Source organism: Primulina eburnea, chromosome 6 (assembly GCF_022965805.1).
Source record: "Primulina eburnea isolate SZY01 chromosome 6, ASM2296580v1, whole genome shotgun sequence".
Taxonomy (NCBI): domain Eukaryota; kingdom Viridiplantae; phylum Streptophyta; class Magnoliopsida; order Lamiales; family Gesneriaceae; genus Primulina; species Primulina eburnea.
The window spans coordinates 28,279,607-28,423,785 of NC_133106.1; the positions used below are offsets into that span (position 1 = coordinate 28,279,607).

A 144,179-nucleotide genomic window follows, 5' to 3' on the forward strand; every position below is an offset into this window, starting at 1 on the left:
TTCCAAATATGCATTATCATATCTATATTGGTTAAACATGTATGAGTGAGAGCAGTACTGATAAAAGTGACCTCCTAGTCAGTTTTTGTGCGTCAAGCGCGCCGCTTGATCTGGTTGGTTATGTAGGTCGTAAAAGAGTAATGGAAAATCTTAATCGACAATATTTTCTTTGCGGGGACATGGTCGGCGTTAGAGAAATGATAAGACTGATCTCTAAAGGTATGAGTCAGCACTGCAGAAACACATGCACCCCCGGACTCATGGGCCTAATAGCTCGATCTATTAACAAACAAGTAGGTAGATTTGCGCTACCATAACTCCACAAGTAAAAAGAAAAATAGTTGTATATTGTCTAACAGCTATAGTTTTTATTTTAATAGTAAGCTGTAACGAACCGTACTTTTCATACTTAAAATTTGCGGAAAATTAAAAATTTTAATCAAATAAAAAATCCGTACGGTCGTCACCCAACATACATAAAATATCTTTAAAATAATCCATCACCAAATAAAAGTTTGCTAAAAGAACGCTGTCTCAAAACGTCTCACATTCAAATCAAAACATCAGAGTATTTTAAAATTTTGCATAAACATAAACTTGCGGTCCTCGGGTTTAGCCTGCCGCTCAGCCCAAGCCTGCCCCTTGGTCGCCACCTCCTGTCTCCTGCTCATCGTACTCACCTGCATCGATCAAGTCTAGTGAGTCTAAAGACTCAACACGTATAAACTGGAATAACGAGTACTACATAATAAAAATCACATGCACTTTAAAATAGGACATACATAATTTGAAGCTTGAACATACGTACATACAAAACTAGACGTGCCATCAACATAAACTTTCATAAACATACTGCATACGTAAACATACATAACTTCATAATTTTGCGTAGAGGCATGTTTCAAAGCAAGTGACCCATAACATAATAAACGCCTGATCAGACACACCACAGTACTGGGCTGACAGGGACGTATCCACTGCCACATACATAAGATCCCCGTTCATAATTTAACGGGCTGGTTGGTCCCCGTTCATAATTTAACGCTTTCCAACCATGATCTAACCCGTTCATAATTTAACGGGCGGATTGGTCCCCTTCATAATTTAACGATTTCCAATCCTAACATAATTTGGTCACAAGACATTTAGCATACCTCAAAAACTTGACATATTTTCTTTGCACGTCAACATACTTACTTGGCGTTGAGGGATTCGTTGGACCTCGATCGGGGCCGTTGCTGCACCAACTAACATGAATTTGCATAACTTAAACGTAGGAATCATACTTACTCTCAAGTCCAAATCAATACTTAGGACGTTCTAACATTTCCCATAACACGACCCTGGATAATCCTTGCACTAAACCATAACCCCAAACCTCAAACGTGTTATAATATTTTTCCCAAAATATGAAGGACACGGACCCCGTGCCCAGGTCCGGCTCCGGGTCCGTGTAGGTACTGTAAAATGTACGTGCAGAAAAGGGGAGACACGGACCCCGTGCTGAGGTCCGTGTAGGGGTGTAGACTCTGGACAAAGACATTGAAAGAGATGAGGGGCACGGACCCCGTGTCAGGGTCCGGGTGGACATCCGTGTAGGCACTGGAAAAATACACTAGGTGAAACCCAAAGGCACGGACCTCGTGCCCTCATCCGTGTAAGGGTCCGTGCTGTCTCGCAAAATTGACACTGAAGGAATAACAAAGGCACGGACCCCGTGCCCGGGTCCGTGTGCCTACTGTATGTTGATACCTGCGAGAAAACTTATGCACGTGCCTATCCTCCCAATTGCAACTCAATGGCACAAAGTTTAACACCTTATGACCCTTCTTAGGACACCATAATATTGCATCAAAACTTATCCAAACACCTCAAACACAACGTGCACTATACTACACAATGCAACACCAATTATGCAATTAGCATCAATCACTTTCCTACAACTTTAACTAATTCAAACGCCTAACAACGTACATCAAAACCTTAAAAATACACCAAACCTCAATACTAACATGCTTATACGCAGCAACGATCGCCCGTCGGTTTCCAACGAAGCCTGCAACACTGAAACTTCAAGAATTATCAATATCATAACTTTTCTGAAACGCAGTTTGAGCAGTCCCACGAAAAACGCCATAACTCACTCAATATTTGTCCAAAAATTTCGAATCATATATCAAATCGAAGGTATCGAAAAGTTCTACGTTTTTGCCGTTGAAAGTTTTCCCAAAATATGAACTGAAAAATCGCAGTTTTGACATGAACAGTAAAAACGGGTTTTAGATCTAAAAATTTTCCTTCGAAATTGATCCGATTCATGATCCGCTCAACTACTAGCATCATACATAACTTTTACGCATAAAAACAACGCAATACAATATATGACTTGATCGACACAGCAAGAACAGATTATACGTGCCTTTATGACGATAACATTACCGAAAGACGACACCGAAGCGGAGATAGAGAGAGGCTTGATCCGGGACGATTGTGACACCGTTTTCTTTGGAAGAAATTCACGAAATATGCTGGGATGCTTCAGAGGAGGGGGCGCCTACTACTTTACAAAGAACCCTAGTTTTCTATTGTTCTCCAAACTTTTATTTTTCTTTTAAAATTCTGAGAAGTCTAATGTGTGTGTTTGTGCGTGTATCGGTGTGTGTAAAAGTGTGTGTGTGTGTGTGTGTGATTAATAGATAAAACGTGTGTGAGTAGGTAATTAGGAGTAAGAGTTGCTAAATAGATAATTAGCAACTAATTAAAAATTTTAACTCACCACTAACTAACAATAAATTTCTCGATTAAAATAATATACGCAAAAATACTAATCTTATGAAGTTTTAAACTCTTTAAAATTGCTAAATAGATAATTTAGGCTTATAATGCTAGAACTCAATAAATTATTTAAAAATGCCCCCAAACTCAACTTAAAAAGAAAATACCACATTTTTAGTTGCCAAAAATTGTCCCCGGTCTTTTCCTCGATCTCGCCTCGAATAATCGCCTGAAACATGAAACTCGAAAAACATTTTAACGTGCATCACATAATCATGAATAATTTAAAATAATGCATTTCCATAAATTATGCATGGCTAAAGCTCATTTAAAAAAATTAAATAAATGATCTAATAATTAAATAAATGCATAGGCTATACGTGTACTGAATTTGGGCACTACAGTTCCTCCCCCACTTATAAAAATTTCGTCCTCGAAATTAAGTCTTACCAAACAACTCCGGGTAGCGAAGTCTCATGTCGGCCTCTGACTCCCAAGTGGCTTCCTCCACTGATTGATTCAGCCACTGAACTTTGACCAACTTAGTCGTCTTGTTCCGAAGTCTGCGTTCCTGTCTGTCTAGGATTTGGACTGGTTTCTCCTCATAAGACAGGTCTGGAGTCCACTGTAACGGCTCATGACTCAGAACATGAGAAGGATTAGCCAAATATTTTCTCGACATCGAGACATGGAACATATTGTGCACCCCGGCCAGATTCGACGGAAGGGCAACACGATAGGCTAGTGTCCCAACTCTGTCCAAAATCTCGAACGGCCCAATGAACCTCGGACTCAGTTTGCCTCTCTTTCCAAATCTCATAACACCCTTCATAGGTGCTATCTTGATAAAAACGTGATCTCCTACGGCAAACTCGAGATCTCTTCTCCTTTTATCGGCATAGCTCTTTTGACGGCTTTGGGCAGTCTTCATTCTGTCACGAATCTTGACCACCACATCTGCAGTCTGCTGAACTATCTCCGGACCAAGTTCTGTTCTCTCCCCAACTTCATCCCAATGAACTGGTGATCTGCACTTCCTCCCGTACAACGCCTCGTAGGGAGCCATACCAATAGATGCTTGGAAGCTGTTGTTGTATGTGAACTCCACTAGAGGTAGTCTAGACTCCCAAGTTCCCTGAAGATCAATCATGCACGCTCTCAGCAAATCCTCTAAGACCTGAATCACTCGCTCAGACTGGCCATCTGTCTGCGGGTGAAAAGCTGTACTGAAAAGCAACTTCGTCCCCATGGCTGCATGTAAGCTCTTCCAAAAGGACGACGTAAACTTTGGGTCCCTGTCGGACACAATCGATACTGGAAATCCATGTAAACGAACTATCTCCCTGAGATAAAGCTCTGCATACTGCGTCATGGAGAAAGTCGTCTTCACCGGTAGGAAATACGCTGATTTAGTGAGTCGGTCCACTATGACCCAAATAGAATTCGATCCTCTGACTGACCTTGACAACCCAACAACAAAATCCATAGTAATGTTCTCCCACTTCCACTCGGGGATGGGGAGTGACTTAACCAATCCTGCTGGTCTCTGATTTTCAGCTTTTACTTGCTGGCAAGTGAGACATTCTGATACAAATCTACGGATGTCTCGCTTCATTCCTGGCCACCAATACAGAATCTGGAGGTCCTTATACATCTTGGTACCTCCCGGGTGGATAGAATACGGAGATGCGTGCGCCTCTGTCAAAATATCCTGTCTGATCGAACCAACACTAGGCACCCACATTCTACCTCTGTATCTCACAATCCCATCTGACACTGTATAAAGAACACTGCCCTTGGCCTCATCTTTCAGTCTCCATTTCTGTAACTGCTCATCTGAAAACTGATCCGCTCGGATTTGGTCTAGCAAATCAGATTTGACTGTCAGATTAGACAGTCTAGGAGCTCTGCCCTCACGATAAATCCCTAGACAATACTTCTGAATCTCAGATTGAAGGGGTTTCTGCACTGACAACTGAGCTACAACTACCACCTTCCTGCTCAAGGCATCTGCGACAACATTAGCCTTTCCCGGATGGTAGCTAATTTCGTAGTCGTAATCTTTCACAAGTTCTAACCACCGTCTTTGTCTCATATTCAGCTCTTTCTGCGTGAAGAAGTATTTGAGACTCTTGTGGTCGGTGAAGATCTGACATTTCTCGCCGTATAAGTAATGTCTCCAAATCTTCAATGCAAAGACAACGGCGGCTAATTCAAGGTCGTGCGTCGAGTAGTTCTTCTCGTGCACCTTTAACTGTCTGGAAGCATAAGCTATGACCCGACCTTGCTGCATCAACACTGCGCCTAATCCGAGCTTAGATGCATCGGTATAAAGCACAAACTCACCTTGCCCTGTCGGCATGGCTAGCACTGGCGCTGAAATAAGAGCTTGCTTCAGAGTATCAAAGCTCTTCTGACATTCATCACTCCACACGAATTTAGCATTCTTCTTGGTGAGTGAAGTGAGTGGCACCGCTATGGATGAAAATCCCTTAACAAACTTACGGTAGTAGCCTGCTAAACCCAAAAAGCTGCGGATTTCAGATGCATTCTTCGGCTCAACCCATTCCTTGACAGCCGCTACTTTCGCTGGATCCACCTCGATTCCACTGCTAGATACTATATGCCCCAAAAATGCTACCTTTTCTAACCAAAATTCACACTTACTGAATTTCGCAAATAACTTGCGACTCTGCAATGTCTATAATACTGTCCTCAAGTGCTGGTTGTGCTCCTCATGGCTCTTCGAGTATATAAGAATGTCGTCAATGAATACTATGACGAATTGATCGAGGAACGGCTGAAATACTCGGTTCATGAGATCCATGAAAATCGCTGGAGCATTTGTCAATCCAAATGACATCACCAAGAACTCGTAATGCTCATATCTGGTCCTGAAAGCTGTCTTGTGGACATCTGCATCCTTCACTTTCAGCTGATGGTACCCTGATCGAAGATCTACCTTAGAGAACACGGTGGCTCCCTGCAATTGGTCGAACAAGTCTTCGATTCTAGGCAAAGGGTATTTGTTCTTGATCGTTACCTTGTTCAGCTCACGTTAATCGATGCACAGCCTCATGCTCCCATCCTTCTTCTTTACAAAGAGCACTGGTGCGCCCCACGGTGAGAAACTAGGGCGGATAAATCCTTTGTCGAGGAGCTCCTGAATCTGCTGTTTGAGCTCTAACATCTCAGCTGGAGCTAATCTGTATGGCGCCTTGGAGATTGGCGCTGTGCCCGGCACGAGCTCGATTGCAAACTCCACCTCTCTCTCTGGTGGAAGGCCGGTGACGTCATCAGGAAAGACGTCTGGAAATTCTTTGACTACTGGCACCTCTGATAAGGATGGAGTGGGCACGTCAGGCGCTGAAATAATACTAGCCAAGAAGGCCTGACATCCCTTGGAGATCAACCTCTTCGCCTGCATGCACGAAATCATGCGAGGAAAGCTTCTCCATCTGGCTGGCTCAAAAAGAAATTGCTCCATGCCCGGCGGTCTAACCAAAACTGACCTCTTCTGAAAATCTATCAGAACTCTATTCTTAGTCAGCCAGTCCATGCCCAAGATAATGTCGAATTCTGGCATCGGCAATAGGATTAAATCTGCATATACCAGGTGGCCATGTAGTTCTAGATCAATGTCTCTGATCACACTGGTAGCCAACAGTTCTTCCCCTGACGGGACTGTCACCGAAAAGTTCACGTCTAGGCCAATGGATTTGAGGTCCAAACGATTAGCAAACGTCTCCGATATGAAAGAGTGAGTGGCTCCTGAGTCTACCAGTGCAGTTGTGGATAGTCTCTTAATAAAAATGTTTCCTGAGATGCGTTAGAACAACACAAAGCGAACTTATATCCCAAAGATTCTACCAAAAACCTCAAGCATAATAGCATTCAATACCTCAAGGCACACAAAAATATTTCTAGCACACTAATAATCCCAAGTAGAAGTTCCACATGCAAGGCAAAATAATACTGAGCTTAGGTAGAAGAGTTTACCGGTTAGTAATGTGGTGTCTGGGTCCGCCTCCTGTGCATGCATGGCGAATACCCTGCCCTGGGTTGGCTGCTTCCACTGTGGGCACTCTTTCAGCATATGATCTGTAGCTCCACACTTGAAGCACCTGCCTGATCCATACAAGCACTGCCCCGGGTGCTGACGGTTGCATTTAGGACACACGGGGAAGGCAACGGGCTTCTGAGGCGCCCCTTGCTGCTGAACTGGACCCTTGCCCTTTGGTGGTCCATGATAAGGCTTCTTCGCTGGCGGCCCCTGGTACTGCTTCTTAAATTGGGGCCTCTGATGTTGCTGTTGCTGCGGTGGAGCCTGATAGGGCCTCTTGCCCAGCCTGTCCGCCTCGATATCCCGCTGGTCTTGCTCTGCAGCCAGAGCTCTAGAAACAGCAACTGCATAAGAAGTAGGGCCAGCTACCCTCGCGTCACGGCGCAAGATCGGCCGCAAACCATTTAAGAAGTGCCTCAACTTCGCCTGGGCATCATTTGCAATGAGGGGCATGAAGTGACATCCCCTCTCGAACTTCCTAACAAACTCCGCCACGCTACTGTCCCCCTGCCGGAGCGTCATAAACTCGTTGGTGAGTCTGGTTCGTACTTCCTCAGTGAAGTACTTGGAGTAGAAAACCTCTTTAAAACCATTCCAAGGCAGCACTTGCAAGTTGACTGCCACAGATGCACTTTCCCACCATAACCTAGCGTCTCCAGTTAATAAGAAGGTGGCACAACGGACTCTGTCAGCATCCGCCAGCTCCATAAAGTCGAAAATCACTTCGATGGACTTGATCCACCCCTCAGCTATCATCGGGTCAGTGGTACCCGAAAACTCCTTCGGACTCATCCTCCGGAACCTCTCATAAACGGCCTCTGGTTGGGGCCTCGCCCCTGCACCCATTGCTGCTGCCTGGTTCCCCGCAAACTGTGAGAAGAACTGCGTCATACCAGCAATCATCTGTGCCTGCATATCTGGTGGAGGATTGGCTCTTTCCTCCTCTCGGTGCTCCACGTCCTCAGTCCTAGCTTCCTGGTTAACCATACGTCTAGGAGGCATACTGTTCCAATAATTTACCCAACACGTAAACCCAACATGCATGAACATATAACAATATTTTATGATGCACGTAAATTGAACTTAAAACATAGACATGCTGAAATCATGACTTAATGCGTAGTACATAGCATAGCTCAAAACTTTAAAACTTACAGACTTGAGGTGTGACTTCGTGAGCTTCTTGCGACTGGCAGTAGGCATAACCCTTTACAAGAACACCGCTCTGATACCAACTGTAACGAACCGTACTTTTCATACTTAAAATTTGCGGAAATTAAAAATTTTAATCAAATAAAACATCCGTACGGTCGTCACCCAACATACATAAAATATCTTTAAAATAATCCATTACCAAATAAAAGTTTGCTAAAAGAACGCTGTCTCAAAACATCTCACATTCAAATCAAAACATCAGAGTATTTTAAAAGTTTGCATAAACATAAACTTGCGGTCCTCGGGTTTAGCCTGCCGCTCAGCCCAAGCCTGCCCCTTGGTCGCCACCTCCTGTCTCCTGTTCATCGTACTCACCTGCATCGATCAAGTCTAGTGAGTCTAAAGACTCAACACGTATAAACTGGAATAACGAGTACTACATAATAAAAATCACATGCACTTTAAAATAGGACATACATAATTTGAAGCTTGAACATACGTACATACAAAACTAGACGTGCCATCAACATAAACTTTCATAAACATACTGCATACGTAAACATACATAACTTCATCATTTTGCGTAGAGGCATGTTTCAAAGCAAGTGACCCATAACATAATAAACGCCTGATCAGACACACCACAGTACTGGGCTGACAGGGACGTATCCACTGCCACATACATAAGATCCCCGTTCATAATTTAACGGGGTGGAGAGGTCCTCGGCCACGTTCACCTACTTCCAAACCCATTCACTTTTGGTCACAAGACATTTAACATACCTCAAAAACTTGACATATTTTCTTTGCACGTCAACATACTTACTTGGCGTTGAGGGATTCGTTGGACCTCGATCGGGGCCGTTGCTGCACCAACTAACATGAATTTGCATAACTTAAACGTATGAATCATACTTACTCTCAAGTCCAAATCAATACTTAGGACGTTCTAACATTTCCCATAACACGACCCTGGATAATCCTTGCAGTAAACCATAACCCCAAACCTCAAACGTGTTACAATATTTTTCCCAAAATATGAAGGACACGGACCCCGTGCCCAGGTCCGGCTCCGGGTCCATGTAGGTACTGTAAAATGTGCGTGCAGAAAAGGGGAGACACGGACCCCGTGCTGAGGTCCGTGTAGGGGTGTAGACTCTGGACAAAGACATTGAAAGAGATGAGGGGCACGGACCCCGTGTCAGGGTCCGGGTGGACATCCGTGTAGGCACTGGAAAAATACACTAGGTGAAACCCAAAGGCACGGACCTCGTGCCCTCATCCGTGTAAGGGTCCGTGCTGTCTCGCAAAATTGACACTGAAGGAATAACAAAGGCACGGACCCCGTGCCCGGGTCCGTGTGCCTACTGTATGTTGATACCTGCGAGAAAACTTATGCACGTGCCTATCCTCCCAATTGCAACTCAATGGCACAAAGTTTAACACCTTATGACCCTTCTTAGGACACCATAATATTGCATCAAAACTTATCCAAACACCTCAAACACAACGTGCACTATACTACACAATGCAACACCAATTATGCAATTAGCATCAATCACTTTCCTACAACTTTAACTAATTCAAACGCCTAACAACGTACATCAAAACCTTAAAAATACACCAAACCTCAATACTAACATGCTTATACGCAGCAACGATCGCCCGTCGGTTTCCAACGAAGCCTGCAACACTGAAACTTCAAGAATTATCAATATCATAACTTTTCTGAAACGCAGTTTGAGCAGTCCCACGAAAAACGCCATAACTCACTCAATATTTGTCCAAAAATTTCGAATCATATATCAAATCGAAGGTATCGAAAAGTTCTACGTTTTTGCCGTTGAAATTTTTCCCAAAATAGGAACAGAAAAATCGCAGTTTTGACATGAATAGTAAAAACGGGTTTTAGATCTAAAAATTTTCCTTCGAAATTGATCCGATTCATGATCCGCTCAACTACTAGCATCATACATAACTTTTACGCATAAAAACAACGCAATACAATATATGACTTGATCGACACAGCAAGAACAGATTATATGTGCCTTTATGACGATAACGTTACCGAAAGACGACACCGAAGCGGAGATAGAGAGAGGCTTGATCCGGGACGAATGTGGCACCGTTTTCTTTGGAAGAAATTCACGAAATATGCTGGGATGCTTCAGAGGAGGGGGCGCCTACTACTTTACAAAGAACCCTAGTTTTCTATTGTTCTCCAAACTTTTATTTTTCTTTTAAAATTCTGAGAAGTCTAATGTGTGTGTTTGTGCGTGTATCGGTGTGTGTAAAAGTGTGTGTGTGATTAATAGATAAAACGTGTGTGAGTAGGTAATTAGGAGTAAGAGTTGCTAAATAGATAATTAGCAACTAATTAAAAATTTTAACTCACCACTAACTAACAATAAATTTCTCAATTAAAATAATATACGCAAAAATACTAATCTTATGAAGTTTTAAACTCTTTAAAATTGCTAAATAGATAATTTAGGCTTATAATGCTAGAACTCAATAAATTATTTAAAAATGCCCCCAAACTCAACTTAAAAAGAAAATACCACATTTTTAGTTGCCAAAAATCGTCCCCGATCTTTTCCTCGATCTCGCCTCGAATAATCGCCCGAAACATGAAACTCGAAAAACATTTTAACGTGCATCACATAATCATGAATAATTTAAAATAATGCATTTTCATAAATTATGCATGGCTAAAGCTCATTTAAAAAAATAAATAAATGATCTAATAATTAAATAAATGCATAGGTTATACGTGTACTGAATTTGGGCACTACATAAGCGTTTAATCCTAACAATTGGTATCAGAGCGAGGTCATGAGTTAATGTCTTTGAAGAAGTATATTTATTTACTTCTTTTTTTGTGGATGGAGGGAATTTTGGGATAAGCGTGTGTGAATAAGAGTAGTATGATGGATGACCTCTTAGAAGTTTTTCTGTTTTGACAATGCTCTACTTAATCTGATTGGTTAGGTAGGTCATAAAAAAGTGACTTGTCTCTGCTGGGGATATAACTGACTATAGGAAAGGGTAAGACTGATCTCTAAAAGATATGAGACAACACCAGCAGTTGACACGTATCTTTTAAGATTATGAGCCTAACAGCCTGATCTATTAACACACAAGTAGGTACATTATGTACTGTCACAAATATAAGGAAATAAAGTTATGTCTTGACTAACAGCTATATTGACCTAATGATAACCGTTTGATATTACATAAAATATCTATGATTTAGAAGTGCACGTTAGTATATCGTATCATTTTTTTAATCAAGCATCTTGGTTGAGGTGTCTGCCAGCTTTCTGAAAATATATATTAATGCGTAGTTTGGTAATAGTAAAAGAAACTGATTAAATGATAACTTGTTGGTTATTTACACCCCCTTTAAAAGTTCATATAAAACTTATTCTCTATAATAATTTTGTTGTTAGTTTTCATTCGAATAAAACTGTAATATTTTGAAGGCTATTGTTTCTATAAATGAATGGAAATATTTTATTTTATGTTAATGTGTTGCTTGCTTTGGCAAAATATAAAACAATAATTTTATTCACGATGATTGAATATTATTTATTCAAGGCTAAAAATCATTTGTTACTTTCAAGATTTTCAAAGAATGGTATGCACAAATTTCTCCCTTTTAAAATTTGCTATTTCAAGTACATGTTATGATTTAATATTTGGCAAAAACGTATATGAGATGATCTCACGAGTCGTATTTTGTGATACGAATCTCTTATTTGGGTCATCTATGAAAAAGTATTATTTTTTATGCTAAAAGTATTACTTTTTATTGTGAATATCGATAAAGCTGACATATCTCACAGATAAAGATCTGTGAAACCGTCGCACAAAAGACCCACTCTTAACATTTATCTTTCATCTAGTTATTTTCCTATTCACAAGCAAAGCAATACGCGATGGTATTAAAAGCCGCCTAATCCATTTTGACCGATTCACTTAAGAGAATGCGGTAAATTCAAAAGCAAAATATTGAGCGACGATAAATTTTGTGTTATGGATATAAACACGTGATGCATGATGAAAGTTTAATTCTTCAAATTAGAATAATATTATATCTCACCAGAAGTGAGATATACAGAAGTGAGATATAAAATATAAAATTTTGTAATTATAATACGATAAAAATAAAATATAAAGGTTCATAAATGTAGCATGTTGAGGTGTAATAATTGTTTATATTGAGTAGAACAAACGAAACGTGACGCCTGATCTGTTGTATGATTTAGAAGATTTGAATTGTATCATTATCATCAGCAGTAGATTTTGGTAAAGTGACAAGCACTCGATCCTACAATTAGTATTAGAGTCAAGATCGCGGGTTCGATTCTCATTGATTGCAAAGAATACGATTATTGGGTAATAATTGTCTTTGTTGTGTAGAGCAATCGAAACGTGAAGAATGAGATATTGTACGTTTGAAAATATTTAAGTTGTATCGTTATCATCAGTTAGAACTTTTGATAAAACGGAAAAAGCTCTGTCCTACAATTGATATCAGGGTAAATTTCATGGATTAATCAAATCTCATTTATTGCAAAGAAAGTAATTATTGTGATGGATATTGTAGAGGTGTAATAATTTTCCCTACTAGGTAGAACAATCAAAACTTGTAATTTGTGTTGTTGTATAATTTAAAATATTTAATTTACATCATTATCATCAACTAATTTTTGATAAAACGAAAAGTGATCACATGTGTTTGGATTAAAGATTAAAGACGGATCAATTACTATGAAATGCGTCACCAAATTCAATTTCCATGCAAATCAATCCACGTGCGATAGCTTCGTACTAAATGATTTTTTTAGTTATATTTTAGTGATGTTTTTTTAATATAGAATTGACATTTTCTGGCTACTGCTTTTAGTTTTTTTTTTAACTGCAATATAGAATTCAAAGTTTAACAATTTGAGTCCAATCCCGTTTCTTGATTATCCATAATTAAATCTTAAATTCCAGACACAATATATGAGGATAATTATAGTTATTTTTCCAATGTAACGCTGATATGAGGTTCATTGATTCTTACATGTAAAATGTCATATCAAAATTTTGATGAAAAATATTTAAAATTACCAAATATTGACATATATATAATTAAGAATCACAATTTTTGATCCTGTATAATAAATTTGACTTGTAAATTGTTACTTGTTATAAATTTAATAGAATATACAAGAGAAAGAAGATGAGATAATTCAGATAATGACCCATGAATCATGAATCAATTGTTCACTTCAACCAAAGATTTCTATGCACATGGAACAATTGAGTGATCCATGTTCGGAAGGGTTGTTTCGATGCTACATGTCGGGACATTGCCTTCACATGGTTTAGATGGACAAGATTCACACACATGTGTGATTTTAAAAAAATTAATGGACCTCATGTATGTGTGACTAAATTTGGGTCCTTGATTCTATCATGGTGATAGTGTCCCTACATATAGGATGAAATCAACCGTTCGAGAAGAGTTGCACAGATAGATCTATTTACTTCTATAGCATTAATCATAATCATTTACAAATCTAACCATTTATAGATGATTATTCATGTTTCTTTAAAGAAATATCTTGCGATGGATTCTAGGAGAAGATTCAGAAATTCAAGTATTGCTTCGTTAAAATTTTGATAGTAAAACTTGGTGGGAAGGATATAAACAAAAGAAAAAGAATACATCAATATATACTTCTCTTGAGGCTTGAATATCTTTCAGATGATGAGTAAGTCTCATGTGAGACCGTCTCACGGATCATAATCTGTGAGACGGATCAACCCTACCCATATTCATAATAAAAAGTAATACTCTTAGCATAAAAAGTAATACTATTTCATGGGTGGTCTAAATAAGAGATCCGTCTCACAAATACGAACCGTGAGACCGTCTCACACAAGTTTTTGCCTCAGATGATGGATGTACCTCTTTAAAACTCATTAACAAACATCCAATGGGAAAAAGAATCTGACACTCTCGCTATTTGTTCATGATTGTGCTTTTCTCACTTGAAATCTTTAATTTGTTGTCTGATCTTACATGCTACTTTTTCAAATTTGATATCGATAATGGCCTAATGAAAAGATCGATCATATTATCTTTAATCAATGCTTATATATGGTACTTTAGGATTAAAGACCTTTTGAGTATTTAAATAATCAAACAATCATCAATAGACATAACATATCCACGTTAGTAGAATGTTTCTATTAATTGAATAAGGAGCAGGTGTATATGATGTGAAATTACGGATTTATATATGTGAGACAAATTAATAATAATGTACATTAATTTTTCATTTAATTGATATAATATCACTAACATATTGTTAAAAACATTATAGTTCTCCCTCAAATTTCTCATATAAAATCCAACTGAACAAAATATAGCTAATAAGACTTGAAGATGGTAGATAAAACTCACTCCTTGCTCAATGTACTTACATCAACAAAATCACTTTAAATTTAAATTTTCGAATCAAACGAAACTCTAAATTTTATCGGCATCCTTTAAAATGCATTGAATCGTTCATCTGCTTAAGTCTTGGATATGCTTCATTGCACTAGGACGCAGGGCATGCAAGCCTAATTAGAACTTTAATTCAAAAGAATAAAGGCAATCCCTTTACAAGCAATGCGTTTCTAATATGTTTTGATAGCTATCAAGAAATATAGCCTTTACTCATAACTCCAGCAGAAAATAACTCCGGCAGAAAATTACCTCTAATTTCAGACCAACACATAACCAAAGCTTTAGACTAGTGGGTTGCTCTCTGAGGAGCACTTTGCACAATTACTGCTTCACCTTGAAAAAAAAAAACACGGATCCGGCCAAGTCAATACCCAACCCAAATAGGCCGCCGTGGCCATGATGAAGATGGCTTCAACAGACAACTGAAACTTAGAAAACGGCAGTAAAGAGAACGGAAAGGAACGACACCTTCGAGCGTGTCCGGCGACTCCACCGAAAAATCTCTTGTCTCGCTTCTCTTTCAAGAAGTGACATCTCATCCTTTCAAATAACTCATCGTCTCAATGGTGGCAACATCTGCAGTAGGCACAATCTTAACATCTGCAGTAGGCACAATCTGTCAAGATTGTGATTTGTGTCATGGGTAAGTAAGGGTTTATTAACGGCGAACCTCCTGCCCCAGCCCATACCAATCCCTCCTATGAAGCCTGGCTGGCCGAAAATTCCATTGTTCTTGCATGGCTGGTGAACTCGATGGATTCTGCCATCAGCCACATCTACTTGTGGTTCAAAACAACGAAAGAGGTATGGAATGTTTCCCAAAAAATGTACTCTGAACTTGGGAATGTCTCTCAAGTGTTCGAACTTGGGTCGAAGCTGAAAGAAATGGAACATGGCTCACATTCAGTCACACAATATTTCTCTGACATTCAAGATTTATGGCAAGAACTGGATTTATTTTTCAAGACAAATCTCCATGTGTTGAATGCAGTCTAAAACTTAGACTGCATCTCGAAAAGGAGAGGGTGTTCAACTTCCTGGCATATCTCAACCGAGAGCTTGATGATGTCCAAGGAAGGATTGTTCCCCGGGACCTTTTCCTATCCCCACATGATGCTTTTGTTGAGGTCCGGTGTCATGCCCCGTTCCCGGAGCTGATGACACCGACGTTTAACAATTAAACGTTGAAAAAAAAACCTCTCAGCATAGGATTCATCCAAACTAGTTTATCTCAGAAAATAAAAATGTAATTACAAAATAAAACAGCAACTTGAACATAGCATTATCAAAAGCCTCAAAATTGATTTTGCTCCTCTTCATCTAGTGCATCTTCGTTCTTATATGGAGAAGATAAGGAGTGAGTGTTTGAGGAAACATTCAGAAAATGTGAACCGATTGAACACGACATATAACACGATTTACAAAATAAATATCCACGTAATTTTTAGAAAAATATTAGATCATGGCAGAACGACCCCTTTATGCAGAACATTTCTTAAACAAAACAAACATAAACGTACAACATTTCATAAACAAGATAAAGGTATAGCACTGAACCTTCTCCACGACTACTGATATCGATATCTTATAGGTTATCCTCTAAGGGATGAGGCTATATTATCGGTTATAATCACGCTGCATGGCCATACATAAACATAATTCAGAATTCCTAACCAATTAGATTTTGAATTCATAACAGTGCTCAAAATTGAGTTTTATTTCAAAAACAGGATGTATCAAATCTTATCTTGCTCAATCGATTTAAAACATAAACAAACTTTTAAACAATAAGCTCACTTACAGGTATTTCTTAACAAAAATTTTGGTAGTTTCAAATGGACTTCGTCTACCTGGTTTCCACTTGTGTTCCGCCTGCGTGCTGCTGTTGTTGGTTGTTTGATGCTTGAAAATATGCTGCTGCTACTGGCTGTTGCTTGCTCAAAAATGTACTGCTGCTGGAAATGCCTTATTCAAACAAATATGTTGCCGACTGAATGTGGAGTAGAAGCAGAAACATTTATGGCCTAAGAGCATAGTTATTTGGGGTGCAAGGCTCACTAAAGCGCAAGGGTGTCTTGGGGCCTGAGGCGCGAGGCGAAGCGCACGCTTTATCGAAGCAAAGCACATAACATGTGATGCACGTTTTTGAAGGTTTGGTGCATAACATGAAATCATGAATACATGATTTAATCACGGTTAAATCAGAAACCTTCCATTACTAAAAGACAGGGGAATATGAAAATGAAACAGGGGTGATGTGATTGATTAGAAATGATTTATCAAATAATAATAATAGTTCAAACAAGTCATCTACTTGAAGCAAAAAAATTTGAGATGGAAGCGGAATCAAGAACAACTAATAACGAGCAACAGATAGGGGGAAAGGAAGAGAGAGAGCATACCTAAAGTAGCAAACTAGCACAGAGAGATGAAGAACAGAGACAAACAGAAACAGAGTTTGAGACGTAGAGAGGCCGCAGCGCATACACAGAAAAAATTTCACCGACCGGCACATGCAAATTGTAGGACTTTTTAAAACATTAAACAGGGCTTTTGTTTGTTATTGAGCTTTTAATTTTATTGGGCCTGAGTTATATATTGAATCGGATCATATTATAAAAAAGCGCACAAGCGAGCGCCTTTCTGCAGAGGCGCGCCTGGGCCGAGGCGCGCGCTTGTTTAAGGCCGTGTGCCTGGGTCATAACCCAGGCGCAAACAGGCGCAGCCAGATCCAGGCGCAACAGGTGCGCCTGGCTGCGTCTGTCGCCTAGGCGCAGCCAGGCGCTCGCCTTTCATAACCATGCCTAAGAGGCCGTATGTATAGTCCTCAAGTCAAGTTGTAATAGATGGAATTATTTCTGCATTCACCTACATAAAATTCAAGTTTAATGGCATATTTAAGTGTGGTAATGGGGCTTTGACTTTTCCTTGCTTTGGAAAATTGAAAAGGCTTGGTGAGTTCTTCTGTAATTCAACTATGTAGTATGGAAGATTCGGGTTTTCACATCCGGCGTGAAGAGATGAGACGCAAAGTTTCTACCTTAGTCTCCAGCAAAAACACCAGTCAGGGACACCGGCAAAGCAAATGCCCTTGGTGTGACCATTGCAATCGCCCAAGCGATACAAAAGAAAAATGCTGGGAATTGTTGGTAAACCAGCAAATTGGCAGCCGCCTAAGAAACCCGACGGTTGTGGTTTCAAAGAACAATCAGTTCAAGGACAAACTGCTTCTGATGGTCGTGATTCCAAGCGCAACTTTAGGCCAGCCCGCTTTACACTCGAGACCAACTAAAGAAAATGGAACAACACTGCCACTTTCTACGTCAGACGGATCTTAATCCATCAGCCAATCCTCTTGCGGGTCAAGGAACTGGTATGCGCCACGCCACTTTCAAGTCATGCCTTGTACCATCTTGGATTACTGATTCCCGGAGCCTCCAATCATATGACCGTAGACTCTCATTTTTTCTACACTTGCTCCCAGTACTAATCACATAACAATCAATATAGTTGATGCTTCCCTCACTCGGGTTGCTGGTTTGGTAACATTCAGGTTTTCGAGGGAATCGCCTTAAAATATGTTTTTCATGTTCCGTCCTTTTGACGCAATCTCATATTTGTTAACAGAATCATTTGTGACAGCAATTGTGTTGCTATCTTGTCTGTTTGACCAACTATCAGGAAGGATGACTGGCAGTGCTAAGCTTCACGATGGCCTTTACTATCTTGAGCATTCTTCTTCTTCTAGTCTGCAGTCTCTAGTATCTAGTGTTATGTCTAGTCCTGTTGTTAATTCTCAATAAATAATGTAACAGAACTTTAGATTAGGTAATCACAATTTTGCTTATTTAGCTCGTTTGTTTCTTTATTGTTTGGCAATAAGTAAGATTTCAGTTTACTTCAATGTGAATTTAGAGAACTTGCCAAACATTCTCGTGTCTCCTTCTCACCAAAATCATACACACCATCTGCCCCATTTTCACTAATTTATAGTGGACATGAGGGTTCCATCACAAATTCCAAATCGTAATGGCAAAAGATGATTTTTAACTTTCATTGACGATCACACACCAAGTTACATGGGTTTACCTTCTCCAGGATAAATTTGATACCGCTACTATTTTCCAAAAGTTCCACATGATGATTCAAACTCAGAAAGAAAAACCCATCATCTCTTAGATGATGCCCGTGCTCTAATGTTCACAATGAATGTGTCGAAGTTCCTTGGTGTGGATGCGGTCCTTACAGTTGGCTATCTTATTAGTTGCCTGCCTACCTAGTCGTCTCCAAAATTTCAGCACACTCATTTCCCTCTTGACTTCCCTCTTTCCTCACATATCCGCTTCCACTAAACTTCCGCTTAAGACTTTTCAGATGTAGCGCATTTGTGAACATTCATGGCTAGCATCGAAGTAAACTTGATCCTTGGGCTGTCAAAATAATTTTGTTTTTGGGATATTCTTCTACCTATAAGGGGTGATGGGTATTGTTGTAATTGTCCTCAAAAAATAAAAAACTTTTGTATGTTGTGATGTCTCCTTCTTTGAGAATACTCCTTATTTCCCCTCAACTACGCTTCAGACGGGGAGCTTAGAAAATGAAGCTTGTTGGGATACAACACATCTTATCGATATTAGCCCAGACACTAGACAAGATCTCAAACCGATAGTAGATCCTCAGCCAGGTATCGCTTGTGATATTGATATTCTCATAGCTATTGGTAGGTGCAAGGATCATGCACTCGACCAAATTTCTCTTTCTTTCTCCTTCCTTGCGCGTTTTTACTTCAAAGTGGTCAAGTATAACTATTCCTAGGTCAGTTCAAGAAGCTCTAGATGTTCCCTGAGTGGAAAGGTGCAGTGCAAGAGGAAACGTGTGCCTTAAGCAGAACAATACCCAGAACTTGGTAGAATTACTACATGGAAAAAACACAGTGGGATGTCAATGGGTATTTAGGGTAAAGTATGGGGCAGATGACTCAATCGAGAAGCACAAAGCTTGCGTAGTTGCCAAAGTATTGACTACACCAAAACATTTGCACTATTATAAGAATTCTTCTATCATTGGCAGCTAATATTGATTGGCCTTTATAACAACTTGAGATAAAAAAATGCATTCATTAATGGTAATCTCGAAGAAGAAGTTTACAGGAGCCAACCCCCTGGTTTTGAGGCCAAATTGGGAAAACGGATGGTTTGCAAACTCAACAAGTCTCATTACGGACTGAAACAATTTTCACATGCATGGTTGATAGATTTTTCAGAGTCATCAAGAAGTTTGGATACAATCACGGACAAGCAGATCATACACTATTTGTTACACACTACGAGAAAGAGAAGATCACCATTATCATATATATGTGGATGACAACATTGTAACTGGAGACGATAGTCAAGAGATGGAAAAAAGTGAATGTATGATGGCAATGGAATTCGAGGTTAAAGACCTTGGAACTTTGAGATATGTCTTGGGTATGGAAATTGCTAGGAACAAAAGGCATTTTTGTTTCTCAAAGAAAATATACTTTGAACTTGTTGGAAGAAACAGACATGTTTGAGTGTAAGCCGAGTAGAACAACAATCGAGTTGGGGAATAAACAAAAAATGTTTGAAGGGGAATTAGTGGACGTAGGAAGATATCAGCGTCTTGTAGGGAAACTTACCTATCTTTCACACACTCGATCCGACATTGGATTTGCAGTCAGCCTAGCAAGTCGATATATGCAATCACTGTGTCAACTGTCAAGGTCATCTGGATGCAATCTATAGAATCCTCTGATACTTGAAACAAACTCCGAGGAGAGGCTTACTCTTCACAAAGAATGATAATCGAAGAGTGATTACATTTACAGATGCAGATTGGGTTGGTTCGATTACTAATAGGAAGTCAACATCAAAATATTGCACAGTGGTATGGGGAAATCTAGCGACATGACGGAGCAAGAAACAGTTAGTTGTTGCAAGGAACTATGCAGAAGCTGAATGTAGAGCCATATCACATTGGAATTTGTGAGCTTATCTGGATTAAGAGAGTATTGAAAGAACTGAATAAAACGTAAAGATCATATGCAGCTAAATTGTGACAACAAATCGACTATCAGTATAGCTCACAACCATGTCCATCATGATAGAACCAAACATGAGTAAGTAGATCGACTTTCATCAAAGACAAGCTAGATGAAGAGATTATTAGCATTGAATACATACATCCAATCAACTTGTTGATCTACTCACAAAAGGACTAACAGGACACAGTCACGAATTTCTTGTTGACAAGCTCGGCTTCATCAACATATACTAGATGAAGAGATTATTAGCATTGAATACATACATCCAATCAACTTGTTGATCTACTCACAAAAGGACTAACAGGACACAGTCACGAATTTCTTGTTGACAAGCTCGGCTTCATCAACATATACTGTCAAGCATGAGGAGGTAGGATATTATATTTCTCTCATTTTTTGGGAGTTGTTGCATCACTTGTGGCCTATATAAACATGTACTGTACACATGGAATTAATATAGAAGTTTTTTCTCTCATATCTTTATTTTTCCTGACAATGCTTGACAAGGAAATGATTCTGAAGAAAGTATCAGCCAAGATTCTCGTCACTGGGGACACTTTTCCTTACAAGTGTAGTAGTGTTTGCTCTATCAGACACAAAATAATGAAAAAGAGATTAGTTGGCTCTTCCGTCCTTGATACTATATCGAAAAATTTGAAGTTCATCAAAATATTTTCTGCCAACTCCCTGACATCATCGAGTGCTTTAAAACTCGTCAAATTTCTTAATTTATAGGCCCGGTTTAGTTAATGTTTATTACCAATTTCTGATAACTAATTTAAAAAATTAAAGTACTAATCAAAATCCATAATTCCAGGACCAATATTAAGTACTTCATTAACTATTTCTAACCAAATTGATTTCAAAAAGTACGGTTATTTCTCCTTGTAAATTCAAATATTCAGATTAAGAAGCATTTTCGACTTCATTTTCATAACAAGGTTAACTTCTGCAAAACAGACTCACCGTTGAAATCAATTCAGCAAGTTCATCTCAAACGCACATTAACTAATTGGATCGAATAAAACTTGTACAGAAAAGCCTCAAGTTGACCTAGTTTTAGCCCTGGCATTGTATCATAGATGTAGGTCTTAAAGATGAAGCCACATAAATATTTTGTTGCATTGCATTAACTTATGATTATATTTCTACTATTTAAAGATCAGGAATAACAAAGTTAAATCTTAGAATCGTTAAGAACATCTAACCTGACTTTTGTTCCCTTCATCCTCCATCGGCTTGATGGACATGGATATTTCTGCCATCCAGCAACTAAAAAAACAAACATGGAAAGAAATTTAATGACGTCAAAGAAGATATAGCGAGGCGAGTAAGCAGAAACTGTAAAAACTGGAGTATACCTGACATTCATTTAATTTAAGGCTTTATTTGCTGCCTTCTCCACAGTGATTTACAAATCCATATCCTTTTGATTTCCCACTTACTCGGTCGCATATTACCTTAGCTGCTAAAAAAGGACGTCGTTTTTCTCCAGTGATGATTTCACATGAAGGGTATTAATGTTAGGTCCAGCAGCCTACATTCAATTACTTCACCACACTGCTCAAACGCATCATTCAAAATGGTTTCATTGGCATCATAAGAAAGTCCTATCACGTAAAATAGTTTTTTCCTCAGCAGACATAATCATGAGAGCAACAAAAAAAACATGTATAATTTCATGAAGTGGTGGAAGAGATATCCAAATCTCTATGAATCATGTGATTGGAAGAAGATCAAGGCAAAGACATCAGCAATCAATGGAGCCCCACCGACCAGCATTCTGAAAGACATCGAGACAGGGTGACTTATCAAAAGTACCTCAAAATTTGAAGCAAGATTTTCCCCGGTCAATAGCCAATCAGACCTGATGAGATATCTTAGTTAATGTTAAAAAAAATTTTGACACCAACACGGAGCGGAGAAAGATAAGGAAGGATTGACCTCTTTCCACTTTGAGTCTGTTGACGAACCTTGGTTCCTCAAATGGATACAAGATCGTCCAAAGTTATAGTAGGAAGAATTAGCGTCATTTGCTTTTAATCCTTGAGATACTCTCCTACAACAATTGTTCTTGAAGTGGTGGAGAATTTTTCAGAATAGCAAGTTGGAAGATCGTGGAATCTCTTTTTCGTGCCTGAATTTCCAAGAGGAGGTAGGCTGAAATCAAGGATGAAGTGCTGGAAGATTCAGAAATAAGAAATTAATCAGAAGGATTTTTAGTTTTTTTTTAAATATTGCATGCATTCTAGCCAGGGATAGAGGAATCACGGCAAACTTCTTGCTAGGGAAATTAATTGTTTTCCTTGTATTTAAATGTTATTATTGCAAGGAATAAGAATATTCATAATTCTAAAATCAAATATTGAATGTGAGATCGCTAGGTTCCCTCAAAACGAGCCTCAAAACCCTATCCAAAATAATTGATCATGGAGAAAACATAAACAAGCTCATTATCTGTATTCCACATATCTATCTCTAATAGACTGAAAAATATGCAATAGACCCAACTTGTGTGTTTTAAGGTTTCTCAAAATTTATCCATCTGCTTCGTTCAAAAAAATATAATGATAAAACATAATCCATCAGTAGATTCTTTAAATTATTTCATAAAGCTGTTTAGAGCAATTTAAATCTTTAATGACTACGAGGGTAAGAGAGAACCAAAAAGCTTGAACATTAGAGAAAACACTCGAAAGAAACTTAATGGTGCTCAGAGATTTTCTACCCCTTCACCTTCAAGCTTCAACAGAGAAACTACTACCCAGTCTGGGTAGTAAATACCATTAAGAGGCAATCCTACAATGAACAAATCCATCAACACAGGGAGGAGAATACTATAAAGTACAAGACATTGGCTGCATTCGATCCATTAGTTTTTTTTTCAATCCATCAGTCTTAGAACCCATTTTCTCAAAAATTATGAATAGCGAAACTACAAAACAAGCTTAGGATCGGTCGAATAAAAATTCCAGGTCAGTGATGAAACAAAATAAATTGAAGTATTGAATTTGTTAAGAGAGCTTGATTTTCTTAAAATGTTTCAGACTGACATTTGAAGGATGACAGTGACAGGTTTTAATGAGGATTGTGAGCAACTCAGACTTCATGGAGAAGAACAGGCAAGTAGAAGAATGATGAGTAAAGTCCTTGAGAGTGTTCCAGCTAAACTAGATGCAAAAATCTCTCCGGTGGAAGACTGGAAGGAGCTTTCAACTCTCTTAAGCGGATGTGAAGAATGATATCCATCAATGGAAAATATCTGTTGTTCGCACTGTAGAAAGTATACTCATGCTGAGAAGTTTTGTTGGTTAAGGCTAGATATTCCATGAAAGCTTCCGAAAGCTCTGTAAAAACAGGTCTACAAACTGTTCACAGGCTCTACCATTTATTGTCACAAATCATGCTGCAGAAAGAACTACGAGTGCATGGCTTGTTAGATCAGACCATAAACAATGCATGTCTCCAGCAAATTCATGACACTTTGTGGCAAAGGAGGACTGTAGCCTCAACTCACCGTTCCATACACTCCGCAACAAAATGGAATTGAGTAAGAAAAAAATACAACTGTAATGAAGATGGCAAGATGCTTGAGCATGACTGAAAATACGAAAGTTAAAGGTGAGCAGAAATGTCAAATTTAATGAAGATGATATATGGACAGAAAAGAAAGGAACGTGAAGCAGCACACAATCAAATTAAGGCTATGGAGGAAAAAGATCAAGGCAGTGACGTGGAGTAGGCTGTAAAAGAACCCAGAACTTCACAAGATATCTACTACAGATAAAATCTAGCAACACTTGAACCATTAACAGAGCAAAGCATTAAGTCAAGGAAGTTGGAGAAAGCCCATTGAAAAGGAAATCAGTATGATAAAAAAGAATCACTAGGGAGTCGTTTAAACCGCCTAAGAATCATAGGTCTTAAGCGGATTTAAAGAACTAAACTCAACACCGATCACGGATGGATAAAAAGGTGACACAAATAACAATAAAAACTTAAATGGAATGACAATCACCAATCGCAGAAGGAAAGAACCGTTTGTCGTGACAATCACCAATCACAAGACCCTTATCTTACTAAAAATTGATCAAAACAAAAATCTTGGTCAGAATGAGATCTCTCACTTCTAGTCTTTCAAAAATTTGGTTAAATGTCATACATAAATGGAATTACAAATAATTTTAAGGGAAAAATTCTCTCTGTGCCAAGTGAGTTGCTTAAGAAAATAATGAAGTACTTCGAATAAATGGGACAAATAAACAATTAGAACTAAAATGACAATAATTTATTAACTGATTACTCTCCACTTAGAATTTGGGTGAGAAGTCGTATCTAAACACAAATTACCCATCAAAAAGCCTTCATACAATGTGTCCACTAGCATCAAAGGAGCTTAGATTCTACATGGTCCATGTCCCTTTTTCCATAATAGGTTCCACTCAATGGTCATTCAATATGTAATTAATACATCTTCAACATCCTATATATAATAAATTACATGTAAATAAGTGCGGGAATTTTGTTTGTATTTAAGCTGTAAGATATACATACTGTGATCAGATGAGAGGAAAAGAAAAGAAGAAACTGAAGGCATCACTAAGTTCCATATGAACAAAACATTGATTCCAGTCAACTAGAGGTGTCCATTCAGACGTAGACCCAAGATTTAATATAAGAGGTGAAATTTTTGGTTTCTAAAACACATCGGTCATACGATTTTCTTGTGACGTAGGATGGAATTTATAAATGCCCCAGAAAGGGATGGATGGTTTTCTTAAGCATTTTGAAAATATTTGATTCATGGGTTGAATGTTAACTTCTGAAAATGAGTTTCTTTTCTCAATCCAACATTTAATCAAACAGAATACAGCTCATAGCAGGCATAACACGTTAACCAGATACTGTTATCTCTGTGCAATTCCCTAATGTCGCATGTGTACAAAAAGCAAGCATAGAATGAGAAAGCTGGGAACAGACCTCCAACGAATAGTTGTATGCAAGAGTGCCGCCGCAATCCATGAAGAGAAGTAAAAGAGTGGTAATGATTTCTGCTCAACCAATGCATCTGCCAGTACACTTGGTCCTATTAGGACCAACCAATGCATCTGAAATGTGTCAATCACAGAACCTATTGGTCCTCCCATTAGGCTCAAATATTTCAAAAATGTTGAATCATACCCATACAGGATGTTGATGCAGGTTCAAGTACCCAAATTCACTCCTCTTATTTGCTCTTTTTGTAAATAAATAAATTAACGTTGAAACAGTGTCATCCAAATCCACAATGAACATTCAAAACGATGCAAAAGGAGTCTAATCCGCCACACCATAACACAGCAACTACACAACACGAAACATTACCTGCAGATGAGTAATGGCATGGCTAACAAGGCATGTGGTCCCATCGCCAACAGTCGGGAACAATCTTCCTCCTAAAGATATGGAACGCCAAATCCACTCAGCCCCAAGGACCAGGAGGCCAATGGAAAAAACTGCCCGCTCATCAAAGCCACATACTGCACCACTCGAATATATAAATTTTATTGGCAAGTAAATTTGAACAGTTCCACTGGACACAAATAATCACTTCATTTATATTCAGAAGCAAATCAGAAACAACTGCCAGGAAAGAGTCCAGGAAAATCCACACCATTAAAAGCTCAAAAACAAAACTAAAAAATGGACACAATTTGCAGGCTTCAATTCTGAAACAAGTTGTTCCATTCATTCACAGATTTCCACGAGAGCACATCTAAAACAACAAAATATAAATATTACAGCCTTGATTCATCTCATTCTAAGCCCAGAAAGGAACCATACATTTCTAACAAAGAAAATCTAAGCAGCAGCCTTCTTGGGAGACTTGGTAGCCTTGGAAGGAGATTTAGGCGCCTTGGCAGCAGTCTCTCCACCACTCTTCTTAGGCAATAGCACTGGGTTGATGTTTGGAAGCACCCCACCATGGGCAATGGTGACTCCCTGAAGCAACTTTCCAAGCTCTTCGTCGTTCCTCACGGCCAAAAGGACGTGCCTAGGGATGATCCTGTTCTTCTTATTGTCTCGAGCCGCATTCCCAGCTAATTCCAACACCTATAAACAAGAACCCAAGTGGAAAAGGATTCAGATTCCAGAACCCAATAGCCAGAGACAACGCTTAAAGCAGACGCCAAAAAGAATATCGGCACAAACACGTCAAGAAATGTAAAAAAATTAGACTGATAATAAATATATTATAATTCACGAAACATAGGGAAAATCAAGCCCCTCAATGTACGAAATTCTGATGTTGAAATAAATGGCCCATTTGCAAAAATGGAACATCGGACAGTTAAATAAAATGCACCACAAGCAAGACATGGCATTGATAAAGAATCAAAACCACGAACTCCATTGCAATTCCGATTCCACAAAATCGAGACCCAGTAACAAAAAAGAGTTGAAAACAGATCCAAAATGGAAGCGAAGAATCCACAACCCAAAAATAAATACCTCAGCTGCTAAGTACTCAAGAACGGCTGCCAAGTAGACTGGAGCCCCAGTTCCAACCCTCTGCGCATACCGCCCTTTCTTCAAGTAACGCCCTATTCTCCCCACGGGAAACTGCAGGCCAGCCCTCACAGACCTGGTCACCGATTTCTTCTTCGGGCCTCCGCCCTTCCTCCCACCAGCACCCTTCTTCACTTTTGCCGTGGCCTCCATGAACAATAATCTCAACCCGGAAAACGAGAATTGTACGTCTGCGAAAAGAGTGGAATGATCTAAATCGATTCAGTGATGATTCAACAAAGTGGTGTGAGAGCGCTTTTATAGCACTGGTGGGGGGTGTGGTTTTCTGTTTATGTAGCGTGAACCGTTGGATTCAGAGATAAATCGATGGCTTTGGGTTATTGAAGTGTGGATCCGCGTTATTTTAAATGGACCAATGGAAAGAGAGTTCGATATTTTGTATTTTTTAAAATTTTCCGTGGGAAGGGCCATGTATGTGAAATTTTGAATTTTGAGTGTGTGTGCCCATAGGCGGCATCCACAATGGTTTCTCTCTTTTTTTAGGGCTACTTTTATTATTTGGCATGGTAAATAGTTATCAAAATTTCGATTAAACCGAAATAACGGATTAATTCATAAAGTTAGTTAAATTAATTTCACGGTTAGATTTTTTTGTTTATCTGGTTTGGTTCAAAATTTAGAACATTGGAGTTAAGTTTGAGTTTATTTGAATGTTGTATTATTGATATTGGATTAAAAAGGGTATATTTGACTTTCATTTATGGAGTTTTTTGTGAGAATATCTTGGTTGCAAGTAAAAAATTTAATGAGTGAGTTTCATGTGAGACCGTCTCACGGATCATAATATGTGAGACGGGTCAATTCTACTCATATTCACAATAAAAATTAATACTCTTAGAATAAAAAAAGTAATATTTTTTCATTGGTGACCCAAATAAGATATATGTCTCACAAATACGACCCGTGAGACCGTCTCACATAAGTTTTTGCCAATTTTAAAATTTCCGACTTATACAGTTATTAATTTTATAACTAATTTTTAGTTTGATAACTCATGTTCATACTCACACTAGTGTGTGTTATAAGTATGTTAAACATAACTTTTTGGCTTCATAATCTTTCCACCCACGGATCAATGCACGCACACATGGGTTCTTTCTTGGTCTTTGACTCGACTTTAATCAGTAACTCTCCAGTTTTTCTGGCATTTTTCGAGGGATTTGCTTAATTATGTGTCATCTAGTTGTTGACTTTTCATCTATTTCATTTTTTTTTAATCTTTTTGAGTTTTCGTCAACACTAAATAACAAATATAAATCAATTAATAATCATGATAAGAGGAAGCAATGACAATATAAATCAATTAATAACCATATAAATCGAGAACGACATAAAATTTGATGAAAAACGACAATACTTTTTGTGTTTAACAATCATATTGTTGGAATATAAATAACCTCAAGTTTTGGCAATGACAAATAATATCATCGAGTTGTTTCAGCATCCAAATGTCTCTATTTACAGGTTTCTAATCGCTGGATAAGTCATACTACTCGGCATAATATTACAAGCTCAAGCTATAGACAAAAAATCATGAACTGTATTTGTTTCATATCAAACTGGTTTATCGAAGTTATGCAGAGTCTGGCCATTCAATTCCAATCGGTTGGTCAGATATTAACAGATCAATATGGATACTCCAAGTCAAGCAGTTCAATGACTATTAGATCAAATGACTAACACAGTATCTTACCAACTCCCATTTGACATAAATATTTCCTAAAATGCCAAAAATTCAATCAAATTTTTAGAAGCTCAGAGCCGAAACATAAAAATCAAATAAACGTTAAATGAACATTTAACGCAGTGTACAGTGAAAAGAAGTTGACAATGTCATTATGGCGGGAGTTAGTACAGATGATTGTTGAAAAATTTTACGACCGTTGGAGCTTTTCAAATATCAATATGCAGATTCACAAGCCAAGAAAATAATAATTCTATTCACGAGATTGAAGCTTTCGATATGCAAGGCTTAGAGCATACTTATTCTTTCAACATCAAGTTGATCACTTAACACACACATATCATTTTATATCATATCTTCTAAGGATCAGATTGTGTCACCCTACCAACTCCAGCCTTCAAAGCTAGTTGTTGGTTGTTGTATTGGTTTCTTGTGAACCTAGGGTTCTTAAATAGCCAGAGTTTGTGTTGAGATATCACAGAAAATTTCGGTTTTGACCGTGATAAATTCTAGTAGAAGTGAATTGTTATAAAACGTTGTAAAACTAAAGTCTTTCAGTATATTTTTATTCTTAAGTTGAAGAATTAGTGACGTAGGAGTATTTATCTCCGAAAGCGATCTCTCTCATTTATTTATGCACTTCATATTGTTTGTTTCCTTATTTCTAACGGTCTTGTTAATCGAATATATATAATTTATTACTAAGTGTAATTGGACCGTTTTCTGCCCTCAAAACCATTTGAATAGTGAATATAGATTTGATCTACAATTATATATTTTCGGGTAAATAAGAATATTTAATTATTGAGTTAGTCTCATGTGAGACCGTCTCACGGGTCATAATCCGTGAGACGGATCGACCCTACCCATATTCACAATAAAAAGTAATACTCTTAGCATAAAAAGTAATACTTTTTCATGGGTGACCCAAATAAGAGATCCGTCTCACAAATATGACCCGTGAGACCGTCTCACACAAGTTTTTGCCTTAATTATTTAGTTATACACATTATCAAGTAAATTAATTTTCTTCCGGTGGGTATTTAAATAGATAGAGTGGGCAAAAAATCCGTGTAGGTTTTAATTATAAATTCTAATTAAAGAATTCAACATAGAGATTTGTCTCTAGGTATTTATTTACGATTTGAACAATGGGTAAATCATTTTTTTTATTATTAATATAGCGTGGCATTAATATAAATTAAAATTTAAAAATTATACCCTATATTATAAAAATAGTATAAATAAGTCAATCCCTCAAATTTTCATATAATTATTTTTCAAAACAAATGGATTCTAGTGTTATATATATCTACGGCAGCCCACGAGGAATTTTCATATAATTATTTTTCAAATTTTCACAAACGGATGCTCGTGGAGGAGAAGCATCAATCAATGGCAGGCCCACGAGGAAGAGTTCTATTTTATGCTTGTGCCCCAGATCTTTTAGTTTCTATTATGGATTCTAGTATGATATATATATATATATATATATATATATATATATATATATATATATATATATATATATATATATATAAGATATTATAATTTTGATAGAAATTATGTTTTGACGTAAACAAATCATTAATAAATCAATGATTTGTAATGGACAAGTCACCGGTTCCAAGAAACACACTTTGATCAGCCAGAACCGATGAACTTCATGAAGTCAAAAGGACTAATGTGGCAACAACCAAGGACAAAGGTCAACACATACAACCGTAAGGATGCTCGAGAAGATCAATTATGACCATTAGAAGAGGCTACTACAAAATGGAGAAATCTCGAAAAATATAAAGGAAGGTGATCTAGAACACAAAAAAAAAAAGATTTATTAACATCATTAGAATGCACATATGTTCTTGATCACCATGTATATTCATTGTTTGGGCGAAGATACATCAATCCACATGCTCATATTCACATTTCAGCTCAATTAAGGAGCACTTTAAAGCATTAGAGCACGACTTAAATGTCAGCGTCAAATCAACAATGATCAATGTGGTAGTCTTGCAACCCAGACTCAACCTTCAAGATCTGTTATGCTCATAAGATGAATAAGAATGATTGAAGAAGTTAAACTTGATCACTAATGTTGTCATTGTATTGATCGTAAAGAGTCACCGTATGTTCAGATAAACCTTAAATAACTAGAAATAATAACATATGGAAACAAAGATCAAAACACAAAAAACAATACTTTTACCTTGTGCTGTTAAGAAAGCAAAAACATCTGTATATTGAACAACACATCGACCCAATGCATACAAATGAGATATGAACTGATGGTATCCAATGTTTGGACGCCACAAGTAATAAAATCCTTGATAAAACGCAAGCTTCCAAAATACAAGAAAAATTAGGTTTTGAGAGGAACATGTTAGAATAGATATTTTGGAAGCCAACAATTGGTTAAAGAATTTATTGATTCAAGTGTTGTAACGCCTCAGATTCGACGATTGTCCTCACTGTATCAAGACGGGTCTTTCCAGCGTGCTTATGTCCTCACTCATACGCACCCTGAGAAATTTCCCAGGAGGTCACCCATCCCAAAATTGCCCCAAGTCAAGCACGCTTAACTTTGAAGTTCTTATGTGATGAGCTACCGAAAAGAAGATGCACATTCGTGATATGAGTAGTACCAATCAAATCTTTTAAGCCTTCTTCAACTGCACAGTCCATTACATGAACAGTCTTGGAATCCCTCTCCTTCCGGTGTAGGAACGGTTCATTCATGTTCCCTCCACCTAGAAGCCTGTCAGGAGCCGCTCATTGTCCGTGCCACCTCATGGCACCGGCGATCACCCCCCGCCCTCTTCGGCCCCGGGCCTCACATGCCCACCAGCTTCCGCTTGGTTCGTCCCCGAACCACACCGTACTCGGAGAGGTCGGCTCTGATACCACTTGTAACGTCCCAGATTCGACGACTGTCCTCACTGTATCAAGACGGGTCTTTCCAGCGTGCTTATGTCCTCACTCACACGCACCCTGGGAAACTTCCCAGGAGGTCACCCATCCCAAAATTGCCCCAAGTCAAGCACGCTTAACTTTGAAGTTCTTATGTGATGAGCTACCGAAAAGAATATGCACCTTCGTGGTATGAGTAGTACATATCAAATCTTTTAAGCTCTCTTCAACTGTACAATCCATTACATTGAACAGTCTCGGAATCCCTCTCCTTCCGGTGTAAGAACGGTTCATTCATGTTCCCTCCACCTAGAAGCCTGCCAGGAGCCGCTCATTTTCCGTGCCACCTCATGGCACCAGCGATCACCCCCCGCCCTCTTCGGCCCCGGGCCTCACGAGTGTAATAAACAATCTTTGTTTTAATATAATTTAACTTTTTGTGGTTTCATTTCACTTTATCTCTATATCCACACAATCAACATATATAAAATCATTGATTATACTTTAATACAAAGGATCGTAATTCGATTTTGAAACTAATTTGTAAACATTGTATATTCCGAATTCGTTCCTAGTCGATTCAACCGCCTAAAAACAAGGATAAAGGCCGCTTGAGCTTGAGACTGACATATGTGATGTTGTGTACCGTGTTTCATGGTAAGGGCATAAAGATGTCCAAATGTGGCGCCTCAAACCTCGCCACGTAATCATACAACATGTGACGTCATAAAAAAATTCTTTTCGACGACGTCATAATATAATGCATACACGACAAAATAGTGCAATCACCACACTATCTACGTCAATGCAGCATAAACAGTATAATAAATACACACATACAACTCAAATAAGACAATAAGCTATACTGTCTCTATCTACTATCAACTACAGGACTGTTTGACTAGACACGCCTAGTCCTTCACCACTATCATGTTTCATGCATAGTCCTGTAATCTGCCCAACAGAAACAGCCCTCAAAGGGTGAGCATATACAACAATCATCATCGTAATACATAACAGTTATATTAACAATATAAAATATAACTGAAATCATAATAGAAATACTCCCTTTGCCGTTTCTGGACAATCAGCCAACAACAACCTCAACAACATCACAATGCAAGAACATCGACGATACGTCGCACCCCAACACCGGCGACAGCAATATCGTCGAACGAATAACAACATCCACGATACGTCGCACCCCAACACCGACGACGGCAATATCGTTGAACGAACAACATCAACATGACAACATCAACGATACGTCTCCCAACAACGATAGTCAACAATAATAAACAACAACAAATATAAAATCAAATCACCCAATTTCGGTGATTCATCATCGTTCAACGCAATAATATTCATCAATACTAAACAATAACAACATATGCTCGTACGTCAACACGTACATGATAATCGAGTATATATATATAATCTGGCTATTTCTTTGATCCTGAGGTTTGTGATGTATCTAAATAATTCAACAATAATTATCAGATCATTGTCACCGTATCAACACAATCGTAATAACCTCAATGCACAACATCAAATAGCCCAACAACATTGAATTCAACAAAATATAAAACTCGATTATAAATTCTTATCGTTCAACAATTTAATATTCTAGTGTATTTAATTCACAATACTACCATCAAATACACCCTAATTAATTTAACATCAAATAATAGACTATTTTACAACATCCATCAAATTGCGAAAACTTTATATCAACGTGTAGCCTATACTTTGTAGACTCCGAATATACAATCAGATTTAATAACAACTGACAAACAACTCTCCAATCTCAATCCAAAAATTAAAAATCCCTAATTATAATAAATTAGGAATAATTCAAAACAATATCACTATAATCATCTCTACTTCGTTAAAATCATGCATTATTCAACAATCTTCAATTTCAGTATGATTTAAAAATTTATCAAATTTATTCCAGAAATCGACGAATTTCAAACATCACCAAAACTATAAAATTTATACCTCAAATCGAAGACCCCGTGTCAACGATTCCAGAACTAAAGTCGGTTCGTCGATTGGATAAACCGATAAATCACACAATAGAAAAGAAAAATCAAAATTCTTCTTCTCTCTCGAACCTTCTGTCAAAACTTGTGAATGAATTTCACGTAACTTTTGAAATTTATCTCTTTTCTTTTTTTTTTTTAATATTATATTATATTATATTAATAAAAGAATATATTATATTAATAAAAGTATATAATATAATATAATATATAATATTTAACATTTTAACACCGGTATATATCTTTGGACCTGTCAAACGATCAAATTTTCCAAAACTCAAAACATGAAACTTCTATATCTTTGAGTTTTCTACGTCATATCCAAATTTCAAATCATTTGGACTTCATATGACCAAAATATGTCATATTTCATTTTTTAAAAATCATTAATTATTTAGTAATATCACATTACTAATCAACAAATTGTGATATTTACTTCAGGCATTACACTAATCATGCAGATGTGTAATCATATATGATTGTACCAAGCATCCCTCCCTCGGACTTTCCAAGTTGTTATCATTCATCGAGAGAAAAAATGTGGTTGTGATTTTACATGATTAGTCATTACCACCTGAGACAACACTGATGCTCTGTATGCTAGGATTGTGCTTTGACTCGTTTATAATTCCGCGAGGGTCACAAGATGGCGAGGTTGAGTGCAATTGAAACATATGTAGGAGCTAGTGCATTGTAGTCAGGAATTCACCCCTCACCTACATGTGTAGATATCCTATGTGATCTAATGAAATAATAGTGCATAAATTCTCTTGCCAGAGTGTAGGATGTACATTAAGGAAAGAGTTCTTAGTTGTGCATGTACTTACACTATGAATATTCATGATTGTATCACATAGCTATCGAATTTAATATGCAACCCTCGATGAACCAATGATTGTAGATTCGATCGTAATATATGAGATGAAGGGACCGTTCAGTACATTAATCATAACCGACTGGTTCTTGCAGGCACTATCAGTGATACCTAGGGAATGACGAGGCGATGCTACTAGACACTCTTACCATGATTCGATGGGTTTAATCAGAAAATGATTTATGAAATTATCATGACAAAATGTTGGTGCATGAAATGAGGCAAATTAGGCTAAGCCCAAATAAAGAAAAATGTCCTGCATCACAAAGAGTTGTGAACCAACGGCTATCTGTATGCCTGAACCATTGTGGGTCACACAAACACTATATTATTTTGTTCATATTAAGAGAATAAATTCAAGGAGTTGAATTTATATAAAATTATGATATAATAAATTCAATGAGTTGAATTTATGATAATTAAATTTTGAGAAAATAAATTCAATGAGTTCAATTTATGTACAATTATGATATAGTAAAATTGAAGGAGTTAAATTTACAAGAATAAATTTAAGTTGTTGAATTTATGAGATAAATAAATTCAAGTAGTTGAATTTATAAAATTTGAGAATCTAAATTATTAAACTCAAAAGTTGAGTTTATTAAATATTAAATTAAATATAGTGGCAAGTATGTTTAATGGACTTGTAGGAGTACGAGTATAAGATACTAAATAATTAAAGTTCTTAATGGACTTTGTTATAATTAATTAAACTAGTTGGACTAGTCCAATTAATTAATCAAACACATTGATGTTAATTATGGAACCTAAATCTTGAAATATGGAAATTAGGTTATGGTTTTTGTTTTAAGGTAACGGAGCAATAACCCTAGCCTTCAAGCAAGCAAGATTTTCGAAAATCATCCTCCACTCCTTTCCAATAATTCGGCCATCCTAAAAAAAAAAGGGATTGAGCCGTTTCTAGAATTTTTCTTCTTCAACGAAAAACTTATTCTAATTTTCTAGTGCAAATTAGAGGAGGAACAAGTAATTTGTTCGTAGACCTAATTCGAATATTAAAGATGGAGATACGAAGAACACACGTAGGGAATTACTACAAGAGCTACATCCTAATACCAGACTAGTTGGTGTCGAGCGAAAAATTTCACTAAAAATATGCAATATATGTTTATTTAATTCAATCCATATGAGTGTCTAAAGAATGTGTTTTCGACTTGTTAATACAGCCTAATCGCATGATAATCATTAATTGTATGATATCAACTTCATCTGATCTTCAACACATTTGTATAGATGACCGTTGAACTGTTAGCATAGATTGTTCATGATTTGCAAAACTATAGAAGATATGAATGGAAAATAAGACACAATTGACTTTAACTTAATATAATCCTCTGATATAAGGATTTCCAGAAATTCCCATTTGTCTAAACATTTCCCCCTAGTGAGAAGAACAAGAAAAGAACAACAAATTTCTAACAATTTTATCATGAATTTTTTCGTGGGTTTTACCGAAAGTCTAAGAACACTACTTTTTGCTTCGACGGATTTCAAATGAGGTGAGACCTTAAAATGGAGTTTGAGAGAGGTGAAGAATTTGAAGATATAAAGAATAAATAGATCGTAGAAGAGAGAAAGTTGTGTAAAAGTGGGACAAGAAAAGGTCCCATGAATAAAAATGGAAGTAGGGAAATGATATTTATGTTCGGCAAAAATTTGTGTGAGACGGTCTCATGGATCGTATTTTGTGAGACGGATATCTTATTTGAGTCATCCATTAAAAAAATATTACTTTTTATTGTGAATATCGCTAGGGTTGACCCGTCTCGCAGATAAAGATTCGTGAGACTGTTTCACAAGAGACCTATTCTTTACGTTCAATGTTTTGAAAACAAAAAATTAACTACTTTCAAGTAGGGCAAAACCATTCATTTAAACCAAGATCATATCAATCGTCCCATTATCTGTGTCTTACTTTAGATTTCGGGGGCATGAGTCGAACTTAAAAAATGGATCCCCAAATGAGGCGAGAGCCAAATTGACCATGTAGTGACCCGTTCCAGAATCATCTACTAATCAAGATTTAAGCATGCAATTAACTTAATTAATTACAATCAGAGTTAATGGCGGAAAAGGTCAACAAACGATAGATATACAACCCAATCGAAGTCCAGAATAATACAAACAACAAATAAATGGTACAACTGTCTCGAAACAAAGCAGTACTGATAACTAAAACAAATGGCTACTCAACGTCCTCCTCCTCCTCCTGAGCCCTCCAACCTGAGACCTGTCCCGTGGGAATGGGGTGTCCAAGATAAAGAAAAACGAGGACGTGAGCGATAAAAACGCCCAGTACAAAAGCATGAGTATACAAGCCTATATGAAATGCACATGCTATGATATGATACCAGGGTAGTCAAGAAACAGGAGTCACCAAAAGATCTCAATATGCTCAGTCTAGAGGTGCCAAGTGGATAGTGCCGCGCGGTACTCCTCTGGGTCACTGCATCCACTACAAGATCAGACGTGGACCTAAAATCAGTGTTTTTATAACCGGACCGTTAATCGAACCGGTCAAGCCTTAAAAAATGGTTCAACCGGTTCAACCGGTTCGACCGGACGGTCGAACCGGATCAATAAAATTAATATTTTATTTATTTTATATAATAAATAAAATAGTAAAATATTGATTATTTATGTTTTTATAGTTTTTATTTAATTTTTAAGATGAAAATTACAACAAATATCAAAATAAAAATCATTTTTCAAATTCAAAAATCCAAATTAACACATACATGTAACCAAATAGGGATGACCAAATTTAAGTGCCAAGTAAACATCAAGATTAATTATAAAAAAAGTAGCAAACATCAAAACCGTCGCTATTTATCACGGTTTTAAACAAAAACCGTCGCTAAAATGAGAGACGGTTATTCTTTAACCGCGATATATTAGCGACGTTTTGAAAATAACCGTCGCCGATCTCTGGGCATTTTTGAATAATTTCACCAGACCCGGCCGTTTTCCTGACCCTCCGGTTTCCGGTTTTGCCGGTTGAACCGGGTTAAAACCGTTTTTTTCGGTTAAACCTGTTTTTCCGGTTTTTTATTTATGTCCGGAACCGGTCTGGAGGCCGGTTCACGGTTGAACCGTCAACCGGCCCCGGTTTTTCCGGTCCGGTTTTGAAAACATTGCCTAAAATGTCCCGGATCACCGAAGCCCTCCGGACCCGTCGGCCACTGTGTACTCTCGGTGTCCATGCGTCCACAAGACAGGGCTGAGCGGCCCCACAAGATATAGCTTATCTCGAAAGAGATACAGCTCAACAATAAAACCTATCTCGAAAGAGATACGGCTCAAGATGAAATGCAACATGCAGCAATAAGCGTGACATAATAGCATGCATCATATGACATATATCAATGCAGCAAATAATCATGCAACACATATAAGAATGTATACTCAACCAGGATATCTCGGATAGTACTTTCGTACCTCTAGTAAAGCAATCCTAGTCCACAGGAAATCCTATCAATCGGGTCTAGTCCGTCGTCAGCCCTGACGATACTGAGCTCCCTGACTGCCCTTCTCGGACCGTCGGCTATGCCCGGCTGCTCTGTCCGGGCTGTTCTGTCCTTCTCGGGTTGCTCTTCCCTTCCCGGGCTGCTCTTCTTTCCCGGGCTGATCTTCCCTTCCCGGGCTGCTCTTCCCTTCCCGGGCTGCTCTTTCCTTCCCGGGCTGCTTTTCCCTTCCTGGCTGATCTTCCCTTCCCGGGCTGCTCTTCCCTTCCTGGCTGATCTTCCCTTCCCGGGCTGATCTTCCCTTCCCGGGCTGCTCTAGAGAGCTAAAACTTGCATTTAAACACACAGTACCCCCTCCACAATGAGAAATCCCATGGCCTATTTATAGACCTCAGCTCGGAACTTACCTGCATGAACGTGTCAACCAAATCCCATGCATCCGGACATCTGTCGCTAGGCAGCATGCACAAAGACACCTCACCTTACATGCATGAACGTGTCCAACAATTACCATGCACTTGACACCTGCCCGGCAGGCGTGTCAACCAAATACTAAAACTCAATCGACACCTCGGCTACACCTCGGCTTACTCACACGAACTCTAAAGCCAAATTACACATGATTTACTTAATTAAAGATACTTAATCATGTTTATTTAAATAAATAGGATTCGGGCTACTACATTCTCCCCCACTTAAAAAGATTTTGTCCTCGAAATCAGACTAGAAGAAGAACGAAACGAAATCACAGCATCGATAAACAGCTCAAATACTGTTGAATACAACCGATGTTTGGTTTACAACGGAAAAACACACGTACATCCATAGTACAACTACAGTACAACTCAAAAGAGCTCTGGATGCTCTGAACGCATACGGCTCTCTAACTCCCAAGTGGCTTCTTCAGTGCCTCTGCGCTGCCACTGAATTAAGACAAGATGAATGATCTTATTCCGCAACACCTTGTCTTTGCGATCGAGAATCCGAACTGGTCGTTCCACGTAAGACAAATCTGAATCAAGTTGAACTTCAGAGGGATGTAAGATGTGAGACTCATCTGCTACATATCGTCTCAACAAAGATACGTGGAACACATCATGAATACTTGATAGGTACGGCGGCAATGCAAGTCTGTAAGCCAAATCTCCCACGCTTTCCAATATCTCAAAGGGACCAATAAATCTTGGAGATAGCTTACTCTTGAGACCAAATCTCAAAATCCTGCGAAAAGGCGAAACTCGGAGAAACACTTTCTCACCTGGCTGAAATTGAAGAGGTCGACGCTTGGTGTTCGCATAACTAGCCTGTCGATCCTGAGCAGTCTTAATCCGCTTCTTGATTACTGCAACCTTATCAATAGCTTGCTGGACTAACTCTGGTCCCTCAACATGTCGTTCCCCAACTTCGTCCCAGAATAATGGAGTACGACAACGTCGCCCATACAACGCCTCAAATGGTGCCATACCAATACTACGATGATAGCTGTTGTTGTACGCGAACTCAATCAAAGGCAAATGATCCTGCCAAGCGGTTCCGAAATCCATAACACAAGCTCGCAACATATCCTCAAGTGTACGGATAGTCCTCTCTGTCTGACCGTCGGTCTCTGGATGATAAGCCGTACTCAAACTTAGTGAAGTACCCAATACTGACTGGAAACTACCCCAAAATCGTGAAGTAAAACGAGGATCTCTGTCACTAACAATACTGACTGGCACTCCATGCAAACGTAAAATCTCTTGAATATACAATCGAGCCATACGATCGAAAGTGAAATCACGGTTATATGGCAGAAAATGAGCAGACTTGGTGAGTCGATCCACCACTACCCAAATAGCATCACTGTTCCTCGAAGACAATGGCAAGTGAGTAATGAAGTCCATCGCGATATGCTCCCACTTCCATTCAGGAATAGGTAAGTTCAACAATAATCCTCCCGGTCGACGGTGCTCTGCCTTAACCTGCTGACAAACTAGACACTTGGAGACAAACTGATAAATGCTGCGCTTCATCCCTTTCCACCAAAATCGTGTCCTCAAATCTTTATACATCTTATTGCTTCCCGGATGAACACTTAACTTGCTTCGATGAGCCTGAGACAAGATCTCTTCCCTCAAAGTATCATCCTCTGGTACTACAACCCGATTAGACAAACACAGAAGACCATTAGACTGATAATGGAAATTGCTATCTCCACCAACTAACCGAGCTAATCTCTGAGTCTTGAGATCAGACATCTGAGCATCTCGAATCCGATTGAACAAAGTTGGCTCAGATAAAATAGTAGCAACACGAATGCTCTCCATACCTTTCCGATGTTTTAATTTAAACCCCAACGAACAAAAATCCTGTACAGCACTAGACATAGCACTGGTTTGAAGTGCAGAGGCTCTCACCTTGCGACTAAGAGCATCGGCTGTGAGATTCGCAGAACCTGGATGGTACTTGATCACACAGTCATAATCCTTAAGTAGATCCATCCAACGACGTTGTCTCATGTTCAACTCAGCCTGAGTGAACAGATACTTCAGACTCTTATGGTCAGTAAAGATTTCAAACTGAACACCGTACAAATAATGACGCCAGATCTTCAGTGCAAACACAATAGCTGTCAATTCTAGATCATGAATAGGATACTTTTCCTCGTGAGATTTTAACTGTCTAGAAGCATAAGCGATCACATGACCATTCTGCGTCAACACACACCCTAAGCCTTGAAAGGAGGCATCGGTGTAAACACGGAAACCATTAGATCCTGACGGTAACGCCAAAACAGGTGCAGAAGTCAGAATCGACGAAGCTCTCTGAAACTATCTTCGCACTCAGATGACCACTCAAATGGAACATCCTTCCGAGTAAGCTGCGTCAATGGTCTAGCTACCTGAGAGAAATTCACGATGAAGCGACGATAATACCCTGCCAGACCTAGAAAACTACGAATCTCGGCCACTGTCGTCGGACGTGACCAATTCAGCACTGCCTCAATCTTGCTAGGATCCACAGAAACTCCTTTCTTGGAAATCACATGACCAAGGAATACTACACGATTAATCCAGAACTCGCACTTACTCAGCTTAGCATACAATTGCTTCTCGCGAAGAATCTGCAACACAATCCTCAAGTGATGGGTATGCTCTTCCACACTGTGAGAATAAATCAAGATATCGTCGATGAAAACCACAACAAACTGATCTAGAAAATCCCGAAAGACTCGGTTCATCAGATCCATGAACACCGCTGGCGCATTTGTCAATCCGAATGGCATAACTAGAAACTCGTAATGCCCATATCGAGTACGAAATGCAGTCTTGGAAATATCATCGTCTCTGACTCTCATCTGATGATAACCCGATCGCAAGTCAATCTTGGAGTAAACAGAGGTACCCTGAAGCTGATCGAACAAGTCATCAATACGAGGTAATGGATACTTGTTTTTGATCGTCACACGATTCAGCTGGCGATAATCAATACACAATCGCATCGATCCATCATTTTTCTTGACAAACAAGACTGGAGCTCCCCAAGGTGAAACACTCGGGCGAATATAACCTTTATCAAGAAGATCCTGCAATTGCTGCTTCAATTCCCTCATCTCTGACGGAGCAAGACGATAGGGGGCACGAGAAATCGGTGTAGTCCCTGGTATTAACTCGATGCCAAATTCCACCTCTCTAATCGGAGGAAAACCAGGAATCTCATCTGGGAAAACATCAGGAAACTCACAAACCACTGGAATATCATCTGTATCAACACTACTTGTGGATGAATCAATCGCATAGATGAGGTAGCCTTCCCCGCCCGACTCTAAAGCACGACAGGCTTTCAGAGCAGATACCACTGGCATCGGAGGTCGCGCTCCCTCATCATAGAAAAACCAACTAGAGCTCTCAGTCGTACGAAACTGAACAAGCTTCTGGTAACAATCCACAGTAGCTCGGTAGGTAGTCAACAGGTCTATACCCAGAATACAATCAAAATCTTCCATCTCTAGGATCATAAGATTCGCAGTCAACTCGTTACCCTCAAAATCTAAAGGACAACCCATCACTAGACGCTTTGCTAACACCGAATGACCCATCGGAGTAAAAACGGAAAGAATGACGTCTAGAGAAACATACGGTAACTTATGACGCTTAACAAATCGTGCAGAAATGAATGAATGTGATGCTCCGGTATCAATAAGAACAAAAGCAGGAATACCGCATAAACAAAAAGTACCTGCTATGACTCTCCCTGTCTCATCTGCAGCCTGATCCTGGTTCAACGCAAATACCTGACCTTGGGCACGAGGTCGAAGATTTGAACCGCCCACTGCCTGACCTTGTGTCCTCTGCTGAACAGTCGTCTGAGATCCGGAACCAGATCCTGCTCCACCTCGCAACTGAGGACAATTCTTCTTAAGATGACCCATCTCTCCGCACTGAAAACAAGCTCCTGCGGCTGATCGGCACTGCTCCGATGGATGGTTCTTCCCACAATGCACACAAGAAACCTTCTTCTTACCAAAGCGAAAAACACCGCTAGACCGAGATCCAGATCCAGAAGAAGAAAAACCTGACTTCTTGAAAGACTGAGATCGAGGGCTCAAAGTATTCGGAGGTCTAGAAGAAAGAATAGATCTACCACGCTGGAGACTGATCTCTGCCTGGCGACACCGGTTCACTAACACATCATAAGAAGTAGGATTATCGCAGACAGTGACTCGATCAAAGATCTCCTGGTTAAGACCCTGAAGGAAATGGTCATACTTGGCCTCAGAACTGCCACTAATATGAGGAGCAAAGGGTAACAACTCGAAGAACTTTTGCTGATATGCATCAACAGACATACTCCCTTGCTTAAGATTCAGAAGTTCAATCGTCTTTGCCTGGCGAAGGGCTGGAGGAAAATATAGCTGCATGAAAGCTGCACGGAATTCGGCCCAAGTCACCCTACCCTGAGACTGGACTATCGGCGCAGAAGTCGATCGCCACCACTTGCGCGCACGGCCCTCGAGAAGAAAACCAAGGGTCTCCATCTGCTGCTCTTCGGTGCATTGGAATGCACGGAAACAACTCTCCATGCGCTCTAACCAATCCTCAGCAACATCGGGAGTCTCACCACCGACTAAAGGCTTAGGCCCCATCTGAATGAAACGGTGCATCTCAAAACGCCTAGGCCCATCACGACGATGACGATGTTCACGATGACGCCTACGATCGCCCTGGTCACCCCAACGACCTACACTCCCCTGACTACTCTCATCACCAAGGTGGTCAGCCATCGCTACAAGATAGAATGGGGAAAAATGGTAAAATGGTCAACGGAAATCCCAAAACAGAATCTATATCCCAAAATTATAAGCATGCTCTGATACCATAAATGTAGTGACCCGTTCCAGAATCATTACTAATCAAGATTTAAGCATGCAATTAACTTAATTAATTACAATCAGAGATAATGGCGGAAAAGGTCAACAAACGATAGATATACAACCCAATCGAAGTCCAGAATAATACAAACAACAAATAAATGGTACAACTGTCTCGAAACAAAGCAATACTGATAACTAAAACAAATGGCTACTCAATGTCCTCCTCCTCCTCCTGAGCCCTCCAACCTGAGACCTGTCCCGTGGGAATGGGGTGTCCAAGATAAAGAAAAACGAGGACGTGAGCGATAAGAACGCCCAGTACAAAAGCATGAGTATACAAGCCTATATGAAATGCACATGCTATGATATGATACCAGGGTAGTCAAGAAACAAGAGTCACCAAAAGATCTCAATATGCTCAGTCTAGAGGCGCCAAGTGGATAGTGCCGCGCAGGTACTCCTCTGGGTCACTGCATCCACTACAAGATCAGACGTGGACCTAAAATGTCCCGGATCACCGAAGCCCTCCGGACCCGTCGGCCACTGTGTACTCTCGGTGTCCATGCGTCCACAAGACAGGGCTGAGCGGCCCCACAAGATATAGCTTATCTCGAAAGAGATACAGCTCAACAATAAAGGCTATCTCGAAAGAGATACGGCTCAAGATGAAATGCAACATGCAGCAATAAGCGTGACATAATAGCATGCATCATATGACATATATCAATGCAGCAAATAATCATGCAACACATATAAGAATGTATACTCAACCAGGATATCTCGGATAGTACTTTCGTACCTCTAGTAAAGCAATCCTAGTCCCACAGGAAATCCTATCAATCGGGTCTAGTCCGTCGTCAGCCCTGACGATACTGAGCTCCCTGACTGCCCTTCTCGGACCGTCGGCTATGCCCGGCTGCTCTGTCCGGGCTGTTCTGTCCTTCTCGGGTTGCTCTTCCCTTCCCGGGCTGATCTTCCCTTCCTGGCTGCTCTTCCCTTGCCGGGCTGCTCTTCCCTTGCCGGGCTGATCTTCCCTTCTCGGGCTGCTCTTCCTTTTCTGGGCTGCTCTTCCCTTCCTGGCTGATCTTCCCTTCCCGGGCTGATCTTCCCTTCCCGGGCTGCTCTAGAGAGCTAAAACTTGCATTTAAACACACAGTACCCCCTTCACAATGAGAAATCCCATGGCCTATTTATAGACCTCAGCTCGGAACTTACCTGCATGAACATGTCAACCAAATCCCATGCATCCGGACATCTGTCGCTAGGCAGCATGCACAAAGACACCTCACCTTACATGCATGAACGTGTCCAACAATTACCATGCACTTGACACCTGCCCGGCAGGCGTGTCAACCAAATACTAAAACTCAATCGACACCTCGGCTACACCTCGGCTTACTCACACGAACTCTAAAGACAAATTACACATGATTTACTTAATTAAAGATACTTAATCATGTTTATTTAAATAAATAGGATTCGGGCTACTACAGACCAGATAAGTGACCAATTCATAAATTCAGTCTTTAAAATTACACGAGACTTTTAATTTCTTTAAATAACTATTTATTGTCTTATCAAGTATAAAAAAAAGCAAATAAATTTTTTAAAAATTGTCATTTGTTGGGCATAATCCAAACAAACATAAACATAAACATAAACATAATGAAAGTTTTCAAACAAAAAATTACTTAACGAATTCTCGATGTCAATTTTTAATATTAATAAAAAGAAGGTAAAAACTTGTGTGAGACGGTCTCACGGGTCATATTTTTGAGACAGATATCTTATTTGGCTCACCCATGAAAAAATATTACTTTTTATGCTAAGAGTATTACTTTTTATTGTGAATATGAGTAAGGTTGACCCGTCTTACAGATTATGATTCGTGAGACGGTCTCATATGAGACACACTCTATAAAGTATAATGATGATATTTGACTACTTAAATCACTTGTTATTGTGAGATCATACTGAATAAAATGATGAATAATTATATTTGTATATATAAATGTCAACATATAGTTAAGAAAAATCAAGTCCTTTTTATCTTTAAAATTAATGGGCTCATATAAAAGAATAAATATTGTTTTGATCGTGTATTTGAAATTAAAGATAAGATAATAATGTGAAGTTAAATATTCTAATATAATAAAAAAGAGATAAAAATAATAGTTAATATAATATTTGATTTGATTGATAAATAATAATTTGTTTGATTTGAATGATTAAATTTGATATAAAATAATTGAATATAATTTTTTTAATAATTAATAAAATATTAATAATATTATTTATTTAATATTGTAATTTATATCGAATGATTTGATTGATTTAATATGACATAATAAAAATGATATTAGATAAATAAATTATGAATAGATTAATATTGTACAACTTTTAACGGTGACATAGAATTGATGTCTTGATCAATATATATTTTCATATCTATCGTCGCGACTTTTGTAATCTCAACCAATGTTTTGCAAATTGGATTGGATCGGTTGGTTCGACCGATTCACGGTCAAATCGGTCACATATTTAGTCTGAAAAGTATTGAAAAACTATTTGATCGGTCAAAATTGGTCCCAGTGGTTCACATATTTTAATTTTTTAAAAACAAGTTTGATTTTTTTATTTAAAATTTATTTCTTGGGTTTTATATATATAATATATATATATATATATATATATATAATATGATTACTTTGAGTTTGAACTTTATTATTATTTTAATAATATTTTATTTTATTTGATTTATTTATTTTTAAATATATAAATGATTTTTTTGATGAGACTTTCGATTTTACTTCATATCGATTAAACCACTTTTTTATATATTCCCTAACTAAATCTTCTCCAAAACAGACGCGGCTTTATTCAGCCCTAAATCCTTTCGTTTCAGGTTCTGTTGTCCGAATTCCCTCCATCTTCTCCGATCGAAGCTCGCAACGATGGTACATGTTCTTTATCCTTGCTTTTACTTTTTTTTTCCATTTATGTTTTTAAATTTTAATTAATATTTAACGGTGTTTACTCAGTCGGTTACTTTTAGTTTCCTTCTGATTTGCGATGTTCATGATCTGCTTAATTAGATGCTTGCAACTATGAATTTTTTTGTGATTGGTTTTATTTTTTTTATTTATCGAGATTTTCAGACCTGATTTGCTATTGTTTCATTAGTTTATGCTTGGATTCTGCGATGACTGAAGTTTGTGTTGATCGATCTTGGAATGGATTATTCTTATTAAGTTTAATGTTTATGGATTCTATTTTCAGCTGGAAAGTTGTTATTACTGCAATAAAATGGTAATACTTTGTTAGCGAAATGATTTCGGTCTGGGCGTGAAATTGATTATATCATAGATTTTGTAATTTATCTGGTCAAACTTTGTGGCAGTTTCAGAGAAAAGATGATGGTGTGAATGGAAGAGGTACACCTTACAATACCGAAAGCCATTAGAAACCTTAATTTAGGGACTTGCTTTTCACGTAATTGTCTTGTATAACAGAGCACCTTCATTTGTCCGAGTTCATTCAGGAAATGGGGCCTTACACTATATTAAATCATACGGAAAATACTTTTAATATATTGACAAATGATCGAGATTTCTAGCACTTTAATTTATAACAATTATATATTTCCAACCTACTCGATATTACAACAAATGTACGGGTCAATTTTTAATAGAGTGTACCAAGTATGAGTATCGACTCACAGAGATTGATATGTGACAAATTTATCTCAAGTTCAATTCTTTTGTTAACTAAAACTAAAAGTGGATGAATTAATAAACTAAATTGAAATTCAAATAAAGAGATGGATCAAATACAATGTTAATAATTTAAATTAAAATAATAAACAAACAATTGTCAGGATCTCATTTCCCTTATCTCTTAATCTTCTCTGATGATTGAATTTCAATTCATAAGTCATAATTTTGACGAGATTCTATAATCTATCAATATACTTTGTCGAGCTATATTAATCTAATTAACAAAATGCAGTAAATTAGTGTCTTTGTGTTATTTCACAACTGCAATCGCATTAACGAACCGTTCCTTTAGCTTTCATCTATTGGACTATAACTATCAACATTTATCCAACCTCATATGTTTATACAAGTTGTTGATTCGTGGATTATGTTACCACATCATATTATAAAATCTTTTGTCGGTCTCAATTGTAACACATAAAAACACTTCGAAGTTGATTATAATCCCAAGATGCAATAAAATACAATAACATAATCAAGTATGTTCAAGAATAAAATCCAATCACGACATAGATGTCTATGGGTAGAATCCCCTCAATCCTAACAAAAAGAAAGAGAAAATAAGTAGAAAAGAGACAAACGAGTGTTTGCGGTTCTTGTTCCTTCATGACTCCTCCCTTCTTTTACGTTTCTAGATTTCTCTCCTTGGCGGTTGATGATTGCGGCGGCTCCCCCTCAATTCCTAGGTTATATTTCTTTTTATGTTAATAGAGTCCGCAATTTCTTTCCTTCCTGGCCCTAACAATCCGCGCAGATTTGTTTCTATCTCCGGGTCGTGCTGGTGGGGGTAATTTTGACCGGTCTAGCGCGACTTGTTCTGCCAGCCCCATGTTTCTTAGTTTCGTGTTGGGGTGGTAATTTTTGACTGCCTAGCGTGAATTGTGCTGTCCAAGTATTAGGATTCCGTCCATTCGTGCTGGGTGATATTTTTTGACTGCCCTAGCGCGATTTGTTTTGCCAAGTTCTGCATTCCGCCACCTCCGATCCTCAACTTTTGCCACTTTTACAATTAATAAATTCACATGAGTAGTGACAAATATGCACAAACAATAAATAAACGTTAAAACATACTCGAAACAACATAAACAATGCAATAATGGACTCAACATGACATAGTTAAACCCGTTAAATCGACACCTATCAACAAAAAAAATCTCCTGATTAAAAAATAGTAAAAATCAATGAACGATGTCTTTGTAAAACATCTTATACCTCTTAAAACAGTTAGGTCAGAAGATCTGAGTCAGGTAGTTGCCACACCTACCAAATGATCTGAGTCAGCTACCCAACCTACCAAATAGTATATAAGCCCCTTTATGTTTATTGTTTATAAAGAGTTCTCTGTGGCAACCTTCCGTAGTGTTGATGCAGAGGAAATTCAAATTTAGTTGAAAAACCATTGTTCAACACAATTGCATCTAGTTTGGTGAGCCAAAATTTCACAATTGTCCAGATTTAGTTCCTTCCAAGTTTTTCTATGCAATAGTGAGTTTTGGTTTTCCCTTCCAAAATGTGTCTATTCTTCGTTTTTCTGTTTTGGTTTGTGAGACTCCATCCTCTCTGTTTCATCTTACCGTTTTTCTCCATTCCCCTTTGCCTTTACATCCACTTCTCCATATATTTGAATGGGAAATGTAAAGTTATTGTGCTATCTAGATGTGAGGATAATGTTAAGATGAATCCTATTTTGTATACATAGGCTAATTCAGCATCCGGAATGGCAGTGCATGATGATTGCAAACTAAAATTTATGGAATTGAAAACTAAAAGGACACACCGCTTCATTGTCTATAAGATCGAGGAAAAACAAAAACAGGTTATGGTGGAAAAGCTCGGTGAACCTGGTCAAACTTATGATGACTTCATTACATTCCTTCCTGCTGATGAGTGCAGATACGCCGTCTTTGACTTTGAATTTCTTACCAAAGAGAATGTCCCAAAGAGCAGGATTTTCTTTATTGCGTGGTAATTTTTCGTCCCTTTTCACATGACAATCCCCAAGAATTTTATTCATTTTGTTATCTTACTGGTACCCATTCCTTTTCCTATATTCATGCCTAGGTCCCCTGATACTGCGAGGGTCCGTAACAAAATGATCTATGCTAGCTCCAAGGACAGGTTCAAGAGGGAATTAGATGGCATTCAGATAGAGCTTCAAGCAACCGATCCGTCTGAGATGGACCTTGAAGTCTTCAAAAGTCGTGCAAACTAAAGGCATCTCTAGGGTTGCAGTGAAGTATGATTTTACTTTACTCGGGAGCTGTTAATAGTTTGTGGAACTATGGAAACTGTCTAAGCTATGATATTGGTGTGTTGCTGAAGTTTTATTTTGTATTCTTGGCGTTACTCCAGAACCAATTCCGTGATTTTGATTTTATTTTGTGGGATTTATATTAGAAATGGTGGTTATATCAATTATTGGATTGGCGTCTATTTTTCAGAAATGTAATCTGACTTATTGGCTTTCATCATTGCAGTTTGTCAAAAATGCAGTCTTTCACGAATTTGCTTTTGGTTTTCTTGTTGTAAGTTGCTGATTGTATCCTCCAAACTGAATTAAGCCTCCTCATGTGATTGCTAATGTACAATGAAAAACTTTTATGTGTTTATTTATGTCCTTGTATTCCACATGAGTTCGAATCTTGGTCGAAATCGGTAGTTCGACCTATGTGGTAATTAGGTTGACTTGAAACCTTGGTTCCCCATTTCTCAATTTACAAAAATTTGCAGACAAACAGGATTATGAGACTGAAGAATGTGAATCCTGTTTCTGACTCGTTTCTTGGTCCTAAATAATTGGCATAATTCCTTGACCTAAAAAACATCGGAAGCATGTTTCGAGTGTGTCGTAATTTTATTCCAATTGAATCGTCAATGAATAATTCATACAAAGTCTACAGACACAAAACCAAAATGAGAAGTTGACATTTGAAGGTTCCATTACCATCTTGCATAGCCCTGGAAAAGATTTCGTCCCGAAATTGCTCTCCTCGTCGCAAGTCCTACATTAGGCAGCTCCTTTTCTACTCTATTCTATGTTACAAACAGTTAGATTAATCTAAAATAATTAGTTTCGAAACTTTATCTTCTTGGAAAATGGTGGCTTCAAATAAGATAAGCACTGGTTGTCTGAGTTAGCTTTAGACCTCTTTTCACCATACTACCATGCAGTTTAGAAGCTTTGTCCATTTCTCGAGCTATACAACATCTATAAATCAAGAAGTTGTAAGCAATCGAATCAGGTTTCAGACCCCGGTTTAGCATGATATCCCATAATCGGAACGCTCCTCTCAAATCACCCATCCTACAATGTTCATAGATAAGAGTCGAGTAACTTATGTGATCAGGAGATATACCGTTATTGGTCATCTCAACTAGGATTCGAGCAGCTTCCTCGATACAGCCTAATTTGCAAAAACCTCGAATTAGAATATTGTAAGTGATGGTGTTGGCAAGACACCCTTTAACCATTGCAGTATGCAACTGCCCAGCTTCTTCCATGTTCCCTCCTTTAGTAAGATGATCAAGAAAGCATCCGTATGTGATCTCATTAGGTAGGATGCCATTTATCAGCATTTCTTTGCAAAGAATCTCCGCCTTCTCCGCAGATCCTGCCTTACATAGAGTATTTACCATCACGGTATATGTAACGACATTTGGGGAAAGCCCTTCGGTGAGCATTACATCCCAATGGCCCAGAGCCATCTCAAGATTACCAGCCTTTCCATACATATCAATGATGTTGGTATAAACAACATTATCTGGCTTCAATCCCTTGTCATAAATCTCCTTTAAAGTATTTATTAATCCTTTTGCATCATGCTGACTCAGAAACCCATCAATCAGCGTAGAATAACATACAAGATCCATGAAGATACCTCTTTCCCCCATCTCTCCACAAGCACTCAACGCATCTTTCAATCTTCCTTCCTCACAATAACCATGTAAAAGTGCAGAATAGCACAACTCGTTTAGCTTGTGATGTTTCATCTGAAGGTCATCCATGAATTCTTTCGCTTCAGATACCCTACCAGTAGAACAAAGCCCAGAGATCAGTGGCCGATAAGTATATGTATCCGGTCTGAGGCCCTTATTTATCATGTCATCAAGCAACTCGAAGGCCCTAGTAACGTTACCCACTTTACAGTTACCTTCTATCAAAACATTGTATGTTACCTCATTTGGAGTAACATTCATTTTTACCATCACATCAAACATCATGCTTGCTTCAGCTATCATATTTGAATGACAGAGACCATAAATAAGTGCTGTGTATGTACGAACATTCGGTGAAATCCCTTTGCCTGTCATCTCATGATATAACCGGAGTGCCTTATTCATTCCTTTTTGCTTGCAAAAGCCGTCGATTAGTGATGTATATGTCACAATGTCGGGTACCAATCCTTTCTCATTCATCTCAACAAAAAGAGACTCGGCTTGATTCAGTTTCGCCAACTTACACAACCCATCAATTAACATATTATAGGAGTAAATGGTTGGCATTATTCCGGCATCAAACATTTTGTCACGAAACAGAACGGCTTCTTCCAATTTTCCTCTTTTGCATAACGAATTAATGATAATGTTATAAGTAATATCATTTATTACCAACCTCATTTCCTTCATCTTTATGAAAATCATTTCCGCTGCATCGAACCTCTCATCTTTACATAAAGAATGAATCATGGAATTACAAACATATAAATTAGGCACCACCCCAAGTTTCGACACCTTATGAAGCACGTCATAAGCAACGTCAATGCCCACTTTTCTCCTCAACCCATCGACAACACTCGATAAAGCCTCCACACTTGGGACAATACCATATGCAGCCATCTCATCCACCAAATCTCGTGCAACCACAAATTCTTCCACTCTGCAGAACCCAAGAGCCAGCGTGCAATAAGTAATAACATCAGCTCTCAAATCCATGAGCCCCAGCCTTTTTTTAATCTCAATTGCCTCCCACACTCTCCCACTTTTACAAAGCCCATTAATCAACACATTATAAGTGACCACATTCAATCTGAATCCCTTCTTCTCCACCCAACTCACCATTTCCTTTGCTTTATCACAATCCTTCAACTCACACAGGCTTCTTACGACAGCAGTATACACGTAAACATCCGGCTCAAGCCGAGAACCCGCAAAAAATTCATCAAATAAACCGAGCACCATATCACACTGTCTTATCCTAATCAACCCATTCAACACTGCACTCAATGTCCTCACCTCCGGAAACAAACCGCACTCCTTCATCAATCTTACGATCAGCACAGAATCCAAAACTCTTCTACCCTGAAGATAACTCTGAACCAGTAAATCGAACCCATAAACCGAATAAAAATCGAATCCTCTGTAAGAATCAAACAATTCCCGAAAAACGGACCTGGGCTCCCCATTTATCTGCAAAAGGGTCTGCAGAAGCGACGACGCCGGCCAGTAAAGTTTCGAATGTGCCAACGAGTGAATCAGCAAGCAAAACGACTTCGTGGAATGGTGGAAGCTCCTGTGAAGTCCAAGAAAGTTGAAGAAACGGAGAACTAACCTGGAATCATCAACATTTTGGAGGATAAGTCTCTCGATGTGAGTCGGATTCAGGCGAGTGGAGACGAAGGGGTTGTTCAAAGAAATTGTCCAGCTCTGTTTGCTCCGTATGATGTCGTTTAGCATCGACAGAAGATTATCGTCATCATCTTGTTGGAGGTGGTGGGTGGTTTCAGGGACGATGGTTCTGAGTTTAGGTAAGGGAATTGAGGGACGAATCGAGGGTTTCATGTGATTTGGGGTTCGAAATTAGGGATTTCTTCAGCTCTTTTGGGAATTTTTACTGCAGGGAACCTATGAGTTCCACCGGGGAAAAGAGTGTAATCTTTCATACGGCGGAGGGTACAGAAAATACAGTACTCAAGACACAGTTATACTTAAAATTCTCAAAGGATCGTTCACAGCACCATTAGTTTGATAGACCCAGTATTTTCAAAGTTAGCATTTAATAATAATTGTGTAACTCAAATATTTATAAACTATTGAGAAAACTCAAGTATCATGATTCGATGAATCTGTTAGCATGATGTTGATGAATAATGCCACTGAGTCATATCATTTTGTATATATTGAGTGATGTGATTTTTCAAATGTGATCTAAAACGAAGTCACGTTCTCCATTCAAAAAGAAAAAGAATCCGTGTGTTGTCCCGATCTTTTTGAAACAAATAAATTGTTTATGATATTCACCCCTAAACTCTGAAAATATTAGTAACAAACAATGCGATATAGAACAATTGAAATTCAAACTAACATTCAAATAACTCGTCTTTGACAATTCGTGTGAAAACAACCTATAAACGCTACAAAGATTGGATCTTGATAATTTTGATTTTGCTATTTGAACAAAGCAAAAAGCTTTTGAAATTTGAAAGAAAAACTCAAAATATGGATAACAATATTCAAAATTATGTCAGTGACCCAACTTACAAAGTATACTAATAAAAAACGTGGTAAAATATCTCCTAAAACCTGAAAAATAAGGTAAAAATGCCCGCTGGGGCGCGTCTTGCTCGGCCTAGATTCTATCTTTTTGTGTCCTTCAACAATTGAATGACATTATAATGGTCCTAAACTTAATTGGTACTAGTTACTCTGCACACGCGTTGCGTGTGTGTACAATCTTTTTTATTATTATCGATGGACTAAAGTGAAAATTGACAAATTATGGAGGGACTAAATTGATATTTGAATGATTGAAATAAAAATTAAAGTGTGTGTTGAAATAAAAAAACAAAAAAACAAAAGTGTAATATTACTATAACTGTAAGGGTAAAACTGGAAAAAAAAAGATGGTGTCCTCCTTGACAGTTTTTATAAGGTACTCAGCCTTAATAAATAGTATAGATGTTTTTGGTAGCTTGCCATGGATCCTTGATGAGCTTCTTTGAATTTCTTTTCAATTGTTAGCTTGCGACTCCTGGTCAGATTCATATCATATTCCCATTCTTCAAAAAGATTTGTCCTCAAATCTTTGCTACATACACAAAAACGAAGCAAGTTAGTCACAAAAAAAATTATATCACAACTATACTTGCTTTTCAAATCCAGCTTGTAGATCATCTGCTCGCTTCTTCCACCCCAGAAACCCCAACTCAACGGTTGCCCTTACTATGTATTCAGCTATTACTCTATACGATAAATAACAGATGACACCAAATGATAATAACAGAATATCATTAAGCATCATGAACACCAAATTCCTCCCCTTCTTAGACCTAGTTAACACCAAAATAAAATTCATACAAATGTACGACCATAGCTTACTAGAAATTTGAATTAATTCATGTACGATATAAGAATCTAGTTTATATTTCATTTTCCTATATACGATGCATGTATCACAATATCACTAAACATATCGTTTCATATGCAATCAATACAGAAAATCATACATTACATCAATGATCACATAACAACTACGTGTCTTACTAACACCTAACTCATGCAATGAATACAAAAGGAATTTAATCTCTTTAATGCAATATTCATCATGAACATAACAACTCTCATATTCAACAATGCATTCTTCATAACCATCACCAATCAAATGACAATCATATAAATAGGACATACTAAATGTACTACCCATGCAATCTTTGGCACAACACAATAATTTAATCATGATGCATATAAATCATTGTAGTCAATACATTCCACCAATTTGGCACCATGTGAGGAATCAAAAATCATTATATGTACATGCAATTTTTCAATACTCTCAAACCCATAAAATTAGGAGAATAAAGCTAAATTTACATTTGGTACCTCAATTACTACATTTGCAACATGTTCTCCAAATTTTTCAAAACAAAACAATATAGAATTAAGGTAATGAATAAAGATATACCTTTCAGGTCAATGTATGAGCAACTGCCCTTACCTCACCTTGAATTTCCTTGAATTCAGGTGGCTCAACCCATTGGTTTCTTCTATCTATAAGACTTGTTCGTCTCCTCCTCATGGCACTCCCAAAGTACTGCAAAGAAGAAATAATAATTCTCGTGATTGAACTAGCTATATCATCACAATGTGAATAGACATCTTTGTACAAATGTACTTTAAAAGGTTTATACAAAATCAAGTCTATTTCATTCTCAATTTTTTGGACCATTAATTCATTTTTCTATTATTTTTCTTTGGCCTCTTTTTTCATATTTTTTTCTTGCTATGACCATCTCACTCTTTCTTTCGGCCATTTCACATTCCTTTCACTCACTTCAAGAGAATTCAATTGTCATCAAGAACTTCTTTTGGAATCACTTGAGCAAATGAAATTTTTAGTTCATCGATACATATATGCAATAAAATCTCACTTTGTCTTATCTCCTCCTCCTCCATAGTAGACATAATAAGAACTTATCCAACATCTACTTATTCACTTTCCTCAGTATATTGTTCAACAACTTCTATTTCAGATGTACCTTGATATTCATACTTGAACGATTCATTATTTAAATCCATCATTGGGCTAGCCATGATCTTCTCCTCCACACTCGACCTCCATGTGGATGCCCAAGAGGCCTGATGCAAGTCATGTTCATCTCTCCTACCAACTCTCCTATCGCAGTAATTGGGAACAAACCATTTCCTCATCACCTTTTTCATCTCATCTCACGTGACTATAGGGTCCTCTACACATTGCCTCCTACCCAACGCTATTTTACCCCACCAAGTAGTGGCGTAATCGGTAAAATCCCTACAAGCACGTTTTACCTTCTCAGCCTTCGAATTAATTTTGTTTAAAAACACTGCGCCACCTTCTCCTTCCACTCAAGATACTGCCTTTGGATCAGATTCTCCATGGAAATATGTAACTCTAATCTTAATATCACCCACTCCATTCCTTTTCCGTCTTCTATATTCACTATTTTCATCACGTTGCTTATCATCACCACGAGTCAAGTACGACGCTCTATTCCTTTCAACTCTACTACGACGTCTATCATACGTCTCATATTCTTCGCACCACTTATACTTCTCAGTTAGAAGCTTGAACTCCTTCCCCCACATCATATCCAACTGTCCAAACATTGTTTGAATTTGCTTATCGTTATACATGTGTACCTGCAAGAAATATTAGTAGAAAATAATAAAGAATAATGTCTTCTCACCTCAAATCCTCACTAATTACTCCAACAAAATTCACTCAAAATCTTTGTATTTTTTTTCTCATTACAAATACTCACTAGCCACTCCAATGAATATACGCTTGCACTCAAGTTTTTTCACTCGAATTTTGAGATTTCTCTCAAAGGTGCGCTCGAGCTTTGTATTTGCATCAAACTTTAAGATTCTACTCATGGACACTTGCAATTGTCTTACTTAGACTGCACAAAGCCAAGAATTTTGATTTTTGTGTGTGTGGATAGATACTTGAATATGACTTACAAAGAGACAAGAACAAAATTTCAATGCTAAATAATAGCTCAATTTCTCGAATTTTTGTATTTTTTTGGGACATGCACAACTAGGATTTGTGCAACTCGAAAAAAAAACCCGAAGAACGACTCAGTGAATTTCGAGAATCGCAAGATTCACGAAATGAAAAAAGAACGAAAAATCCAACACATCTTAAAACAGAACGAAAAAATAAGCATATCTGATGATAACAATGAGATACTTATTTGAATCAAAAGGAATCAAATGATCTTATACAAATGATGTGATTCTTCAAACGCGAAATGAAAACGTGATCTAACACGAAGTCACACCCTCGATTCAAAGAAAAAAGAATAGTTGTATTGTCCTGATCTTTTTGAAACAAGTAAGTTGTTTGTGTTATTCACCACCAAACTATAAAAAGCTTAGTAAAAAAGAACACAATATAGAACAATTGAAATTCAAATGAACCTCCAAAGAATTCGTCTTTGACAATCTGTGTAAAAACAATGAACAAATGCCACAAAGATTGGATCTTTGATAAGTTTGATTTTTGTTGTTTGAACAAGACAAAAACCTTTTGAAATTTGAGAGAAAACTCACAAAATTGATAACAATCTTCAAAAATATGTAAATGACCCAACTTATAAGGTATATTAATAAAAAAACTTGGTAAAATATTTTCTAAAACTCAAAAATAGGGTTTCTATAATTAATTCTACGTTACAATTCCGAGTTTCTGAAGTACTGTCCAAGGGGTGCGTGCTAAGGCAGGTGAAAATGTCCGTTGGGGTGTGCATTGGGGCGAGTGAAAATCCTCACTGGGGTGCGTCTTGCTCGGTCTGTTTGTCTTCTTTTTGGTCCTTCAACACTTGATGAGATTATAATGGCCCCAAACTTGATTAGTATGCTCTTGGAAGCTTGCCATGAATCCTTGAAGAGCTTTCTTGAATATTTTTTCAATTATTAGCTCGCGACGCTCGGTTAGATTCATATCATTGAGGATATTGTCCTTATGCTCAAATGTTCTTTCTTCAAGATTTTATTTAAATTGAGTTACATAGACGGTTTGAATATTATGAGTATACAGTAGTTCATCATGCATTTTTTTAGGATATTGTACCTGTAAATAATGTCAAAAATTGGTCGAAGTCAGAAAATTTGAATAGTTCTTTTTGGTCAACAGATTGATTTGCTAAGTATTGAGTCTTCCATTTCAATAACGATCAAAGGAATAGCATTTGCAGCAATTTAAAATATTATTTTGCAATAAAATGGGCAATGATTTCCTCACACGTTATATAGTTGTTTACATTGAACAATTTTTTTTTGTTGTTGTTGATATAATGGATGTTAATATTAAGGTAGATATCCTGTGAGTCAACTTGTGGTTTGAAGATTTTATTGACTCATGTGTAATGTTCTTTATTTTAATATATAATTTATGCTTTATATTTATTATGACATTTTTTTTATCTGTATACACATGCAAAATATATAGATAAAAACCTTGAATATAACATATATAATGTTGTATTATTGATGTTAATCATGAAACACATATTAAAGTTATAGTATATTCAAAAAAAATTTCAAGTCCTTTCAACCATATAAAAAAAAGATAAATGTCGCTAAAGCATTAGACTAGCATCTATGACGTCGTATACCACATTTAATTGGTAATGACATAGAGATATTCAAACATACAGATGTGTGATCACTTAATGAGTTCACTGAGCAACCATTCGTTCGACTTTTCAGGTGGTTATCATCCATCAAGTGGAGAAGTCCGATGTTATCAGAGACGGATTTACTCTAGGGCTGTACTGGGCTGTAGCCCAGCCCACTTTTTAATTTAGCGACGGTTTTTCAACAACCGTCGCTATTATTTGCGACGGTTTAGTAGAACCGTCGCCGATGTGGATCGACTCCGGTTTTAATTACACTGTCGCTACTATCGATGTCTTAGTCCAATCAAGTCCCGTCCATTTACAAGGATGAGACCAAATTCATCCCATATCCTCTGATCCGCCCCACCTCAATTCTACAAAATTTCTCTCCCAAGTCCCAAGCCCTTTAGCGACAGAATAGAATTGTGGACTCCCGAAGAAATCGAATTGCCCATCGACAAAGCAACAATCCAGGTAAGAATCGGCTATACATTTTTTTATTTTGTTTTTTATAGCTTCTCTGTGCGTGATTTGTGGTTTCTTGATTGTTTGTGGTTGAGTTGTTGATTGACTATTACTTGTTTATTTGTTTAATAATTATTTTATTCTTGCTTAGGAGTATAACTTGAACTATTTCAAAATGGAACATCAATCTGCTGCAAAGAAAGGAAAAACATTGATATCATTTTTCTTTAAGAAGAGAGATCGTCAAGCTAGTTAAGATACTTCAATTCCTACGGTCCTTACAATGCAACATCAATCCAGTGAAAGTCTTCTATTTCCCAATATTCAAATTCCTTCATGTTCCTCTCCTAGAGACGATCATCAGTTTTCGTCTACTTTTATTGAACGAGATCCGAGAAAAAGAAAACAGATATGTGAATATCATGTTAATGTACGAGATGAGATAAGACGTTCATATCTAAATATGGGGCATTATCAACGAGATATGTTGGAGTATCCAGGTACAAAATTTGGAAGCCAGAATCGTCGTTTTCAGAAAATCGTTGTAGGGCACAACTTCGTTGAACGATATAATGTAATTTTTTTTAATAATATATAACTTATCATATTGAGTTCAAGCCCCCCCCCAACTTTTATTCCTGGATCCGTCCCTGGATGTTATTGTTGTATATCATTAATCTTTAGGACCCGGGACAACACTAATACTCTACATGTTAGGACTGCACTTTGACTAGTTTACTGACTCCATGAGGATCATTAGATGGCAAGATTGAGTGTAATTTCGTCACATGTAGGAGCTAGTACATTAAAGTCGTGGATTCGACGCTCACCTATGGACATTGATATTCTATGTGATCTGAGAAAATAATAGTACATAAAATCTCTAGCTAGAGTATGTTATGTGAATTAGGGTAAAAAGGTTATCTAGTTGCACATGTAACGCCACTATGTATACTCAAAAATATATCACATCATTATAAAATTCATATGAAACATCGACGAGTCAATGATTGCAAATTTGATCTGGATATATGAGATGAAAAGATCGTACGATACACTAACCATAATTTATTAGTTCTTGCTGACACTATCAGTAATACAAAGAGAATCATGGGGCGATGCTAATAAGCGGTCTTACCATGATTTGATGCGTACAATAAAAAATGAGTTATGATATTCAAACCGGTAGGAATCTTAGTTAGATTAGTAAGCTCATGTAGTTTAATATTCAAGTCTATACTTTTGACCTGGACAACTGAAATTGCTTAGCATCAAACCAATAATTTTTTTTTTCTCTCTCTCTCAAAGGAGCCGCCTCTTTATTCTTAGAAAATGTTCGGCTGCCACCTTCCCTCATGGACACGGCCATTCCGTCGTTGCACCACCGTCATGTCGTTGTTGTCGTCGTCGCCTTCTTTTTATGTCTCAACAAACAATATTCTATAGTTATTTTTAGTGCAAAATAAATAAGGAATATAGATTTCAGTCATGGACCTAATGTTGGAGATTGAAGAAAGAAGTTTCAATTTGATTATTAATAGAAAATAATAAGAAGAACTATATCTGATAACTCTAGAATAGTTGGAGTCCAAAAGTGTCATCATTTGAAGGTTATTCAATAAATATCCTATGAATTTTATAATCCACGTGACATCCAAAAGAGTTTGTAAGAACAAATATTTATAAAAAAATTAAATTCTGCTACGTTCTTGGATGCGAGAAAACAATATACCAACAGTTGTACCAGAGAGCCAAATTCTCAATATCGTATAATTTTTCATGTTGAGTTATTTGTTTATAAGCATATAAAATATTTCAAGAATCGCAGGTTTTCATTGATTTACAAAAATGTCAAAAAAACTTCAAAATTTAATTTTTTTTACATCTCTGCTCGAAACAGTATTGGGCAGCGGGTTGGGCAACGCTGCCCATCACAGACAACGCTGCCTGCAAAATTTTAAAACAAAAAAAACAATTCTTTTCTTGAGCGATTGTTCTAAGGGCAATTTTGAGAAAAATACATCTGCATATGATTTACTTAAGATTCAGTACCTATTAGTTTTTTTTTCTATTTTAGTACCTGACAAAAGATCATTTTAGTTTTTACTACATGTTTCATACCTTTTTACCTTTTTACCCTTGTAATTAATAAAAAAAATTATATAAATACCTATTTTTGTTGGTTATCTTCTCTTTTCACTCATCACCAATGTATTTGGATGACATTTATTTTTAATTTAAATATTTTTTATTTAAAATAAATAAATTCGCAACTAATGATTGAACTTTTTGAAATACTTAATTTTACTTACGAAATACTTAATTTTAATTTTAAAATACTTGATTTAGTAAATGAAATATGCATAATGTGTATTAAAATACTGGATGTTCGAATATGCAACGCAAATTAACTAAATGTTCTCATTTCCATCCAAGATGCATTTGGATGACACATTCATTTCATTTAATTATTTTTTTTATTGTTAAAAAACAAATTGCAACTAAGCATTGAAGTTTTTCAAGTACTTATTTTTACTTGCGAAATACCTAATTTCAATTTTAAAATACTTGATTTGGTAATGAAAAACTCATAATGAATATTAAAATATTGAATATTCGAATATGCAACGTAAGTCACCAAATGCTCGCATTTCTATTCAAGATGCATTTGGATGACATGTTCATTTCATTTAATTATTTTTTTATTGTAAAAAAAAAACAAATTTGTAACTAAGCATTGAATTTTTTCAAATACTTACTTTTACTTGCGAAATACCTAATTTCAATTTTAAAATACTTGATTTGATAAATGAGATATCTATAAAAGTTAATAAAATACTGGATATTTTAGTAGGCAATGTAAGTTCACAAAGTGCGCGCATTTTCATTCAAGATGCATTTGGATGAAATGTACATTTCATTTAAATAATTTTTTATTTAAAAAAATAAATTCGCAACTAAGCATTGAACTTTTTTCAAGTACTTAGTTTTACTTGCGAAATACTTAATTTCAATTTTAAAATACTTGATTTGGTAAATGAAATACTCAGAATGAGTATTAAAATACTGGATATTAAAATATGCAATGTAAGTTCACCAAATGCTCACATTTTCATCCAAGATGCATTTGGATGATATGTTCACTTCATTTAATTATTTTTTTATTGTTAAAAAAACAAATTTGTAACTAAGCATTGAACTTTTTCAAGTACTTAGTTTTACTTGCGAAATACCTAATTTCAATTTTAAAATACTTGATTTGGCAAATGAGATACTCAGAATAGGTATTAAAATAATGGATATTCGAATATGCAACGTAAGTTCACCAAGTGCTCGTATTTCCATCCAAGATGCATTTGGATGACATGTTCATTTCATTTAATTATTTTCTTTATTTAAAAAAAAATTGCAACTAAGTATATAACATTTTGAAGTACTTACTTTTATTTGCGAAATACCTAATTTCAATTTTAAAATACTTGATTTGGTAAATGAGATACTCAGAATGCGTATACTGGATATTCGAATATGCAATGTAAGTTCACCAAGTACTCGCATTTCTATCCAAGCTGCATTTGGATGACATGTTCATTTAATTTAATTGTTTTTTATTCTAAAAAAACAAATTTGCAACTAAGCATTGAACTTTTTTAAGTACTTAATTTTATTTGCGAAATACCTAATTTCAGTTTTAAAATACTTGATTTGGTAAATGAGATACTCATAATGAGTATTAAAATACTGGATATTTGAATATGCAACGTAAGTTCACAAAGTGCTCGGATTTCCTTCTAAGATGCTTTTGGATGACATGTTCAAGAACTTTTCAGCAGCTACAAAGCTTTGAAAGAGAAAAATAAGCTTGAAGCGAATATTTGAAGATTTCTAGACAATGTTCTTCGAGAGAATAGCCTTTGATAGGAACGAGTAGCATAATCCGTGGATTTACAATTTACATAGGAATATAAAGTCGGATACCCGTCGATAGTCATAGTCCAGTAGGTCGAAATAAAATGACATGCAATTCACCCTTGATAAATAATTAAAGAGATTTAATTACTTCATTGAGTTGAATTAGTTTGACATAGCTTGAGAGGGCATGTTCAATTGGATAGGAAATCTCTTTGAAAGAATAGATCATTGTCGAACGAATTAAGTAGATTAGCGAGAGGTAGGTGAACCGAGATTCTCAACAAATTCATTTCTCATTGAACTTTAATCAATCTTTCTAGCTTATTTATTTCATCATTTAATCCTTGAACCATTTCATTGAGTTTTTATTTAATAATTGTAGTAGTAAATAATCATCTGAAGTATCGCTGCTAAAATTGAATAACTGATAATAATAATAATTGAGAAATACAGTCCTTAAAGGAACTATATTCATACTCTTGTACACTATATTATTACTTGATATCGTGCACTTGCGATTATTTCTACCTTGAATATTATTAATTTTTACTAAGAATTTTACAATAAAAGTTTTGTCCGATCACTAAGCATTGAATATTTTGAAGTACTTACATTTACTTGCGAAATACCTAATTTTAATTTTAAAATACTTGATTTGGTAAATGAGATACTCATAATATGTGATATAATACTGGATATTTGAATATGCAACTTAAATTCAGTCATGGTTGGTTTTTTCAACTAAGATTTATTAGAATACTTATTCATGTCATTTAAAGAAATGAACATAGTTCATTACTGATCCGTGGAGTAAGAGTAAGTTGTTTGTAGATCAAAATAAGCACTTACCTTTAACAAAAATATAGTAGCATACTTGTCCCGTAATAAAAGTAAGTTATTTCTTTGTATACCGAAATAAATTATTATTTTTATTTCATGAGGAGTGATGAACAATGTATTTGTTAAAATTTCAAATGCATTGAAATTGCATCATGATGCATATTAGAAATATCAAGTATTTTATTACCTATTCTGAGTATCTCATTTATGAAATCAAGTATTTTGAAACTGAAATTAGGTACTTATCAAGTAAGCTAATTACTTTAAAAGTTTCATGCTTAGTTGAGAATTTGATATATTTTTTTACAAAATAGATACACATGAGAAGGATATGTCGTCCAAATACATCTTTCAAGGAAAGACCAACACCTGGTGAACTTACGTTGCATATTCGAATATCCAGTATTTTAATACACATTATGAGTATCTCATTTATCAAATCAAGTATTTTAAAATTGAAATTAGGTATTTCGAAAGTAAAAGTAAGTATTTGAAAAAATTCAATGCTTAGTTACGAATTTGTTTTTTTTTTTTTTACAATAAAAAAATAATTAAATGAATTGAACATGTCATCCAAATGCATCTTGAATGGAAATGCGAGCATTTGGTGAACTTACGTTGCATATTCGAATATTCAGTATTTTAATATTCATTATGAGTATTTCATTTACTAAATCAAGTATTTTAAAATTGAAATTAGGTATTTCGCAAGTAAAAATAAGTACTTCAAAAAGTTCAATGCTTAGTTGTGAATTTGTTTTTCTTTTAAAAATAAAAAATATTTAAATGAAATGTACATGTCATCCAAATGCATCTTGGATGGAAATGCGAGCATTTGGTGAAATTACATCGCCTACTAGAATATCTAGTATTTTATTAACTTTTATGAGTATCTCAATTACCAAATCAAGTATTTTAATACTGAAATTAGATATTTTGCAAATAAAACTAAGTACTTGAAAAAGTTCAATGCTTAATTGCAAAATTGTTTTTCTTAGATAAAAAATAATTAAATGAAATGAACAAGTCATCCAAATGGATCTTGGATGAAAATACGAGCACTTGGTGAACTTGAATTGCATATTCGAATATTCAGTATTTTAATACCTATTCGGAGTATCTCATTTACCAAATCAATTATTTTAAAACTGAAATTAGGTATTTCACAAGTAAAACTAAGTACTTGAAAAAGTTCAATGGTTAATTGCGAATTTGTGTTTTTAAAAATAAAAAAAATAATTAAATGAAATGAACATGTCATCCAAATAGATCTTGGATGGAAATACGATCACTAGGTGAACTTGCGTTACATTTTCAAATATCCAGTATTTTAATACCAATTTTGAGTATGCCATTTACTAAATCAAGTATTTTAAAATTGAAATTTAGTATTTCTAAGTAAAATAAAATATTTCAAAAAGTTCAATACTTAGTTGTGAATTTTTTTAAAATAAAAAAATATTTTAATTCAATGTAGATGTCATCCAAATGTATTCGAGAATGATAAGTGGAAAGATAAGGACCAACAAAAATAGGAATTTAAATAATTTTTTATTAGTTAAAAAGGGTAAAAAAGTAAAAATGCTTAAAACATGTAGTAAAAACTAAGTTGATCTTGTGTCAGGTATTAAAATACAAAATAAAACATATGGGTACTGAATCTTAAAAAAATCATTGACATATGCATTTTTCACTAAATTACCGTTGTTCTAACAGCTCTCCTCGAAATTTTTGGCAAGCGGGCATCAATGAATTGGTTTTTTAAGCCCTAGACAATTAATAAATTTTAAATATTTTGGGTTAAATTGAAATTTTATGAAAATCTGACTTATTCACCGTTAAATAATTTTTAGTAAAACTACGAATATTTTCTTATAAAACAAATAATTATAATATGATTTTAGTTATATATTAGAATAAGCTTTACAAGAAATTATTTATTAATAAATTAATTGAAAAATTTTGTTTAATTTATTAATTCATATAATAATTGCGATGGTTAGTGATAAATATACAATATAAACGAGTCATTTAATTAAATTTATTTAATTAGTTGATGACAATATGTTATATTATATATATGAAGGATGATCGAAAATTATGCACAATGTGATAGATGCATGTATGATATTTTACCTCTCTTTTGAATTTTTTTTTATTATAAATATTTGATATATAAAAATGGTCTGGTTAATGACCATCTATTAGATTATCCCTTATGTATCATGATTATTCAAATGTAAATTATTAGAATTAGTTGGTGATCAAGATCACTGTAAAATAGTGAACCCAATGACAAATATTTGAAGATTGAGAAAACATGTAAAATATTGGAAGCTTGAGTAATAAAATTGCATTTTCATCCTTGCATTTACTTAAGATTTGGGATTAGATTCATGTTTAGCTCACATGAATCAAATAATATCGGCGATCAATCATCTCTATTATTATTGTTTATGGTATGTACGTTATATAGTAAATTATATGTAACATAGTTTAATGAATCCGACAAACATACAAACAAATATAACACATTTTAAAATTAATGATGAGACACATTTTCAAAATAAAATCCGTCAATTTTATCTTAACAACATGTTTAAGACATCATAGTAGGAAGGATTTAACTAAAGAAATCATTTGAAACATTCTTAACGTATGATCTTCGAGTCAATATACTTTAATACATGATCACATTTATCTTGTCTTCGCACCTAAAAATTTATTGCATGAGTCAAAAGGAAGATTTAAGTTAGGTAACATTAAAGTGTATATTTTAATTTCAACTAAAATGGATAATCAAATAATGTGCCAATTCCTACTTGCAAATATATATTTCTATATATTATTATTATATATTTTAATATCATATTATAAAATTAGACATATTAAAAAATAATTTCAAAATTATTAAATCACATATTAGATTTACGTTAAATATATATATTCTAATCAAGTAAAAACTTGTGTGAGACGGTCTCACGCATGGGCGGAGCCAGCATAAGCAGCTGCTACCTACACTGGGCCAAATTTTTTTTTATATGTTATATATATATATATGTCTAAATTTTTAATTTGTGTATGCTATTATTACATGTTTAACTGTCTATACTGATCCAATTTTCTTTAATAATTTGTAGACCCAAATTTTAGACTCAATTATTTACTTGTTATTAGGATCTAATTATACACTCTATATAGCCTTCTGTATGTGTTTTTTTTGCTCGAGTCACAAACGTCATATATTTTGAGTAACAATCATTCCAATTCATTTTAATTACTACTTAATCTTTCATAATCTCTAAAAAAATCCAAAATATTACCAAATTTTAAGTTCGTTGTTTCGTTCAATGTTTGTCGATCATTCAATTGTTTTATAATTTTATGCTTTTTCCAATCGATAATGAATTAATACTTATTTTTCGAACGTATATTTTATATCATATTTTGTTTTGATTTTGAATTTTGTACACGTCGTTGTTCCTCAATTTTCTGACGTTTTCCCATCAATTATCAATGCTACTGGCTGTGCGTAACTTATGTTCAAACTTTATGACACATTATTTTTAGCTGTCGATTAATTATTGCTCTCTTTTTTGCTTTATTAATTATAATATATGGTTGCCTACGCTGAACCAAGATCCTGGTTCCGTCCGTGGTCTCATGGGTCATATTTATGAGACAGATTTTTTATTTGGGTCATCCATGAAAAAGTATTAGTTGTTATGCTAAGAGTATTACTTTTTATTGTGAATATGGATAGGGTTGACTCGTCTCACTGATTAAGATCCGTAAGACGGTCTCACATGAGACCCACTCTTCTAACCACATAATGTTTTGACAAAAACTTGTGTGAGGCGATTTCATGGGTCATATTTATGAGATAGATATCTTATTTGGGTCACCTATGAAAAAGTATTAATTTTTACTAAGAGTATTACTTTTTATTGTGAATATATGTAGGGTTGACTCGTTTCACAGATTATGATCCATAAAACGATCTTACATGAGACCCACTCTAATATTTTTCTTTGAATTGTCCATATTTGAAAATTAAAATATGATTTAGTTACCCACTAGAAGAGAAAAGGGTTGTTCACTTTCCTAAACTTGTGTGAATACATTGAACAAACCGAGTCACTCGCCTTAAAAGCGTTGACTTTCCCATTTGCAACATTTGGTGTTTGACTAAAATCACTAATTTATTTATTTGTTTATTTAAAATAAAATATAATTGATATCGACTTGCAAAAGCAAATACATCATGTAGCATTTTTATAGAACAAATCAAGATAACGACCACAGTTTCAAACGCACAGTCCAAAAATGAGAAAAGTCGTTCGAAAAGATTCGGTTGGCTGAAATAAATTTCTAGACTCTTCGACTTATCGATATCAAGTTCATAAGTGCATAGCCTAAAAACGAATTTTCGTTTTCGGTTCCAAAAAACTGAAACCAAATCCAGTAAATTATTTGATTTATTAGTACAACAAACTTTAAAAATCTCGTTAATGTACTTAGAAATTATAATATACTCATTTCGACCATTATGCTTTAAAATTGTTCAAATTATTTGTTTGATCATAGCGATACCCAGCGTAAAAAGGGATCGAAAATGAATTTAAAATTTATTTTTTTTAAAAGGAAATATAATATCTTATTTATTATTATTATTATTAAATTATTGTTTTTTTTTATGTTAATTTCCATTTTCCACCATATTTTCACACGACCAATTTAAAATTTGAGGCACAGGAAAACCAGCAGTCGGTAAGATATTACCTGGAAATAAGAATTTTTTGCTCTGGCATTATCAACTTTTATTAAATATCAATTTTTAGTACTTTATTTCGGGAATCTAACTGCTGCCCGTTGCAATGAGCAACCTTCTCATACGGTCAGCTGCCCGTTACACATTTCTTCCCATCCCCACTTCCCGGGCAGCCCGAACTCCAACTCTCCAAATATATACAAACTAGTACTGAACACTTGCATCCTTCCCTCCATTCCTCCTGCGACAACCACCTCTCCACGGTGGTGCCCATTTCAGAGTGGCGGTGCTCTGTTCTTATATAGTTCCGGGGTTTCTTGAAACATAGAGTAATGGGCCAGGGGTTGAGTTGCAGAACTAACGAAGAGCGGGAGCTGTTTAGTGCAGTGCAGTTGGGGGATTTGGAGACTTTGGAGGAAGTTTCGAAATGGGATTCGAGTCTTATTCATCGAACCACAGTGTATGATCGCTACTCAACTTTGCATATTGCTGCAGCCAATGGACAGATCGAGGTAGGATTCTTGGAAATATATGTTTAGTTTCTTTATGTTTGTGGATTTTTTTTCTGGGTCTTCTCTGGATCTTTTGTTTGAGTACGGGCTCTTGTTTTGTGAGTTGATTTCAGATTCTTTCTTGGATTCTGGATCAAGCGGTAAAGCCGGATTTATTGAATCGGCATAAGCAGGTGCCTCTTATTCGTTTTTGTGTATGCGTATAGTACATGGATGTTTGGAAAAGTTCGGATTTTTAGTTTGTTTCTTTGCTAATTTTGTCTTAGATTACTTTGTCTATGTGTTCTTTTAATGGGATTAATTCTATATTGACGACTTAGTATTGGATCTTTGGTGATTTTGATTTGTGTAGACTCCGTTGATGTTGGCTGCAATGCATGGCAAGATCTCCTGTGTTAAAAAGCTAATGGAAGCTGGTGCCAATGTATGTATGTCTAACAAACATCTTCTATGCATTTACAAGTTTCCGGCCTCATTAACTTGGGATTTTGGTGACAGATTTTAATGTTTGATTCAGTCAATGGGAGAACTTGCTTGCACTATGCTGCTTACTATGGTCACTCTGATTGCCTTCAATCCATTCTTTCGGCCTCCCGCGAGGGGCAAGTTGCTGCTTCTTGGTAAGCTTTTTACAATATCGACTTTGGGATATCTAAAAGAGGCCGTTTATTTATTATCCTGCATCATACAATTCTTTCAATGCATATATAATCACACATTTTGAACCCAAATTATAGGGGATTTACGCGTTTTGTAAACATTAGAGACCGCAAAGGAGCAACACCATTGCACTTGGCAGCCCGAAGAGGACTACCTGAATGTGTCCATTTATTGTTGCAAAATGGAGCCCTTGTTTGTGCTTCAACTGGTGGATATGGGTATATTGTTGTCACAAATTTTATTACTCTGTTTTTGGTTGTTTGAGAATTAGATAGTTGGTTTCTACTATTTAACAGCTTTCCAGGCAATACTCCTCTTCATTTGGCTGCAAGTAGCGGTTCACTTGATTGCATCTCAGAATTGCTGGCTTGGGGCGCTGATCGACTTCAACAAGATGAATCAGGGTATTTTTTTACTTCCCTAAGTTTTGTTGGACTTGAAGCGAGTGTGCATGAATTAGGTTGGATAATCTTTGCTGCAATTTTCAATAATTTTCATATTATAGTTAAATCTTGCTCAGATGTTTTATGTGATTTGCATGGCATCACTTTTTTGTGTTCTGGATGTTAAAATTTCATTATATGAGAATATCACCCGATTTAGTATCCTTTCATTTCATAGATTTATTTTCCGAATCAGCAAGTATTTTTTTCATCTCTGTTTACAATTGTGAAGCAAAAAAGAAATCAATTTTTTGTCAATCTTGCAGAAATTTAGATTTATAATCGTGAATCCTCGATTTTCAAGACTCTTTTTAGTAGAATATTCTAGCTTTAGTGGTTCTTACATGGTTTAGGAGAATACCATATATGGTAGCTTTAAGGCATCACCACAGTGCGTGTGCTGCTTTGCTGAATCCATCATCTGCCGAGCCTATTGTCTGGCCATCACCATTGAAGTTCATAAGTGAGCTTAATCAAGATGCAAAAGCTCTGCTCGAACGTGCTTTAATGGAGGCAAACAAGGAGAGGGAAAAGGCCATCTTAAAGGGAAGTTCACACTCACTTTCATCTCCATCAGGATCGGACTCTGTGGTTGATGACCTTTTATCTGAGGTACTTTTTATTGTCTCTTCAAGAGTGATTTTTTAAGCCTTTTCACATCGCACGAATATGCTCACTGGAAACTTATTTTCCTTTTTGATTACTTTATGCGTCATTCAACCAAGACCATTTCTTTCTAATTTGTTCCTTTTATTTCATTTGTTGATACATTAGTCCAGAAGCTTGTAATGTGTAAAGTTTGTTGATTACTTGCGTGCTCCGACTAATATCTTAGAAATTTAATGGATAAATACATGATTTTTTCCCTCTTTGTTCGCCGCATTGGATGCAGTTCGAAAACTTTTTTATAGTTTTAAATTATTGTATGCTTCAATTTCCGAGCAATGTCATAGAATTGGTGCTTCTTGGTTCAATATTAGTCTTGAGGAGCAGTATTTGTCTTATCAGTTGACTTCTATGTGGGATTATGATCAAATTGTGTTGTGATTGTTGTCCTGTTTAAAAGATTTAAATTATATAGTACACATCATTATACCTTGTAATAGTTTTTATCGTGGATACTGGCCGTTATATATTAGTTCCGAGGAATGATAGGATTCAAATTGACTATTTCATGCAGGCAAATGATACCGATCTTTGCTTCATATGTTTTGATCAAGCATGCACCATAGAGGTTCGAGAATGTGGTCATCGCATGTGCGCTCAATGTACTCTAGCTTTGTGCTGCCACAACAAGCCAAATCCAACAGCCTCATCCCCTTCTGTACCTGTTTGTCCATTTTGCCGGAGCAACATAGTCAAATTGGTCGTTGCTAAGGTTAAACCTGATAATGATGTGGACCGTGATGTGAACACCTCTAAGCCGAGAAAGTCTTGGAGATCCCGGAATTTAAGCGAGGGAAGTAGTAGTTTCAAGGGTCTATCAGCAGTAGGCTCATTCGGGAGAATGGGCCGTGGCTCAGGCAGGATCGCTGCTGAAAACGAATGGCTGGACAAAACCATCGAACCTTGATACACAGACATGAAATTCGAAAATCATACCCAGAACCATGCTGCCATTTTTGTATAATATATGCATATCCCATGATTCGTGTCAGTGAGTGAATATATCATCTAGCTATCGGTCGAAGTTGGTTCTTGCAGGGGTTGATATTGTCTTAAACTAGGAAGGATTATTTTCAATATTGGATTCAATTCATCACAACTTATGAAACATAAAAATCCTCCAGAAACACTGAAGCAAGTGATCATAGTGGAAAGTGTTTGTGGTGTTGCCCAATTTGTTGTTTTTCCTTGTAAGAAAATTGTAAAAAAAAATAGATGTTGCTAGAAGAAAGGACTGATTCCTACACTTCTGTTTGTCATGTGGGGATTTGTCCTTGATTGGTTGAATTATTTGAGTACCATGACAGCATAATGCATGTTCTTATCATAAATATTCGGACAGTGAGATAAGGTCACTTATCCTTGGACCTGGTCTGAAGCTATAATTGATTTCCTTCATATGTGTTGGGGCTATAATATTATCATAAAATGCTTATTTGTTAGTTCAGTATTTATTAGTTAGTTGGTTTGCATTGATTTCTTGTCTGATAGAATTAGGTAACTAAAGATCACAATCTTGCACCAAGATATGTTGGTTGGTGGATGGATGACAGAGAATTTTTTTGCTATGTTTTCATAATTGAGTTTTGAACTTCAGACATAGTTCCAAACTCATTAGATTTTGGTATTAAATATGTAGTTGTCATCAGTTGTATAAAATTCCTGATAGTTGTATATATAAACTTAGACAACCTTTCTTTCTTGATATAGCTTTAGGGGTCGAGTTAGATCTAAGTCTCAATTTTAGTATTGTATTAGAACACAATCTTCCTCGTTGAGCTAGCTTTTGAGGTTGAGTTAAGTTCAACTCACAATCTCAACAAAATATGCTAAACTCGTAGGCTATTTCACAAGAATTTGATGTATAATTTTTTTAATTAATATTTAATTGATCTTTGTTTTTATTGATCGGTTGTGAATAAAAAATATTTGAACAAAGTTATAGATTAAATTAACTTGTGGGAATATGACTAATCATCTACCGTTAAATAATTTTTTCTTGAAGAATTTATGTATATAAAGTTCACTAACCATATATGATTCGTAAATCGATTTCCTCATACTTGGATGAAATTATTATTCGTGATTTATTTGAAAATTCGAAGAATCTCTATGGCATACACCTAATCACAAATATTTATAATGTTTTATAGAGTTAACTAATTTTCCCCTTATGTTTAAGGCCAAAATAGTGTTTGATCTTTTTTTTTTTTTTTTTTTTTTTTTTTTTTTTGCGAACGTGCCCTAAAAATCTCCCGATTTATAAATTTTAGTGGTTGTATTTTGTAAGGATTTAAAATTAATTTTTCACTAATTTGACGGCAATGCTAGTTTGTAAGTCAACTTGTACACCATCTCCACAATTTCAAATGGTTCTACGTACCGATGATTCAATTTTCTATTTTACTGAATTGGACAACTCCTTTCATCGTTGAGATGCTTATATAAGCTTTTTTCAACCACTGTGAATTCCATTAGCCTTTTTTTTTAAATCATACTAACTCTTTTGCCGGTCTTGTGCAGTCTTGAGTATGTTTTTGATGATGATCACTATTTCGTCTCAATACAATGTTGATCACGACTTCCATCCGTAAAAGAGTTTCATATTAAGCCATTCTAATACTGCTGTGATAACTGTTATTGTAAGCAAACTTTACCAATTGTAGATGTTCACTCTAATTACTAGTGAAATCTAAGACATATGCTCTCAGCATATGCTTTCTTTGTTTGGCAATCAATTTGAGAGTGATAAACCTGTACTTAGAGTAACTTTCGTTCTCATGACTTTTTGAAAGCTCTTCCAAAAATGTAACACAAATATTAGATCTTTATTCGACAAGAAGCTTGCAGGCACTCCATATAGCCCCAAAATGTTATCCACGTATAAAGTAGCCAATTTGTCAAGATTTTAATTCATGCGGACGAGAAGTAAGTGCACAGATTTTGTGATTCTATCTACGATTACCCATTTTCCAGTCATGACTCTGTCTTGACTTTAGCAAATCTACTACGAAATCCATGAGAATATGTTCTCATTTCCATTCTAGGATTTCTAATGGTTGCAGTAATCCTCCCGGTCGTTGGTACTCAACTTTCACCTGTTGGCATACTTAACACTTACAGATAAACTCGCAGACATCTCTTTTCATTCTGCTTCACCAGAAACTTTTTTTAAGTCCCTATACATCTTCGTATTGTCGGGATATACTGAGAATTTTGACTTACAAGATTTCAAGAATTGAATCAAAGGAATTATTTATAATTCCACTAACCAAATTAAGTATATATTATTTATGTAGGAATTTCAAGAATTGAATCAAAGCAATATTTTATTTTACTAACCAAAGTAAGTAAAGATAATTTATGTAGGACTTTCAAGAATTGAATTGATATCATTCGCACAATAAAACCAACCGATTCTCCTCGCACCACAACCATCAAAGAAAATACATCCTTAACCATGAAAAAACCAATCGACAGTAAGGTTTCAATAGCCATATTTCAAACCCTACATTGGCCTCCTTTTTAAATCAGACTAACTATTTTGTCGGTCTTGTGCAGTCTTGAGTATGTTTTTGATGATGATCACTATTTCGTCCCAGTACAATGGTGATCACCATTTCCATACATAAAGGACTTCATATTAAGCCATTTCAATACTGCTGTGATAACTGTTATTATAAGCAAACTTTACCAATAATAGATGTTCACTTCAATTACTAGTGAAATCTAAGGCACATGCTCTCAGTATATGCTTTCTTTGTTTGGCCATCAATTGAAGGTGATAAACCGTACTTAGAGTAACTTTCGTTCTCACGAATTTTTGAAAGCTTTTCCAAAAATGTAACACAAATATTAGATCTCTACCCGACAAGAAGCTTGCAGGCACTCCATATAGCCACAAAATGTTATCCACGTATAAAGTAGCCAACTTGTCAAGATTGTAATTCATGAGGACGAGAAGTAAGTGCACAGATTTTGTGAGTCTAACGATTACCCATTTTCCGTAATGACTTTGTCTTGACTTTAGCAAATCTACGACGAAATCCATGAAAATATGTTCTCATTCCCATTCTAGGATTTCTAACGGTTGCAGTAATCCTCCCGGTCGTTGGTACTCAACTTTCACATGTTGGCACACTTAACACTTATAGATAAACTCGGAGACATCTCTTTTCATTCTACTTCACCAGAAACTTTTTTCAAGTCCCTATACATCTTCGTATTGTCGGGATAGTCTGAGAATTTTGACTTATGCGCCTCTGGAATTATTTCTTGTTAAAGATTGTCGATATCTGACTTACATAATCATCCTCTCATCCCTAGGATTACGTATGGGTCAACTTGAAAATCTGACAACTTTCTTTCCTCGATTTATTCTTTGAAATTATCCAGACTTTGATTTAACTTAATTGCTTCCCGAAGATATAACTCTTTCTCGACCTGAAACATTAAAAAAAATATTTTTTTAATGTAAAATATAACTTTTCACTATTGGTATGAACCAGATCGATCAGTCTAAAAAATATAGATTCGTGAGTCCATCTCTTAAGAGAACTGCTTTAATAATTATCTTACTAATAATCTTACTTCCACATTGCTCGTATATTTGATTTTCCATGACATAAACAAATCAATATTGTTAAAATATTATTATTTTTCAAATTACTTATATTACTAGCCTCATTATAGTTGCTAGTACCATGGTAAATTACATATACGACGGATTAAAACTAAAATTCAACAATATCAAAATAAAAATAACAATGGTAAATTTACGTGTGAGAGATTGCAACTTTTCCTTTACTTTCTAATACTATAATATGTATGCTCATAATTCAATTATTTCATTTCACTAACCAAATTGTAAGTATATATAATTTATATAGGATTTCAAGAATTGAATCAAAGAAATTATTTTATTCCACTGACCAAAGTAAGTATATAATATTTATGTTGGATTTCAAGAATGGAATCAAAGCAATATTTTATTTTTACTAACCAAAGTAAGTAAAGATAATTTATGTAGGATTTCAAGAATTGAATTGATAGCATTCACACTATAAAACCAACCGATTTTCCTCACACCACAACCATCAAAGAAAATACATCCTTAACCATGAAAAAACCAATCGAAAGTAAGGTTTCCATAGCCATATTTCAAACCCTAATTTCTGCAATTTTCATCATAATTTTATCAAGGTTTTTTATCCAACAAATTGTAGCAAGCAGTGTTCCTGTACTGGTTCGGATCTTCGTATACTATGCTATCCCAGCCGAGAATTTTACGCTAATATACCATTGTAATTCGAGAGATTTTGACTGGGGAAATGTAAGTCTTCTCTACACCGCAGTCGACGAGATCAGTTTCTATCGCTCTGATATTATCACCCCGTATCCTGCTATCGCATGTCAGTTCTGGTGGCTAAACAAGTACGCCGCCTTTGAAGTGTATAACTCGAGCTGGGTTCCCCTCGATACCGTCTATACGTATAAAGTGAAGATCGATGGCTTCTATCTTGATCATATGCCTGGCCATTTCGAAAATTTTAGTGAATCGATAAAAATATATTCATGGTAATCAAAATCGTGTATTTTCGAATGGATAAATAAAATTCAATAAAGAACGAGAGTTGAATTTTAGATTATATATTTATTTACCTTTTACTCTAATTGTGTTTCTTGTTAGTTTTAAGTACAACGAATATGGGTGGTCATGGCAAAGTTACAATATATGAGGAAGTAAATTTATGACAAATGTCTTAAACACGGTCTGCTAAATTGTCTCATTTTGAGTCTGATGTACTAATTATTAAAGTTTGGTTTTAGGTTATATTATGTGGGAATGATGATATGACACCGTAAATAGTGGCACAAGAAAATGTTGACGGAAATTATTGATTTGTCCGACTCAAAGTCAGCAATTGAATCAAAATAGACATAAATTAAAAGTTATTACACCAAGACCGAAATTTGACGAGTTAGTGGACTAAATCCCAAAAAGAGACAAGTTAGAGAACAAAATATGTTATTTTCAATTATTTATTATGCTATTTTTATTCATCTGCTGGACGCGCAGGTGCTCGGCCCTTCGTGTGGCCGCGCGCTAGATTTTGTTTTTTTCCTTGATGCTGCACGCCCACTTCTATCTTGTCCCTCTTCCTGCGCGCGAGCGCGTGCTTCTTCCTATCTCCGTTCGTCGCAAATGTTAGAGCTTGGGGTTTCTAGGTGTGCGGCTCATCACGTCTCATTTTCATTTGATTTCAAGTCTTCTTGGCCATGACTTGCATATGTCGGATGTTTCCCTGCAACCGACAAAAACACAAGAAACGCATAATGCCGTTCGATAACGAGCATAATGTAAGCTCATTCTTAGAGTAATTTAAGTGCAAAACTTGCACTTATTAACCGGACTAAGAGAACAAAACACCTATAAAGTGAGTTGGAATGATAAACAACTTGATTCTTCTTCATATTTTGTTGCTTTGTTTAGTAATAACAACTGGTTGTGGCATAAACAGCTTAAACACTTAAATTTCAAGTCTACTTCCGTTCTGAGTAAGCAATAATTGGTCTCTAGTTTGCCTAAAATTGATTTTACCAAAGATAATATAATCTTAGCTCACTTCCAGATTTGATCAAGCTCATTGTTACGATCAAACGCTTTCCACTAGGCCAAAAGTTATAGTTTTTAGCCAAGACACAACTTTATTTTTTATACTCGTGGCAGCATAGTGCAGCTACTTGGACGCTAATGGGCCAACCTGTTAGGACTATGAGTCCGGGAAAATGCGTGTCTATCTGTCAGTGCTATCTCATATCCCTTATAGATCAATCTTACCATTTCTCTGCATTCGGCCATGTCCCCGGCAGATAAAGTATTACTCGTTTAGATCTAACATCACTTTTTACTACCTACCTAGTCAACCAGATCAAGCGGCACAAATTCAACAACTTGACATATGAGAATTTTCCAAGAAGTCACTAATCTCAGTACCACTCTCACTCGTGCACGTTTAATCCAATATCTCTCTCAAGAACTATATAAATATGCTTCTTGGGAGACTTAAACTCATGACCTCACTCTGATACTAATTATTAGGGTCAAGCGCTTACCATCAAGTAAAAAGTTATAGCTGTTAATCAATGCACAACTTTATTTCTTTATACTCGTGCAGAGCAGAATACACCTACTTAGGTGCTAATGGGTCGCACTATAAGGCACATGAGTTCGATGAGGGGCATGTCTATCTGCTGGTATCGTCTCATATATCTTAGATATCCATCTTACCCTTTCTCTACTGTCTGTCATGTCCCAAGCAGAGACACTATTACTCGTTTAGATCTGACGTCACTCTTTCACGGCCCACCTATCCAACCAGATCAAGCAATGCAATGCAGTGTCTTGACGCATGAGAACTTCTAAAGAGGTCACTCATCTCAGTACTACTCTATCTCATGAACGTTTAATGTTGGAGTACCGTTTTCTCGCACCCAAAGTGCAACAAAAGTTTAAAATTTTTGTTTTGACGACATTCCTTGGACGTTGTATGAAATGAAAACATTTATAGGCATTTATAATATTTGCATGTATTCTAAACTCTGGACATCAAACTATTCCGGATTTTAAGTAGAGATAATACTTCTTGTAATTTCCTATGAACGAATCTTCCTCTTTCTTCAATAGTCAAATCAAGTTCACGATCAGAAACTTTTTCCTCGTATAGATCACATTAGAGATCTAAACAAAGTTTGTGCCGAGATTAAATTGCCGGAATTTTAAAAATCCAAGGGAGTTGCGGCAGCGTCGGGGCGTCGCACAACGGAAGGGGTGGTGGTCGGGGTTTGCCGAAAATTTTCTTGTGAGTGAGGAGAGAATATTTGTGCATTTTTCTTGTATAGTTACGTTATTTGTTATCAACATTTGAGAACATATTAACAAAAATATACTAACACATCTTATATAGTATATATATTGTAAAGTCAACTCTTGATAGTGCATGATATATATATCCATATATGTATAGACATATATGTAAATTTATTATTTAATTTCTTAATTAATTAATTATTATTAATTAATTAATCAATTCTAGACCCCTCTAGAATATTATATGAGACCTATGTACATATCTTAATCACCAATACTAAAATTATTATTCAATTAGTAAATTCTAAATTTATTAAATTAATAATTGTGACCTAATTATAACTCCGATGAACGATCAGACTGCGCCAATGTATCGACGCTACAAATATTGTTCATATAGTGAAAATTAAAAAATTTCGAATAACAAAATTTTCACTGGTCCATTTTTGGCAGCTACTAGTTACAAACTCCTTCACTAAAATAGACATTTCCACTATGCTTACTTAGCAATTAAGCGAACTTCCACAAATTTCATTACATGAAATCCACCTATAAACTCATTTGTAAGCAATATGTTTGATTTGTATCAAACTATAGTCGCTGGGGGAACACCTTGTGTGACCCCCAATGGTTTACGAATAAAGTTAGCCATGGGTTCACCACTATATTGTGACTTAGAATAACATTCTTATCCGGGCTTATCTTAATTAGTATCATTCTTTTCATCAACCTCTTAGTCAAGAATGTCAGAATTCAAGTCTGATCGCACAAATCGAATCATGGTAAGAGCATCTAGAAGCAACGCCTCATGATCCCTAGGTATCACTGATACTACCTGCATGAACCTAAAGTTATAGTTAGCATATAGTACAGTCCCTTAAACTCATACATCCCGATCGAATCTACAACCATTGGTATATCGAGAGTTACAAATGAATTCGATAATGATGTACCTTTGAATAATAACAATGACATGATATTTGCAAGTAAGAAAACATATTTTTCTAAGGTACATGTCTTGCTCTAGCCAGAGACTCCTCGTACTACTAACTCATTATATGACATATGATATCTTTATCTACATGCAAATAGTGAATTCCCAACTACAATGCATTGGCTTCTACATATTTCAAAGCTACACCCAACCTCGTCACCTAATGATACTTAATGTAGTCGGTAAATGAGTCAAAGTGCAGTGCTAGTACGCAAAGGCTCCATGTTGTCCCGAGTTAATTGACTAATGTTGTACAACCATAATCGCTAATGTTTCAACTCGATAAACTGATAACCACTTGGAAAGTCCGAGGAATGGTTATTCAATGCATCATCAAATGATTACTCAGTTGTATGACCATATCCATGCCCTTACTAATGAAACGTGGACTAGGAACATGTTTAGAAGATACCGTATACTTTTTAATGAGTTTCATGATCTTACTTTGTGAGACAGTCCTCATGGTACCTATTGAATATTCAAAAACTTTATCTATGCAGCTTGCATGAGTATACATATAAAATAAATGTAACAATTAGATAAAACCGTAAAATATTATTAAAATAAATATTGTTTTCACATAAGAGTCAATAAAGATCAAGTCATAAGTTGGCTCACTGAGCACTTACTCTAACAATATCCAACTTACCCTATAGCCAGCTACCCATAGATTTCAGACTCATTGCTTCACGATTCTTCTCAAACAATGGTCCTGGTAGGGGCTTCGTCAGTTGATCAACAATGTTATCTGCATAAGAGACTCTCTCCTCTGATATATCGCCTCTTCCCACAATTCCCCAGATGATGTGAAACTATCTCTATATATGTTTGGATCACTGACAAGACCTCGATTCCTTTGCTAGCGCAACAACACTGGTGTTGTCGCAGTAGACATGAACTAAATAAGTTGTTTGAGGAATGACACCCAACTCTTGAACGAATTCCTAATCCAAACAGTCTCCTTTTCTGCCGCTGATGCAGCTATTTATTCGACCTCAGTGGTTGAATCAGTTGTATCTTGTTTGGAACTCTTCCAAAAGACAACACCACCATTGAGATTGAATACAAATACAGATGTTGATTTCGTCATCCACATCTGATTGGAAGTTAGATCACTATAACCTTACAATTTTAATTCTCCACTCCCATAAACCATGAACAAATTCTTAAATCTTCTGAAGTATTTAACAATATCATTCACGGCTTTCTAATGAAATGAACTGAGATTAGGCTGATATCTGCTTGCAACGCTCAATTAAAATGCAATATAAGGTTGAGTAGATATCATATCATACATTATACTGCATATAACAAAAGCATGTAGGATGCGACTCATGGTTTCTATCTCATTATCAGTCTTATGACATATAGACTTATATAGAGTCGCATCATGAGACCTTGGGACATATCCTCTCTTGGTCTCTTCCATGGAGAATCTCCTCATTATGGTATCAATATAAGTAGATTGGGTGAGACCTAGTATCTTCTTTAATATATCCCTATATATCTGTATTCCTAATATAGGACGCTTCATCCATATTCTTCATGGAGAATTTAGTAGCTAATCATAATTTAGTTGACTGAAAAATCCCTACATCATTCTTAATGAGTAGTATGTCATCATAATAAAGTATTAGGAATGTCTCTGCACTCTCACCAACCTTCTTGTATATACATGGTTCCTCAGATTTTTTTAACAAAATCAAATTCTTTGATAGTGTTATCAAATATGAGGTTCCAGCTCTTTGATGCATGTTTGATTCCACAGATGGATCTATGAAGTTTGCATACTTTATGCTCACTTCATACTGATGTAAATCTTTCAGGTTGAGACATATAAATATCTTCCTTAATGTCCCATTTAGGAACATTGTTTTCACATCCATCTACCATATTTCATAGTCATACCATGTTATTATGGCAAAAAATATCCTAAAGGACTTGAACATTGCGACTGAAGAAAATATTTTCATAGTCAATACCTTGCTCTCGAGTATATCCTTTTGCTATCAATCTTACTTTGAAGGACATTACCTTCCGATCCATCCCAAGTTTTCTTTTGTAAATCCATTTGCTTTCTATGAGAACAATTCTCACAGGTTGTTCTACTAAGGTCCATACTTGGTTCGAATAATTCATGGAGGCGCTTTTGTGAGCACATATGCTATTTTCTCATAATTTAAACAATTTTTAAAAATTTCATCCAGTCTAGGTATTTTGGTCCAGTTAGCTTGTTTTGATCGATTATAACAGATAGGCAATTTCGAGATGACATCGTAAATATACTGAAATTAAAATAAACATTACTAACTATTTTAACTTATTTTGTAAGATATAAAATATGGGCTTATGTTTTTATGAATTTCTTCTCACTATTTTGACATTTTCATCACCCTATGATGAAAACGAGAAATACAATTTTCTTAGTGAGTACACAAGACTGAATTGCTAAATTATAATCCCGGATAATATTATTCAATCACAAATTTTCAAAAGGTAGAGCGGCCTACCTTTTGAAAATGGCAAAAACTTGTGTGAGACGGTCTCACGGGTCGTATTTGTGAGACGGATCTCTTATTTGGGTCACCCATGAAAAAGTATTACTTTTTATGCTAAGAGTATTACTTTTTATTATGAACATGGGTAGGGTTGACCGGTCTCACAGATTATGATCCGTGAGACGGTCTCACATGAGACTCACTCTTTGAAAATTGTGATTGAATAATATTATCCGGGATTGAATAATATTATCGGCAAGGTATACACAAGGCAAGGTATACAGTTCAGGCAGGGTTGCGCACAACCTTGCCCTCCAAAATTATTATTTTTATATAAAACTGTTCTGGGAAGACTCTGGGCAGCCCTTGCATGCACGTTACCAGGAACAGTTCCATGCAAATGCAATTTTTTTTCGAAATTTTTTTTCGGGGGATTCAATTTTTTGGAATTTCAAACGCGGTTAGAAATAAATTATTTAACACAACTTAAACAATAAAAATCATACAATTGAGAAAAAACTAGCTCTCATATCAATGTAGGAGTACTGTTTTCTCGCACCCAAGACGTAACGGAAGATTAATTTTTTTGACTTTCAAAATGTTGCGTGGGCGTCGTATGAAATAAAAACATTTCATATGACGTTTAGAGTATTTACTTTATCTTCTAAACATTGGACACCAAATTATTCCATATTTTAAGGGGATATAGTCATTCTCTTAATTTTATACGAACTGATCTTTCTCCTTCTTCAATCATCAAATCTAGCCCACGATCAGAAACTTTGTTCATCACATAGATCGAACTAGAGATCTAAAAAAAATATGCGTCGAGATTCGATCACCGGAATTTTACAAATCCGATAGTGTTGCATTAGCATCGGGTCGGCACACAGTGGAAAGGGTGGTGGCCGAAATCTCCTTGTGAAATAAAGGGGGTTGGCCGAAAAATTTTCTATTACATGGAATCCACTTATAAACTCTTTTATAAGCAATTTGTTCGATATCCATCAAACTACAACCACCAAATTCAACTCTTTGAATTTGACTATCTCAACGAGAACACAAAATTTAATACTTGTGTGCCCTCAATGGTTCAATGATACAGCTAGCCGTATGTTCACAACTACATTATGATTCAGAATAATATTTATTTTTATCTGGACTTATCCTAATTAGCCTCATTCTTTTCATCAACCCATAATCAAGAATGTTAGAACTCAAGTTTGATCGCACTAATCAGAAAATGGTAAGAATATCTAGTAGCATCGGCCCATGATCCCCTAGATATCATTGATAGTGTTCGCAAGAAACTTAAGTTATGATTATAGTACAGTATGCTCCCATCAACTTATATATCACAACCGAATCTGCAACAATTGGTATATCGAGAGTTGCAAACGAATTCGATAACGATGTGATATATTTTTGAGTAATAATAGTAACATGGTGTGTGCAAATAGGAAAACACATTTCCATAAAGCACATGTCTTGCTTTGGCCAGATATTCCTTGTACTATTAATTCATAAGATCCTATATGATATTTTAACCCGTAGGAAAACGGTGAATCCATGACAACAATGTATTGGCTCCTACGTATTTCAAAACTACACCCAACCTCACCACCTAATGACCCTCGGTGGAGTCGATAAATGAGTCAAAGTGTAGTGCTAGTACGCAGAGTGTTGGAACATTTTATGTTCACAATCTTGATTTTGATGTTAGTAAAACTTGTTAATTTGTTTCTAATAAGTCTATCTAGTGTGCAAAAATGTGAAACTAATCAGGTCCTAAACTGATCAGTTCCCGTGCCAAAACTGAAGCTATCGAGACACCAACTGATTGCCAAAACTGAACCAATCCAACTAATATATCAAAGACAAGTTCAACTCATTGTCCAGCTCATAGGTGGTTCAGCAGAAGACCTTCAGAAGCCCGACCAAGTGATGAAGAACCCAGCTAAACAAAACAACTGATACAGTGAAATCATTCCAAACTGACTTCACCAGACGAGTTCAGAACATCAGTTGTAACTGATCAATTCACATCACGACAAGACTATCAAATCGAATCCAGCTAAGCACGAATATACAAGGTACAAGCTACTTCACAGACGAAGATACAATAATGGATGTTACAGTAGAGCTAAAAGAGGAAAGCTTCCGGAACAGTTGTCAGAATGAAGAGACATATCATAACGAAGCACATGAAAATACAACGGACATTATTATTGAGTCTTCATGTACCGTCAGCTTAGCGACTATAAATACCATATCAAGACCATTGAAGAACAAGTGGAACAACAACAAAATACTAGTGTGTGAAGAAAACAAAGGGTACACTCATTTCATATCAGTTTCTAGAAGCAGTTAACCCAGTTGTGTGAGAACACTTTCGTGTTGTTTTGATTAGATCAGTTCTCACACATTCACACACAATCACTCATATATACAGAGTATATATATATATATATTATATAAAATAATAATCATCATCACCACCGATTTCTCTCTCCTCAACTGTATCTTTCCGTCCAAAGCTTCCACCTCATTTTCGCCACCTTTGACCGTCGATTGTGGCCACACCGGTTGCCTAAAAATTCAAATAAATATACGAATGGAAAGCTCTCGACGTAAGCTTTCCATTGATACCACTCTTGCTAGGTAAAATCGTGCCTTCTGAAAACCCATCGGAAAACGCCGCTGGTTTCGTCGCTGAAATCGCCGTGTTCCGCCATTCAAAACTCAAAATTGATTGAGGGGTTTTGTTCCTTATGTCATAAGCTTTCTTTTGGTACTACTTTTGTAAATTTTCGAGAACGACCCGTCGGCTTCGTTTTTCTACGTGATTCCGGTCATCTTCTCCGGCGAGTTTGCCGCCTGTTGCCGGTTAGCTTTGGGTTAGGCTCGATTTCCAGTCACTGTTGTTGGGATTACTAGCTGTCTCGGTGCGAATTGTTGCCTATGTGAATTTAATTCAATTTCGACTCCAATAATGTATCATTATTGATTAATTATTGGGTTATTGTTGTAGGTTCCGGAATTGTGCGAGTTGGAGGTATAATCTGGTGAACCTATAATTTATCACAGTTGCTTAAATATTAGTTTGACGTCATTTAAAGCTAAAAAGAATATTTTGCGACGATAAATTAGAAATGATTGATTTTAGGCATTTTAATCGAATATTGGAATTTTAGGAATTTAAAAATATCTAAATTGTTGAAATTGGATTTTTAGTGAATTTAAATGGTTATGGAATTGTTATATGATAATAAGAACATTTAAATTAATATTCAGGTGATTTGTCTGAGTTGGCAATTCCAGGACTTTCTTGAGGATTTAAGTTACTGGTAAATTAGTTGAAGTACGTAGAGATCAGTTATTTTCACGATGTCTGACAGAGGCATCTGATGATCCTGTGTATGATTTATTTGCTATTTTTGATTTATGTGATATTATATGCTGACTCGCATATTATCAGTTGGTAATTGATGTGCAAAATAAAATAAAATATTTCTTTTGTTCACACACATTTTATTTTAGTTAGACACATCAATACCACTGAAACATATCATATTGAGCCTATCTGTTATTAAGATCCAGTTATATTTCGTTTGAGATCCGTTATATATGTATGATGTGTTATGGTGTTCTGGAGATGTTTGGCTACCTTGATTCGGTCCGGCTTAGGTAGTTGCTGGCTTCGAGGCTGGGCCATATCCCAGGCACGGTCCGCTGCCTTCGTGGACCAGCTCGAGCATATATGTATGATTGTTGATATCGATCATTTGACTCCTGATATCCTGATATCTTGCACCTATTCATGCATTGCATTCATGCATGGCATCATTGCATTTCTATGTCATATATCGTGGTTTCTTGATGTCTCGTACTGGGGTTACTGACCCCCGAGAGGGGGCTGTCGTATCTTTTGTGTGTGGACATGACAGGTGGTACATGGCTGAGCTTATTGTTTAGCTGATTAAGTCTTTACACAAAGACATTAAACATTGTGTTTGTAGTCTTGACATAAGATATGTTAAACATTATGCAGATTGTCAGGTTCTGCCTGCAATCTTGAGTGCTAGGAGTTCTAGTTGGATGCTGCCCTTCTGGAGTGAGTTTGTACAAGATGTTATATAAATCAAAGTCTTCTAGTAGATCCTATCCGAGGTGGTAGAAAGGGTGACGTAGGAACGGTGGAAGTCTCCGAACATCCATAAACATGTCTTGTGTCTTTAACTGTAACTATTGTTTTAAAACTGATTTAATCAGTTCAGCTAATATCAGTTCAATTCTTCCCATCATTGAACTGATACAAGCCCGAATTGATCACTCTTGTTTCAGTTATTCAGTTTACATAAACTAAAAGCTTTAAACTATTCAGTTTTCTTAACAAATGATTATTTCGAGTGTCTTCCACTTGGTTTGAAAACCAAACTCAATTTAATTCATCGATGTATTCATTCTTAGAACATAAGCTATTACAGCTTATGAAGAATATTGTGCTTAAAGCACTTTTAAGGGTGTCAAAACCAATCCTTCACAGAGCTTATATGTAGTCCTGATTCATATGATTAATAGTGTACAACCATAACCGCGGACATTTCCACTCGATAAGTGATAACCACTTGAAAAGTATGAGGGAGAGTTGTTCAGTGCATCATCAAATGATCACTCGTCTATATGAACGAACATCTTCATGCTTTTACCAATGAAACATGACGTTATATCACAGATACTAGTTTCAAGCTCAAGCGATATTTACCCTTATTTTAGGGGCTGATTCAACTAAAAATATGTTTAGAATATACAATACACTTCCTAATTTGTTTAATGATCTTACGCTGCGAGACAGACCTCATGGTACCTATTGTACATTCAAATGCTTTATCTATAAAACTTGCATGATTATATATATATATAACGTAAATGTCACAATTGGATAAAACCATAAAATATTATTACAATAAAGATCTTTTTAACACGAGAATCAATAAAGTCCAAACCACAAGTTGGCTCACTAACCACCTACTCTAACAAACTCAACATATTTCACCGAATTATATTAACACATACCAACAATAATAACACAATAATCTCTCCAATTATTCATCATTATGTGATTCATAGATATTTACGTATAAAGTTCATTTCTAAAACCCATGTGTCAAATCTAGAACCGTCAATTTGGGTTAAGTCTGATGTATCGACCACCCACCACACAATTTAAGTGAGTTGGGTTGAAATGTCACGGGGCTAGGCTGGCAAGCCTGAGATTGGCTTTGGTTGTCCCGAGGCCTGGAAGAAAATAAAATAAATAATTTTTTTTTGCATTATGATTTATGATAATATATATTTTTTAAATGAAAGTTGTGAATATAAACATGCATAATCAATAATTAAAAAGTTTATTGATAATTTCTATTAATATTTATTTATAAAATGAATTTTTAATTAATTATAATAGTATTTATTTATTTTTATTTTTTGTGAACCGACCTCGCAACCCACTTTAGGTTGAGTAAGAGATTTCCAGCCCGCTCACCCCGCCAAAGGTCAGGTATTCGACGGGCTGGCCCGTCCTGTCATAAATTGTCCGTTTGACGGCTGTAGTCAAGTCCTAATAGAACATACAATAATGTTGAAAAATATTATAAATAAGGTAATATTGCAACAAAAGTATAACGTATCCAACGGGATGATTATAATCCCATTTTCTTTCATATTTTATTGGAGAAATTTGAAAATACGTACGAAAGTCTACATGCGTGTGCATGCAAAATAATTTCTTGATTATATCTTTCCATGTAATAATCAGATGGATATTTCGAACACGAGCCGGCATCAGCATCAACAAATAACAATGGCTTCGTTATCTATATCTTCATTGTGCATGCTTTGTAGTTATATATTTCTAAATACAAAACTATTTCTTTAATTAATTTTTTTGACCAAAAAAGAAAAAAAGGATTGATAATTATTAAGACATTTGGATTCCTAGATTTTAAGTGACAAACATACTTCCACACTCGATCTCATGGTTACATATAGAATTCTGCGGAAAGCCATATTCGACGAGCTCGTAATTCTTGGTATGTGAAGATGCGTTGTTAGGTGCTCCATTTTCTTTTTCCATTGCCGAACCTGTGTGCTCGAGAGATAGCTATTCGTACACTGAAAATGGATGTATGGATCCTCGAGAAGAGAGAAGCCGTGGTTGTCCCCTTATGAGAGCATGAAGCATTGGGAGATTATTCAACCATTATACAGAACATGAGACAAATGCCCGATTCCAAAGAATGTGAAACCAAGTGCAGCAAAAAATAAAAATAAAATCGAAAAACTGATGAAGCAAGCAGTGCTCACGACATTTTCTAAACAAACATATGTCGATTGTCAAAGCAGTATACCAAAAAAACTAAAATCGAAAATCGGATCAAGCGATGTTCGCGAATTTCCTAAACCAGACTCCAATAGGGCTGTAGCTAATAACTGAAACTTTGGCACAACTGGGCTTTCACATTCAGTGGAAGAGGAGGGTATCATAAAGACTAAGCCTTACAACCTTTTGCTGGAACCGAATGACTTAAATTACATGAGACTGAAATGAAGATCACATATAGCTTCAACAGTATCAATGCTAAATACAGATATCAAGAAGTTATAGTTTTAATAAATGACCAATCAATACAAAGTGAAAACGCAAAAGCAAGAAAGTTACTGGAAAAAAGGTATTCCAGAGTGCTGAAAAATATTTGTGAAAATATATCAAACTGAAAATTTAAGAATACATGGAGAAAACTAACACAAATCTGAAATTACTTAAAACCTTACCTCTTGTTCTAATGCTTAGAAGATCGAAGAACATTCCAGTCCAGCTTTTCACGTTTTTGTTGTTTCTGAGAACTGTGACTGCCTCTAGAAGACGAATCACGGGAGTCTAGGGAATTTTTCCGTGACTTGTTGGTATAGGACGGATCTGAGGAAAGATCAGGATGCTTCCTCTTCAAATCCCCGTCACTGACTAAAATATCTGATTCCAAGTTGTCTCGGGGGGAGGTGTTTTCTCTATATTAACAAAGAACCAGGTTTACTTGAAATTGTAAATTGGAATACTCAATCTCAATAACAGAATATTATCCTCGAATCATTTCAGAATTGATAACTATGAACGATCTTTATCAACAATGTCAATTCATGCATCTCAATCCAGTATACAACATCAGAAAGGGATACCAAGACTGTTTATGCAGGAAAAAAAAAGTACGAAAAAAGTTATTTACAAAATATGCAGCCAGAAAAATAAAAGGATGCGATATACGTAATAGGTTAATAAAAAAGTGACCTTGTGGATGTTGTTTCAGTTTGCCTGCCAGAACTAGTGGCCGTGGATCCATTTTCACTAAGGTCACATGCCTCTTCATTAAGTTTCTGCCAAGATAAGTCTCTGAAGTGAGATGCCCAACAATTGAAATATAGTAAAATCTTTAAGTCTCTTAGGAATTGCAGGTCACTTGAACCCTTATACTCACATCAATAGAAGGATTAAAACTTAAAAATGACATTCGACCTCTTGTTGCCCCTGGATGGGGTTCACCTTCAATTATAACCACACTGCATACGAAGAGATGCGGAAATAAAAATGAAGAAAATGCTCCACATGGTGTTTATGAAAAGCTATTTTAAAAGGTCAGTAGTTTTAGTGACTAACTTGCATATACGTTCAAAAAATAAATGGAAAAATGAAAGGATGAAAAAGCTTCAGTATGTATTTCCGAGCATACATTTAAATTAATTTTGATTCCATCAATTAAAAATCTAAAGGGGTATGAATGAGACAACTGAATGACGAGTTGATCGTACTTCATTTAAAAACTTTCTCATTTCATATGCATCCTTATTCGCTGGAAATCCTAAGTTCCTATGATACATATAACTTGGTTCCTGAATACTGGCACGATTATCTGCTTATTGAGTGCTGTTAAGCTGCTGTCATTTGCTAAGATGGAGCAATAGCAACCGGAAAAAATACAACTTTTTTCCTCGGTAGCTTATTTTATATTACAACGAGGATATCTGCTTATTGAGTGCTGTTAAGCTGTTGTCATTTGCTGAGGTGGAGCGATAGCAATCGGTAGTGGCTCCTTAACTGAAAAAAATACAAGTTTTCCTGGTAGCTTAAGTTATGAGAAAACCCACAATATGTTTAACCTAATGGCAAGTTTAGTGGACATTTAGTTGTGTGTAAATTTGGAACCGCAGACATGAACTGTTGCTCTCTTATCCTTTCTTTTCCATGCATTTTGAACTTTGAGGAAAGATAATACTCTTTCATGCATATCTTGATCTATGGTTGGTTCAAGTTTGCAAGCACGAAATGGGAAAAAATACTCAGACCCTTAATTGATGAAATACGAAGTGGATTTTAGTGGTGCATTGATTGGGTCAACCGAGGATGTTTTATGGGAAGGGGATTTAGTACCGTACACATAATCTACATAGCCTTCTAGGATTTTATGATTATGTGATGAAGCTGCCTACGCGAATGCGATGAGATGATTTGAGTCAATTACATTACTGCATTCTCTGCTACTACCCAGTGATGCACTATGGATGCCTCCATACTTCCATACCATTGTATCATTTGGGTCCATGCAATCTCCCCCTCTAGAAAGTCCCTTAACTTACAGCTCTTTATTTGTAGTTTAGTAGTTACATGAAGACTTCAATTTTCCTGATTATGTGCAATATTGTACTTTAAAGTTGGCCTCCATCTTTATTTTTGATACCATCTTTCATTCAACAAATTCCTACTAAAATGTTTTTAAGAACACCAATGAAACATCTTCCGGGTTTGCAGAAGAGTGAAAGACAGAGAACAAACTCCATGGTCAAACAGAAAATAACAATGACTATGTTTGTTAACCATTTGACGGTACACTCTCTACACGTAAACCCAAAAATAATTTGTTTCAATATAATTTCTAAATGAATTGTGACTCCATCCCAAGATCAACTTCCCATCAACATTACAACATCATAACCCAAAAAGTAAATTCTCAGGTTTTAAGATATCTCAACATAATTCAAAACTAAATAATTACACTTCCGAATAGCTATAAAAAAATTAGCTACCATGAATATGAGTCGAATCACACTTTACAATAGTCTCGCGCCATGTCCCCCCACTATTTTTTTTTTAATTAAGGTGTATGTATTAATTATACTATGAATTCTTAATCCCTCCTAAATTAAGGTTTCAGCTCCATTCTTCCTAAAGCAGCGAAGTTTAACTAAGTACATTCACGAAACAGAAAAACTAAAATGAAGAATTTAAAACATAAAATCACAAAAAATACCATCTCTTAGGGGCGCTAGATGAAGGGAAATCTCCAGCAGTTATAACCCGTTCTTCCTCTTCAAGTTTTTCCACTTTCTGAGACGCCCTTTGCATGAACTTAACACATAAAAGAAACACGAAAACAATTAAAAATCAAGAAGAATAATTTCGATGATTCCTACAAACTAAAAAAATTGCCGTAACCAGTAGAATCGAACAAATAAATTGAACCCATTTTTTTTAAAAAAACACCCAGATGAATTCACCACAAATTAAACACTTTTTTAGAGATATAAATTAAACAGTTTCTGGTATGATACAAAAGGGAAACACAATCTAACTACAATAGCTTGCATTGTGTTGTATACCTTCAAGTTCTTCAAAGTACTGGAGAGCTCACGCTTCGCCATTCTTCAAGATAGTGAAATTGTAATCAAGAAAAAAATTTCTTCCCGCCCTTTTCTTCTCTCCTCGATCCCCGGCTCTTGCGAATCGTAGTGCAACGGAGAGATGGCGGGAGGGGCGAAAGATGTCCTCAAGCCCTAGTGAACCCACGCGGAGTCCAAATTCCCAATTGACAAAAAATTCTTGTTTCTTTTTATTAAAAAATTGTTTTTTTTTTTTTTTAAAAATCTAATTTAAGACTATATCATGTGATTTTATATTCTGAGATGATTCATTCGATTTATATTAAAATATAAAATAATAATTTTAATATAAAAGAGATATATTATAAAATTGACATATGTGATTGTCAATTAGAGATTTTTGTGCTAATTTAATCAAATTATAATGTCCTAAAAATTCAATGTCAAATAGATTGCATAATAATTGTTTTAATATTTAAAATAATTTATTTAGTAAATAAATTTTAAGATAGGGATTTTAAAATTTTAGTTGCGATAAAGTTCTGATGACTTGCATTTCGAGGTGATTTCTGGAATCTGGATAAGTATGTCCAAGGACGATAAAATATAATTTGTGAATTTTATGAAATTTTTTAAAGGAAAAATCAGACATTTTATCATAAATAAATGAAAAAATAATAGTATTGTTTATTGGTGATTTAAAATTTTTAAGCACACTATTTATTATTTAAAACTCAATTTTAATAAACTTTTAACAGGGGTATTTTATTTTTTAACCTGAGTCGAATATTTTTTTTTTAAAAATGACCTCCTCAAATATATTTCGAATACATTTGTTAAATACACTTTTAATAAGTTGTAGCACAATTGATTGTAGGTTAGCACTTTTAATTTCTGAAATATTAATTTAGGGACTTTAAAATCTAACCCTGAGAAAATTTTAATGTTAAATATTAACCTTTAAGAATTCAAAATTTGATAAATAACATCCACTTAAAAAATAATTAATTAAATAAAAACAAAAGAAGCGTACAATACAAATCATAAATGGGAGAAAGAAAATGAGTTATTGTTCCCTCCATTCTTTTCATCCTTCTCACAACGATTCTTCTTTTTTTCATCCTTCACTCATTGGTCTTCTCTTCAATTTTTTTATTCCTCTACATTAAGCAACGGAATATTGTAGTCATTTGTTTTCCTAAAAAAAGTTTCAATTTTCTCAACATTGTCAAAGATTTTAAATCAGGTGTAAGTTCTAATATCATCTCAGATTTTTTTTTATCGATTTACTGGTTTTTATTACAATGTATATATTGTAAATATAATTTTTCATATATTTCATTCTTAATTGTTCGGTCGCCCAAACATTATGGGTTTAGTCGCCTAATTCTGTTTTCAGTCGCTCATTTCTGTTCTCAGTTACCCACTTTGATATGTTATGTCATCCGATTATATGTTAAATTATTTAATTTTTATGACATCTTTATTGCTTATTTTGTACTTTTACTAGAAAATATTGTTTTTTGAAAGTGGATGGTTGGATTTATATTTTTTAAATGTACTTGAACAGTAATGATTTAGTATGAATGAATCGAAGATATTTTGTACTATTCAATGTATAAAAGGTGATCAAATTAATGTTTTGTGGATTATTTATTATATTATAGTATACTATAATCGTGTGAGTATAAAATATAAAAGTGGCGTAAAATAATTCAAAGATCGACTGAGAGCGACCGAGTGATGTATGATTCTTATAATAGGAAATACGAGCAACTTCACGTTTGAGGTCTATTTACTCTATTTTATTATAGTATAATGGAGTGATAGTATAAAATATAAAAATAATCTCATAATACAAAGAGCGACTGAGAGCGACTAAGTGATATATGAATGATCTCATAGAACCACTTGATATACTAGAAAATATCGTTTTTTGGAAGTGGGAGCTTGGACATTTTTTTTTTCAAAAAAAGTAGTTGAACATTAATGATTTAGTATGAATGAATTGAAGATATTTTGTATTATTCAATGTATAAAAGGTGATCAAATCAATGTTTTGTGAACTATTTACTATATTATAATCGTGTGAGTATAAAATATAAAAGTGGCGTAGAATAATTCAAAGAGCTACTGAGTGATACATGATTTTTATAATATAGAAAATACGAGCAACTTCACGTTTGAGATTTATTTACTCTATTTTAGTATAATATAATGGAGTGATAGTGCACAATATAAAAATAATGTTATAATACAAAAAATGACTGAGTGATATAATATAACCACTTGGGCTGCGTTTGGTTGCAGGATAAAATAAACTAATGATTAGTATGTAAATGATAAAGAAAATGATTGTCGTAGATATGTAATATACGGTAGTATGTTTGGTTAGATTTTTAAGTGTAGGATAATTTTGAAATTTTTGATGAAAGGACAAAATTGCCCATCTTCTTTTTTTTTCTTCTTACATTCCGGCGCGGAGGTCCGGCGGCCGACGTGGCGGCGACGGCGGTGAGTCGGCGGTCCGGAGGCGGTGATGGCGTTCCGGCGAAGGTCCGGCGACGGCTATGCGGTGCGGTCCGGCAGCCGAGGTGGTTCAATAGCGGTGAAGGAAGAAGGGTAAAATTGGAAAGTGGGTAGGGATAGAGGAGGAATTAATAATCCTACGGAGGAAGGAGATATTATTTTATCACACGTAATACCACCTAATCACTCATAGAAAGGATTGAGCCGGTTTACTAAGAATCGTACCAAACGCAGGATTAGGTGTGATAAAATAATCTATCACACCTAATCCGCCCAACCAAACGTTGCCTTGATGTACTAGAAATTATTGTTTTTAGCTTATTTCACATTATTTTTCATTTTATAATCTCTTATCCATAAAAATATATCATAATATATTAAGTATCATATAAAACATGAACTTGCTCACTATTTTTTACTATATAACTCAGTCGTCATTCGATCGCCCTCGCTCATTTTTTCCTTATTTCACACTATGTTTAATTTCGTAATTTCTTATCCATACCATAACATAGTAAATAAGATATAAAACACGAATTTGCTCACTTTGTTCTTACCATATCACTCAATCGTCATCCGGTCGCCCTCAATCGCTTTTTAGCTTATTTCACACTATTTTTCATTTTATAATCTCTTATCCATAAAAATATATCATAATATATCAAGTAGCATATAAAAAAATGAACTTGTTCACTATTTTTTACTATATAACTCAGTCATTTTTGTCTTATTTCACACTATGTTTAATTTCGTAATTTCTTATCCATGAAAACGTATCATAATTTAGTAAATATGATATAAAACACGAATTTGCTCACTTTATTTTTACAATATTACTCAATTGTCATTCGATCGTCCTCAATCGGTTTTTAGCTTATTTCACACTATTTTTCATTTTATAAACTCTTATCCATAAAAATATATCGTAATATATTAAGTAGCATATAAAACATGAACTTGATCACTATTTTTTACTATATAACTCAGTTGCCATTCAATCGCTCCCAGTCGTCATTCGGTCGCTCTCAGTCATTTTTGTTTTTGTGGGGACCCGGACTCTAATTCTTTTTCTTTGGGATTAAAACGGATCATTAATATAAAAAGTGGGTCAAATTTTTGTTTTTAAACATTCACTCTAATGCATATAAACAAGCATCATATTTTTATTTAATTACAACATGAACACATAATATACATATCCCGTCTGGTACGTACTCAACAATCCAGTGTTCAACTACAGTACATAACAAAGTACAACTACTAGCCATCTGCTATGCCCGTGATCACCACGCTATATCTGTCTCTCATCCTTTGCGTGACCCAGATCCTGCCCCACCTGTCGTCATGCACACATACAGACACAACAACAGCCAGAAAACCGGTGAGAACAAATCCCAATATAAACATGTATACATGCATATAATAAATTAAACATGAACATGCTATCATGAATGACATCATATGCACATGCAATGCAATGCGAATCAAACCATGTCTGGACTCGACTCGACTAGAACTCTAGGGATCCCGGTGTGAATAAGACGTCACTACCTACCCTCCAATCGGGGTAATGTACGTCTCATTCCTAGACTTCGGTCTGAGCTGTATCAACGGCGGCAATAAGAGTAATGCCTACTCCTATGCTGAGATACACCGAAACGTCTAGCTATTTGACAATGCCTGTCAAAGACTCTCCTATCTTAAATGCAATGAATATCAATATGTAAACAACGTATAATCATATTCATATCTGAATATCACACTGATCATACATGCTTGAATACAATTCTGAAATCAAAGCATAAACATGTTAAAAGATTGAATATAATGCTATACACAATTCATAAACATGTTACAATATATCTAATAATACTAGTATGTGATTTTGGTTGGGAAACTCAAATAATATCTTATTTGAGTTACATCTCCCCAAACAAAACATGACTTATACCTTTCGCCGTACAATATCTGTCGATGCCAAATTCTCGATGTCAAAGTCGTCGACACCAATCTGAAATAGCAATGTAATATGTGTTTCATTAACTCCTAACCCAATCAAGACATATACTATCAATTCACTAGTACATTTCAACACCATTGACGGCATAACGGTGTATTTCTCGATACCGGTCAATCCAATTCTCCATAATCAACATTGTATCATTCTAAATTCATGATTATTCTCATAAACATAAGATAATACTCAGATCTTGTATAATCTTAGCTCTAAACATGCTGGAAAAGAGTAGTAATCGCATCCAACATCCGTTATTCGATCCCCTTGCGTTTCTACGATAACAATTTTCTCAAGAACACATATATATAAGCATATCAGCATTTCCCCAATATGTAATTCTCAAAACATGCTGGAATTGAACAATACGTACATTACTTTGTAGCTAACAATGAGAGGAGCTCAAATCTATATTTAGATTTTAGTTTGGATATATAAAAGTAACACAATCTTGATTCTAGGATGAAATCACCTTACCCCTTCTCCTAAGCTTCCTCGGTAGTCTCTTCTGATGAAATGGCCAAAGAAAGGCCAACTTATATATATACCTTGCATGATTCAAGACACATGGCAAATCCTTGGATGTACACGGCTCTCGCTCGGGCGGTCAAAAGTTACCGCCCGGGCGAGTAATGCTCGGCCCTCGCCCATTCCAGCAGCCTCGCTCGGGCGGTCAAAAACATCCGCCCGGGCGAGTGACTCTCGGCCCTCTTCTCTGAGGCATTCTCGCTCGGGCGGTCAAAAATGTCCGCCCGGGTGAGTCACTTTCGCCCCACACTATTATTATCTCACTTTAATCTTAAGATAACCTGGTTATAATCATGTCACTCAACTTAATAATCTCAAACTAACATGTTATAAAATCTTGGGCATTACATTTCTCCCCCTCTAAGATATAAGTTCGTCCTCGAACTCGCAGGTAAATTATCAAATATCCATGACAAGTAATATAGTCAATACTAAAGAATTACTTACATCATCGAAATAGTTCGGGGTGTTTCTGTCGCATATTTGCTTCTGTCTCCCATGTCGCTTCTTCGATGCCATGACGACTCCACTGAACTTTCACAAGTGGAATATTCTTCGTTCTGAGTTGCTTATTTTTCCGATCAAGAATCTGTATCGGTTGTTCCACATAGCTCAACGTCTGATCAAGTTCAGCTTCGTCAGGTTGAATGACATGAGAAACATCTGGCATATATTTTCGTAACATTGATACATGAAACACGTCATGTATTCCGGATAGAGAAGGAGGAAGTGCAAGTCGATAAGCTCGATCGCCAATCTTCTCAAGAATCTCGTAAGGACCAATGTATCTCGGAGATAGTTTCCCGCGTTTGCCAAATCTTACAATGCCTCTGAATGGAGAAATCTTCAAGAATACTCTATCTCCTGCCTCAAATACTAACGGTCTACGTCTGATATTGGCGTACTTTGCTTGTCGATCTTGTGCTGTCTTCATCCTCTTCTGAACGAGTTTCACCTTCTCTGTCATGTCACGAATCATATCTGGCCCAAGTTCTGGCACTTCTGAAATGTCATCCCAATATAGCGGAGATCTGCACTTCTTGCCATACAAAGCTTCAAACGGTGCCATTTCAATACTCGTTTGATAGCTATTATTGTAGGAGAATTCACAAAGAGGTAGGGAATCTTGCCAACCAATGCCAAAATCTAGCACGATGGCTCTCAACATATCCTCTAGAGTCTGGATAGTCCGTTCTGACTGTCCGTCTGTCTGAGGATGGTAAGCAGTACTCAGGTGTAATGTCGTACCTAAGGCCTGCTGTAAACTGTGCCAGAAGTGTGAAGTGAATCGTGGATCACGATCTGATACGATAGACTTCGGCACACCATGTAATCTGACTACCTCTCGAACATATATCTCCGCCATCTGATCATGCCGATACGTCATTCTATACGGAATGAAACAAGCTGATTTGGTCAATCTGTCAATAATGACCCAAATCGAATCACAGCCACGGGAAGATCGAGGTAATTTCGTCACAAAATCCATGGAAATGTGGTCCCATTTCCATTCTGGAATAGATAAACTCTGAAGTAAACCCCCAGGTTTCTTCCTCTCAGCTTTCACCTGTTGGCAGTTCAAACACTTAGACACAAATTCGGCAATGTCTGACTTCATCTGTTTCCACCAGAACTGTGTCTTCAAATCATTATACATCTTCCTGCCACCAGGGTGGATGCTGAACCGACTGCAGTGCGCTTCGGACATAATCTGATGTCTCAAATCTGAAACATCTGGCACAACAAGACGGTTATTGACATAAAGCACATGATTACGCACCTGATATTCTGATACGTGTCCTGTTCTGACCATTTGAATCGATCTTTGCACATTCTGATCGGTTCGTTGAGCTTTTTTGATCCTCATGATCAAGTCTGGTTCAACTTGAATAGCAAAGAGTCGTAGTGGCTTACTATCTGTATCAAATTCTAATCCAGATGTACAGCAATGTTCAACTAACTTGTTAACACCTATCGTCGATAAGGACAAAGAACATACCTTACGACTCAAGGCATCTGCTGCTGCATTTGACTTCCCTGGATAATATTTGATCTCGCAATCAAAGTCTTTTAATAGATCAAGCCATCTACGTTGTCTCATATTCAATTCCGACTGAGAGAACAAGTACTTTAGACTTTTATGGTCTGAATAGATCTCGAATTTCTCGCCATAAAGATAATGACGCCAGATTTTCAGTGCAAAGACGATAGCCGCCAATTCAAGATCATGAATGGGGTATCGAGTCTCGTGAGTCTTCAACTGTCTTGAGGCATAAGCGACCACATGACCTCGCTGCATAAGAATACATCCCAAACCTCTGTGAGAGGCATCACAATATACAACGAAATCACCCGTACCTGAAAGAATCATCAAGACAGGTGCACTGGTCAGCCTCTTCTTCAATTCTAAAAAGCTCGACTCACACTCCTCAGACCATAAGAATGGCGCATTCTTTTGTGTCAATTGTGTGATTGGCTTAGCAATACGGGAGAAATCTTGGATGAATCGTCTATAGTATCCTGCTAGACCCATGAAACTGCGTATCTCTGGCACAGAAGTCGGTCTTGACCAACTGATCACAGCTTCCACTTTACTCGGATCTACAGAAATACCATCTCCAGATATGATATGTCCCAAAAAGACAACTCGATTCAACCAGAACTCACACTTTGACAATTTGGCATACAATCTCTCATTTCTCAGTGTTTGCAACACAATCCTGAGATGTTCTGCATGCTCATTCCTGTTCTTAGAATACACCAGAATGTCGTCGACAAAGACAATAACAAAATCATCCAAATACCTCTGAAAGATTTGATTCATCAAGCCCATAAATACTGCCGGAGCATTTGTTAAACCAAAAGGCGTAACAATAAATTCGTAATGCCCATACCTGGTTCGAAATGCTGTCTTCGGTATGTCTACATCTCGAACTCTGAGCTGATGATACCCAGAACGCAAATCAATCTTCGAATACACGGAGGATCCCTGCAACTGATCAAATAAATCATCAATCCTAGGCAAAGGATATTTATTCTTGATCGTGGCCTTGTTCAGTTGCCTGTAATCAATACACAACCGCATCGATCCATCTTTCTTTCGCACGAATAGCACTGGAGCGCCCCAAGGAGATACACTAGGTCTGATATATCCCTTGGCTAGAAGATCTTCCAACTGTGCCTTTAATTCTTTCAACTCTATCGGCGCCATCCTATAAGGAGCTCTCGAAATAGGAGTGGTACCTGGAATAAGATCGATACTAAAATCTACCTCTCGCACCGGAGGTAACCCTGGAATCTCCTCTGGAAACACATCGGCAAATTCCCGGACTACTGGCAAATCTGCCAATGTCGGGCTCGATTTCTGAACATCTACAGCATACACAAGGAACCCATCTGCTCCTTTCTGTAACAACTTATTCATAGACAAAGCCGAAATCAAGGGAATCCGAGATCTGGAACCCTTTCCGTAGAATTTCCACTCCTCTGCCATTTCTGGTCTGAATCTGACAATCTTGTGGAAACAATCCACGGTGGCTCTGTACTTTGTTAACATGTCAATTCCAACAATACAATCAAAATCATCTAACCCGAGTACTATGCAATCTAGATCAATTTCATGACCCTCAAACCGTAAGATGCAATGTCTAACCGTGGTCACAGCTATCAAACCACTTCCCAACGGAGAAGTAATAGACACAACATCTAACAACGACTCAAAAGGCAAGGAATGCAATAATGCAAATCGCTCTGAAATGAATGTATGCGATGCGCCCGTATCTATCAATATATAAGCAGGATAACCACAAAGAGAACAGTTACCTGCAATGACATCATCTGGGGCATCTTGTGCTTGCTCCTCTGTCAACGCAAACACCTGAGCCTGTTGTCGGGTCGGCTGGCTCCCGGTCTGACCACTTCTGGCTCGAGGCTGGGTTTGTGCAGGTGGCGGCTGAAATGAGTGAACAGATGAAACTTGCCTCTCAGGCTGAGTCACTGAGACAGACGACCCTGCAGCCTGAAATCTCGATGCACCACTTCTCTGAGGACATACCTTGGCATAATGCCCCGGTTGCTTGCATATGTTACACCTGCCTACTACACCCTGACACTGTTCTGTGGCATGCTTACCTCCACACGTACTGCAATATCCACTTATCGCCTCTAAACCCTGGCCAAGACCTCTCTGTCTTGACCCGCTGGAGCTCGAAGAACTGCTCCCTGCCCTCTTAAACTGTTTGCCCTTTGCTTTCAACTGATCTTTGCGTCCACTACTGCTACCACCACTTTCGAATCGAGGAGGATGTTGTGCTGGAGGTAGTGGCGGTCTCGGACTCGGAGCAACTTATGGAACACTCCGTTGCCTAAGCAATCCTGCTTCTGCTCCTTTGGCACGGTTCAATGCTTCAGCGAAATTATTAGGCCTCCCCGTATTAACCAATGTAAAGACATCAGGATTTAAGCCGTTTATAAACTGATCTGCCACGGCCTCATCACTACCTGAAACATGAGGTGCAAAGCGAAGCAAAGAAGAAAATTTAGCAACGTACTCTTCAATGTTCAATTTCCCTTGCCTCAGGTTTGCAAATTCAGCGCCTTTATCTTTACGGTAAGATACAGGAAAGAATCGCTGATAGAACTCCGTCTTGAATGCTTTCCATGTAATCTCGGTGCCACGCTGTTCTAGTGCCCTCCTTATATTCACCCACCAATATTTAGCCACGTCTTGCAGTTGATGGCCAATGAGTTTCACTCGCTTCTCGTCACTATATTCCAGCGACTCGAATAGCATCTCAATATCCTCCAACCAGCTCTCACATTCGATTGCATTTTCTGTACCCTTGAGGGTCGGTGGTCGGAATGACTGGAATCGCTTTAATAGAGTCTCCATGGGCGTAGCAGTAACATCCATTGGATCTCCGGATGTGCTACCCTGTTCTGGCGCTGGTGGTCGTACTGGCACAACTGCTCTTCTAGGAGGCATGTATCTAATAATCCAACTGATTAGAATACAAGATATACAACTGTCTCAGCCCTCCTCTAGTCAGTTACCTCTGACCTAGAATCGGTTCTGATTCAGTTTATTACACGCTGTAATCAATCAGATAATATACAACATGTAATGATGGAAGCAATAAACATGCTAGCACAGTATAAGCAAGGAAAATGACTCGATCTACCCCGCTCATTCTACTCTATCTCAGTCTACAGAACCTACAGCTCTGATACCACCTGTTGTAGGGACCCGGGCTCTAATTCTTTTTCTTTGGGATTAAAACGGATCATTAATATAAAAAGTGGGTCAAATTTTTGTTTTTAAACATTCACTCTAATGCATATAAACAAGCATCATATTTTTATTTAATTACAACATGAACACATAATATACATATCCCGTCTGGTACGTACTCAACAATCCAGTGTTCAACTACAGTACATAACAAAGTACAACTACTAGCCATCTGCTATGCCCGTGATCACCACGCTATATCTGTCTCTAATCCTTTGCGTGACCCAGATCCTGCCCCACCTGTCGTCATGCACACATACAGACACAACAACAGCCAGAAAACCGGTGAGAACAAATCCCAATATAAACATGTATACATGCATATAATAAATTAAACATGAACATGCTATCATGAATGACATCATATGCACATGCAATGCAATGCGAATCAAACCATGTCTGGACTCGACTCGACTAGAACTCTAGGGATCCCGGTGTGAATAAGACGTCACTACCTACCCTCCAATAGGGGTAATGTACGTCTCATTCCTAGACTTCGGTCTGAGCTGTATCAACGGCGGCAATAAGAGTAATGCCTACTCCTATGCTGAGATACACCGAAACGTCTAGCTATTTGACAATGCCTGTCAAAGACTCTCCTATCTTAAATGCAATGAATATCAATATGTAAACAACGTATAATCATATTCATATCTGAATATCACACTGATCATACATGCTTGAATACAATTCTGAAATCAAAGCATAAACATGTTAAAAGATTGAATATAATGCTATACACAATTCATAAACATGTTACAATATATCTAATAATACTAGTATGTGATTTTGGTTGGGAAACTCAAATAATATCTTATTTGAGTTACATCTCCCCAAACAAAACATGACTTATACCTTTCGCCGTACAATATCTGTCGATGCCAAATTCTCGATGTCAAAGTCGTCGACACCAATCTGAAATAGCAATGTAATATGTGTTTCATTAACTCCTAACCCAATCAAGACATATACTATCAATTCACTAGTACATTTCAACACCATTGACGGCATAACGGTGTATTTCTCGATACCGGTCAATCCAATTCTCCCTAATCAACATTGTATCATTCTAAATTCATGATTATTCTCATAAACATAAGATAATACTCAGATCTTGTATAATCTTAGCTCTAAACATGCTGGAAAAGAGTAGTAATCGCATCCAACATCCGTTATTCGATCCCCTTGCGTTTCTACGATAACAATTTTCTCAAGAACACATATATATAAGCATATCAGCATTTTCCCAATATGTAATTCTCAAAACATGCTGGAATTGAACAATACGTACATTACTTTGTAGCTAACAATGAGAGGAGCTCAAATCTATATTTAGATTTTAGTTTGGATATATAAAAGTAACACAATCTTGATTCTAGGATGAAATCACCTTACCCCTTCTCCTAAGCTTCCTCGGTAGTCTCTTCTGATGAAATGGCCAAAGAAAGGCCAACTTATATATATACCTTGCATGATTCAAGACACATGGCAAATCCTTGGATGTACACGGCTCTCGCTCGGGCGGTCAAAAGTTACCGCCCGGGCGAGTAATGCTCGGCCCTCGCCCATTCCAGCAGCCTCGCTCGGGCGGTCAAAAACATCCGCCCGGGCGAGTGACTCTCGGCCCTCTTCTCCGAGGCATTCTCGCTCGGGCGGTCAAAAATGTCCGCCCGGGCGAGTCACTTTCGCCCCACACTATTATTATCTCACTTTAATCTTAAGATAACCTGGTTATAATCATGTCACTCAACTTAATAATCTCAAACTAACATGTTATAAAATCTTGGGCATTACAGTTTTATTTTGACACTATGTTTAATTTTGTAATATCTTATCCATGAAAACGTACCATAATATAGTAATAAGATATAAAACACGAATTTGCTTACTTTGTTTTTACCATATCACTCAAAAGAAGAAGAACAAATGAGCAGCCCAAAGGAAGAAGAAGAAAACGTTAGTTTAGGGTTCAAAGAAAAAAAAGATTTGAAAATATTTAAAATGAGGGTAGAATGGATATTTCAAAAGTGAGTGTTAGTTTCTTAAATATGATGGTATTGAGTGTTATCCGCCTAAATCTCCCAAAAAATATGAGGGGCCTATGAAGTTGTGCAAGATGTTGAGGATCATGTTGAGTTTAGAGGGGGGGGGGGGGGGGGGGGTTTAAATAAACTCAATGGCCAACTTATTAAATTCTTTCGAATGATGTACTAAAATCCTGTTAGAGATTTTAACGATTCTTGTTCAAGTATAAAAAACAGCAGATCACAAGATAATGTGCGGAAAACGATCTGTTGGTTAGTGGGTGAAAAATGATAGAGCCGAAAAGCAGTAGATAGCACAAGAATTGTTTCTGGAAGTTCGAAGATGAATCTTCTACGTCTCCTCTTCTTCTGTTTCTAGAAGGTATCACTAAAAGACTTTGGTGAATACAACACAGCAATTGTACACACCCAGTTCAATAGGACTTGCCCTTCGCCTATTGTAACTCTTAGCTTTACAACTCAACTTCTTGAATAATCTCAACTTCTGGAAAATAATCTTTTCCAGTTACAAATTCTTCTATCAATGAATTGATGAAATGAATAGCTTAAGAAGATATAACTGAAGTAGCTAGCTCAATATGATCTCAATGATCAACAGTATGCAATGAAGCGTGTGCTGCCTTTTTCAGTGTTGAGCTCTTTTGATAACTGAAAGTTTTAACAATGCTTAAATAATATTTTTCAATTTAGATAGTTGTTCAATGCTTCAGTAGTCTTTCACAAAATCCTTCATCTCCATATATAGGCTCTATTCAACGTTTAAAAAGTGAACGACTCTTTTATTTTGGTGGTTCAACTTTATTGCTTAAAATGGACCCTGCAGAATACATCAAAAGTAATCAGTTGCAGTTTATACCAAAAATGGTATACCGTCTTAAATGTTCTTGTATAGCATTTAATGGCATTTAATGAAACAATAAATGCTGCTATCATGTTAATAGATCAACGGTAATATTTTAGAGATTTTGAGATACGCAAGATTCTGTTAGTGTATATTTCGAATTTTGTATCCTTCTAGTTCTGGTTTTAGCTAAGAAATTATTCGAGCAAGTTTTTAGTGTGATACCAGTACTTCTGGTTTTACAATATCTACTGGTTTTGTACTAATCCAACATCTACTGGTTTTTCCTTAGCATCTCCATTCTAACAATTTTGCGCGATGCAAGTACTTCTGTTTTGCAACGTCTACTGGTTCTACTGGTTTTGTACTAATCCAACATCTACTGGTTTTTCCTTAGCATCTCCACAATAATTTTAATTCTAACACAAGAGGAAACCGAAAAATTTTAGAAGCACTCGGGGTATCGTCGTTCCTCACGAGGTCATCTTTAAGTCATTTCTACGCAAAAGCAAAACAAATTTTACTCGTTCGTGATATATAAATATATATATATATATATATATATATATATATATATATATATATATATATATATTCTATGGGTATATGTATATTGGTAGTATGCTGGGGCGGAGTCAGGATTCATGAGTACCTGGGGCTGGCTTCATCCTGTACAACTCAAATATTTTGAATCATACAATATATCAAACATCATAGTTCGATCACTCTACCTAATAGGGACAATTATTGCACCTCAATACCGAACCGAATTTTCAAAATAATTCATTTCGGTATATTATTCTGGTTGAAACTGATATTTTGTTCACTATAAGATTGTAATTGATGTTTGCTCGTTAGTTGTTGATATGTACTCTTTTTGTTTAAAAATAACTTGACAGTTTTTATTTTCTTCATTCCCTGAGTTATTTAACTAGAAATATTCAATATTCTCAAAAATTTACAACAAAGATTTATTTTTTAAATTTCATACTTATTCAATTTTCGGTTATTATAAATAGAAAAATCACAAAACAAGCCCAACAATAATTGCACATTAATAATCATCAAACATTTCAATCAATTGATTATTATTCTAAAAATATGTAACAATAGATTTTATGGTGAAAATTTAAACTCCAAAATTCATATAAATCATAAGACAATATTATTGCAACTCGAATAATTACAAATAAATATTTAACATAATTTTAGAGTCGTTGAATTTTTATCTCAAAGTCGCATAATTTCAGAACATACGACAGTAAACCAACCAATATACAATAATGAATTATGATTTATGAGAGTTGTCTTATTTTTAGTTTTTAAACATGAGACTAAAAAAATAAAAAATAAAACTGATAAATTTGTTCTATTTTTAATATGTGACTGAAAATAATTTAAAATTTTAAAATACTAATTTTTTTTTTTCAAAAAAAAGGTGGGGCTGGAGCTCACCCTAGCCCAAGGGTGGCTCCGCCCCTGGTAGTATGTCTACCTACATGTGATAATAAGTATAGAGAATGTGAAGGATGATGATTGGATAAATCATGGTCACTCATTTAACCATGATGTATATATGAGTGACCATGATTTATCACTCAGTACACGTTTTCTGTATTTACCCAGATGTTTTGATATCAATAGAACTAAGAGAATGTGCTACAAACAAACATAATGAAGTGGAAAGGAAATGGAGGTTTGACTACGTACTTTACCCAGATGAGATTGATGAGAGAGTGAGTCTCGGTCTTCTTGATTTATATTTGTGAGATGAATCAACCACACTATGACTAAAACGATAAACAATACATTTGATATAAAAAAATAACAATTTTCCATTGGACGGGATGAGTCGGGTTGGACCGTTACACAAATTTGACATATAAGAGAGTCTCTAAAGAGTTTCTGTGTCAAACGTAAATCAGGATGTAATATATATACATAGTTCCTTACTAAACATTATATACAAATTTTGACGGATTTGCGCAGCCCGGGATCGACGTTTACAATGTAGTTGCACATAATGGCTGGGTTGCACATAATGGCTGTCTGTGATGCTCCTCTCCTTTACAATGTAGTTGTAAATCTTTTTACTCTTTAGCATTTAGTTTAGGGATTCCGATTTATTTTTGCACTCTTGATACACTAGTCGTATTCTATAAATGTTTTTATTTGTATCTTTATTAACGGAAGTCTTGACCTAATCCCTTCTTCTTTTATATTTTTTTCTCGCGTTGCTTTAATTTTGACGATATATATAGATAGATGTCTGCCAAACCTTGTCACACTGACCGTGTTTTTTTTATTTAAAAAAAAAAAAAAAAATCAAAACGCCCATATTCAAATTTTCTTTTGTTCCTTCTTTAATTTTTTTGAATACCAAAATTCAATTTCACTACAAAATAAAAACTGGGCCAGCCTAGCTATAGACGAGACTATTAGCTGAGAAACTTCTTTGCTATCTTCCATGAAACGAGGCAACACTGTTCTCCCTTGATTGTGCTGCCGAAATGAAAGGAAATTTTTTAAAAAATGGGTTGTACTTTGCTTCTGAAATTAGTGGATAGAACTCATAATAAGTTTTTACTTGGAATATTGCACTTGTGTTGGTTTAGTTGTCCACTGGCTTGAACAAAACGATCAGTTTGTTCATATTCAAGTTCCAGCATTTTAATCCTCTTTAGTGATGATTCGACGAACATCGGACTGATCCAATGTCGTACAATAACACATGATTTTCATGTGGGGTTATGCGTTAAACAAAATGAAAAATCTGTCAGCAAAAATAATGCATTGAATGATAGATTTCATTTAGTAAAAAAAAGTTGACAGATGTTTGTCAAATTTGGCTGCAAATTTTTCCGAAGGATTTGACGAATGTTTTGCATTCAGAATTGAGAAATCACCTATAAATCTCATCATTAAAAACCATTCCGAACATCCTTTGAGTTCTTTCTCTAATCTTATTTGTATTTGATTTCTTAATTATATAATATTTGTGAGTTTGTGAGGTGTTTGTTCTTTATTAAGAGAGATTGTTACCCTAGTTATTTTAAGAAATTTCCACGTACAAATCCCATTGTAGAATAAACCTCTAATTGTATAATGAGGGAGTCTCATGTAATACCGTATCACGGATCTTAATCTGTGAGACGAGTCAACCCTACCCATATTCACAATAAAAAGTAATACTCTTAGCATAAAAAGTAATATTTTTTTCATGGATGATCCAAATAAGAGATTCGTCACACAATTACGACCCGTGAGATCGTCTCACACAAGTTTTTACCTTGTATAATTGCATGAATCATTCGGGTATCGTCTTGAGGTAGGATCGAATAAATCCCACTGTAGAATAACCTCTAAAAATCGATGATCACTATACGGGCCCAACTTGAGCTAAAAAGGAATTAGAGAGATAATTAAATATTATTTTATGATGTAAAATATTATTATTAATCTCCTCCGGAAAATAAATAATAAATATGATCAGAGAAATATATTATTCTCATTTATTTCGGTGTAATCATAATCCTTTTAATTAATCACGCCAAACTTAAAACTAAATTATTATGTACTTAGATTTTTTGCATTTTTATTAATTTACGTACCAAGAAATATCAAATAATACAGATATTTTTCCTTTTCACTTTATATTATTTTGATTTGATATTTTAAATAATTCGTCATATTTTTCTAAGCTGTTTTTGAGTTAGTTTAAGTAGATTTATTAAAAATAAGAATTAATAATTTACTAATTCTTAACTCCTTTCAATTAATTTATTTTATTATAAAAAGATTTTTTTTATTTCTTTTTCAAAAAAAATTACTTATTTATTTTTTTAAAAATATACCATTTTTAATTTTAGTTTTTTTTCGAAAATAATAAATAAGTAGTCATATATACAAATCTAATTTCTAATCTATCTCAGTTTATTGCATTTTTCGTCTTAAATAATATTTTTATTTCAGTATTCACCGAATGTGTTCCTTATTTCATTTTGTTGAATTTGTAAAAGACGAAAAGAAAGAACACAGAGATGATCTCCAATGGAGATATGTTTTGTGCTTCCTCTGTTATTGTCTCTTAGAAGAAAAAATTACAACACTAACTAATAACTACCACTATTTATATACAAGTATAAAAGCGCTATTCCTAAACTACACTTTAATAAAACAAAACACAACTTCAACACTCCCCCTCAAGCTTGGAATAGGTTCACCATTCCAAGCTTGAACAACAGATTTTTATGTTGAGTTTTGCTCAAGGCCTTGGTGAACAAATCTGCTGGTTGTTCTTCAGTTTTGATGTGCGATGTCTTGATTAACCCGTTACGTATCTTCTCTCGAACTAGATGACAATCGATCTCTATGTGTTTAGTTCTTTCATGATACATTGGATTTGCCGCAATGTGTAAGGCCGCCGTGCTGTCACAATATAGGGTCACTGGAAGTGTTAACTCCAATCCCATATCGTTCAAAATACCGACCAACCAAACTACTTCACACGTCGTGTTGGCCATTGCTCTATACTCTGCTTCAGCTGAAGACCTTGACACAGTCGCTTGTTTCTTAGTTTTCCACGAGACCAAAGATTCTCCCAGCTGAATGCAATATCCCGTAATGGATCTTCTAGTCATGGGACAAGTTCCCCAATCAGAGTCGCAATATGGTGTTAATGAATGAGAACTTTCTGCTGAGAGCAGTATTCCCTTGCCCAGTGCAGACTTTATATATCTCAATACCCTTAATGCTGCCTCCAAATGCGATGTCTTAGGATTGTTCATGAATTGACTTAGTGTCTGTACCGCAAAATAAATATCAGGCCTCGTCACTGTGAGGTATATGAGTCGGCCAACCAATCTTCGGTATGCACTGGCGTCTTTCAACAAAGGATCGATATCAGCATCTTGTCCTGCACTATCGTCAAAGTCTTTTGATGTAAAATTTCCATTTTGTTCCATAGGATTGTCGTGAACCCCTGCACCAGAGAGGCCCGCATCTGATATAAGTTCAAGAGCATATTTTCTCTGGTTTAAACAAATTCCCTCCTTTGATCTAGCAAATTCTATGCCAAGGAAGTATCTTAGTGTTCCCAAATCTTTAATTTTGATATGCAATTCCAAGTGCTTCTTCAGTGCTAAGATTGATTCCTTGTGATTGCCCGTGAGTACAATATCGTCCACATATACCAGCAATATGGTAATAAACTCTTGTTATTTCTTAACAAATAGAGAGTGATCATGCTTTGATTGACAGAAACCAGCTGCCTTCATTATTGATGTGAATTTCATATTCCATTGTCTTGACGCTTGTTTGAGACCACAAAGAGATTTCATCAACTTACATACCTTAGTGTTTTGTATATTGTCCTTGAGTCGAAGTCCCTCATGAAGCTCCCCCTGACTTCGAAAGCCTTGAGGTAAGACCATGTAAATCTCTTCATCAAGATCTCCTTGCAGAAACGCATTGGTGACGTCCATCTGGTATAAAGACCAACCAGACATGGCAGCAAGACTTAAAAGGCATCGCACCGTGGCAATCTTAGCCACTGGGGAAAAAGTATCATGAAAATCCACACCATAAAGTTGAGTGTAACCTTTAGCAACAAGACGTGCTTTAAATCGATCCACACTGTCATCCGGGTTGTATTTAATCTTATAAACCCACTTATTTGCGATAGGAACTTTCCCTTGAGGAAGATCAACAAGCTGCCATGTGTTATTATTGGCTAATGCTTGTAACTCGAGGTCCATAGCATTCTGCCAACGGGGATCAAGAATAGCCTCATGGTAGGTGGATGGCTCTTTTATGGCAGAGAAGGATGAAATGAAGGCATTATATGCAGGTGACAAACTAGCATATTGAACATAATCGGAGATAGAATGGTCATGAGGGGAAGAGGACTGTGATTGAGAACAAATGTAATCATGAGACCAAATTGGAGGTCTGGAAGCTCGAGTGGAGTGACGAATATGACATGGGATAGAACCAGAAGAAGGTGCTGGCGGTTGAGGAGACACAGGTAAGGGTTCAGGTATAGGAATAGGCATATCGAGGTTTGAAAAAGGAGGTTGAGTAGCTGGAACGTGGGAGAAGGGAAATATATGTTCATGAAATGAGATGTCCCGCGAAACAAAGAACCTCTTGGTTGTGAGATCCTGTACCTGGTATCCTTTTTGTGTTGGAGAATATCCAAGAAAGACACAAGCACTTGCTCGAGGAGTAAATTTATCCCCTTTTGGCAAATTGGAAACATAACATAAACAACCCAAAACCCGTAAGTGGCAATAAGAAGGGGTAGAACCAAACAAGGCTTCAAATGGAGTCTTATTTGATAGAAGAGGTGTAGGTGTTCTGTTGATAATGTAAACTGAAGCAAGCACACAATATCCCCAGTAAGGAGTTGGAAAAGAAGCCTGAAACATCAAGGAACGAGCAACATTGAGGATATGTCGGTGTTTTCGCTCCACTAAACCATTTTGTTGGGGCGTGTAAGGACAAGAACTTTGGTGGAGTATACCCAGATTATGGAAAAGAATAGTACATTCCTGTTGAAAGAACTCCATGGCATTATCAGTCCTAATAGTTTTAACAGTAGCTGAAAATTGTGTCTTAGTAATGGTCAAGAATCTCTTGTTTAAAGGAAGGACATCTAATTTAGAATGCATAAGATAGACCCAAGTTGCCCGTGTGAAATCATCAACAATAGTAAGAAAAAAACGTTCTCCATGAAGTGTAGGAGTATTAAAAGGACCCCATACATCCATATGAAGTAACTGAAATGCCACAGTAGAACTAAATGACCTTCTTTGGGGAAAACTCGTACGTGTTTGTTTGGATAACGGACAAATAGAACAATGAGATAGCTCAAAATCAGCTGGCAAGAAAGACAACATTTTCATTCGAGATAAAGAAATGTGTCCAAGTCGTTGATGCCATAAAGTTTCTTTTGACAATGAGGTACATTGTGAATTGGTTACAGCAGAAAGTGAAGATTTATACAACGGAAATCTAAAAATTGGAAATGTAGAAGAAGATGAAACACTTCTGGATTGCAAACTTGAATTGTCTAGGTAGTATAGCCCATGTCTTTCTTTACCAATCCCCATTATCTTCCCACTTGTGAGGTCCTGAAAGACACAAAATCATGGGAAGAATGTGACAAAGCAGTGATGTTCCTTGGTGAATTTAGAAATAGATAGTAAATTGTGACGAAAATCTGGAACAAAAAGAACATTGGAAAGGGAAATGGCGTTGTTAAGATGAACAGTTCCTAAACTGGTAATATTGGTAGTGCTACCATTTGGCAATTGGATTGAACCCGTGGCATGTGCACAAGACTTAAAGTTACCAAGTAATCCATTACGCCCAACCATATGATCATTAGCACCAGTATCAAGTATCCACTCGACGTCATTGGGAGAAGAGTTTTGAGTAATACCTGCCATGTTTGCAGATAGAACAGAGGTGTGGGCATCAGTATCTGGTTGTTCCTTCGCAAGAAGCTTGACAATTGCAGCATATTGTTCAGGGGTGAAAAAAGATCCAGTGTTCTTAGATGACAAAGATGGTTCAACCTCTGCAGAGTTCATGACAGAAACATTAGCTCTTCCCAATGGCGTGCCTCGGAGATCTCCTTCCCTATTTTGCCTTTGATTGCCACCTTTCCACTGCCCTTTGTGGAATTTATGTCCAGGAGGATATCCAATCAACCTGAAACAATTCTCCTTGCTATGGCCAAGTAGATTGCAATGATCACAACGAACATCATATTTTTTCTTATTTTGAGCAGAAAAAAACGCAGTAGATTCCAATGGCTGTGGAACAACACTTGACAAATGTCGATGTGATTCTTCTTGTGAAATAATGGCAAAGGCATTGTTGACAGTAGGAAGAGGAGTCATCATTAAAATGTGGCTACGAATATGAGCAAAACTTTCATTGAGACCCATAAGAAATTGAAGGAGCTTATGTTGTTGATCAAATTCAACATACTGCCTCGAAGATTCACATGAGCACGTAGGTAAAGTCACGAGAGATCCGTATTCATCCCAAAGTTGTCTGAGTTTGGAATAGTATACTGAGATCGAATTGTTACCTTGAACAAGAGATCCGATCTCTCGATGAAGCGCGAAGATCCTGGAACCGTTAACTTTGTTGAATCGTTCCCGTAAATCATTCCAGACCACAGCGACATCAGTTGAATACACAATTCCATAAAAAATCACCTTCGACACGGCGTTCATTATCCAGGACAAAACAATGGCATTACATCGCTCCCATTGCAAAATCTTATCCGGCTCATAATCAGATCTGCGACAGCTGCCATCGATAAAAGCAAGCTTATTCTTCGCTCGTAAAGCAATTAACATTGCGCGACTCCAGATCCCATAATTATCAGTACCAATCAGTTGCTCATTGATCAGAGTGAGTCCGGGTGTGTCGGAAGGATTGACATAAAGTGGATCCAGAACATCATTTGCAGTTGAATTCATCGCAATCGAAGCAAAAACTCGTAGCAACAATGAGAGGAAAAACAAAAAAAAATATAAATCCTCTGATCAATTAAGAACGAGAATCAAATTAAAAAAAAAATCAAGCTCTGATACCATGTTGAATTTGTAAAGGACGAAAAGAAAGAACACAGAGATGATCTCCAATGGAGATATGTTTTGTGCTTCCTCTGTTATTGTCTCTTAGAAGAAAAAATTACAACACTAACTAATAACTACCACTATTTATATACAAGTATAAAAGTACTATTCCTGAACTACACTTTAATAAAACAAAACACAACTTCAACACATTTTCTTCTTTGTATTTATTTTGAATGTTAAATTTTTATTTATTATTATTTTTGTGACCTATACGTATCAAAATTATTTGTAAAACTATTAATTTTTTTTTATATAAATGTGTATTCCCTTATTTTTATTTTCTAATTTAATATTTATTAGCATTAGTTTTTAAATGATTTTAAATATGAATTCATTTTATTCTATAAAAAATGACAAATAGGAAAAAATTACTATTTATTAATATGTTTTTCAGTTATTTCAGCAACTATAACCTATTTATAAATTTTCTCCCACAATTTTTTTTTTTTTTGGAAGAATATTCTCCCACACATTGATAGAGAAATTTCAAGATTTTCAATCTCCTATACACCAAGAAGTAAGATGGAAAAAAAGGGAGAAAATTGGAGTTGCATTCAAGAAAAAGAACAATGATTGTAGGGTTAATTTATGTTATACCTCGCCCCCACGTGTTTAATACAAATATTATATTTGATCATTTGAGTTCAAAATAACAAGGCCCAACCCGCATATTTTTATTTTAAATACATATGATTAATTGAACATATTATTGTAACTAACTCAGCTACTTACATTTTTTTCCATGATCAAGTAAATATCATTTTTTAAAATTTATCCTATTTTTCTTTTTCGGCAAAATTTTGATAAAAATTAAGAATCGTTTCTAAGGACACACATTTTTTTCTTACGTTTTTTAAGGATGTCACATCTTATGTACCTGTCACACGAGATAAATTGAAAATTTAAAATGAGTTTATAATGAGACATATCAACTTGATCTAGTTATTCCATAAAAGCGAGGTCAGATACAAAATAGTTACTAAAAAAGCTCATTGTGCATACATATGATATCCGAATATTTGATTTTCTGTCAATTTTATCTTTCAAAAATATTAGTTTAGAAATGCATTTTCAATTTGTCTATTAATTACAGACTTGTCTGTTTGATCAGACCAAATTGCAATAGTTTGACCCTACTAGTAAAGGAAAAAACACTAAATTCAAGTACTTTTTTTGTGTATGCCAAGGGGAAGGAAATGAGAAGGGACGTTTCTGCCTCTTCTTTTACAGGGAATGGGTCATCTCATTGTATGGCATGGTCCCTAATGTTTTCCAGTTGATGCCAAATATAAGTCACTGATTATATGCGGAAAGAGAAGGTCTTATGAGACTGTCTCACGAATCTTTATCTGTGAGATGAGTCAACTCTACCGATATTCACAATAAAAAGTAATACCCTCAGCATAAAAAATAATATTTTTTCATGGATAACCCAAATAAGAGATCCATCTCAGAAAATACAACCCGTGAAATCGTCTCACATAAATTTTTGTCATGCGGAAAACAATCCTAAAATAAAAAAGCTAAGGTTATTAACTAAATTATATACAAATGTGTATAGCTATTTATTTAGTGACAGTTAAATGGTTAGAAGACATCACTGAATGAATAAATTCTTCTCAGTTTATCACTTGCTTCATACTCTGCGCAAATATCAGATATGGTAGAATTTTAAAAATTGAAATAAAAGCAACATTTCTCCTGGAGCGGACACATTCAGGGCTGGCTTAGGATATGGAGTTATTTATACATAAAAGACTAAATATTTTCTTAATAATGTTTTGTCCCAAATGTTTTTAAACAATAAACTTTTTTCTTAGTAATATTTGGTCATAATTTTTTTTCTTAGTGGGGTATCTAATGTATGCCAAGATATGGAACATGAATGAAGGGTCAAATATGACATGACAATATGTAGATATATATTTATCTAAATAAATGGTTGAGTTTTTAAAATTTGGGCGGAATCTGCCCACAATCTGGACGTATCTCGGTGTCACAAGAAACTAATATTACCAATAAATATAAAAAAATGAGTTATTAAAAATTAAACCCGTGATTTTCAGTTGAGTAGGTCTCTTGTGAAATGGTGTCACGAATTTTTATCTGTGAGACGGATCAACCCTACCGATATTCACAATAAAAAATGATATTCTTAGCATAAAAAGTAATACTTTTTCATGGATGACTCAAATAAGAGATCCGTCTCACCAAATATGATCCGTGAAACCGTCTCACACAAGTTTTTGCCTTTTCGAGTAGGTATCTTGTGAGACGGTCTCACGAATCTTTATCTGTGAGACGGGTTAACCCTACCGATATTCACAATAAAAAGTAATACTCTTAGCATAAAAAGTAATATTTTTTCATGGATGACCCACATAAGAGATCCGTCTCACAAAGTACGACCCATGAGATCGTCTCACACAAGTTTTTGCCATGCAATAATGTTGAATTAAACATAGCCTCATCTTTAAACATTTAAACAATAAATACGTGAAAGGCAATAATAATAAATATAACTTGGATGATTTGATAACTTGATTTATGTAGTTTTATGGCTTCAATAGTTTCAATGTTTTAATGTCATTTTACATTTTAGTTGGACAACATATCATATCGCGGGTTCCCATCTTTCAGTATTTGCCGCCCTTTCATATATGATGGATTTTCCTTCTTTCAGATATTCACCACCATTCATGTACACTGTGACTTTTTCATATTTAAGCTCACCATCGTGAACATAAAAGTTATCAAGAAACTTCATATCCATTAAAACATTTGTCAAACACATGATTTGCGTTTCTCAAAGACCGCTAAGTCTATTACTCAATTAACTCAGAAAAAACCAGAAGTTTATCTGATCTAATGAATGTGAAGCTAGTTTTGTTGAATTGAAGAAGAGATTGACTTCTACATCAGTTCTCACCATTCCAAGCGGTTCAAGATGATTTTTCTACACTGATGCTTCAAATTGAGGGATGTGTTGTGTTCTATCGCAACATGGTCGAGCAGTAGTTAGAATATTTTTATCACTAAATTTTCGTGATTGACAAATAAACAATATGGACTAGTTTCAAGATCCAGCCTCTTATCGTATGTACTTACATTTTTCCCAACCGCTGGATCAAGTCAAGCCCTTCAAACAAAATACCAAGTTTTCAAGCCGTTCAGAACTCTAGTTGCGCGCAAGTGATTGTATGAATTCTGAACAGATCAAATCTTAAATGTAGTATATGTGTATAACCGTTAAACTCCAATCTCGATGCAACCGATCAAATATGAGCAAACTCAAGTCGTTCAACAATTACCAATTATTTTACCGTATCCTACAAACTCCAGAATACCATAATGTTTCCTAAACTGTCTATGGTGTTAGGATTGAAAAAAAAAAGTTTACAGGGGGGGGGGGGGGGGGGGGGGTATTGTTTTTCAAATTAAACTGATGGTTGAGATAACTCAAACTTTGTGAACAACTCAAGTTGATTTTTCAATAAAAAATAAGTATAAGAGCAACAAAACAGATTAGTGCAAAAACAACTCAAAATTCAAAGTGAATATTAAATAATCAAATAATATAAAATAAATTAAAATAAACAATTGTAAGTAAATAGGGGATGTGATTTATTGATGGAAGTTTTAAGATTAAGCTTCTACGCCTCATCTTATTATGTTTTCAGAAAAATTTCACTAGAAATTTGATAAGTACAACTATTTGTACAAACCCATTTCATTTGAGTTCGCCAACCCTAATGAGCTGAAACTTCTAGAAACTACTTCAAAAATTTTCAATATGTTCAGAAGCAAACTTCTGTCATATACAACTAAGTCTGTGTATAAAAATGATATAAGTGAGAATAAAGTGCGCATAAAGTGATTGTTAAGATGATCTGATAAGAAACTTTTCAGTATGTGCAATATCAGCTTGAATATGAAATTTTTCAGATATGCTGAAATAGATACTAATGCTTAATAACAATCGATGTGACAATTTTTTTTTCAATCTTGATGCATCCCTTTTTATAGGTGTTGATCTCCAATATTAATAAATAGATATGATATTTACAGATATACTGGATTCCTAAAATTATTTGAGTGTTATTTATAGGAAAAAATCCGATTGTTAGCCTCTCATTTATTGTCATATATCTCTCCTGGTCCGAGATTTCTGACAGAAAATTTCGGAAAATATATGCATGCTCATAATGTTCAGATAAGATATTTCATATCATTATAGAAAGAGTAGGTCTCATGTGAGACCGTCTCACCGGATCTCAATCTGTGAGACGGATCAACCCTACCCATATTCCTCATGAAAAGTAATACTCTTAGCATAAAAAGTAATACTTTTTCATGGATTATCCAAATAAAGATCCGTCTCACAAAATATGATCCGTGAGACCGTCTCACACAAGTATTTGCCTTATTGAAAACAAACGAGAATGCATATATATTTCCAAAATACTGAATAAACCATTTACTGAAATTGTGAATGAAATCTTGACGTGTGGATGAGGCTGAGTCAAGACAACGTACGTACCTAGAAATCAATCTTCTCTTTAACTAGAATGTCTCAACAAAGAGTGTGTGTGTGTGTATATATATATATCTTACTATATTATTAAAATGTGTCTGTTATAGTAACTATTTTGGTGTGTCAGTATGTCCACTTACTTATTATAAAAACGATTTTTATATTTTAATTAATTTATAATCTAGTCCATGTATATATATATTTTAAAACACATAAAACTTAAAAGACTGAGAAATCTGTCTACGCAATCCTTAATCGGTGGACAAAATAATTTTGAATAATTTACTAATTAATTTTTCACATGTGCATTGTGCGTGCCAGAACTAATATATATATATATATATATATATATATATATATATATATAAACTGTTCGGTGGGTAAGGGCATCCGCATCCGTCGGAATTAATCCATGTTAATAACTCTCCATCTCATAAAAAATGATGGGGTCCACGAGCCACATATTCATTACATTAACACTTCTCCATTATTAATACACACCCACATTCATTTAATTTCAACTTTCATTATTTATGGGTCCCACTGTCCACTTACTCATTTTTTTTTTATTTTTAATATTTCAATATCTTTCTAATATTTTTAAAATTTTACAACAAATATTACTAAAAATAAATAGTATTAATATTTTAAAAATAACTTAATTCCAATATTTATTAAAATAACTTAGTAGCTCGTCTTCCTCCTTTTTCCATATTATTCGCTTCTTCGTACCCTCAACATCTACATCAGCATTTTGCACATTTTCGAGGTCAACTCGTGTTTCACGGTCGGACAACTGAGTCTCTGGGACAAACGTAGGAGTTGGCGGCTCGTTTTCGATTGGCATATTGGTGGATTGTGGATTATATAATCCATACAAATAAGGCGGCATGAAATCTGGGTTGCCTATACTTTGCCAATATTCAGGTGTAGGCGGTGGATACGGAGCTCGGGAGGTGTAATTTGGATGATTCGAAGGATTTTCATAACCTTGGAAATTTGAAACAAACGGCCAATTTGGAAATTGTGGTGGATATTGTGTAGAAGAAACAAATCGAGGTCGATTTTGTGAGTTCTGACTATTGTCACCCATTTGGCTTAAAAATATGAAAAGATAAATGTTGTGGCATGAATTTGTAGAAATTGATTAGTATATATAGTGAGTAATTTCGAATATAGCCGTTGGTGCATAATTTTTCCGTTTGAAAATAGCCGTTGGTGATAATTAGCGACGGTTTTTGAAAAACCGTCGCACATAGCGACGAGTGTTAAAAAACCGTCGCAAATAGCGACTTTTTTTTAAAAAAAAACCGACGCTTTTCACTTTGCGACGCTTTACGAAAAACCGTCGCAAATTTCGAAATAACGCCGTTCATTCTGATGAATTTCTTGCTGCTATGTCAGCCAAGATTATTAATTCTTGCGCCCACATTGGTGGGCGAAAATTAATGGGTGTTATTAACACCCATTAACCAACCAATGTGGGTGCTCTAAAAATGTTATTTTTATATTAATCATTATCGCAATCTCAATATTGATAATTAATCAAACATATTATTATTTATCTGTCACTGTTTCAATCATATTCAATATCCCAATGTACATTATGTGATAACTCCAAATTTTAGCAAAGCTAGTCATTTTCACATAGCTATTGATTTCAGCAAGGTAATCCTCAATTTCAGCATGGGAATTTTAAATGGATCATTTCAACATGCAAAATTTCATCAGACCATTCCAACAGTCAGCAATAATTTTAAACTGACTGGCTTATTAATTTTAGTTATGACTGATAATGGTAGTAAATGAGAGGCTAAAATTCATATTTTATAATATAAATAGCACACAGAATTCTAAATCATTGTACAAAAAATTCTTAATAAATATAATCTGGGGCGGAGCCACCCTTGGGCTAGGGTGGGCTCCAGCCCCACCCAAAATTTAATTTTTTTGTTTTTCTTGTATTTTTTATTTTTGTTTTTAAAAGATGGGTTCCAGCCCCACCCAAATTTTAAATATTTTTTTTTTGTTTTTCTGTATTTTTGATTTTTGTTTTATTTTTTTGTTTTGTTAACTATATTTTATTAAGGTAAATTTGAAGAATTTTTGTTAATTATGAGTAATTTTTTTAAAATAACCTTATGCAAATATTTATAATCAAATTTGACTTTCACTCGCATTTTATTCAAAAGGTGGAAGAACTTAATGTAAATTGATTTTTAAAATTAACTTTAAATTCCAAATATATTTTTAGACTATATTTACAATAACATAGAAATATATTAAATTCAACTAATATGATAATACAATTATGTAGTTACTACATATTTTATTATATCTTAATTTAATTTCTATTCATACTAAATTTTTATAGAATTTTAATGTTTTAAGTATGAACTGATATATGTATATAAGAATTGATTTTGATAAAAATAAAATACTGATTTTGAGAAATTGCGCAAATTTTCCATGTGGATCGTAGTATGTGATATTATATGATTTATCAATTATTTGAATTTTGTGCATAATTATTTAAATGATATATCAAGCCTTTTGTTTTCTATTAATGTCTATATTATTCTTTGATATTTGTAAATATCATTTTTTTTATCGTAGGTTTTAAAAATGAAGTGAATTGACTTTGGCTTTTGACCAAAATGATTCTTAATAGTAAAAAATTTGAAAAATCTTTTTTTGAATCAAGATAAGGCCATATGTCAATTCAGTCTATGAGTGAAAAAAATATCGATTTCAACCCAAATAACTTAATCAAGCTGAATTAATTTTAAATATCAATATAATTTTTAAAACAACTCTTCATAACAAAATGGAAGCATAGTTTTTTCGGATATTTTATGGTAATTTACATCGAACGAGATTTTGTTGAAAAATTTGATAACAATTTAATAATTAATGAGTTTTATTCTAAGAAAAAGCGAAGAACACAACTTCAGTAGTGTTTTTAGCTCCTTGTTTTTGAAGATATTAAATACTCAGAGTTCTATATTTTAATGAAGTCAATGTTTGCATATTTTTTATTTTAAATTTTTTAGTTAATTATTTATTTTATTAAATATAGTATAGAACTGGAGCCAGCCCCAGGTAATTTCGAATCCTGGCTCCGCCCCTGAATATAATCACCCTAAAAATTGGAGCAAGGTGCAACCTTATTTTAATGCAGCATTCTAGTATCAAGAGCATATCATTTTCAAACACCAACCAAAACTTTATTAAGCATATTACGATGTAAAGGTCCGAAAATTCGTGCTTGAAAATTTGCGAAAAATTAAAAATTTTCTTTTTAAAGAACTTAAATTGCCTCATTCATAAAATCAACTGATAAATCAAGTTCAATGTTTAAAAATATAGCAGCGGAAGAAAATAAAGTTTGCCAAAAATTACAGTTTAAGAATATTCAATGACTGATAAAATATTTGAGCATAAAAATATGGCAAGTGCTGAAACTGAGGTCCTCGGGTGTCACTACTGCCGACTCAAGCTGGCTCACTGATCCCCGCCCTCGGCCCTGGCCTCATCAGTGCCTACAACAATTAAGTCTAGTGAGCCTAAAGACTCAGCATGCATATATCGCAGGTAACGAGTAAAATCTGAAGTAAAATATGCATGAGATAAAATATCATGTCATGAGGCATGCTGAAAATAATCTGTACTGAGCAATTATAATACGTGCATAACTGAACTGAAAATCACAGTAAAAATATTTGCTCCTTGGAGCCCTGTACTGAAATAACTGGTAAAATTTTCTGTTGAGATTATGGTCTACGCCTGTGGCCCCTTGCACTAAGCTGAACTGATCGGTAACTGGCTACCGGGGAGTCTGAAACTGAACTGAGCTGGCCGGTCACTGGCGACCGGGTGGTACCAAACTGAACTGAGCGGTCACTGGCGACCGTATAAAATAATACTCCCACATAGTGAATGAACCACAAGCCATATCGCATAAATCTAAAAAATAATCATTTTCTATTTAATGCACGTAAAATAATTAACTGTCATAATGAAAATTCCTGTATATTTTATCAACTGGATTGGATTGGATCGTCCTCAGGCTCGCTGCAACCTAACTATGTCATGAAAAATATGCAATGGATTAAACTTGACCAACTATGCAATTTACGTTCAAAAGATGCGACTATGACGCCTAATGACTTCGTATTTAATCATGACTCCGAACCAACCTGAACCGACACTGAACCGACATATAGTCATGATTAAGATATCGCATTAAAATACTGAAATAATGCTCCTAAAATGATGAGGGTCGAAATCTAGGTGAAATGGAGGCCAAAACATGAAACGCTCTTTCGAGAGTCAATTTGGCACATCGCACCGTAAATTCTCGTACGACCTCAAAAATGATCTGAATCACAAACGGTCGAAAACATGACCTTCCTAACTCAATGGGGCACTGTCCAGTCCAAGGCCATAGGCTAAAAGCAGACCGAGAACTCGAACGAGCCTCCGAACCGACACAGCAACTTGCTGTAATTTTCCAGCAGCTGCAACCTGCTTGCATCGCGTCGTTGCGAGACTTTTGGCCATTGGGGCTTGAACCACCGACCAAAGCCTCTCCACAACGTCCCAAGGAATGATTCGAACCATGGCTAAGGGCCCTAGGCCAGCCACAATTCGAATTTTTCCAGCAACCAACCGAGAAGATCCACCGAGAGCACATTTGATGCGCGTGTGGTGTGTTTTGCTTTGATCGATGTCTCGCATCGTTCCAGTGGCCATTTGATTGACCATGGCACGATCTAGACATCTAGGGGCATGGTATGAACCGTGGCTAAGGGCCATAGGCCAACCAAGATCCACACCAAACCAACCAAACCCGAAGCACAAGTGCTGTCCAACCGAAGGGGCGAGAAGGGGAGGGGGCTGTTTTGATGTTTTGCGTAAAAACCGATGAGCCATGGACCAAGCCACCAAAAGGACGACTTAGTCACGTCTTAGACTTGCTAGAGGAGTGATCCAACCATGGCTATAGGCCTTTGGGCAACCAAGATCAGATCCCTTCTCCTTGGACAAAAATCTAAATTTTTGAAGCTCAATATGACACTCATGGGGGATGTGCTGTCATTGACGAATTCTATTGTGTATGGGGCTGGAACCAACGTTATATCATGACCCTAACATGTCCTAGTACATGTCCATATGCAGCTTTGAGCCCCTGGATGATCTGTAGAGTCCCTGCAAGCCAACGTTATGGAATTTTGACTAAGTGAATAAACATCTTTATTTTAATAAATTTTTTCGGTCTTTATACTTTATGTATACCTATGCACAAAAAATCCTTGATTATGCTTTAAACAATTCGTATTGATTTGAAATCATTGAAACACTGCTTAATTCGTTCCTCGATTCAGCCGAACGGAAACGCTGACCGAGACGAGCATCTGTGAATGTGGTCTGCGTTTCTTTAAGGCATAAGATTCCAAACCTGGGTAGTCTATGTATTCCGAACAACCTCCCTCGGACTTTCAAGTGGTTCATTCATCGAGAGGATAAGTCCGTGGTTATGATTGTACACCATTAGTCCTTACGACTCGGGACAATACTGAGGCTTTATATGCTAGGGCTGTGCTTTGACTCGTTTACCGGCTCCAGGAGAGTCATCAGGTGGCGAGGTTGGGTACAGTTGCGACACATATAGGAGCCAGTGCATTGTAGTCGGGGATTCACCGCTCACCTACAGGTGTGGATATCCTATGTGATCTGATGTAATAATAGTGCATGGAATCTCTGGCCAGAGTATGAGATGTACATTGGAGAAGGAGTTCTCCAATAGTACACGCGATGCCACTATTATAGTTATCACATAGTTATCGAATAATTATGCAACCCTCGATGAACCAATGGTTGCAGATTCGATCGGGATATATGAGATGAAGGGACCGTACTGTACGTTAATCATAATCGACTGGTTCTTGCAGGCACTATCAGTGATACCTAGGGGATCATGGGGCGATGCTACTAGACGCTCTTACCATTATCCGATGGGTGCAATCAGAAATGAGTTCTGACATTCTTGATCAAGGTGTTGATGAAAAGAATGAGGCTAACTAGGGTAAGCCCGAATAAAGGATTATGTCCTGAATCACAAAGAGTTGTGAACCCACTGCTAGCTGTATCCCTGAACCATTGAGGGTCACACAAGTACTAGATTGTTTGTTCCCGTTGAGAGAATAAATTCAAGGAGTTGAATTTATATTATGATATAGTAAATTCAAGGAGTTGAATTTATGATAATTAGATTTTGAGAAAATAAATTCAAGGAGTTGAATTTATGATATAGTAAATTCAAGAAGTTGAATTTATGAAATTTGGAGAGAATAAATTCAAGGAGTTGAATTTATAAAATTTGATAATTTAATTTATTAAACTCAAATGTTGGGTTTATTAAATATTAAATTTTGGAGGTGATAAAAATTCAAGGAGTTGAATTTATAATTTAGATAATAAATTCAAATGTTGAATTTTATAATGTATTTAATTTATTAAGCTCAAAAGTTGAGTTTATTAATTAATAAATTAAATATGGTGGGTAGTATGTTTTTGGGCTTGTAAGAGTACAAGTCCAACATAATAAATAATTAATGTTTTAATGGGCTTTGATTAAATTAATTAAACTAGTTGGACTAGCCCAATTAATTAAATCAAGTTCATTAATGTTAATTATGTAATTAAGCTATTATTTAATTATAAATAATACATGCAAACAAAAAAAACCCTAGCCCACCAACCCAAAAACCTCACGAGAATTTCATTCTCAAAAGAAAGATTTTTTGGCCACCAATTTTTGGGAAAAATAAAGATTGAGCCGTCTCTCAAATAATTTTCTCCTACGCAAAACTTCTTCCAATTTTCTAGTGCAAATTGGAAGAGGAACAAATCTTCTAGTCGTGGACCTAATTAGAAGAATCGAAGAAAGTTCGTAGGGATTCATCAAGAGCTAATCCGTTCATACCGGATTAGTTGGAGCCAAGTGATTTAATTCACAAAGGTAAAATTTCTAAACATCCTATGTATGTTTTGTTAAAATCATACGAGCGTCCAAACACATCTTGAATGTCAAGATCTAAAATTTTTAAAACTTCCGCTGCGTTTGGGCGTGTAGAAAACCGGGATCCAACAGATCCATCCCTGAAATCGAAACAAAACATACCCACACGTGAAGCATGAAAGTCGATAAAAATCTGTGCAGAATTTTCGTTTCTTGCCTACTGAAATTTTCGGTTTTTGCAATGATAAAACCTGATCATGTACTGAAAAATAATTAATATTATGACTTGATTGAGGTTTGAAAGAAATCTAGACATGCCTGGTTTCGTTTCGAAAGAAAACGAACGGAACGACGACGACGCGGCACGGAGGAGATGGAGCGCTTCTTTCCTTTCCTCTTCTACTCGATTTTTCTCCCTTCGCTTAGCTATGAGTCCCACGGTTTTCCTCTCTCAAAAACACTCTGAATTTCGAGACTAAGGGAGGGGATATGATGGTTAGGGGAGTGAGGGAGATGGGTGCAAAATATAGGGAAAGAATCAAGACCAAGTCTCCATTTTTTGAATTTTGAATTGTGGTTTGCTATCAATTCTACTTGGAGGGATTATGGTGGTGCATGACCGATTCTACATGCTCATCTAGACTAGGATAATGTTCTAACATTAATTAATTAAAGTGATTTGTAGTAGCCCGAATCCCAAATTGGGTAATTAACGGATTATTGGTGATTAAGAAGGTTTAATGTGTAATTTTGACCGAGTCATGACCGGACGGACCGAAGATGGTTCGGAAGCACCGAAGAGTTCGGAAGGTCCGAGGTGGGTTCGGTGGATCCGATCATGAGGGTCAAGAGAAGCTGGACACGTGCATGTTCGGACGGTCCGAAGTGTAGTTCGGTGGATCCGAACATGAGCTGTCAAGAGCCAATGGACACGTAGCGTTCGGACGTTCGAAGTGGTGTTCGGAGGATCCGAACATGGCCTATAAATAGTAGTCGGATTTCCTCATTTTGACTCGCCAATTCAGGAATTCCATAGCATTTCAGTCGTTTCTGACAGGTTCTAGTCTTGTTCCGAGATTTGGGCACTAGCGGGGAGCTGCTGGTCTTGTAGCAGAGCTGTGCTCTAGTTGGGAGCTAGCGGCATCAGCGGGCTAGCGACGGACGAAGGTTTGGAATTTTATCAGTATTTATCTCAGGATTATCTAGTTAAGTCTGGTAGATAAGTTTAGTGATGGTTTTCACTTGTTGAATAGGCTTGGTTTAGACCTGTTGTCTGGTTGTTCCAGTGGATTAGGATTGCTGTGATAGAGGTACGAAAGTACTATCCGAGATATCCTGGTTGAGTATACATTCTTATATGTGTTGCATGATTATGTGGTGCATTGATATATGTCATATGATGCATGCTATTATGTCACGTTTATTACTGCACGTTGCATTTCATGTTGAGCCGTATTCTCCTTCGAGATAGCCTTTACTGTTGAGCTGTATCTCTTTCGAGATAAGCTATATCTTGGGGCCGCTCAGCCCTGTCTTGTGGACGCATGGACACCGAGAGTACACAGTGGCCGACGGGTCGGGAGGGCTTCGGTGGTCCGGGACATTTTAGGTCCACGTCCGTCTTGTAGTGGATGCAGTGACCCAGAGGTGTACCGCGCGGCACTATCCACTTGGCGCCTCTAGACTGAGCATTTTGAGATCCTTTGTGATTCCTGTTTCTTGACTACCCCGGTATCATGATCATAGCATGTGCATTTCATATAGGTCTGTATACTCATACTTTTGTACTGGGCGTTCTTATCGCTCACGTCCTCGGTTTTGTTTATTCTTGGACACCCCATTTCCACGGGGCAGGCCTCAGGTTGGACAGCTCAGGAGGAGCAGGAGGAGGACGTTGAGTAGCTGGTTGGTTTAGTTAATCGGTATTTTTGTTGACTTTTCCGCTGTTATCTCTGATTACTGTTATTAAGTAAAGTGCATGCTTAAGTTCTTGCTTAGTAGGTGATCCTGGAACGGGTCACTACATTTATGGTATCAGAGCATGCGTGCGATTTTGGGATATAGATTTCTGTTTTGGGATTTCCGTTGACCAATTTACTAGTTTCCCTATTCTATGTTGTAGCAAGGGCTGACCACTTTGGTGATGAGAGTAGTCAGGGAAGTGTAGGTCGTTGGGGTGACCAGGACGATTTGTTAAGCGTCATAAGTTACCGCATGTTTCTCTAGATGTCATTCTTTCCGTTTCTACTCCGATGGGTCATTCGGTTTTAGCCAAGCGTCTAGTGATGGGTTGTCCCTTAGATTTGGAGGGTAATGATGTTGTTATTTTCGTTTTGTTCATTCTCTAAGCTTGATTTCGAGGACGAAATCGTTTTAAGGGGGGGAGAATGTAGTAGCCCGAATCCCAAATTGGGTAATTAACGGATTATTGGTGATTAAGAAGGTTTAATGTGTAATTTTGACCGAGTCATGACCGGACGGACCGAAGATGGTTCGGAAGCACCGAAGAGTTCGGAAGGTCCGAGGTGGGTTCGGTGGATCCGATCATGAGGTGTCAAGAGAAGCTGGACACGTGCATGTTCGGACGGTCCGAAGTGTATGTTCGGTGGATCCGAACATGAGCTGTCAAGAGCCAATGGACACGTAGCGTTCGGACGTTCCGAAGTGGTGTTCGGAGGATCCGAACATGGCCTATAAATAGTGGTCGGATTTCCTCATTTTGACTCGCCAATTCAGAGAATTCCATAGCATTTCAGTCGTTTCTGACAGGTTCTAGTCTTGTTCCGAGATTTGGGCACTAGCGGGGAGCTGCTGGTCTTGTAGCAGAGCTGTGCTCTAGTTGGGAGCTAGCGGCATCAGCGGGCTAGCGACGGACGAAGGTTTGGAATTTTATCAGTATTTATCTCAGGATTATCTAGTTAAGTCTGGTAGATAAGTTTAGTGATGGTTTTCACTTGTTGAATAGGCTTGGTTTAGACCTGTTGTCTGGTTGTTCCAGTGGATTAGGATTGCTGTGATAGAGGTACGAAAGTACTATCCGAGATATCCTGGTTGAGTATACATTCTTATATGTGTTGCATGATTATGTGGTGCATTGATATATGTCATATGATGCATGCTATTATGTCACGTTTATTACTGCACGTTGCATTTCATGTTGAGCCGTATTCTCCTTCGAGATAGCCTTTACTGTTGAGCTGTATCTCTTTCGAGATAAGCTATATCTTGGGGCCGCTCAGCCCTGTCTTGTGGACGCATGGACACCGAGAGTACACAGTGGCCGACGGGTCGGGAGGGCTTCGGTGGTCCGGGACATTTTAGGTCCACGTCCGTCTTGTAGTGGATGCAGTGACCCAGAGGTGTACCGCGCGGCACTATCCACTTGGCGCCTCTAGACTGAGCATTTTGAGATCCTTTGTGATTCCTGTTTCTTGACTACCCCGGTATCATGATCATAGCATGTGCATTTCATATAGGTCTGTATACTCATACTTTTGTACTGGGCGTTCTTATCGCTCACGTCCTCGGTTTTGTTTATTCTTGGACACCCCATTTCCACGGGGCAGGCCTCAGGTTGGACAGCTCAGGAGGAGCAGGAGGAGGACGTTGAGTAGCTGGTTGGTTTAGTTAATCGGTATTTTTGTTGACTTTTCCGCTGTTATCTCTGATTACTGTTATTAAGTAAAGTGCATGCTTAAGTTCTTGCTTAGTAGGTGATCCTGGAACGGGTCACTACATGATTACCAATAGAAAAGGTTAGCATGCTAAAAGATGACAAAGAATTGGTCAAATGATGAGTTGGCAAATGAATTATTTGATCAACAAAAAGAGGTGGCCGAAATTTAACAATTAAAAGGGAAAAGAAAAATGTTATCTAGCTAGTAAATTTATAATCCTTAAAATCCTCACTAATCCCTAATTAATTTAGTGAATTAACCCTTAATTATTGGAACTTAAATGAACTTATTTCTTAATCACCTCAAGTAATTAAATTAAATCCTCAAAACATCCTTTTTAACTTAAATGAACTTACTTGCTAGCTAAATTAAATCCTGGAAATATTTTCTGAATCTTAAATTTATCTCTAAACTCCAACTCCAGTCCGGCCTCACTAAAATAACTGAAAGAATAAAATTAAACGGCTGGCTAAAATAATTTACTTCAAAGAAAAGCATTTAAATATCATGCAATGAAGTCAATTTAATTTTAAAAATCTAGAATTATGCATGGCTTATACATAGTCTAAGTTACGGGTTCTACATACGATGAGTGGCTTTATGTTTTAAAATATAAACGTATATGAGATTTCTTGTTCTATGTTCTGTTTTTGAAATCTTCGATCGATCATGTTCTTTTATTTCCTACCTGCAGCCTAAAAATTATGTTTCCAGTATTGGTATGATTCGACTTGATATGGTAAAGTATTTCTGAATCATTATAAGTTTATGACCCCTGTACGATGAGATTATAAACGTTACATGGCCTTGTCCTTTGGAATAATAAAAATTAGGGATCATATGTATTTTTTTATACGTACTCGATCAATCTCACTTGCTGAGTATTTCATAAAATATCCACCCTTACTCTCCTACACTAGAAAAAACAAAGAACAACTAGATGAGGAAAAAAAAATGTTTTGGTGCTAATTATAAAGTCCAAAAATATTTTTACACATTCTTGTTGCATATATTTTAAATGCTTTACCAAAATGTTTAATCGAGCTATTGTGTTTAGCTAATACTATCACATGCATGTTTCTTTGCTTTTTCGACTTTTAACTCCTAGCTTCTGAAAATTTGTAGACAATATATGATTTAGGAATTTTTTTGTGATTCGAGAATTGGCAAGATACTATGCAATCATACTTTAACTAAGTAGTCAATTGGACAACTTGAATTACAGTATCCACTTTGGTTTGTTCATATCTGACCAATGCGATTGGACTATAACGGTTATGCTTGTGCACGGTCAAAAAATCGATGATCTGCAGCTTGAGTTTTCTTGAATGGTTTGTATCGATCAGGTTAGAAAATCAATAATTACAAAGAAAATTAGCTATTAGAGATCCTGTAACAGATGATGTTATTTTCTCGATCATCAAAACTTGTGATCATAGAAATATTCTAACATGAATAATTTGACTATATATAATCATGTGCATAGAAAACCGTTATGTATATTGACCAATCAACAATCATAAGAAAATTCAAATAATTATTGTATCGAAATGATATAATTATCAATCAACAATTTTATAACTAGATTAACTAGTTGGATTTTATTTTTGACTGATCAATCACTCATTGAAACGGAATCATAAAAAAAAATGAGTAATTCATTCAACTAATTAGTTGTGTTGCAAAATTTCAAAGATTTGATTTATATTGTCATCACCAACTATAATATTCGATAAAAAGCCAACATTATCACATATTCAATTCTCACAAGTGGTAAGTTGGTGTGAATATTGGCAGATAGATTTTTATGAAGCAATATTGAATTTGATAGAATAACTATCGAAATATGATTCTTAAACTGCTATATGGTTTAAAAAATATTTGAATTTTAACATTACCATCACCACCGGTTATTTATCTACTCATTTAAAAAAAATTCAAACAATGAAATGGGCTAATAATTCACACAACACATGAGAGAGCAATTACAAGTACATATATGTGGGGAATAGGATGTCTCAATTATCATAATTACATACGAAACACCAACAAAATTAATGGGTCCTATAAAACAAGATCCAGCATGGAATTTATATGCGATTTTATAAATGCTAGCTAACCATTCACATGTGATGCTGCAAACCAACTGTTATTTTTAATTTTGCTAAATCCCTCCTTGTTTTGCTCTCTTGACAACTATTGTACGATTGGATCCAAAGATGGTTCGAGTGATAAGATATTTGATTTGATGTGATTAATATCTCGATCGAGTTCGAGTCTTGAGAAAATATCTGCAGTGATCGAGAACATGACTCATATGCTCTAATGATTTCGAGACTAAGGCGACGTTCACATGACGATAGCAATCTCCGGAACTGAATAGTACGTGTGGACCTGCTCATGTAAATTGCCCTTTACCAAACACTAATGTATACCCAAAATTTAAGTCCAAATTTGAGTCAAATCCAATACATGAACATTTAAAATAAAAACCACTTGGCTGTCACCAAAATTATTGATCTTTCAACGATAAAAGTACCTATTTCAAATGAAGACCAATCACATGCCAATATATATATATATATATATATATATATATATATATATATATATATATATATATATATATATATATATATATATATATATATATATATAGAGGGTTGTTACCCTGCACCTAAGGGTGCAGGGTAACCGTGGGCGACAGCTGTGCGCCACATGTGCATTTTCTTTTTTTAAAAAACAACGTGTAACGACGGTTTTTAAGAATCCGTCGCCAATAGCGACGGATTTTAACAAACCGTCGCTAAACGTCTAATTTTCAAAAAAAAAAAAACGGACAGAGGGGGACAGAGGGGCGTTCACAAAATCGATTCTCCCGTCCAACCTACCGCCCCACAACACAGAAAAGTTTGAGAGAAACTCGAGCTTTTAATTTCCTTTTTATTCATAAAATTGTGAGGTTTCAAGCAAACTGTGCTTTTGAGGCGCACGGAAAAATTTTTATTTGAGCCGCACTTACATTCACACATACATCGAACCAAATTTTTATTTCTAACAACTTCGATTTACATTCACGCACATATTTTTATACCCGAGGTTTTCTAACACATTCATGCACAAATTCTATCGGGAGTGATAAATTTTCCGACAACATCGAGTTACCTTCGGATTTGAGGCGCACGGAAAAACCTTGCACGAGATCTCCAGATTTGCCTTCAGTTGAACCTCACTTTTCTGTGTTGTGTTTCTCTCAAACTTTTCTGTGTTGTGGGCGGTAGGTTGGACGGGAGAATCGATTTTGTGAATGTCCATCTGTTCCCCTCTGTCCGGCTTTTTTTTAAAAATTAGACGTTTAGTGACGGTTTTTCAGATTCCGTCGCTAGTAACGTTGTTTTAAAAAAAAAGAAAATGCACATGTGGGGCGCCAGCTCAGCTGTCGCCCACGGTTACCCTGCACCTTGGGTGCAGGGTAACAACCCTCATATATATATATATATATAGTTATGTATATATGTATATTACCCCAACATACGAATCAATCTCATTACACACATGATACCCCCGTAAAGATCCGGGTCATCATTGACCTGAGATATTAATTGGAAAGCCCAGATCAGAACCAATATGCCGGGTACTCTCAAGCAAAGACCCGGGCACTTCGTTTCCCCCCGGGAAATCATTATCATAGCCCGGGCTCTCAAGTAAATAACCGGGCACTTTACTGCCCGTGCCACCTCGAGAATTGCACTACACTCGAGTGCTATCGTATCTGTCAGAACTACAGGGGTTTGGCGTGTCAGAGAAGCTATCAGAGATATGGCTGGCTTGACAGGAAGTCAATATCAAAGGCTATGAGTGGTACGCGCAAATCGAGGTAATCCTTGATTTTCCTTCCTATAAATAGCAGGTATGCATATCATTTAAAGGGATTATGAGATCTTGAACTCTCAAGCATATTACATATTTTCCCTCAAATATTGCTTGTGTTCATCTGAAAACCTGCTGACTTTAGCATCGGAGTGGCCACGCCGGACACCCTTCCGACGCTCATTCACGAGTTCTTTTCTTGTTTGCAGGTGTTATTGCAGCCATCATCTTTACTCAAATTCCTAAACATTATAAATTACTGATTTGATCCGTTGGAGCTCCTTACGCGGCTCATCCATTTCAGCGAGATCACATCATTGGTGCCGTCTGTGGGAAACTATGAGATTAAGACGTTGATATGGCTCGTACAAGAAAACCAACCAGGATAATTCCCGGGCCCTTGGAGATGGTGGACAGACTTCGAGACAAGGTGGTGTTCATACCGCCGACCAAATCTTATTACCATGTCCCCGGAGGAGTTGGCTAGAATTATATCCGATTCAGTGAAGCAAGCTGTGGCCAGGAAAGAAGTTTCTCAGCATGTTACCCCGCCTGGGGAGAGACAGGAAAATGACCAAGAGCAGAAACATGAGTTGAGGGAGGAGGAGGAGATGATAAGAGGATGAGAGGAGAAGATGAGGAGTCCAGTGCCGGGTCAAAATCTCTGACTATGGCAGAATAATGGTTGGAACTAAGACAAAAGATGAAGGTCCTGGAAGGACAGTTGGAGAGCCGGAATATTTCCCTGGCAATCCCCAAAGGATGCCATTTGCTGATATTATTGTCCGAGAACCTCTACCCGAGAACTTCAAATCTGCCAAAGTAAAAAATTACGATGACAATGTAGACCCTAAGGAATACCTGGCCAGATTTGAGAATATGTCCATGTTACACTGATCGAATCAAGTGTAAGGTGTTCCTGACAACTTTGGTAGATTCGGCTCAAAGATGGTTTGAAGGAGTTGGCTCCTCAAAGTATTAGTTCTTTTAAAGACTTCCAGAAGGTATTTTCACACCATTTCAGTAGCAGTAAAAATACAAGAAGACTGCTTTTAGTCTTTTTGAAGTCAAGTAGAGCCCAGAGGAGAGTCTAAGGGCTTACATCAGAAGATTTAATAGAGTGGCTCTGGATGTTCCTACTTGTGCTACTGAGACAAAAACAACTGCATTCACCAAATGCTTGAGGGAGGGTGAATTTTTCAAGTCAGTGGACAAAGAAAGTGCCCGGAGACTTCGATGATTTATTATCTCGGGACAGAAAAATATATCAATATGGAGGAAGCCCAAAAGCAGAAGAGAGGCTGTAAGGAAGGAGAAAAGGGACCGGGTATCTAAGCCCGATTAGAAAGGACAGAGAAGGGGTAATCCGGGGCATTTTTCTCACCATGTGACTCTAAAGATTGCCCGGGAGAGGGAGGTCCAGGAATGCAGTAGAGATCTGACTCCAAATTATCAACTATCTCTGCCCAAGAAGAGAGGATTTTTCACTCTCCATAAAGTATGTTACCACAAAACGGAGGACTGCAAAACACTGAAGGGAGACTATGTCTTACCTTCCGTCCCGAGACCGAGTCAAGACAATAAGAGGCCGAGATCGCTTCCATGGACATCTCGGCAGCCAGGGTCCAGTGCCCGAGGAGGAGATATAAGAAGTAGTCCGAGGAGTGAGCCCGGGAGAAGGAGAGAACCCGAGCCTGAGAGAAAGAAGAATTCGCCCCCTGCCATGGGGTTGATTAAAATTATATCAGGAGGCTCCACTGATGCAGACTCCAATCGGGCGAGGAAATCAAGGAGTGTGAGGGATTGTATGGAAGTGGAAGGGGTGAGGAGAAATGAGGAGGTGATCAGTTTCGGCCCGTAAGATTTAAAGGGGGTGAATCTATCCCATAATGATGCCCTAGTTATCCAAGCCCGAGTAGCCAATTATGATATTTTGAGAGTCTTCGTGGACTCTGGCAGCTCTGTTAATGTTATATTTAAAGATGCCTTTATACAGATGGATTTGCAGGGTTATCACTTCAAAGCTGTAGAGACTGCAATCTTTGGTTTTGATGGCCATGTGGTTTACCCGGAAGGGGAGATTGTCTTGCCACTAACTTTGGGCTCCCAGGATCTTAAATAGACAGTAATGACCTCTTTCACTGTGGTGGACTCCCCATCATCGTACAACATCATTCTAGGGAGGCCAGCTATTAATGAGTTGAGGGCCGTGACATCTACCTACCACCAAAAGATCAAATTTATTGAGGGAGCCCGGGTAGGAGAAGTCCGAGGAGATCAATCTTCTTCCCGGAAATGTTATGTGGAGGCAGTTCGGGCTGATCAAAGCAAAACCAGGAGAGAAGGGAAGAAAACGATAATTGATGAAGTGGAGGAATAGTAGTGGAGAAAGGCGAGGTACATTTCGTGGCCGAAGAAGAGCAGGAAGTCATAGAAGTCGGACCAGACCAGCAAATCCGGGTGGCTCGGGACTTCAGTGTATCCACCCGGGTTAGTTTGATCAATTGTTTAAAGCTAATATTCATGTGTTTGTCTGGTCCCAACAGGAGTTGACAGGGATCTCGCCCCTGATATCAGAGCATCAACTGAATATTCTCCCGGGATCTCACCCGGTGAAGCAAAAGAAGAGACACTTTGGTCCTGAGAAGGACTAGGTTATTGATGAACAGGTGAAAGATTTGTTGAAGGCCGGCCACATTCGGGAAATCCAATTTCCTACATGGTCCTCGAATGTGGTTTTGGTGCCTAAATCCACCGAGAAGTAGAGGATGTGCGTGGACTTCCGTGATCTCAACAAAGCTTGTCCCAAATATTATTATCCTCTGTCCAGGATTGATCAACTGGTGGATTCCACCTCAGGTTTTGATATCATTAATATCTCGATCGAGTTCGAGTCTTTAGAAAATATCTGCAGTGATCGAGAGCAAAACTCATATGATCTAATGATTTTGAGACTAAAGCGAAGTTCACATGACGATAGCAATCTCCGGAACTGAATAGTACGTGTGGACCTAGTCATGTAAATTGCCCTTTACCAAACACTAATGTATACCCAAAATTTAAGTCCAAATTTGAGTCAAATCCAATACACGAACATTTAAAATAAAAACTACTTGGCTGTCACCAAAATTATTGATCTTTCAACGATAAAAGTACCTATTTCAAATGAAAACCAATCACATGCCACTATATATATAGATATATATATATATATATATATATATATGTATATTACCCCAACATACTAACCAATCTCATTACACACACAAAAACACACTCTCAAGAACCACACATACCCATTGCTATATATATATCTATCAGCACTCCATGGATTATTACATGGATGATCACAAATCGAAACGAAAGTCATCTCTATCGAGAAGCATTTCGCAGAAGACTCCATTTTCTCAGAAGCATAGCAGCAGCTCCTCTGGCCTCTCAAGAAGTTCTTCACAAAAGATCCCTTCTTCGTCGTCACAGAGGTACTCCGAGTTCACCCGGATGGCGAAAGAGCAGAAGTCCAAGTTCTACATCGTGAAGCGATGCATCACCATGCTTGTCAGCTGGAAAAAGCATGATGATTCTTGAGAAACAAGATCACGTGGATGGATTCGAGATTTTTCGATAAATGTTCTAAGTTTAGTCTCCATATATATATATATATATATATATATATATATATATATATATATATGTCGTATGATCGTATCGCATCGCCCCCACCTTGCTTTTCTCTTTCGAAATCCCGAGTCGGGCTCGACTGAGATCGCTAGCTATCGTTTTGATTACTTGAGAGATGGATCAGATCTCGTTGGGTTCACTCTAATGAGATTTCCATGCCATCCCGGAGAAAGAGACAACGTAGATTTAAGTGGCTGTATTACATTTCATGAGCTTGTGTCAGATTAGTTATTTCGCATTATTGTTATTATCATTGCATGTGACAACAATATAAAACTTTCCAAAAAAAATTTGATCATCGGATTTTTTTCCGGGTAATTTCGTCTGTCGAATTCACTATGATCGATCTTCTCAAATTTTGAAAGAAAGATGGTTTCCTGACATATGATCTTCTCAAATATATATATATATATATATATATATATATATATATATATATATTTGAGAAGAATTTTGTAAAAGTCCTTGCTTTTGGGAATTATTTTGCCCTTTTATATTGATGAACACTGGTTTTACAAGAAGATAAAAGGCAGATGAAATAGATTCCTTTCTGGCTGTAGGGTAGATGTGCAGTGTACATCATTGTTATCTTTTTGCTTGGTTTTGTCTAGTGCTTCTTTATAGATTAGACTCTTGTGTGACACTCTTTTCTTGTGTGTGTGTGTGTATATATATATTTATATATATATATATATATATATATATATATATATATATATATATATATATTTATATAGTTAATGATTAAAAATTAATTGAAATATTTGGTTTTATTTAATTTATGTATTGGAGAATTGTTTTGGGAAAATATTTCCATAAATGATTTTGGTTTTTTTTTTTGAATGGAAATTGTAAATATTATTAAGATCCAAGAGAATTATAGTATTCATTCAAAACTTCAAAAAAAAAAAAAAAAACTGGAAGAGTATTCCAGATCGATGAACGAGCATGGAAACAAGATGCCTTAGCCAGATGACAAAAACTTGTGTGAGACGATATCACGGGTCGTATTTGTGAGACAGATATCTTATTTGGGTCATCTATGAAAAAATATTACTTTTTATGCTAAGAGTATTACTTTTTATTGTGAATATTGGTAGGGCTAATCCGTTTCACAGATTAAGATTCGTGAGACGGTCTCACATGAGACTCACTCAAGCAAGATTATGGGCAACCTTGTTTGCTTATCTTATCTTATAATTACAATAAGTTTGATCCTAACGGAAAATTTTCAATTCCCAAAAACTATTTTTCATGACAAATTAACTTTATGTAATTTTTTTTTTAAAAAGAACTTATTAAAAATCATAAAGTTTTAAATATGATTTTTAATTTTACAAGTTTAATTTCTATTTTTTTTTTTACCAAGAGTACTATGATGACATTTGATTTAATTTTGGGAAATAAAAAATTAATTTGAGGAAATAAAACATTTTGTTCCCAAATAAACGGCCAGATCGTAGATGATAATATTTTCGGCATTTTGTGTTATTTTTAAGATTCGCAAGTTATTTTTAAAATATTATTAGATATAAAATATCTGTGAATTTGAAAAAATAAAGGTTCGATTTTAATATACTACCGAAGCAATTAAGATTTAAGAATGAGTAAGAGGAAAGGAAGACATTCTTTAATATTGAAAAATATTATATTAATATTTTGTTTTTAAAATAAATAAAATCTTAACTTCGTTGTTAAATAATTTCACTCATTATTTCTGAATAAAGTAAATATATGTTAAATTTTTATGCATGTTGTAAGATAAATAATATAATTATATATATATATAAATATTGAAAAAATATTAAAAAAAGAGTGAGTCTCATTTGAGACCGTTTCACGGATCTTAATCTGTGAGACGGGTCAACCCTACTCATATTCACAATAAAAATAATACTCTTAGCATAAAAAATAATAATTTTTCATAGATAATGTCACGCCCCGAGACCGGGGTTAGTTGACACCGGCGTTATCTCGCAATCACATAATTGCAAAACAACTAGCCTCGTAGTACAGCATATACCAAACCAGTTTATTATCATAAATTTCCCAAAAGTTCAACGTCTTTACAACTCAGAAAGAAATAGAAACATGCGGAAGCGTAAATACATAATACTGAAATCATAAGACTGAATAATCAATCGGTCACGAATTAGACTGCTCTTCACCATCCCCAAAAGTATTCTTGCTCCTCATCCTCAATTTGCTTCTCATTCTTATCTGGGAGGGGAGGTAAGGGGTGAGTATTTTGGGGGAAAATACTCAGTAAATGGGGGCCAATCGTGCATGAAAAATATCGAGGTTATACATATAAACGAATTGTCACAATTTCAATATTTAGCATGTCGAATCAGATAAAAAAAACGGAAACAGCACTGAAATCATCTCATTTTCGATGGTTTTTAACTGATCAGTCCCCTATATGTTACTCCTCTAAGGGGCGAGGCCAAAGGAACGGTTATTATAACCCACCGTATCAGGGCCTAAACAAAGTTTTCAAATTTCGGAATTTCCTTTACCATTTCTAAGTCGAATCATTACAGTGCTTAACAAATACTCAACATGCTTTCAATAAACGAAAATTCCAAGAAGCAGAACGAATATATCATGTCGATATAATTTTCAGAGTCATAGCTATTTTCGAAATATAATATACCAATCGAAATAGTAGCAAAAACCACTTACTGTATTTTGATTGCTCAAAGAAACGTAAACACGAACGGCGAGATTGCGGCAGAGCTTCTAGAGGGCGAAGGGCTTCGAGACTACAGAGTTGCTAGAGAGGATTTCGAGAGTGGATGTGCCAATTCGAATGAGGAGCCCTCCTTTATATAGGCACGAACAACCTTCTACAAGGTAGGCTCCAGTCGCTCCATGAATGACGCTGCGTGGATGGCTCCCTGAATGACGCTGCGTTGATGGCTCCATGAATGACGCTGATGGCTTGATCAATGGTTGGTTGCATTAACTTCTCCCGGATGAATGTGGCCACTTTTTGGTTCAAGGTGCTCACTCGATTTTTATGCTGAAATGGAGTGATTTCGGCTGGTGCATGGTCTTCACAGATAACCCAAATAAGAGACCCGTCTCACAAATACGACCCATGAGACCGTCTCACATAAGTTTTTACCTTAAAAAAATGGATTCCAACATGTCCAAACTTTATTTTTTTTTTTAAATAATCCTCCCAAATGTATAAAGTATAAGAAATTTTTTTCAAAAATATTTGACCAAAGTTATTTGAGTAATTATTATATGATCAAACGCTTGTCGATTTACTAAAAACTATAGTTGATGATATGCGACTCAAATCTTTTAAATTGTACATCAATTCAAGTACTATGTTTTGATTGTTCTACCCAGAAGAGACAATTATTGCACCCAACAAACTCCTTTTTAATGATTGTAATTCTTGCAATTATTGAGAATTGAACCCGTCACCTTAACTCTGATACAAACTGTAAGATCGATCGTCTCTGCTTTACCAAAAACTATAGTTGGTGGTAAATGTGCAACTCAAAAAATTTAAATAATACATCAGCTCAAACATCATGTTTTGATTGCTTTGTCAAGCAAAAACATTTATTGAACCTAACAATTATTATGGCTCAACATAGTCTTAAACCATTCCAATTCACTCAACAATCCAAGCAATGGTTCTATTCGTTTCTTTCTGACCCGGTTATGAACTTGGTTATATATCCAATCCAGTAAATAGAAAAGCGATCTAATTTGGCATATCATTGCAATGGTTTATTTCAATTAATTTACAGTCTAAAATTGCTTTAATCCATTAGTGAAAGCGGAAATAAATCGACTGACAGATTGAATATATACACAAAGAATAATTTAAATAATGAAAACAAATGTTTTATGTATGTTTGGAGACTTCAAATGCTCATACGTCACCTCTTCTATCTCGACAAATTCAAGAGTATAGTTGAAAATTTAAGCAAATATTTATTAAGATATGATGGTTATAAATAATATGAAAATTTAATATAGGTTTTAATGCTATTTTTATTTTAAAAAATGAAACATTTTTGTAATTTATGAAGATGAGTACTTTTGGTTTATAAAAAGGCATAGTGAGACCCTAAATTTAGATTTTTTGAGTCTCTTAACTTCAATAATACATAGTAAATATGTATAGATTATCTGCCATCCTTGCACGTGAATTTTGTGTCATAAATTTTTGAATCTAATTAATTATTTAAAATTTTAAATATTAATATGAATAAAAATAAAATTAATTTATCCAATACTTTTATAAATTAAAATAGGGATAAAGAAATATTATGATAATTTTAACAATTTGAGAATAGTGATAATATAGATATATTATCCATATATACACACACATATACATACACATATATAGTTTTAATATGCTGCTTATGACCCGTGCATACCTCCGTGTCCCTCCATTAGATGAGTGTGTGTGTGTGTGTGTGTGTATATATTGGATATGCTGCCTACCAACCGTGCATACCTCCATGTCCCTCAATTAGATGAGTGTCACCTTATTGGTGGTCGTGGAAGTAAATACGATGAGTGAAAATCATATTAAAACTAGGGAGAATATTATATATGAATGATATATATTGTGATTAATGAGATATTTGGACATAAAGTGAAATAGTGAGACATTTATGCTATGTATATTTACTATTCTATTATAGTAGCAGTGATATAGTAATGGTTTTTTTTTTAATTAATTCTGTTAAGTCTTTAGCAAATTTATTATAGTAAAACTTCTATAAATTAATAATATTGTGACCATAAAATTTTAGTAATTTAGAGAGTTATTAATTGATATATAAATTAATATTTGATTATTTTAAAGAGTTTATTTTCAATTTATTATTTTAAAAAGTATATTTTCTATACAACAAACATAATTATGTACGTAAATTGATGTAGTGTCATGTTGAAATATCGTTTTCTCAAATACCGTTTTCGCGTACCCCGAATCAAAAGAAGTTTAAAATTTTCGAATAATTAATTTGACAATCAAATTTCCTTAAGCGTCAGATAATATGATGTTTAGAGTTTTTATCTTTGCGCTTTAAAAGTTGAACATCAAATAATTCGGAGTTTAAGCTGAGATAGTCTTTATTGTATATCCATACAATTAATAACCTGAAACTAACGTCTTTCTTCAATCTCCTAATTAGCTCCACGATTAAAAGCCATGTTTTTTTTTTAATTTGCACTAAAAAATTAGAACAACTTTTTGATTTGATTATATTAAATCTCTGAATTGGGTTACTCCGACAGGGTAACAGCGGTGACGGTGGCAATCAGAGGCGGCTCACATCAGTGATGTGCAGGGGAGTGATCAAGGTAGGGACGATTTTCGTGCGTGTGTTCGAATGCGCCATCAAATGCGTGAGGGGTGGGCTGCGACCCCACATGCATCTTTATATATTTTTTAATTTAGTTTTTTTTTTTGGTTTTTAAATTAATTCAAATATTATAGTATAATTTTTTTAAAAATAAAATAAATTTTTAACGGTTGCTTTTTTAAAAAAAGTTAAAAAATTTGAACAGCTATTTAATGGTTAATTAATGGCTATTTTAATTAAAAAAATTAAAATATTTATCTTTAAATATTCATCAAATTCTACAAATTATTTCAAACATTCATATACATTATTTTATATCATAAATCACTCCAAAAATCTTCTCTCTATTATTTTCTCTCAATTTTTTTTAATATTTATTCCCCCTTATTTTGTTTCAAAATGATTATTAAATTTTAATTTTAAATAAATGACACTCATAAAATAAGATAAAATAATTTTACATAATAAATGTTTGAAAATAATAAATTATTTATATTATAAATAATAATCATTTAAATTGTGTAAATAAATTTGTAGCTGTATTTATTTAATGTAAAATAACAATAAAGATGAATGAGTGGACAACGAGACCTACAAACAATGAGTGTTAATGTTAAAATGAATTTAAGAGAATAAATGTGTTAATATAATGTGTATATGGCATATAGACCCCATATTTTTTTATGAGGTGGTGGATATGGGTGTTAATTCGGGTGGATCGGATTGGTGCATATTACAATTTAAAAATAGCTAGACTGGAACTCGATCCAACCCGAAAACTCCAACACGAACACGAATCTGACTAACTCGATCAACCCGCTCAACCTGACTAACCCGATTTTTTTAATTTAAACACATAATAATAAATCTCTCTTATATATAATTTAAATTTAAAAGTCTAATTGTAGAAAAATAAAGTATATTTACTAAATTAAGTAAATGATTGTTTAAAAAATAAAAAAATATACAAAATAAATATTAAATTATGATATAAATATACAATCAATATTTTTCAGACATACAATATATAAAAATGGGGATAATACCTATTTTCGTCCTCATTGTTTATCGATTTTCTCATTTCAGTCCTTCTTCAATTTTGACTGCTTAATTAATCCTTCAAGTTTTCAAAATCTTCCCAAATTACTCCCTGTCATTATGTTGACGTTAAAACTAACGTTGACCCAAAATCAGAGGTGGGAATTTTCAAAATCATTATAGATGATATTAATTTTTTTTATCAGTTTTCCATTTTATATAAATTATGTATTTAAACACTTTATTTTATGAAAATACAAAGAGATATATCCATAATATATTATTTTCAATAAATTATATATCTTGAATAAATATTTATTAAATCAAATAATCTCGCATTTTATGTTCTACTAATTAATTGCATATGTACATTTGAACAAATAAAAAGTAAAACAAAATAAAATTCATCCACACTTAAGTATATATTCTAAAAAAAAGGTTTAGTTCCAATAAACTTTACACATGAAGATCATGTGGAATTTTCTCATTGGGATTCTTCTTTTGCTGTAACGGATGCCCATTTCCCGATACAGAAGATTGAAGTTCTGGCGATCGTCGGGGGAATTCAGACAGCATCTGCACTACCTTCCTCATGGTGGGCCGCTCGACGCTGTTTTCTTGGGTACATAACATTGCGACGAAGAACATGATGTGCATGGCTTCATCCTTGGGGACGACGGTCAGCCAAGGGTCGATGATTCGAGTGACTTCTTCTCCACAGAAAGTCGTCGAACACTTTATCCACTGTACAATGTCCACTCCTTCGCCGAACTACTCTCCAACCGGCCGCCGCCCGGTGACGAGTTAGAGGAGGACTACTCCATAACTATAGACGTCGCTCTTCTCGTGAACTCTCAACGTTTAAGCATTGTTTCCAAGACTACTACTTGAAGGCATTGCACGGGAAAAAGAGTGGACTCTTGAACTGGAAAATTGAAGTTTGGCTCTCTGTGTTGTTAAGAATATATTAACCGTTATGTTTTAGATTTTTCCTCGTCAATGTTTATATGTTGCGAGTTAACATTACAAGAATGTGATGACACAAATCATGTATTGACGAGTGACATTGACAAAAATCCGCAACATGTGCTTCAAATCTTGAATTTAACAAGATGTTGTTTGACTTGACATCTCTGTGCAGGATCAAAGGCGAGCAATCGTTGTGAAGATAGCAAATCCCTTTGGCAGAATCCAGTGCAATATTGTACCTCAAGTTCCAGTTCAAGAGTCCACCTTTTTCCCGTGCAATGCCTCCCCTAAGCTGCCATTTCTCATGTATTCATACACAAGAAGATTTGTGAGTTTTACTATGTTTTGAAAGGGATAATGGCAAAATTCCTGAAATCTGATTGTTTGATAGGTTTATCTGGCCAATTTAGTTTGGTTTGTCGAAC

At 36.0% G+C, this 144,179-nt stretch overlaps 6 protein-coding genes and 1 pseudogene across 8 annotated transcripts; 2 read left to right on the plus strand and 5 right to left on the minus strand.

Annotated features, from left to right (window-relative positions):
• Nucleotides 1-14,540: 14,540 nt before the first annotated feature.
• On the minus strand, nt 14,541-22,215 carry LOC140835446 (glycine-rich RNA-binding protein 2, mitochondrial-like; the record flags this gene model as incomplete). Its single annotated transcript, XM_073200940.1, has 4 exons — nt 14,541-15,658; nt 16,355-21,843; nt 21,933-22,036; nt 22,113-22,215. Coding segments are annotated over 2 exons (183 nt in total), but the record flags the coding sequence as incomplete, so codon positions are not given.
• A 3,931-nt stretch (nt 22,216-26,146) lies between these two features.
• LOC140834061 (histone H2A.2) lies at nt 26,147-27,363 on the minus strand. The gene is made up of 2 exons (XM_073198676.1): nt 27,064-27,363; nt 26,147-26,664 (listed from the first exon to the last, which is right to left on the minus strand). The coding sequence occupies exons 1-2, from the start codon at nt 27,271-27,273 to the stop codon at nt 26,413-26,415; spliced, it is 462 nt and encodes a 153-aa protein (XP_073054777.1). The 5' UTR covers nt 27,274-27,363; the 3' UTR covers nt 26,147-26,412.
• An 18,943-nt stretch (nt 27,364-46,306) lies between these two features.
• Nucleotides 46,307-49,879, plus strand: LOC140834062 (actin-depolymerizing factor 3). 2 transcript variants are annotated; one of them, XM_073198677.1, is made up of 4 exons: nt 46,326-46,449; nt 46,893-46,926; nt 48,968-49,233; nt 49,330-49,879. In XM_073198677.1, the coding sequence occupies exons 2-4, from the start codon at nt 46,918-46,920 to the stop codon at nt 49,478-49,480; spliced, it is 426 nt and encodes a 141-aa protein (XP_073054778.1). In that variant the 5' UTR covers nt 46,326-46,449; nt 46,893-46,917; the 3' UTR covers nt 49,481-49,879. The 2 variants fall into 2 exon arrangements, with proteins under 2 accessions (XP_073054779.1, XP_073054778.1); XM_073198678.1 differs by lacking the exon at nt 46,893-46,926 and having other exon boundaries at nt 46,307-46,449.
• Nucleotides 49,880-50,109: 230 nt separating this feature from the next.
• On the minus strand, nt 50,110-53,220 carry LOC140834063 (uncharacterized). Of its 2 annotated transcripts, XM_073198680.1 has the most exons (2): nt 52,658-52,898; nt 50,110-52,566 (listed from the first exon to the last, which is right to left on the minus strand). In XM_073198680.1, the coding sequence occupies exon 2, from the start codon at nt 52,525-52,527 to the stop codon at nt 50,374-50,376; it is 2,154 nt and encodes a 717-aa protein (XP_073054781.1). In that variant the 5' UTR covers nt 52,528-52,566; nt 52,658-52,898; the 3' UTR covers nt 50,110-50,373. The 2 variants fall into 2 exon arrangements, with proteins under 2 accessions (XP_073054781.1, XP_073054780.1); XM_073198679.1 differs by having other exon boundaries at nt 50,110-53,220.
• A 15,350-nt stretch (nt 53,221-68,570) lies between these two features.
• LOC140834064 (putative E3 ubiquitin-protein ligase XBAT31) lies at nt 68,571-72,030 on the plus strand. The gene is made up of 8 exons (XM_073198681.1): nt 68,571-68,867; nt 68,981-69,040; nt 69,220-69,291; nt 69,366-69,487; nt 69,605-69,745; nt 69,824-69,931; nt 70,324-70,582; nt 71,151-72,030. Exons 1-8 carry the CDS (start codon nt 68,688-68,690, stop codon nt 71,541-71,543), a joined length of 1,335 nt encoding a protein of 444 aa, XP_073054782.1. The 5' UTR covers nt 68,571-68,687; the 3' UTR covers nt 71,544-72,030.
• Nucleotides 72,031-88,600: 16,570 nt separating this feature from the next.
• Nucleotides 88,601-91,917, minus strand: LOC140834065 (uncharacterized). The gene is made up of 5 exons (XM_073198683.1): nt 91,707-91,917; nt 91,358-91,455; nt 89,531-89,612; nt 89,344-89,429; nt 88,601-89,066 (listed from the first exon to the last, which is right to left on the minus strand). The coding sequence occupies exons 1-5, from the start codon at nt 91,746-91,748 to the stop codon at nt 88,841-88,843; spliced, it is 534 nt and encodes a 177-aa protein (XP_073054784.1). The 5' UTR covers nt 91,749-91,917; the 3' UTR covers nt 88,601-88,840.
• A 51,280-nt stretch (nt 91,918-143,197) lies between these two features.
• The window catches only part of LOC140835447 (leucine-rich repeat receptor-like serine/threonine-protein kinase BAM1), a 2,003-nt pseudogene continuing 1,021 nt past the window's right edge, over nt 143,198-144,179 (minus strand).

What these genes read in the sequence shown, in the direction of transcription:
- LOC140834061 (XM_073198676.1), bottom strand. Translation starts at nt 27,273, where the DNA reads ATGGAGGCCACGGCAAAAGTGAAGAAGGGTGCTGGTGGGAGGAAGGGC. An exon ending in TTGAGTACTTAGCAGCTGAG is followed by an intron (nt 26,665 to 27,063) that starts GTATTTATTTTT and finishes TCTTGTTTATAG; the next exon opens with GTGTTGGAATTAGCTGGGAA.
- LOC140834062 (XM_073198677.1), top strand. An exon ending in AGGATTTTCTTTATTGCGTG is followed by an intron (nt 49,234 to 49,329) that starts GTAATTTTTCGT and finishes ATTCATGCCTAG; the next exon opens with GTCCCCTGATACTGCGAGGG.
- LOC140834063 (XM_073198679.1), bottom strand. Translation starts at nt 53,046, where the DNA reads ATGAAACCCTCGATTCGTCCCTCAATTCCCTTACCTAAACTCAGAACC.
- LOC140834064 (XM_073198681.1), top strand. Translation starts at nt 68,688, where the DNA reads ATGGGCCAGGGGTTGAGTTGCAGAACTAACGAAGAGCGGGAGCTGTTT. An exon ending in GCTTCAACTGGTGGATATGG is followed by an intron (nt 69,746 to 69,823) that starts GTATATTGTTGT and finishes ACTATTTAACAG; the next exon opens with CTTTCCAGGCAATACTCCTC. An exon ending in TTGATGACCTTTTATCTGAG is followed by an intron (nt 70,583 to 71,150) that starts GTACTTTTTATT and finishes TATTTCATGCAG; the next exon opens with GCAAATGATACCGATCTTTG.
- LOC140834065 (XM_073198683.1), bottom strand. Translation starts at nt 91,748, where the DNA reads ATGGCGAAGCGTGAGCTCTCCAGTACTTTGAAGAACTTGAAG. An exon ending in TCTAGCGCCCCTAAGAGATG is followed by an intron (nt 89,613 to 91,357) that starts GTATTTTTTGTG and finishes CTTCGTATGCAG; the next exon opens with TGTGGTTATAATTGAAGGTG. An exon ending in ACTGAAACAACATCCACAAG is followed by an intron (nt 89,067 to 89,343) that starts GTCACTTTTTTA and finishes TTGTTAATATAG; the next exon opens with AGAAAACACCTCCCCCCGAG.